At 43.0% G+C, this 144,179-nt stretch overlaps 2 protein-coding genes across 3 annotated transcripts; both read right to left on the bottom strand.

The window, feature by feature from the left end:
• Positions 1-68,666: 68,666 nt before the first annotated feature.
• On the bottom strand, positions 68,667-71,550 carry CHST2 (carbohydrate sulfotransferase 2). The gene has a single exon (XM_084842033.1). The coding sequence runs from the start codon at positions 70,530-70,532 to the stop codon at positions 69,183-69,185; it is 1,350 nt and encodes a 449-aa protein (XP_084698159.1). The 5' UTR covers positions 70,533-71,550; the 3' UTR covers positions 68,667-69,182.
• A 22,914-nt stretch (positions 71,551-94,464) lies between these two features.
• Positions 94,465-142,543, bottom strand: U2SURP (U2 snRNP associated SURP domain containing). Of its 2 annotated transcripts, none has more exons than XM_084847217.1 (27): positions 142,487-142,543; positions 130,214-130,261; positions 129,157-129,255; positions 127,572-127,686; positions 126,793-126,929; positions 125,686-125,753; positions 120,974-121,068; positions 120,859-120,894; positions 120,689-120,771; positions 119,436-119,601; positions 117,908-118,119; positions 116,357-116,400; positions 111,415-111,519; positions 110,766-110,832; positions 110,261-110,424; positions 109,694-109,856; positions 109,270-109,349; positions 108,370-108,457; positions 105,441-105,563; positions 103,415-103,571; positions 102,414-102,509; positions 102,064-102,130; positions 100,897-101,059; positions 98,931-99,041; positions 97,398-97,516; positions 95,963-96,139; positions 94,465-94,996 (listed from the first exon to the last, which is right to left on the bottom strand). In XM_084847217.1, the coding sequence occupies exons 1-27, from the start codon at positions 142,529-142,531 to the stop codon at positions 94,858-94,860; spliced, it is 2,967 nt and encodes a 988-aa protein (XP_084703343.1). In that variant the 5' UTR covers positions 142,532-142,543; the 3' UTR covers positions 94,465-94,857. The 2 variants fall into 2 exon arrangements, with proteins under 2 accessions (XP_084703343.1, XP_084703344.1); XM_084847218.1 differs by having other exon boundaries at positions 120,862-120,894.
• Positions 142,544-144,179: the final 1,636 nt, after the last annotated feature.

The following is a 144,179-nucleotide window of genomic DNA, read 5'->3' as shown; positions in this document are numbered from 1 at the left end:
TTTTATGAGAAGCATGCACTACTGGTGTTATCTGTGGATCCATTTTAATTACATACTGATCTGGCAAACATCCTAATCCCTGAAACACATCTTCATAATGCTTATATCCAGAAATATTGGAACAAGGATAACTGTTTTGGCAGTTGATCTGTACACCACCACATTGAAGTTGAAAGGAAACACACCCAGATGGGAGCAAAGTCAAATAATTCAAGGGGTTTGACAAAAGTGGGGCACTAACCATTCAGGAAGGACAGCCAGTGGCATACACACACACACACACACACATCGTTGGTGGCTCATAAGTAACGGAACAAACAAACATCATTTCAAACTTAAGGATCGCCTTTAATACCTGGATGAAAATCCTTTGCATTCAATGATTGGAACCATGGACATGAAGTCTGGAACCCATGGACATGACCAAATGCTGAGTTTCTTCCCTCGAGATGCTTTGCCAGGCCTTTACTGCAGCTGCCTTCAGCTGCTGCTTGTTTGTGGGTCTTTCTGCCTTCAGTCTTGTCTTCAGTAAGTGAAAAGCATGCTCTATTGGGTTGAGATCAGGTGACTGACTTGGCCATTGAAGAACATCTCACTTCTTTGCCTTGAGAAACTCTTGGGTAGCTTTTGTTTGGGGTCATTCTCCATCTGCAATATGAAGCGGCGTCCTATCAGTTTGGCAGCATTCGGCTGAAACTGAGCAGAAAGTATAGCCCTATACACTTCAGAATTCATCCTGCTGCTTTGATCAGCAGTCAGGTCATCAATAAACACCAGCGACCCGGTTCCATTGGCAGCAATACATGCTCATGCCATAACACTGCCTCCACCATGTTTGACAGATGATGTGGTATGCTTTGGATCATGAGCTGTTCCTTTCCTTCTCCATACTTTTCTCTTCCCATCATTCTGGTACAAGTTAATCTTGGTTTCATCAGTCCAAAGAATCTTATTCCAGAACTGGGCAGGCTTTTGTAGGTGTTTGCTGGCAAAGGCTAATCTGGCCTGTCTGTTCTTGAGCATTACCAGTGGTTTCCACCTTGTTGTGAAGCCTCTGTATTTACATTCATAAAGCCGTCTCTTAACTGTAGATGTTGACAGTGACATGCCTACCTCCTCAAGAGCGTTCTTGACCTGGCTAGATGTTGTGAAAGGGTTCCTCTTCACCATGAGCAGAATTCCACGGTCATCCACTTTAGTTGTCTTCCGTGGTCTTCCAGGCCTTTTGCTGCTGCTGAGCTTGCCAGTTAATTCCTTCTTTTTCAAGATGTTCCAAACTGTTGTGTTGGCCACTCCCACTGTTTTTGCTATCTCTCTGATGGGTTTATTTTGTTTCCTCAGCCTAATGATGGCCTCCTTCACTCGCATGGACACCTCTTTGGACCTCATGTTGGGAGTTCCAGTTAACAGCTACCAAATGCAAATGTAACACTCAGAACCACCTCCAGGCCTTTCATCTGCTTGATTGGTCATGGGGTACCCAGGAAACAGGCCACACCTGGCCATGCAGCTGCTTGTCAGCCATTTGTTCCATTGCTTATGAGCCAACGATGTGTGTGTGTGTATGCCACTGGCTGTCCTTCCTGAATGGTTAGTGCCCCACTTTTGTCAAACCCCTTGAATTACAGCTGAAAGTCCTCACTTCGTTCCCATCTGGGTGTGTTTCCTTTCAACTTCAATGTGGTGGCGTACAGAGGCCAACTGCCAAAACAGTTATCCTTGTTCCAATATTTCTGGCCCTGACTGTATGTCCTTTCCTTCCTTACTTTCTAACACATTTACTCCTTTCACTAACTCTAAATCAGTAAATGTCTTTAAACCCAAGATTGCTTGTGCTTTGAAATTTGCTACTTGAAATTCTATCTCAAATTCTTTCCCTTTATATGTACATTTCATAACATACTTCCCCAGCACTTCCAACCTTGTACCTGAATAAGTAACTAATCTTATATTTGATTTCTGTAAATGTTCACTCTGAAGACTCTTAAAAACTCTTAAGAAAATAGCATTAGCTTGTGCTCCAGTATCTATCTTAAACTTTACATCCTTATTCCTTATTTTAAGATCTACAATCCACTCTTCTTCCAACTTATTAGATGTTAAAAGTCCCAATAAACATCTCTTGCAAATCTTCTTCCTCCAGCATATGCATCTTCATGTGAACAAACTTGGCACCTTTGACTTTACACATCTTTGCAAAATTATTAGATCTTCCGCATTTTTGGCAACCTTTTCCATATGCAGGACATTGCCTTATCTTATAGTTATTACCACACCTAGAACAAAACAGAATAATGTTTGCCATATGCGTACGCGCTTTTTTTTTTTTTTCCAAAGTCAGCCGTGATAGGCTACGTAAACATTTACGTAGCCTATCACGGATGACTGCAGGGATGCAAACCCATTTGTGTCCCGGCTGGCCAGGAGGATTCGCGGCCGGAGGGACGGGGCACCTCCCCCCTGGCCAGAATTTCGGCCGGAGGGACGGGGCGCCTCCCCCCCGGCCAGAATTTCGGCAGAGAGGGATGGGGCACCTCCCCCCCGCCCAGAATTTCGGGGGGAGGGACGGAGCGCCTCCCCCCCACCACGAAGCAAGCTGCGGGACCAGGTAAGGGACTTTCGTCCATCCCTAATGTAGATAACTTCAGGGCCATTGCTCATAGAAAGGCTATTCATATATTCACCTTCCATTGCTCATAGTAACACTATTCCCATATTTGCCTTCCACATGTTCCCTCCCTGGCCCCAACATCAGTGAATTCAGCAAAAGATCAGGAAGGACAGACAACATACGTACAGCTGTACAAATTGAGCTTCTCCTTTTCAATCTTCCACTGAAGACACAGACGGGGGGGGGGGGTTCCAGAGGGTGTCCAGATGTTGGGAGCATGGACAGCAGGGGCCATCCCACTCCCCCTTCCACATGTATAGTATACACATGGAGGAAGAATGTGATCGAAATGGGATAAGCTTTCCCCAACCTGGTGCTCTCCAGATGTGCTGGACTGCAACTACCAGCATTCTCAGCTGGCTGGGAATGCACCATGGGTAAAATGAAGGCTCTGGTCAGACTATTTTCAATTCTCCTATAATCTATTGTCTACCTCCAACTTTGCTTTTTTAAGCTATGTTTGAGCTATTCAAACGTCTCTCTCTCGCTCGCTCTAACCAGACTACTGCTTTCTTTGGCTCTAACCCTTGTCTCTGTCCGATTTTATATTATAACTCTTCAGGCCAAACAAGATGAGATGGTAAACATGTCACTTGGAAGCACATCAGGGTTATTAAAAAATGAATTGCAGGCATGAGGGGGCCGATGTTCATCAGGACTACTGCACATGGGGAAAGGTCATGTAACCCTCCCCTCCCCCACTGCAACCCCAGTGAAGCTGCCATTCGCCCTCTTTCAGTGCCACTAAGGAAGCACTCAGAATTTTGAGCCTTATTCACAATTTTGGAAAATGTCAGCATGGCAAGATGGAAAACCAAAGGACAGTATTAATATGTTGTTGTTGTTGTTGTTGTTGTTGTTTTAATAAGAGAGCTTATAAACAGGCTTGCCGAGAACAAGCTAAGAGAATTAATATTTTTACGTGGCCGTCGCTGTTTATAAAATATAGTCACACAATTAGGTTGATGCCAAAGGTGTGTGTGTTCTAGCGCATAATGAATCAGACCTTTAAAAATGGTACTTACTGTGTACAGGTTAAACAGCCAAGAATCTAATTCATTTTGAGGTACAGGGAGATTGCAGAATGTGGATATAGTTAATTCCAACCTAATCAGATGATTTTTTTTTCAGTCCTTTTTTAAAAAAAGATTGTTGTTAAACTCACTTCCAGACAAAGTGTGTCATAACCCGAGTGGCCCCAGCCATTCTTCACACTGTCATTTTCTTCTGACAGCTTCAGAAGAACTGCATTAACCGCAGCACACATCATTATCATTTCTGCTGTAAAAGCTTGAAAGAGTCTGAAAGCAAAATAAGCCATTGGGGGAGGGAGTGGAGAACACAAAATGCTTCAGATATTGTCTTATGCCCAAAGGACTTTTATTCTGAATGTATTCAAATAATAATCATAAACATGATAATACCATCTTACTGTATAATCATCTTTGCATGTTTTTCCTTCTTAGATCACAGATCTATTCCCAGAAATGATTTTAATGTATCTAAATCAATGAGCACAATCTAACAGCCCACTAAGTGTGTCTGAAGTCAGGAGGACTTAACAAGTGTTTAACTATAGTATGCGTTCAACTGCATCTAGTGTTCTCACACACTGTCCCCGTTACTTTCAATGCTATACTGAACCATTGAAATCAGTGGCGATGGTGCTGAACAATATGGGAAGCAGTTGCTCATTTTTGCTTGTAGCATTTAAGCTATTCTCCTAATCTTTTGCCATGACTCTGCATTTAATTGACTCTTGCCACTGATTTAGCATGCATTTTTTAACTATGTATATGCACTTTGGCCAGTGCTAATGGATAAATGAGGGACAGGGGATAGTGTGCACAAATGGATGGAATGACTCAAAATATAAAAGCCAGACTGAATCCATAATGTGGAACCATACATCAAAGTCTGTTTCATGATTGTTTTTTTATAGTTTTTTGTTTTGTTTTGTTTTTACATTATGAGTAGTGATTTAGAAGATTCAGCTCTGAGATTCTCTTACTCGCAGGGGCAGGTTCAGCGCAAGTGGTACAAAACTACATTTTACCATGGGTAAAATGCTACTAGAGCAACTATCCTAAACATACTTTTTAGGGAGTAAGTCCCCATTGGGACTGACTTCCGAGTAGATATTCATAGGGTTGTGCTGCCATATGATCATTCTATGGAAAGGAATAAAATTGTAAATATCTGTTTCTCTTCAAAACTACTGACATTCTACCAGGCAAGGAGATACATCTGGAGGATAGACTACAAATTACATGGAAGACAATAGCCAGCCAAGGAACAAAAGGCACCTTCCCAAATTACTTTTACATACCTCCAACATTTTACAGCCCCTTCATGGATCACTGCCTTGTTGTGGCGAAGGGGCTTGCGTAACTCAGTGAAGCCATAAGGTATGCCATGCAGGGCCGCCCAAGACGGACAGGTCATGGTGGAGAGTTCTGACAAAATGTGTTCCACTGGAGAAAGAAATGGCAAAACACTCCAGAATTCTTGCCAAGAAAACCCCATGGAACGTATCACAAGGCTAAAAGAGATGACGCCGGAAGATGAGCCCCTCAGGTTGGAAGGTGTCCAATATACTACTGGGGAAGAGCAGAGGGAATTTCCAAGTAGCGCCAGAAAGAGTGAAGCGGCTGGGACAAAGCCAAAAGGACACTCAGCTGTGGATGTGTCTGGTGGTGAAAAGAAAGTCCGATGCTGTAAAGAACAATAGTGTTTAGGAACCTGGAATGTCAGATCAATGAATCAAGGTAAGCTGGAGGTGGTCAAACATGAGATGGCAAGATTGAACATCGACATCATGGGAATCAGCAAACTAAAATGGACAGGCATGGGCAGATTTAATTCAGTGACCATTATATCTACTACTGTGGGCAAGAGTTGGACATGGTTCTATGAAGACCTACAATACTTTCTAGAACTAACACCAAAAAAAGATGTCCTCTTCATCATAGGGGATTGGAATGCTAAAGTAGGAAGTCAAGAAATCACCGGGATAACAGGCAAGCATGGCCTTGGTGTACAAAATGAAGCAGGACAAAGGCTAATAGAGTTTTTGCCAAGAGAAACTTGACCAAGATCATAGCAAACACTCTTTTCCAACAGCACAAGAGGCGACTCTACACATGGACATCACCAGATGGTCAGTATCGAAATCACATTGATTATGTCCTTTGCAGCCAAAGATGGAGAAGCTCCATACAGTCAGTCAAAACAAGACCTGGAGCTGACTGGGGCTCAGATCATGAGCTGCTTCTTGCAAAATTTCGGCTGAAATTGAAGAACGTCGGGAAAACCACTAAACCGTTCAGGTATGACCTAAATCATATCCCTTATGAATATACAGTGGAGGTGACAAATAGATTTCAGGGATTAGACCTGATAGACAGAGTGCCTGAGGAACTATGGACGGAGGTCCGTAACATTGTTCAGGAGGCAGCAACTCAATCCATCCCAAAGAAAAAGAAATGCAAGAAAGCAAAGTGGCTGTCTGTAGGGATGTCAGAGAATTCCAACACAGATCTCGGGGAGGCCGAATGCCAGTGCATTCGGCCCCCCGAAATCGGTGGCGGAACAGCCTGCCACCCCCTGCCCTGCCCCTGGGACAAGACGTACCTGGGGCAGATCTTCCGGGCGGCAGCAGCTCCAGCAGCGGCTCTGCCACCGCCACCATTTCCAGTTAAAAAAAAAAAAAAAGACGTGATAGGCTACGTAAAGATTTATGTAGCCTATCACGGCTAGGTTTAAAAAAAAAACGTGATAGGCTACGTAAATGTTTACATAGCCTATCACATCTGACTTTAAAAAAAAAAAACCCGCCGCCATTTGCGTTCCTTATTTCGGCACGTCTTAGTCTACGTCAAGATTTACATAGACTAACATGGCGAAAATAAGGGGAACGCAAATAGCATAGCGTGTTGTTGTTGTTGTTTTTAAGTCAGACGTGATAGGCTACATAAACATTTACGTAGCCTATCACGGCTGACTGCAGGGACGCAAACGGCGGCGGCTACGGCCACCGCCATTTGCATCCCTGCTAGCCAGTGGCCGGATGTCTGGCTGCTGGCGGAGCCGTCTGGCGGCTCCACAGAATTCCTGCAGAGCAGAGCCAGCCAGCCAGGATTCCGGGGGGAGGGACGGAACACCTCCCCCCCACCATCAACATAATCTGTGAACAGGTAAGTAACTTTCGTACATCCCTAGCTGTCTGATGAGGCTTTAGAAGTAGCTGAGGAAAGAAGGGCAGCGAAAAGCAAGGGAGAAAGGAGAAGATATATCCAACTGAATGCAGAGTTCCAGAGAATAGCAAGGAGAGACAAGAAGGCCTTCTTAAATGAACAATGCAAAGAAATCGAGGAAAACAACAGAATGGGAAAGACTAGAGATCTCTTCAAGAAAATCGGAGATCTCAAGGGAACGTTTTGTGCAAAGACGGGCATGATAAAGGACAAAGGAGGCAGGGACCTAACAGAAGCAGATGAGATTAAGAAGAGGTGGAAAGAATACACAGAAGAACTATACAGGAAAGATCTGAATGTCCCTGATAGCCATGATAGTGCGGACACTGAACTTGAGCCAGACATCCTCGAGAGTGAAGTCAAGTGGGCCTTAGGAAGCATTACTAACAACAAAGCTAGTGGAGATGACAGTATTCCAGCTGAGCTATTTAAAATTCTAAAAGATGATGCTGTTAAAGTGCTGTACTCAATATGCCAACAAATTTGGAACACTCAACAGTGGCCACAAGACTGGAAAAGGTCAGTTTACATTCCAATTCCAAAGAAGGGCAATGCCAAAGAGTGTTCAAACTACCGTATAATTGCACTCATTTCACATGCCAGCAAGGTGATGCTCAAAATCCTACAAGCTAGGCTTCAGCAGCATGTGAACCGAGAACTACCGGAAGTACAAGCGGGGTTTCGAAGAGGCAGAGGAACTAGAGATGAAATTGCCAACTTTCGCTGCATCATGGAGAAAGCAAGAGAATTCCAGAAAAATGTCTATTTCTGCTTCATTGACTACGTTAAAGCCTTTGATTGTGTGGATCACAACAAACGCTGGCAAATTCTTAAAGAGATGGGAGTACCAGACTACCTTACCTGTCTCCTGAGAAATCTGTATGAGGGTCAAGAAGCAACAGTAAGAACTGGACATAGAACAACCGATTGGTTCAAAATTGGAAAAGGAGTACGACAAGGCTGCGTATTGTCGCTCTGCTTATTTAATTTATATGCAGAGTACATCATGAGAAATGCCAGGTTGGATAAATCACAGGTCGGAATTAAGATTGCCGGGAGAATTATCAGCAACCTCAGATACGCAGACGATACCACCCTAATGGCAGAAAGCGAAGAGGATCTAAAGAGCCTCTTGTTGAGAGTGAAAGTGGAGACTACAAAAGCTGGTTTGAAACTCAACATTAAAAAAACTAAGATCATGGCATCTGGCCCCATCACTTCCTGGCATAGGGAAGGGGAAGAAATGGAAGCTGTGACAGATTTTACTTTCTTGGGCTCCAAGATCACCGCAGACGGTGACTGTAGCCATGAAATTAAAAGACGCTTGCTCCTTGGGAGGAAAGCTATGGCAAACCTAGACAGCATAGTAAGAAGCAGAGACATCACCTTGCTGACAAAGGTCCATATAATCAAAGCTATGGTTTTCCTAGTAGTAATGTATGGCTGTGAGAGCTGGACTATAAGGAAGGCTGAGTGCCAAAAAAGAACTGATGCTTTCGAACTGTGGTGCTGGAGAAGACTCTTACGAGTCCCCTGGACTGCAAGGAGGTCAAACCAGTCAATCCTAAAGGAAATCAACCCTGACTGCTCATTGGAAGGACAGATACTGAAGCTGAAGCTCAAATATTTTGGCCACCTATTGCGAAGAGAAAACCCACTGGAAAAGACCCTGAAGCTGGGAAAGACTGAAGGCAAAAGGAGAAGGGGATGGCAGAGGATGAGATGGCTAGATGGCATCACCGATGCAATGAATATGAACTTGAGCACACTCCGGGAGACAGCAGAGGACAGGAAGACCTGGCGTGCTATGGTCCATGGCGTCACGAAGAGTCGGACACGACTTAATGACTGAACAACAACAACATTTGACAAATGAAATTGGGACAGGCATATCATAGCCCTAATTCTCATATCAAGAAACACTGCTCAAGCTCTTCCCCCTCCCCTTACATATAGAACCATAGAGTTCGAAGGGGTTATTCAGGCCACCAAGTCCAGCCCCCTGCTCAGTGCAAGAATCCAGTTTAAAGCATCTCTGACAGATGGCTGTGCAGTTTCTGCTTAAATAACTCTTGTGACGAAAAAGCCCACCACCACCCTAGGCAGTTGGTTCCAATGGCCTGGTTCACACAATCATGGAGAGGAAATAAACCACAGTGGCTTATTTTCCTGCCCCTGCGTGTACGTGTGTCCTAGTCATATGCTGGGGGAAATAGCATAATTCCCCTCGGCGGCACAGCTTGGTGTGTCATGCAAACCCAGCCAGGATTATTTGTTGCCATGGGTAATAAGCCACCCAGAACCCTACAACAGCCCATGGGTTCTGGGTGGCTTGTTACCCACAGCAACAAGCCATCCTGGCCTGGTTCACACAACACCACAAGCCATGCTGCCAAAGGTAATTAAGCTGATCCCCCTGGCACAAAACTGGCACACATGGGGCAGGGGGGAATCATGCAAACCCAGTCACTGTCTGACTGCTCTGACTGTTAGGAAATTTTTCCTGATGTTCAACCAAAATCTGCCTTCCTGCAGCTTAAGCCTATTATTTAGTGTTTTGCAGTCTTGAATGACAGAGAATAGATTATGGCCCTCTTCTGTGTGGCAACCCCTTAACTATTTGAAAAGTGCATTGCTGAAAGCTCCACTCCATCTGCTCTTTGTTATATTAATTTACTCTGTAATAGCCTGTCCGGCACTATTTATTTTAATCGTGAAGGTGTTTGTTCTTTTAATTAAAGATACTCTAGAACAAAAATGGTCCTCCAATCTGTTATCAGCCATTCAAAATAAGCCTCACCAGGATGTAGATCACATGGTGTCCATGAGTTGGCTTATTGTGCATTAGACTCGAGATGATCAAGATCTCCAACTCTGAGATTTCACTTGGGTAGACCTGGGGGAGGTGGCTGAACTCTGAAGAATGGCAAATCTAACAACTCACACTAACAACATTTTAACAAAGCAAAAATAGTGATTTACCAGGGAAGCCAGAGGCCAGAAAATAAGGAATATCCCAGATAAATAAGGAGCTTTAATACATGAGGCATTTGTTTTGTGCTCATGATTCCTTACTCACAGATGTTTATGGATTCTTTAGATGACGTGATGTTTTGCTTTTGTTTTCTCTGAGAACACATGACTTTTTTTTGAACAGGTAAAATGGGATATTATTTCTGAAAGTGCTGTTTCTACTTGTGTATTTTGCACTATTCCACTATAGCACAGTTCCACCTAGGGGTTATGTAGCAGAAAAGGAAAAGTTCTTTGTGTAGAGCTCAGATCTCAATTCTGCGTAGGGATGTACAAAACCACTTACCTCTTTCATAAGTGGCATCAGCGGTGGGGGGGAGGCGCTCCGTCCCTCCCCCCGGAATCCTCCCCGGCTGGCTCCGCTCCGCAGCGACTCCGTGGAGTCGCCGGCTGGGTGCACCCACAGCCGGACATCCAGCTGCAACAGGTCTGCAGACGCAAATGGCGGCCGGCATAGCAGCTGCCATTTGCGTCCCTTCACTGAGCCATGATAGGCTACATAAATATTTACGTAGCCTATCACGGCAAAGAGTGGGGATGCAAATGGCATCCGCTGCGCCATTTGCATCCTTGCTTTTGCTGTGATAGGCTATGTAAATATTTACGTAGCCTATCACGGCTCAGTGAAGGGACGCAAATGGCAGCCGGGGTAGCAGCCGCAATTTGGGGCCGCAGCCCGGCAATGGCCGGAGCCGCCGCCGGAGCCACAGCCAGGTAGGTTCCGTTCCGGGGGGCTTCCGGGGGGTGGTGGGGTGGGTTCCTCCATTCCACCATGGATTCCAGGGGGGCAAATTCACTGGAATTTGGCCTCCCTGGGATCCGTGGCAGAATTCTCTGACATCCCTAATTCTGCGACAAACCCAAAAGTAGACACAGCCTAGTGTAGAAAAACTCAGGAGCCGTTGGAGATATATACGTTTGCTACAACAGCATGGATCCTTCCCTTGCTGTTGCGATAGTATCATAAGCTCTGGGCCATGTAGGAGAAGCCAGTGCTGTTGCTCCTTCCCACACCAAAATTGCCCCACTTTCTAGGGAAATACTGCAGCAGCTCCCATGCCACAAAGGTAATACCTTCAAATTCTAACATTGACAATACTGCGTTGAAGTCAACTCTAACTACCTTTGAGTAATTCATTTAAGAACAGAAGAAATGGAAAGGTTTGATACACAGATTTACCTGTTAATTATATATATAGAGAGAGGGAAATAAAGGTAATAGCTTCAAAACTAGATGGGAGAGAGCAATTGCTCATTCAATTACATCACAGGTGTGCAAGAAAATATAGTCCCAGGGTATTCACCCTGCATTAATATAAGAGATCCACTATAAAAGATTCTATCAATACTATCTGACATCTAATCAGTTGAGTCACATTTATGGGGACTGTGAAGATAGGTGCTGGCAATGTGAAAATGACAAAGCTAATTTTATGCAGCTTTGGTGGGAATGCCCTCTAATTAATTACTTTTGGGAAAAGATTATATCTGTAATATCAATAACTGCACATTCTATATCCTCTAACAAAGATATGCTAGGATTTTGTTTGCCAGAAACTGGAAGAGTAAGGCTATCCCACTTTGAAAGAATGGTTGTTTAAAATTTGGAAGGTTGCAGAGTTGACTGAAGACCTACTCAGGTGTTCAACAAACATGTGAGGGCTCAAAGTGGGTCCTGAGATGGCTTGTTGAACTGGCGAGGTCTGAAAGGGAGTTCTACTCTTATTAGCTTGAACACAAGTAGAACTCTCCACACGATCAGCAACCCCTTTCAAACAAATGTGAGCAGTAGAATTCCCTTTCAGGCCTTGCCAATTCCACATCGCAAGGTCAGAACTGAAGGGGGCACAGCCAGAGATGTAGGGGGTGGTGTTCTCTTCAATACCCGAAGAGGGCTTAATTGAACAGAGTGTGTCTGTTTAAGAGATGGTAGAAAATGTTCTGCCTATTTTTCTAATATCTGGCACCCTTTTACTGACTTTATGAGGGCTAGATACAACTTGGATATTGAGAGATATAAATGTTTTTCCTTGTTATAATCCAATTAAGATGTGAAAATCGTCACCTTCTGTCTGCACTGTATACTCTTATGTTTTGTTTTTCACTTGTCTAATAATATACTAGCTAGGTGTTCTGAATTATATTTGGTGGGAATGTTAGATAATGTTGATGGTTGCATGAATATGATATTTCTTTATAATATGTATTATATTTCCATACACACACACACAAAAGTAATGCCTTCACATGTGAGTAGCCCCTCAAGAACAAACATGTTTTGAGTGTCACTTAACTTTTGCCAGAGTCCAAAAGAGATTCCATCCCATTGATTGTTCCATAAAGTTGGTAACCAAGAATGCTTTTAACCAGCCTAAGTGGTTCACCAAATGTGCCCTTTCCTAGATAGAAATGACCTAGCTGTGGTCATTCATATTTAAGTCACATCCGGACAAGATTACTGTAACATGCCCTGCAGGGATCTGTAACTAGTTTGAGTGCAGCCACCAGACTGCTGACTGGGGGCAGCTGCAGGGACGTTTCCTGAATGGACACATAATGTCAACCTTAAAATGTCTTAACTGGCCCCAGCTGGTTTCCAAGGCCAAAATGCTGCTGTAAACCTTTAAAACCCTAAATGCTTTGTGTCCAAAAGTCCATATGAAGGTATACTTATACTTTAAGATCTTTTTCAGAAGGTCTGCTCCAGATCCACCATTTGAAATACAGTGGAGAAAATCTAACCCAGGACAGGGTCTTCTCAATAGCAGCTTCAGCGCTTTGGAACTTCCTCCCAAGGGACATTCAGTCCACACTCCATTTGGTGGCATTCTGATATCAGGCAAAGGCTGTGCTTTTTCAGATGGCATTCAGCACCCCCCAAGCTTGATGGGATCTCTTATTTTATTGACTGCTACTTCATTAATTATTGATGTATTGTCTTTGAATACTATATCCAAATTACTGTTTTGATGTTGTTAGCTCTCTTGGAGAGTGTTTGGCTCAAAATGACAAGAGTTTCATAAATAAGCACCCAAATAATGGGCAGTGGCTTGAATCCTTCTTAGGCTGGGTTCACACAACATGCTAGCCCACACTCAGTAGTTAAGTGTGTGCTGTTTTGAACTGGGTTTGTTTGTTTAACTGTGGGATAGCATGTTGTCTGAACCCAGGACATTTTCTGCAGGTGGCTTGTTAACCAGGCAGTGTGGCTTATTTTTCTTGAGCAGGCCACCTTGAGAACCCATGGTTTATTGTTGGGTTTTCTGAGTGGTTAACAAGCCGCCCTGCAGAAAATGTCCTGAGTTCAGACAACATGCTACCTCACAGTTCAACAAACAACTCACAGTTCAAAACAACCCACAGTCAACCACGGAGTGTGGGTTAGCATGTTGTGTGAACCTAGCCTTAGAGGAAGGATGCCTAAACCTTGTATGGTGGCAAGCAGGGCTGGCATCAAAGGTAGGCATGGTTGGGTAGCTGCTGAGGACACATAACCCAGCAGAAGCCCACAGTCAAGAGCCCCCTGGAATTGCTTCTCTTTTCAACATTTCAAGCTGCTTGTTCACCTGCCCCTTGCTCTGGCCCAGGCAATGGTGGTAGTGAGGAGGAGAGGAGCGGCAGATGCTACTGCCTACTTGTTCACCGGCTCTCAAGCAAGCAAGTGGTAGCAATGATGAGAAAGAGGATGAGGAGAAGAAATAGCAGCTGGTGACAATGGTAATAGTGAAGGTGGACTCACAGAAGGAGGGGTTTGAGTCTGACTTGCCCAAGGATCCTGAAAAACCTGGAGTCAGCACTGGTGGAAAGCTGCATTAGGTAAAACTCAGTAGATGTCGTTTCCAAATTTTTTTATGTTACATCAATAATTTTAAAACTTCCACCTAAATCCTTCTGGAAAAGATGTTACCCAGAACCAAAGGTGGCTAAGACAAAGAGGAATTCGCTCCGGTCTTTGCATTCCTTAAGGTTGTGCAGGAAATAGGCAAGAGAATAGCTAGTGGAATATCTGCAAAGGGAAAACAGAGCTCCTGTATTTGATCACCACATTTTTATTTGTACTCTTTACTTTGAAGAAATGCAGACAACAGCTGGAAGGAAACAGGGGAAACAGGAACAGAGGGAAATAGACATCACAGCAGGAAAGAGAACAAAAAATGAACCTGAGGGCCAAATGATTAAGGGATAACAATAGATTATTCATTCATTCATTTCATTTCTATACCGCCCAATAGCCGAATCTCTCTGGGTGGTTCACAAAAATTAAAACCAAAGAGCACAGATAAGATAGTCTTGATATCAGCCTTCTTACTATATAGCAGTATGGTAGCGTTCCACCATTTCCACTATTAGGTATACCACTGACATGTAATCAGTTGCTATAAAATCATTCTGTGGTACATTGTATAAATATGAAGGCCTTAAATAAAATAAAATAAAATAAAATGAAATGAAATGAAATAACTCTTCGGCTGAGTCTTTTAGTGTCCAGTTTGAAAAAAAAAAACAATGATTTGCATCTTTAGTATGTCTGAGCACACTTTTTCCCTGTCACTTTTATTGTCTTACAGATATGGACTGTGATTCAGCATGGTAGTTGAATTCCTAATTGGAAGAAAACATTCCCTGGACACCCTGCAAAGTTCCATGATTGAGGCAGTGTGATTGCATGATAAAAGCCTCATCTGGAAGCACCCATAGTCTCCAAAACAGTGCCTCTTTAGGTTCAATCAGCATTTAACATTCAAACCAGTCCTGGCTGTATATATCAACAGATGCTTTGCATATACATTCTAATGGAAATAGGATTTTACCTCATGTTGTGGGGGAGAAAGAGAGGAGAGATCTTCCCTAGTTTTTGTCAGACCTGAGAAGGGCCTATTCCACTGCCCCTACTCTCCTGATCCACCATCTTGATTTTCTCTCCACTCCCATTTAGGGTCTTCCTGCCATCAGAAGTACTCCGTTCTCCTCAGAAATCTCCCTGCTCTCCTCCTGGCTCTCCTCCTTGCTCTCTTCCTTCTAGAGGTGGGATAAGCAGAAAATTTCCAGTAGGGTAGAGACTTTCTTTGCAGTGTACATGATTTATATAGCAAAACAGATGGGAGTAAGTATACATCCAAGTAGCACTTATCCTAAGCGACATACATACAGTAAAGCTGTTTTTGCTAACTAGAAAACTTAGTCTTCTCTAGCCATTCAAGCTCACATCAAGGCAGGTAAGGTGTGACACAAAATCCAGCGTATTGAAATAGTAGTCACCTGTCATGTGCCAGGTGATATGAAAACCTGAAGGAGGGAGCATTTTGCATAACCAGAATATAAATCCAAACCCCAAAATTATGGGGGCCATTCCAAAATCTTCCATGGCTTCAGTGAACCTGCTTATTCCTTGTGTTTAAATGAAGATGCTTTATGTGTTCTTTTAGACCTGGTTTGCACAACACAACTACCCACTGTGGGTTGTCAGCTTGTTTGTTTTAGGATGGCTTGTCATAGTTACTGCGCTTTAGTGAATTTGTGCAAATCTCCTGGAATGTTTCAAAAAATTAATAAAGTTAAATTTGTGCAAATCTCCCCAAAGTTGGGGGGAAATAACACTCAGTATATGCAAATCTCCCCAAATGTGAAAAAATGAAGTTAAATTTGCGCAAATCTCCCCAAATTGCTGAGGGAGAGGCTTTAAATTTGCCGTCCCCCCAAGAGAGCCCAATGTAGGCAATTTTAAGGCCATGGTCATTTCAGGCATATCAAAGAAGCATAGCTAAACTGGCTGTCTGACTCTGAAACACAGTTTCTATTTGACCTATTACTGGCAGAAAGTTTGACCTGAGGAAAAGGGACCATTGCAAGAAACATTCTTGCTCAATAAGATTCATGTCCTTTATTGTTTCATTAATCCTGTAACATAAAAAAAACTACCCTTTCTTTGGTAGGGTTTAAAAGTTAGCAAAGTATATTCACAAAAACAAGTGAAACAATAAAGTTAAAGAGACTACTTTGGCTATTTATTTGTGCTATTCTTAAAAAAAAAAAAAAAAAAAAAAACCAACATTTGGAAGAAGAAAAATATATGGGACTGCCAGAATAAAACAAATTTAAAGTGCAGGTTTATCCATTTATTTTTCTTCTGACTTCCTGTTCTGCGGCATGGTAGAATAGAGGAACTACCTCCCAACAGTCTTCCCTTTTTGCATTTGCAAAATTGAAACTCAACCTTATAGAGCCATTAAGTCTGAACAATACATGAAAGTCTTTAATAAAAGTTTTTTTTTTTCTAGTGGTACAGTTCTAAAATTGTTTTAAAAGATTACCATGGACTTCTTGTGTTAGACTGGATGAGGAAGGCAGCAAAAATATTATACCAATGGAGATGAGAACATCCAGAATTTTGTGGAGTTGGCACCAACTAAGAGTGCAAGACTACCAGTTGTGCCCTCAATGATCAGGAGCCCCTGAACTCAGAGGCTTCCAATCACCCAGTGCAGGGTGGGAGGAGTGGCGGAGGCCATCTTCGCCTCCTGCCCTGCATTTTTCACTAGACAGGCCTTTTTGCCTGTCTAGCAACGGTGCTTTAGAAGGGGAGGGAAGGAGGCTGGAAGAGGCTCAGGATAGCTTGTATCCTGGCCTCTCTGGTCTCTTCCCCTCCCTGCCCACTGATATGCCCCCTTTTCCCCCTTTGCAAAGTCACTTTTCCGACCTTGGAGGGCAGCCGGTGTGGTTCTTTCTGTGCCAGCTATGAGGGGGAGGGGGGGTCAGCTCTAACTTCCCTTTCCAAGGTCAGAGCACTGTTTCTGACCTCAGATGGGGGAATCTTCAGTATTCTGTGGCCCTTCCGACAATGTCTAGGGCCACAGGATTGCTCCCTAAAAGAACCTTTGCACTATCTTACTGAAATACTGTAATTCCTTTTTCTGAACTCCAAAATCTGCCAACTGCTTCTGACAGTCTGAAAATGCTTGCAGCACAAGTCCAGCTCACTTTTAAGGAAAATTTGACAATTTTTAAAAGTGGGGGGAATACATTCCTGAATTTAAAAAAAGAAGACGACACCTCTGTCAGGAAAGCAGAGACTTTAACGTTGATGCAAGTGAGAGTATTCAGAACTGAAAGACTACCTCTGCAGCAATATACCTTCCAGCTATTAAATTTGTGTGAGTGGAACCATCAAAATGTTCCAGAACCAAGGTGCCCTGAATACCAAATGCTGACAGACAACAGCAGCTCCCACATCAACAAACAACAATATGATTGTGACACCTGCAAAAGTTGAGACCACCACACAAAACACCAAAACTGTAATGAAGCAAGATGTTATTTATTAGATAAAGTAAGTACAGTACTATAAAATTTTGGACTCTGTTGTATTTGTAGCACTGGAACATCAAAGTGTATTAACTCAATTGAACTTGGACTTAAGTTCAATTCAGTACTTGAGTACTCCCAGCAGCTGTGTGGGCAGGAAGTTTCAGTCTGTTTCCCGCCTCCCAGCTAAGCAGAGCAGAGGAAGCTGCTCCAGCTGGTCTAGGGACTATAGAAGCAAGCAAACTCCCAGAAAGAGAGAGCAATCTGAGCGAGTGATCAGGGAGAGCAAACAGGAGTTGGCCAGGGGAGTTTGACAGGGAAGGTCAAGGGGGAGGCCCCTAACATTTTTTTAAACAAACTTTTTTTTTTTTACTTTATTTTTCTTGTAAATACTTCCATACCAGTGGGACTCTGTTTTTGATCTCCAGTGAGTAGAGGACCAGGCACAAGCTACTCTAGAACAATCAGAAAGCTAGACACAAAAAGGGAGAAGAGGCTATGGAAAGACAAGACTCTCCAGTGGTGGTGACCTGCAAGGTGTGTGCAATGTTTCTTTTCTTGGCTGAGAACAACATGGCCTACACATGCAACAAGTGCAAGTTGATCACATTACTGGAAGAAAAAGTAAGAGGACTGGAGCGGTGACTGTCAACCCTCCAGGGAATAAGAGAACATGAAGAGTTCTTGGACAGACGGGTGGAACTACAGCAGCAAAGTGAAGACCAGAAGCTTGAAGAGCAACAGCAAGCTGAGGCAGAAGAGGAAAATGCTGAGGTGAGGAAAAATGAAGTAGAGGATATTCCTTGGGAAAGGGTGACAGTTAGGAGCAGAAGAACTAGAAGCCACTCTGTGCCAGTGGAAGCAGTGGAACTATGAACCGTTTCCAGGTACTTGAGGATGAGACTGAGGGACAGCCTGCAGAGAAAGAATTACAGGGGACCCCACAGGAGAGCAAGCAAGATGCTGAAGGTCAGTCAAGCAGAGGCAATGAAACCAAGGCCTACAACAAGAAGAGAAGAGTAGTAGTTGTGGGAGACTCCTTGCTGCATGGGATCGAAACCCAAGCATGTTGTGAAGACCCGTGGACTTGCCAGGTGTGCTGTCTCCTGGGAGGATGGATTAGAGACGAGACTGAAGGGTTGCCTACACTCATAAAGCCCACTGACAGGTATCCCTTTCTTCTCATCCATGTGAGAACAAATGATACTGCCAAGCAGAACTACGAAGAAATCACATCAGACTTTGAAGTTTTGGGAAGGAAACTCAAGAACTTTGGGGCCCAGATAGTTTTCTCATCCATCTTTCCAGTAGTTAGAAGAGGGAAAGAAAGGAAAAGAAAATTACTCCGGGTGAATGACTGGCTACAAAGGTGGTGCCAACAAGAGAGATTTGTATTCTGGGACACCATGGGCTATACTTCCTGGAAGATGGACTGTTGGCAAGGGACAGGTTGCACCTCACAAAGGCTAGGAAGAATGTGTTTGGCCACAGCATGAAGAACTTTATCAGGAGGGCTTAAACTGAATCCTATGAGGAAGGGAGATGTAAAGTTGGGGGTAACAATGGACAAAGGCTCATGCACTGCAATGGAGAGAACAGCTCTAATAGTGCCCAATAATAGTCTTCACAAACTTATAGAAAGAAAGCCAGACTATGAAGCACATGGTCTTCGATGTCTATATACTAATGCCCAGAGTATGGGAAACAAACAGAACAAACTTGAACTCTTACAGGAGGGAAATTATGACTTGATAGGTGTAACTGAGACTTGGTGGGATGACTCTCATGACTGGAATACAGCAATTGAAGGATATAACTTAATTCAAAAGGAACAGGAGGAACAGAAAGGGAAGTGGGGTTGCACTATATGTTAAAAATACATATTTCTGCACAGAAATACAGGAGGATAAGCTCGGTGGCCCCATCGAGAGCATCTGGGTTAAAATAAATGGAGCAAAGAATAAAAGGAACGTGGTGGTCAGAGTCTACTACCAGCCACCAAATCAAGGAGAAGATGAGGATGAAACTTTTGAAAAGCAAATAGCCAATGTTTCAAGGAAACATGATGCAGTAGTAATGAGGGAACTTCAATTTCCCCGATATTTGTTGGGAGACAAATTCTGCAAAACGTGGCCCATCCAGGAAATCCCTGACTTGTGTATCGGATAACTTCCTCCTACAGAAAGTAGAGGAACGAACTAAAGGATTGGCTATCCTTGACTTGATCCTAACCAACAGAGATGACTTAGTGGATAAAGTAGCAGTTACAGGAACTCCGGGGGAAAGCAACCATGTCATACTTGAGTTCTTGGTTCTAAGGGAAGCAAAAGCAGAGTGTAGCCAAATGTGTACCCTGGATTTTAGGAAAGCCGATTTTAATAAACTCAGAACAATGATAGGTAAGGTCCCATGGCAAGCAACTCTAACAAGAAAAGGAGTGCAAGATGGGTGGGAGTTTTTAAAAAAGGAAATTCTAAAGGCACAATTACAAACAATTCCAACAAGAAAAACAGGTGGAAGACAGAAGAAGCCAATGTGGCTTCACAAAAAGCTTAGAGATGACCTGAAAACAAAGAAGCACACATATAGGAAGTGGAAAGAAGGACAAACAACAAAGGAAGGGTACAGGCAGGTAGCACAGAATTTCAGGGATGGAGTCAGGAAGGCTAAAGCTGAGAATGAGCTGAGGTTAGCGAGGGATGCTAAAAACAACATAAAGGCATTCTTCAGATACGTGCATAGTAAAATACAGAGGAAAGAAATGGTGGGTCAACTATTAAATAAGGATGGCAAAATGATAACAGATGACAAAGAAAAGGCAGAAGTGCTCAGTTCCTACTTTGGCTCAGTCTTCTCCCAAAAGAGGGTCTATAACCCCCCGGCAAAGGCGAAGTACAGGCTGAAGGGACAGGATTGCAGCTTGAGATTGATAGGCATATAGTCAAGGAACACCTAATTACTTTGAATGAGTTCAAATCTCCAGGGCCAGATGAACTGCATCCTAGAGCAATAAAGGAACTGGCAGAAAAACTCTCACAACCACTGTCTAGTCTCTTTGAGAAACCATGGAGGACAGGTGAAGTGCCAGATGACTGGAGGACGGCTAATGTTGCCCCTATCTTCAAAAAGGGTAAAAAGGCGGAACCTGGGAACTACAGACCAGTCAGTCTGACATCAATCCCTCCGAAAATTCTGGAGCAGATGATAAAGCAATCAGTCTGTAAGCACCTTGAAAACAATGCAGTGATTACTTGAAGCCGACATGAATTTGTCAAGAACAAATCCTGCCAGATGGATCTGATCTCATTTTTTGACCGGGTCACCTCCCTTGTGGACTGTGGGAATGCTGTAGACATAATATACTTTGACCTCAGCAAAGCTTTCGACAAAGTGCCCCATGATATCCTGAGTAGCAAACTAGCTCAAAGTGGGCTAGATGAAACAATGATCTGGTGGATCCACAGTTGGCTACAGAATCGGACTCAAAAAGTGCTTATCAATGGGACCTTCTCAAACTGGGGAGAGGTAACAAGCAGGGTACTGCAAGGCTCAGTTCTGGGTCCAGTGTTCTTCAACATTTTTATTAATGACTTGGAGGTGGAGGGAATGCTGATCAAATCTGTAGATGACACAAAATTGGGCGGGATAGCTAATACTTTGGAAGACAGAAACAAAATTCAAAGTGATCTTGATAGACTGGAGTGCTGGACCGAAAACAACAGAATGAAATTTAATAGGGATAAATGCCAAGTTCTGTGCCTAGGAAAAAGAAACCAAATGCACAGTTACAAGATGGGCAATAGTGCTCAACAACACTACAAGTGAGAAGGATCTTGGAATTGTTGTTGATCACAAGCTGAATATGAGCCAACAATGTGATGTGGCTGCAAAAAAGGCAAATGCTATTTTGGGCTGCATTAATAGAAGCACAGCTTCCAAATCCCAGGAAGTACTAGTTCCCCTCTGCTCAGCACTGGTTAGGCCTCATCTGGAGTACTGTGTGCAGTACTGAGCACTGCACTTTAAGAAGGATGCAGAGAAGCCAGGGTTCAGAGGAGGGCAACAAAGATGATCAGGGGACTAGAAACAAAGCCCTATGAAGAGAGACTGAAAGAACTGGGCATGTGTAGCCTTGAGAAGAGAAGACTGAGAGGAGATATGATAGCACTCTTCAAGTACTTGAAAGGTTGTCACTGGAAGGAAGGCCAGGATCTCTTCTCGATTATCCCAGAGTGCAGGACACAAAATATGGGCTCAAGTTACAGGAAGCCAGATTCCAGCTGAACATCAGGAAAAACATCCTGACTGTTAGAGCAATATGACAATGGAACCAATGACCTAGGGAGGTGGTGGGCTCTCCCACACTGGAGGCATTCAAGATGAGGCAAGATGAGGCATTCAAGATGAGCCATCTGTCAGGGATGCTCTGACTTGGATTCCTGCATGGAGGAAGGGGTTGGACCCAATGGCCTTGTAGGCCCCTTTCAACACTACTATTCTATGATTCTATGATTAAGTGCCATCAATGTATCCAGATTTTCCACAGTGTGCTTCATATTGGCTCAAGATGGCAAACAGCACATGGCAGCTATAAAATAAAATTTAAAAGTGTCTAGATACAAAAAAGTCTATTGGTCACAGTGGCAAATGAAGCAACTAAGACAAAGATTTACGGTGTTTAGGGGGAAATAGGTATGGGGGGATATAATAAATGTTATAGATATAAAGATCATAGCAAATAGCTTAGCTTATATTAAAACTCAGGTAAATAAAATGACTAAGGGAACAGGAAAAAGTTCACACATTTCAATTTCAGAAGAAATGCTAAAGGTACTGAAATGTTTGGAATGAATAGTAATTGCGTTTGCCAGCAAACACCATAAAAAAAAATTAAAATGCCAAGGCTTAATCATAAAGGTGGGTATGGAAAGGCACAGCCACATCATAAATTAGCGAGTAAAGAATCCAAGAACATGTTTATCAATGGTATAGATTGTATGGTGAAGGTGTTACACATTTTACAGCCACTACATAACATTATTGGTAATCAAACATGGATGTAAAACAAATACACAAGGTTATGTATGATGTCTGAAAATTGAACACCGTTTCTGATTTTCTGGCATGGAGGGGGGAAATGTAGGCATTTTAAGGCAAAGTTCATTTCAGGCATACCAAAGAGGCATAGCTTAAGGGCGCAATCCTATGGCTACTAGTCAGCGGCTAGACGGCCATAGGATAGGTCAGTTCCCAGGAACCAAGCTCGGAGCCCATGTTTCAAGGGAACCAACTTCCACCCCCTCCCGCGCTGCCTTGTAGACAGCATGGAACAGCCCCGCACTCCACGTTCGGAAGAGGAGCGTGGAGCGGCGAAAACAGGGCATTCCTGGGGGCGTGCTGAGGCGGGAAGAGCGGAAGTGCTGTTCTGACATTTCCTATGCATCATCCAGCATCCCCCCACCACACTGACTTCCCATGGCTCGAAAGCCAAAATCAGCTGTCTAGCTGTGAATTCAGGGTGGCTGAAGCTTGGAGGGGACAATCCCCTCCACACTGCTCCTGCCCTACATTGGATAGGCGGTCACCTCCAAGTTCAGAGGCAGCCACCTATCCCAACAGGATTGCGCCCTAAATGGCTTTCTGAACCAAAGTTTGCTTTTGACCCATTACCAGCAGGCAGCTTGACCTGGGAAATGGGATCACTATGAGAAACATTCTTGCTTAATAAGATTCACATCCCAGACAGTCAAAACCACAAAGGACAAGTTGGGACATTTCTATAGAACTGTACAAGTAAAACTATGATGTCATGTAAATATGAATAATTATGAAGAGGTGGAATTAAAAGAGTACAGTAGCCAATCAGAGTTCAGTAAGCAATTACATCACATGTCATGTTCAAGTGTAAAACTATAAAAGTAAAGGGAAGATACTGGGTGGTGTTGCTCCCAGCAGGGAGTAATCTCTGCGGGCAGAAATCTGTATTGGTAATGTATGCACCGTAATTGTCTTGTTTTCTTTTCCTATTGTAACTTTTATCAACAAATAATTTCTTTCTATAATTGTCTTAAATACACTTCTTTGGTGTTAATAAATGTTTAAATTATAGTCTGTGACCATCTATTTATAAAGTAACTGTGCTGAGTGTAAAATTACAGAGTCCTTCTTAGTATTAGAAAAACCACATCTCTATGGACCCAGATATAGACATGACATAGGAGCCTGTCAAAATAACAAGAGGTCTGTTTCATTACATTTATTACCCATACATTATTTCTCCTATACTAATGCACCCAAAAGGGGGTCTTGAAGATCACTTGATGGAGATCACCATCTACTCTCTCTACTAGTCATAGTGTGGGAACTTTTCCCTACCACCAAGCTGATAAATGATTGGCTCAGTGGCAGGGGAAAATGTGCAAGCCTCCCTGGGCCACACAGAGAGCAGCCTACAGGTTACGAGTTAACCACCTCTGTCTGACCTGTTTATGCAAGCTTTAAAAGGCCCTGATGTAATGCAACCACGAGAGAAACACAGATCTGCAGGATTTTTACTTTCAGAGAGGAATTGTTAATATTGAAGAAACTTAAATTTTTATTTAGTTATTTATTCAAAATATTTGTGGGCTGCACTTCAGGTCAGAAGCCCTAGCTGGAAACTGTCAAAATTCAAATTGGCAAATGCACATTCCACAGAAACCAACCATGAAAGTTCAGAAAACAGAACTGAAAACCACAATACAGGGATTTCACAAATGCCTATATGTTACCATTTTCCATGATTTTTTAAAAAATAAATAAATAAAAATACACACCAGAGAAAGCCCACAAAAACTGGAGAATGCTTGGAAATATAAGCCATAAAAGGGTTTTCAGTGCCTTTGAACAACAAATACAGCAGAAGGAACTAGTCATTTTCTGGACATTTGCTTGAAACCATTTACATACTGCACCCAAAAGCTATAAGTAATACAACTGAGTCTTTGTATATCACTAAAGTGTACATCCAGATTGGCTTTATTGTAGTTCCACTGCAAAACCAATGATTCACTGGAGCAAACTATATTATCAGGCCTACCATGTGCAAGTTTATTATTTTAAGTTCTTTGTTGTCGTCGTTGCTACTAATTTAGTCACTACAATTGCTGCTATCTGAACCTTTTAGGCTGTAGATTGAGAAATGTGTTGTGAAGAATGCAATGCCTTCCTTCAGGCTGTGCGTCTTCCAAAGATGGTCTAACATAAATTAACTGTGTTTGTAGAAATTGAGATTTATTTCCGCTTTATAACAGAGAATGGCTCAATCCAAATTCTAATTTACCGTGTGTTTTAGAGGAAGCACTTAATTACACACCAAGGAGGAAGAATGGAAAAGAACAAAGAAAAACCTAAAACCCATGAAAGTCAGTGCTATAAAAATAGTAAAGACTGAAAACATAACAGCACAACAATTGGGAATGATATTGTTCATGCTCGTGAGTTTGTATACCCATCTAATTTATAAACGGGCATTCAAGTACATTTGGTTCTGGTCTAGCATATATCCCCCATGTGGCATTTGGATTTATAATACATTGTTTGTTGCTGAAGAATTCATGGGCAAGTTTTGTCTTGCGTTGTTCTCGAATTCTGCATTGAGCTGGTCTTGTGGGGGTTGCAGCAGATGCACTACGTGTGGGCGTACATATTGGAAATAGCCCCAAACACCTCCAAGGATGACCATGTGTCCTCTTTGACAGAGGACAGTCCTCTATTTGAAGGGCTGTTCTGTACAAAGTTTGAAAGTACAGAACCATAAGAACTGTTGTTCAGCCACAGTTAGCAGACTGAACAGGCAGGCACACAGGTCATCTGCTCACAATCTTCCCCACTGTGGTGAGATATACTATATTTCTATTTAAATTGTTGTTGTTCAGTCGTGTCTGACTCTTCGTGACCCCATGGACCATAGCACGCCAGGCCTTCCTGTCCTGCGCTCTCTCCCAGAGCGTGCTCAAGTTCATATTCATTGCATCGGTGATGCTATCTAGCCATCTCATCCTCTGCCATCCCCTTCTCCTTTTGCCTTCAGTCTTTCCCAGCATCAGGGTCTTTTCCAGAGAGTTTTCTCTTCGCATTAGGTGGCCAAAATATTTGAGCTTCAGCTTCAGTATCTGTCCTTCCAATGAGCACTCAGGGTTGATTTCCTTTAGGATGGACTGATTTGACCTCCTTGCAGTCCAGGGGACTCGTAAGAGTCTTCTCCAGCACCACAGTTCGAAAGCATCAATTCTTCGGCGCTCAGCCTTCCTTATAGTCCAGCTCTCACAGCCGTACATTACTACTGGGAAAACCATAGCTTTGATTAGATGGACCTTTGTCGGCAAGGTGATGTCTCTGCTTCTTACTATGCTGTCTAGGTTGGCCATAGCTTTCCTCCCAAGGAGCAAGCGTCTTTTAATTTCATGGCTACAGTCACCGTCTGCAGTGATCTTGGAGCCCAAAAAGTAAAATCTGTCACTGCTTCCATTTCTTCCCCTTCTATATGCCAGGAAGTAATGGGGCCAGATGCCATGATCTTCGTTTTTTTAATGTTGAGTTTCAAACCAGCTTTTGCACTCTCCTCTTTCACCCTCAACAAGAGGCTCTTGAGATCCTCTTCGCTTTCTGCCATTAGGGTGGTATCATCTGCATATCGGAGGTTGTTGATAATTCTCCCAGCAATCTTAATTCCAACCTGTGATTCATCCAACCCGGCATTTCTCATGATGTACTCTGCATATAAGTTAAATAAGCAGGGTGACAATATGCAGCCTTGTCGTACTCCTTTCCCAATTTTGAACCAAACGGTTGTTCCATCTCTGGTTCTTACTGTTGCTTCTTGACCCTCGTACAGGTTTCTCAGGAGACAAGTAAGGTGGTCTGGTACCCCCATCACTTTGAGAATTTGCCACAGTTTGTTGTGATCCACACAATCAAAGGCTTTAGCGTAGTCAATGAAGCAGAAATAGATGTTTTTCTCGAATTCTCTTGCTTTCTCCATGATGCAGCGAATGTTGGCGATTTGATCTCTAGTTCCTCTGCCTCTTCAAAACCCAGCTTGTACTTCCGGTAGTTCTCGGTTCGCATACTGCTGAAGCCTAGCTTGTAGGATTTTGAGCATCACCTTGCTGGCATGCAAAATGAGCGCAATTGTGCGGTAGTTTGAACACTCTTTGGCATTGCCCTTCTTTGGAATTGGAATGTAAACTGACCTTTTCCAGTCTTGCGGCCATTGTTGAGTGTTCCAAATTTGTTGGCATATTGAATGCAGCACTTTAACAGCATCATCTTTTAGGATTTTAAATAGCTCAGCTGGAATACTGTCATCTCCGCTAGCTTTGTTGTTAGTAATGCTTCCTAAGGCCCACTTGACTTCACTCTCGAGGATGTCCGGCTCAAGTTCAGTGTCCGCACTATCATGGCTATCAGGGACATTCAGATCTTTCCTGTATAGTTCTTCTGTGTATTCTTACCACCTCTTCTTAATCTCATCTGCTTCTGTGAGGTCCCTGCCTTCTTTCTCCTTTATCATGCCCGTCTTTGCACAAAACGTTCCCTTGAGATCTCCAATTTTCTTGAAGAGATCTCTAGTCTTTCCCATTCTGTTGTTTTCCTCGATTTCTTTGCATTGTTCATTTAAGAAGGCCTTCTTGTATCTCCTTGCTATTCTCTGGAACTCTGCATTCCGTTGGATATATCTTCCCCTTTCTCCCTTGCTTTTCGCTTCCCTTCCTTCCTCAGCTACTTGTAAAGCCTCATCAGACAGCCACTTGGCTTTCTTGCATTTCTTTTTCTTTGGGATGGATTGAGTTGCTGCCTCCTGAACAATGTTACGGACCTCCGTCCATAGTTCCTCAGGCACTCTGTCTCTCAGGTGTAATCCCTTAAATCTATTCCTCACCTCCACTGTATATTCATCAGGGATATGATTGAGGTCATACCTGAATGGTTTAGTGGCTTTCCCTACATTCTTCAATTTAAGCCAAAATTTTGCGGTAAGAAGCTCATGATCTTAGCCACAGTCAGCTCCAGGTCTTGTTTTTACTGACTGTATAGAGCTTCTCCATCTTTGGCTGCAAAGGACATAATCAACCTGATTTCGATATTGACCATCTGGTGATGTCCATGTGTAGAGTCGCCTCTTGTGCTGTTGGAAAAGAGTGTTTGCTATGATCAGTGTGTTCTCTTGGCAAAACTCTATTAGCCTTTGTCCTGCTTCATTTTGTACACCAAGGCCATGCTTGCCTGTTATCCCGGTGATTTCTTGACTTCCTACTTTAGCATTCCAATCCCCTATGATGAAGAGGACATCTTTTTTTGGTGTTAGTTCTAGAAGGTGTTGTAGGTCTTCATAGAACCGATCAACCTCGGCTTCTTCGGCCTCAGTGGTTGGGGCATAGACTTGAATTACTGTGATGTTGAATGGTTTGCCTTGGATTCGTACTGAGATCATTCTATCATTTTTAAGATTGTACCCCAGTACTGCTTTTCCCACCCTTTTGTTGACTATGAGTGCTACTCCATTTCTTCTAAGGGATTCTTGCCCACAATAGTAGATATGATAGTCACCTGAATTAAATTCGCCCATGCCTGTCCATTTTAGTTCGCTGATTCCCAAGATGTCGATGTTAATCTTGCCATCTCATGTTTGACCACCTCCAGCTTACCTTGATTCATTGATCTGACATTCCAGGTTCCTAAACAATATTGTTCTTTACAGCATCGGATTTTCTTTTCACCACCAGACACATCCACAGCTGAGTGTCCTTTCGGCTTTGGCCCAGCCGCTTCACTCTTTCTGGCGCTACTTGGAAATACCCTCTGCTCTTCCCCAGTAGTATATTGGACACCTTCCGACCTGAGGGGCTCATCTTCCGGCGTCATCTCTTTTAGCCTTGTGATATGTTCCATGGGGTTTTCTTGGCAAGAATACTGGAGTGGGTTGCCATTTCCTTCTCCAGTGGACCACATTTTGTCAGAACTCTCCGCCATGACCTGTCCGTCTTGCGTGGCCCTGCATGGCATAGCTTATGGCTTCACTGAGTTACGCAAGCCCCTTCGCCACAACAAGGCAGTGATCCATGAAGGGGGATTTAAATTGTAAAGTTTAATAATTATTTCTAAATTTGCATCTATACATATAAAAGTAGCATATATAAATGTTATGCAAGTCTAGTTCCTCTTTTGTCCTCTCTTTCCCTTTCGGTGATGAACTTCTTCTTTTTTGGCAGTCCATAAGTGGCCACCCTACCTCAGGCACAATCCACTGAGAAAAGATGGGAGGTGAACAAGTGCATGAGTGTGCTGTGGAGTTGCTCCCATTCATTTCAGTAAAGCGCAAGAGGACGTCCAGTGGGCCATGCCTGGAGTGTTTGGGTGCACAGTCAATGCAAATCTTCCAACGACTTGGACCTCAAAAACTGCAAACAGAGTCCTGCTCACCAAACAGGGATTTCTGGCTTCCTCCTCCTCACTGAAGCCCACTGCACACCCCAAAAAGTGACTCTGGGGGTTGGAGGGAACTTCCAGAATAGTGTTTGATGCAGTGTGGAGGTTACAGCTCAGGGAGAAGGGAAATCAGCAGAATTTAAATACACGCACACTTGTTCAAGAGCAGAGGTGGGCAGCTTTTCAGCCTCGAGGGCCACATCCCGTGTTGGCTGGGGGGTGGGTGAGGCACATATGTGTACATGCACATGTACACATACATACATATGCATACATGTACATGCACGCATGCACACACGCATGCACACACGCATGCACACACACACGTGCGCACACGCACACATGCACACTGAGTTGTTAGGAAAGACTCTGCTAAATCCAAGCCAATATATATGTGTGTGTAGTTTGTTTTTTATTGTTGTTGTTGTTGTTGTTTTAAGATTTTACCATTGCTTCTATCAATGATGTTATTTGAAGAGTCAGAACGGTGGCTGTCTCTTGTCTCAGCCATAGCACATGGTTTCCAAAGCATATTTTAGTGTTTGGGGGTTTCTTCTTATGTTTCACCCCTTCCCTTCAGAGCAAGCCTTGATGGCCACCTTATTATCTCCAGCACACTCTCCAGCAGAGCGGCCACAAAGATGGCAACAGAAGTTATTCTATTTTATTCGCTTCAAATGTAAGTCTAGAATAAACAAAGCTCAAAATGTCTCTGCTGAGATGCAGCTCTTGCACAATTATGACAGCTTTCTTTTTAGCCCCATAGGCAAAAAATAAATCATACCACACAGGCATAACTATATAACTATATTACAGGTTCTTTAAAAAAAAAAAAAAAAACCATAGCAAGCCTCATTGCCAATTCTTGTGATTGTATCACTGGCCCAACTGTAGTTTTCTTAAAATCTACACTTTTGGAGACCTGTGTGAATACATTCAGAGTGTCCATTTGGATTTTTATTTTATTGTTAGACCTGGATTTAGATCTTTGCATTTCCCTAGGGCAGGAAGGCAGGAAAATATTATGTGAATGAACTAAAGACTAAAAAAAACCCGAAATGCTACGATATTATTTTTTTAAGATTCTATAAACAGAAGAGACATATGTGTCAACTGGAGTCCTATTTGGGTGTTTAACCTCCATGCAAGGGTAATCATGTCAGGGGAACAGTGAGGCCATTCTCACTGATCCCTCTTTCACATACACAGCATCCATGTGTACATGTGTCAGGAAGGATGGTCAGAAGCAGGGAGCCTGCTGCACTTGAGTAGGTTCCCCATGCTATGAAGCACCTGACTGAGCAGAGTTCTAAATCATGCAAGGGGGTTTCAGTTTCACATGCAGAGAATGCCCTTCACCTCAGACCTTCCCCACAATGCATGGAGGGTGATGGAGATGTGACAGAGGGGGCAGGAATGGCCCTGCTCTCACACTCATTGCATGAGTCCCAAATGTCTTGGAATTTATACTAAGGGCCAGAAATCATTAAAAATGGCTTAACTTGCCTATTCCCTTCAGTTTGATGCTTCGTGAGATAAACTGTTGGCTTCACCTGTTTCCCATCTATATAGCGAAGAGATTATATCTCCTGCCATCCATCCTTCAATAACATGGCCTGGATTTGGCTGAGATAGAGATGCCACCAAAAAGGAGCTACAGAGAAGAAGCAAGAGGAGAAACAAGTTAGCTGCTGGGAGGAAAAAAAACCTGATGATGGAAATATGTAGCAGGGTGGCATAAGCAGGGATGGGTAACATCAACCAGAGGCCAAGATAGCATCAGGCCAGTAAACACTGGTGCTTCCAAAAACAAAATGGAATCCCTCCCCTGGAGCAAGCAGAGCTTAATAAACTAACAGCAATGTTCCATTTCAGACCGCATGAAACTGAAGCCCAAAACAACAAACTCTCAGTAAGGTCAGTGGCTGGAGAATTCTGCAAGCTCAGCAAGCTTTTTAAATATACAATTTTAAATGATCTTGTACAGCCACATCTGTATACTGGTTTCTTCCAGACTCACTTTTCAGTTTCAAGTCTGACAGGCATGGTTGATTTGTGTCTACAGTATTAGGTACAGTTGCTTTTTTTAAGCATTATATGAGAAGGTTTGAAGACAGCACCTCAGATTGAAAGGTGACAAGGGCAAGGCTAGAGTTAGGCATTCCAGTGAGCACAGTGAAATATTACATTTTCCAAGATCTGCATCAGCCTCTCAACCATCATCACCACCACTACCAGCCCATCCTTCTGCATCCCACATTGTGATTCCCAGGACTGACAGGAAGCTAATAGGGCACCTCAGCATCTGACCACCACTGTTTTCTGAATTATCTTTGTCAGGAATGGAGCTGACAGCAGGACCAGAACCAGATGCCTGAAGAAGTCCAGGGAGGACGAGATCACTGCTAGCAACCAGATCGAGGCAGAATCTACACTTGGAATTTCTATCGTTTGTTTTAAAACATTGTCATAACTGTTGGGGCACATGACATCCCTTATATACTATTACAGTTGTGTCACAGTTTGCATTTTCTAACATTACTGATCTAGTAGTATATCTTCTATTTCACCACTGTGATAATATAATATAGTGTGTTTTACCTTTGCGTTCTCGTTCTCTGTGTTTCGGGGGGGGGGGGGTCCCTCAGCCAATATTTTATTTATTTATTTATTTATTTCATTGCTATACCGCCCAATAGCCGAAGCTCTCTGGGCGGTTCACAAAAATTAAAACCAAACAGAACACAATAAAACAATATAAAATATATAGAATATTAAAACCACTATATAACAATGCAACCACAATAAAACCTAGCAGCAGTGCAGGAGTTTAAAATACAGATTTAAAACAGCAAAGCTAAAAGTTCAGAAAGCTAAAATGCTAAAATGCCTGGGAGAATAAAAAGGTCTTCACCCGGCACCAAAAGGCACAATGTAGGTGCCAGGCGAACCTCTCTAGGAAGCTCATTCCAGAGCCGGGGTGCCACAGCAGAAAAAGCCCTCCTCCTAGTAGCCACCCGCCTCACTTCCTTTGGCAGGGGCTCATGGAGGAGGGCCGCTGACGATGATCTTAAGGTCCGGACAGGCACATATGGGAGGAGGCGATCCTTCAGATAACCTGGCCCCAAGCTGTTAAGGGCTTTAAATGTTAATACCAGCACTTTGAATCGGGCCCAGAAATGGATTGGCAGCCAGTGCAGCTGGAAAAGTACTGGCGTAATATGAGCTCGCAGGCCAGTCCCTGTTAACAATCTTGCTGCCCTATTTTGGACCAGCTGAAGTTTCCGGACCATTTTCAAAGGCAGCCCCACGTATAACGCATTGCAGTAATCCAGACGAGAAGTTATCAGAGCATGGATCACTGTAGCTAGACTATCTCTGTCCAGATAAGGGCGTAGTTGGTATACCAGCCTAAGCTGATAAAAAGTGCTCCGTGCCACTGAGTTCACCTGTGCCTCAAGTGACAGTTCTGGATCCAAGAGCACCCCCAAACTACTAACCTGATCCTTTAGGGGGAGTGCAACCCCCTCCAGAACAGGTTGAATATCACCTAGCCAGGCAGACGAACCACCCACTAACAGTACCTCCGTCTTGTCTGGATTGAGTTTCAATTTATTAGCCCTCAACCAGTCCATTACCGTGCCCAGGCCCTGATTCAGAACAGCCACTGCCTCACCTGGCTTTGATGAGAAAGAGAGGTAGAGCTGGGTGTCATCTGCATATTGATGCACCTCAGCCCACACCTCCGGATAACCTCCCCCAGCAGTTTCATGTAGATGTTAAACAGCATAGGGGATAAAATAGAGCCCTGTGGAACCCCATGGCATAATTGCCATGGCACAGAGCAATAATCCCCCAGCACCACCTTCTGGAATCGGCCATCCAAGTAGGAGCGGAACCACTGTAATGCAGTGCTTCCAACTCCCAACCCAGATAGCCTATCCAGAAGGATAGCATGGCTGATGGTATCGAAAGCCGCTGAGAGATCCAGAAGAATCAACAGGGTCGCACTCCCCCTGTCCCTCTGTCCATGTGAGACAGCCAATAGAAGCAGAGTGGGCATTAGTGACTGCTGTCATGGCTCTACCACTAGGGTTTTTGTTAAATGCCTTCCTTCTGTCCTCCAGAGGGATATTAGGGTTGTATTTAATCTGGTCTGGGTTTTCAGGTCCACCCTTCCATTGGCAAATCCCTGGGGTCAGGTTTGCCTGTGCCTGCCTCTTTTCACGGAGGGAGGGAAATTTCATTGAAAGCAAATTGCCTTTAAGGTTTCTTTCTAATTTGGAGGCAATAGAGAACGCCTTTCCCACCCAAGTATAAGTACCTTATCTAAAGCAACTCCTTTTTAAAAAGTTTCAAAAATGACCCTGCCAAGCTCTGCATGATGACAGAATTCAGGGAGGCGGGAAAGGCAGGGCCAATCTACACTTAGGGGTTTTTTCACTTCCAATGAGGTTTCACCGCCCATCTTTCACACTACGCAGTACCCGCCTCGAACTGGAACCGGAATTTCCCGCTTCCATGCTACCGCTTTCAATACCCTGAAATCCCGGTATTTCCCCTTAATGTGCTCTGATTTTCCGCCTTCACTACCATATTTGGTCATAGTCCCCTCCCCTGCCTGTCCATATACGGCGGTGTTTGTATTTCCCTCCTGTCCAATCACAGCTCTCGATGGCCCCATGTCATCTTCCAGCTACTGATCGCATAGCTTCCTCAGCACTCAATGTTTCCTGAGCAACAAGCAAAGGGCTGGATGTGCGTGCGCTTGTCTGATCTAAGCAGGGTCAGTCCCAGTCAGTAGTTGGATAGGCGACCGCCTGGGAATCAGGCTTCCTGCATTGAGCAGGGGGTTGTTCTATCCCTTCAAATGAGACTACGTTTTACCCCCTTCTATCCCCCGCTTCAGCTTTTTTTCCTGAAAATCTCCATATCTCCTTCCATATGGTTCTTTGACTTCAAACCAGACTTGATTGGACAGCCCATCAAATAGAAGATGCCTTCAAAGAGAGGTTTGTCCTCTGTCAGCTTTCCAAAATACAGGACTACCCTCTGTAAAGTAGGACACCTGGCTTCCCTAGCACTTCTTTGCTTCATTTGACATCATGCCTGGGAGAAATAATTTGGAGAAAATAATTATCCATTTTGCATGTGTGAACTAGCTCTCAAAGAGAAAGACCAGCTGAAATGGGGGGATGGCCTGAGCAGGTGCTCTAACACAGTGGTCTAAGACCTTTGAGGACAGAATTGTCTCCATCAGGTATGTTAGGTAAATGTTACTCCCATGGTGGATGAGGTTGGTGGCAGAACTATGTGTAGTATCCAATAAAAAATATCAGATTTTGCACCAAAAATATTTGGTCTGTGATGTACAATACATTATATAAATTTAGCTTAATTTTTGCTAGCTATAAGAAGGGGCAAACAAAACAGCTATGCATGGCATGGAATTCCCTTCCCCCGACTATTAAATATCCTCAAAGATGAAAAACAAAATTCTCCAGATGCTTAATTCTGCATTCAATACTACATTCTGCATTCTCATGGGACAAATACACAAAGCCTTCCCCACAGATGTTGGGGGGAGTACCCATCATACAGCAGGCATCAGCCACACCATTTGTAACCATGGGTACAGATACTGTTATTCCTCCTCAGGCTGATACATTCTTTAAAAAAAAGTCATTAGACTGCTGTGCCCCAAATCGATCCCTGTAAGAAATGTTGATTCATGACTTCTCCTGCATTCAGTGATTACCCAGAAAGACAGATTGCAACCATACTGTTCTTCTACAATCAACCCTAGGCAGACCTTCCTGGACAGAATCCTCCGCCAGAAGCAGTCTGCGTAAACCCGGTATCAAATTTTTGCAGGCCTAGGCCATGACATGATGTGATCCCTCTCCATTTCCAAGCCAACAATGGTCCTAGCTCATTTTTCTCCTTTATCCTATCCCATCCATGTCCTTGGAGGGCTGAAGTTTCAGTAAAACAAACTAACCTTTTGGACAGCTTTATACTCAAGAGAAAATGGTTGTGACCAGAGCAGGGCAAGAAAGGAACTTTTTCAATGAGGGGCAAGTGGATAGAAACAGATGTGAGCCAAGATCTTTTCACTGACGGATTTAATAGCCAAAATGACAAATCTACTGTTAATGATTTGGAAAATCACAGATGTCTATTGTTGTGTACCAGCCCATAGACACCATTTGCAGAAGCAAAAGCTTAATCTCAGAAAATAAATATGGGCAAGGGGAACTAATCCTGCTTGCCCATTAAGGGATTATTTGCATAACCACCATCTGGAATTTAAGTACAATTTTTTTTCAGGGTCTCCAATAAATAATGCACACAACGTTCCTTTTTCCCATTGTGCACTGCAGAGATTCCTCATAGTAGGCATCTGTTTTTATCTGTTTAGAGAGCTGTGGACAGCATGATCTTTATTTATTTATTGGTCTAAGCCATCCCTGAACACACCTCTTTATGCATTGTTTTTCTCCCTAATTGCTTTCATTATTAGAAGGACGATGATCCTGAACTCACTGACGTCAACTGGAGCTTTTGGCACAGATTTCAGTAGGAACAGATTCAGAACTGGCCCAGTCACTGGCAGCAAAATAACAGGCTATTAGAAAATACACACAATAAACTACCCACTGAAGTCAACAATTCCATTTCAAATGCAAGAATGACTTCTGAAATACTTGATTGTAGAAACAGCCCCACGGAAATTAGAGCAATTGGCAAAATTGTGTAGCGCATCAGGGCTAAGAGCTTTCACTGTAATAGGTTTGCAAGACTGCATATACAAGCAAGTAACATTTAATAACATCTAGTGACAGTAATAAAAGCTGCTTTACTAGTAACAGTAAACAAATGGACAGAAACATTGCTCATTACAAAGTGTCCTCTTTGGCTAACATGAAAGTTAAAATCTGTTCCAGCACTACAGTGCTGTCACTCTGTCTTTTATTTAACATAGATCTATCTATGAAATGTGTACTCTTTTTCTCTCTCTGACATGGGAAAATACCTAATTTGTTATGCCCTTGTTTTTGGATTTGCACCAAGTAGCTAAATTGTCAAAAGTACATTTTCTACAGTAATACCAAGAGAAACAAAAAGCAGGTACATATGTTTCGAGGTATCGTTCATATGTGAAAGAAGGACCCGTGGTTTGTTTAATCTATTATTCTAATAGTTTAAGCGTGCAATCCTATGCAAGTTTAGACAGAAAAAAAGCCTACAACTCCCAGCATGCCCCAGCCAGCAGTGCTTTCTTTCTGTCTAAACTTGCATAGGATTGCACCCTAAATGAGAATACGAATTTACCTGACATGCACCTTTTCCAATAACTAGTTGAGATTTTTAGTGCTCTACAAAATAAACTAGTTTCCATGTCAGGCAATTCCATGTTGTCTTTCAGAGGAATTTTCTACAAACTAGAGTTATAACTACAAACTCCTGCCTGGTGTGGATAGAGATTAGCACTAAAGATATAAATTATTGGCGGCACAGTAGTGCCTCCAATAGATAAGGTGATCAGTCAAAAAAGGATTCTGCCATGTTAAATAAAAATCAGGGGTGGGTTATTCGAACCTCAACAAAATCAAAAGGGTTTCACCGATCTTCCTGAAAATCACACATATCAGACAGAAATGTCTATTTTACATAACCTGAAAATTTCAGGAGAATTGATTAAAGATTGATGGAGAAAAGGCACTTAACAGAAAAAATAAAATAACTACTCAGTCACGCAGTTTTGGCACTGAAAACGTGTTGGCAACTTTTTGTGTCCATCATTTGCCAAAAGCTTGGAGGCCAAATATCAAAACCATGTATGTTTTCCTATTCTGTTTCTATTGTTGCTGGTGGAATGGAATTTCTTTTTAAAAATTCGATTTACTTATTTTTAAAATAATTTTTTTGGTACAATGAATCCCTATGAGATTTCATAAGGCAGCACTCAGAATGTTGAGGGTGGGGGGAGGGGAATAACTGCTGCTTGGAGAAAAAGTAGCAGCAGCAGCTGAGTTTCTGAGACCTCTGTGTGTCTGTACACAGACAAGGAATCCCCTCAGCGTGACCGTACCCCACCGCTTCTGTTTACTGGTCTGCACTCCCAACCATTCGCCTTCTTCCTCTGCTCCCCCCTGTCCCCTTAATCATTTGTATTACTAAGGGCATAATCCTATGCATGTTTAGACAGAGAAAAGGCCTACAACTCCCAGCATTCTCTGTCTAAACATGCATAGGATTGTGTCCTAAGTTCCCTTTTTGAATTCAAGTGCTGGGAACAGAGGGCTTGGAAGGAAGCTATGGAATGGAACAGGAGTGAAACTTTGCTTCATAAGCAGGCCTGTCTTTCCTTTAGGGCAGTTTGCTGCCTAGAGTTTGAGAAGCAGGTAATCGTGCTGACAAAACTGTGGTCAAGCCATGGAACAATGGCAATACAAGAAAAGGTTACAGCTCCATGAGTCTGGAGTGTTCCCATGTACCCTGATCAGGCCCTAGAGTAGGATCAGCTGCCTAAAACAATGAGAAATTGTCCCTGCAGATTTCTCCCCTCCCCCCATGTCATTCAGAACCAAATTTTCCAGTTCGCAACTACAGAAAAGAGCCAATCAAAAAGCAGAAAATTGAGGGCGGTCAGGGGTTTAAAGAACGCAACAGCACCCTGTGAAAAAGACAAGAACCACATTTGTTCCAACCTGGCTTGCTTGATTTTTACCTTGTACTTAACTCTGAACTTTATTAGCAGGTTTTGATTTGCTTTGAGAGCTTTTTTGGTTCTTGCCTCCTTCTGGGAGAAGAAGATCCCTCTTTTCTCTTTTTGAACATGTTTTCTCTTGGTTTCGAGACTATTTGGAGCTATCTTTCCCCAAGCCTGTTTCTCTGAGCAGCTTGAGTGTAGTTCTGGCGCCTGAGCAGCTCAGTGTAGTTTTTGCCTGCTATTTTATTTCGCTCACTGGTGAAGCACGGGCTTCACAACACTTTTCAATTTAAAATATTGTCTTCACTCTCTACCTGGATTAATTTTCCCTACCTGGACTTCGCTGAAGTCTGGATTCTAGGAGAGGTCACCTTCAACTAGGGATGTACAAAAGTCACTTACCTTTCGCGGATTATGTTGATGGGGGGAGGCGTTCTGTCCCTCCCCCCGGAATCCTTGATGGGGGGGAGGTGATCCATTCCTCCCCCCCAGAATCCTCCGCAGCCGGCTGTGCTCCACGGCAGCTCTGCGGAGCAGCCGGCCAGGCCCAGCCAGGCCAGAGCCATCCGCAGCCGGATTTCCGGCCGCGGAGGGCTCTGGGGGGGGGGAACCGCATACACAAATGGCAGCGGCTATGGCCGCCGCCATTTGTGTTCCTTATTTTTGCCGTCTTAATCTACATAAATATTTACATAGACTAAGACGGCGAAAATAAGGGGAACGCAAATAGCATAGCAAATGCTATTTGCATTCCCCTTATTTTCGTCGTCTTAGTCTACGTAAATATTTACATAGACTAAGACGGCCCAAAATAAGGAACGCAAATGGCGGCAGCCGTACCTGCCGCCATTTGCGTACGCCTTTTTTTTTTTTTACCCAGTCATTTTAGGCTACGTAAAAACTTACGTAGCCTATCACGTCTGGGTAAAAAAAAAAAACGTGTACGCAAATGGCGGCGGCCGTAGCTGCCGCCATTTGCGTATGCCTTTTTTTTTTTTTTACCCAGACATTTTAGGCTACGTAAAAACTTACGTCGCCTATCGCATCTCTGTAAAAAAACAAAACAAAACTGCAAATGGTGGCGGCGGCAGCTGATCAGAAGACCAGCTGCCGCAGCCGCCGCCACCCAGAAGATCCGCCCCAGGTAAGTCTCGTCCCAGGGGGGGATCCGCGGGGGGGCGGGGGGGTGGCAGGCCATTCCACCACAGATTTCAGGGGGCCGAATGCACTGGCATTCGGCCTCACCGAGATCCGTGGCGGAATTCTCTGCCATCCCTACCTTCAACCTTCTTCTGAGTCTAAGAAAGCCTTGTCTTCAGCTCTCTGCTTGGGATAGGTAGCTATACATTCCTTTTAATTCCTCACCCTCACTCTCTTTCTTTTCTCTAAAAGTTTGTACCATACTGAAAGCTTGAAACACTGCATTTAACTAGTTTGGATTGGTGGAAGTTTAAGTACAGCTAAGTACAATTGAAACTGCTACTGAGCCTACTAACGTTGTTTGGGGCTTACTAACATTGGGCTTACTAACATATTTTTTTTTTCAGTAGGCCTTAGCAAGAGTTAAACTGTACTGTATTTTGCATAGTGTACACATGTATTTTCTTTGTAATCTTTGCATGTTTCACATTTTACTTCTGTATGTGATGTTCTTCTGCATTTACATTTATTTATTTATTTATTTATTTAATTTATATCCCGCCATTTTTCCTCTTTAAGAAACCCAAGGCAGCGTACATAATCCTCCTCCTCTCCATTTTATCCTCACAACAACCCTGCGAGGTAGGTTGGGCTGAGAGTCTGTGACTGGCCCAAAGTCACAGACTCACAAAGTCACAAAAATACAACATGATGCATGTGTATAACAATTATAATTGCACTATATTTCTATGTTAGGTGCTTTCATAAAATGCTTTGTGCAAACAATACATGGAAACTAACAATACAGACTAGGAAAATTCACTTAAGTCTGTTCTGAAATATATAGTGCACTTGATTTACTTTATCTTGGCAAGGATAATGACATGGTTTAATTTATGATGTTTGCACTTGGGAAGGCCAAGAAAGTAAGTGAAACCCAAATCACTAATGTGATGTTATATCCAGCCTTTCATTTATATCAAATAGCCATCTTTCAGATGCTTATAACTGAGAATCCTAATCATAAGAACATAAGAAAAGCCATGCTGGATGAGACCAAGGGTCCATCTAGTTCAGCATTCTGTTTACACAGTGGCCAACCAACTGCCCACAGGAAACCCACAACCCGCAACAGCACTCTCCCACCCATGTTCCCCAGCAACTGGTGTGCATAGGCATACTGCCTCTGATACTGGAGGTAGCATATAGCCATCAGGACCAGTAGCCATTGTTAGCCTTCTCCTCCAGGAATTTGTCCAGTCCCCTTCTAAAGCCATCCAAAGTGGTGGACATCACTGCATCTTGTGGTAGTAAATTCATAATTTAACGATATGCTGTGTGAAGAAGTACTTTCTTTTATCTGTCCTGAATCTCCCACCAATCAGTTTCATGGGATGACCTTAGGTTCTAGCATTATGAGAGAGGGAGAAAAATGTCATGGAAGATTTCAAGAGATGGACAGAGAGTAGCATGGAGATTCCAGTTAACAAAGAAAGCTCCAGTATATTGATGAAGATAAACTGCCAGCGAACACATTTCTCATGGATAAAATTTATAGCATTTATACTAGTTTGTTAGGGACCAAGTATGGCAAATAGCACCTACCTTCAATGATCCAGTATTGTTAACCCTAAAGCAGCTGTGGTAGATGTATGAGGACAGATCTGACAAATACCTCCACATGGAACACCATGCACAATGCAAGCATGTAGGTAGTACTCATGAGGCACACTTTTTGTATGTGATCTCTCTACCTCACCAACCTCTCCTTGGGGCAGTTTGTGTGGCAGTAATAATATCCTTCTGAACCAGGAGGAGAGTAGCTCACACAAACAGTTTAACACATGGAACTCTGATTATGTGCTTACATTATCAGTGGCCGCTCACGTGGATTACTGTATGTACACGTGGAGTCAAAGGCTGACTCAAGGGGAAGCAAGCAGGGCTAGAACAAGGAGCATATTAGGTGGCAGAGAAGGAAATGATAACTGATTTAGAGAAACCATCACTATCAGAACGCTTCATTGCTAAAGCTAATGTGGAGACAGGCATGCTACAAATGTGCAGTATTTTTACTCTTGAAGTAATGTAATTGGCTAGATCCTTTGACAAGCTTAAAATGAGAATCATGGGTCTCCAAATGGGCTAAATCGAACCTCCAACGTTATGATAGGTTTGATAATGGCTTCATGAACAAAAGCCATTTTATGTATGGAAATAAAATCACCCTTCTCTTTAAGAGAGGGGAAAATAGCAACTCATCAGATGCCTTACGTAACTGGAATCTTGATTTTGACAAATAATCCACTGAACACTTCTGCTCCACATCAAAAGAACTAAACTCACTATTGAAACTGATGCACTCAGTAAAAATCAGGCGTATTGTCTAATGAGTCGGCTCATGACCCATTATAGCTAATGCCCTTCCCATTACTACTTCATATAGCGGCATCTAAGGCAACTTCAGCTGAATAACATTTAAGACTATAATACACAATCAGATCTGAATAATGATTCGTGGTTATAATAGTTATGTGCTGTTCAATCATCCTGCTGCAGTGCTAAATCAATCTGCATATTAGGGCTTCTGTTCAAGCTTTTACAGAAGAAGCTTAAGGACAATGGCTCTGGAGATGTGACTGTTCTATGCTAAGGCAGGCGAAGGACAGGTCAGTGCATTCAAAACTGAATTATTTATTTTTATGTGCAGAATGACAGGACCTGTGGCAAGTGCACATGAGCCTATTTTACCATTGAGTACATATAGTGGACTTGTTCAGCTCCCCAACAAGGCTGTGTATGGGGAAATAAACACACATATGTTCTTGTCTCAGAAGATGAACTACACAGAAGATGTGTCTAACTTATAAGTCTAACTTATTTCCAAGTAGGCCATTTTGGGCACATCTCCAATACAAATTAAATCAGCTTGAAAGTGAAGCAAGCTACAATCCTCTACACGTTTACCTGGGAGTAAGCTTCACTATATGCAATGGCACTTACTTCTGAGTAAACATGCATAGAACATAAGAAGAGCCATGCTGGATCAGACCAAGGTCCATCTAGTCCAGCATTCTGTTCACAGAATGGCCAACATGAGTGCAACAGCACCCTCCTGCTCATGTTCCCCAGCAACTGGTATACACAGGCATACTGCCTCTGATACTAGAGGTCACATATAGCCATCAGGACTAGTAGCCGCTGATAGCCTTATCCTCCATAAATTTGTCCAAACTCCTTTTAAAACCATCCAAATTGGTGGCCATCACTACATCTTGTAGAAGTGAATTCCATAGTTTAAATGATGTGCCATGTGAAGAAGTCATTCCTGTTATCTGTCCAGAATCTCCCACTGATCAGCTGCATGGCATGACTCCGGGTTCTAGTATTTTGAGAGAGGGAGAAAAATGTCTCCCTATCCACTTTCTCCAATGTATAATTTTGTACACCTCTATCATGTCTCCCCTTGCTCACCCTTTTTCTAAGCTAAACAGTCCCAGATACTGTAATCTTCCCTCATAGGGGAGTTGCTCCAGCCTCTTGATCATTTTAGTTGCCCTTTTCTGCACTTTTTCTAACTCTATATTATCCTTCTTTAGGTGCAGTGACCAGAACTGTACACAGTATTCTAAGTGTGGTCGCACCATAGATTTGTATAACAGCAGTATGATATTGTTTTATTTTCTATTCCTTTCCTAATTATGCCTAACATGGAATTTGCCTTTTTCACAGCAGTTGCATGCTGGGTTGACATTTTCCTCGAGCTGTTCACCACAACTTTAAGATCTCTTTCTTGATCAATCGCTAGCTCAGATCCCATCAATGTATACGCGAAGTTGGGATTTTTGTCCCAACATTCATCACTTTACACTTCCTTACATTGCACCATTTTTGCTATTTTGATGACAGTTTCCTAGTTTGGAGATACCCTTTTGGAGCTTTTCACAATTCCTTTTTGTTTTAACCATTCTAAATAATTTGGTGTCATCAGCAAACTTGGCCCACCTCACTGCTCACTCCTAATTCCAGGATTACTCTGTTAATGGTTGTTGCCTCCCAGGGCTTTTCTACACAAGGGTTTTATTGTGATTCTTCATTCACATAGTTTATGGGTGCTTTAAATGACATTGTCATCCTTGAGCAATTCTCCTGTGCTTTCCACCCACTTTTTTCTGCACGGGGAAAAGGTGTTGCTGTTATTGTTGTTGTTTTGCTATCGCGAAACGAGAGCACTTCCATCCACCAGTGTAGTTGCAATAGTGTGCTTTGTTCTGCTATGTGTTGGGGGAGTGTTGAGGGAGGGAGCTTGAAACTTTGAATTTGTACAAGAGCAGCAAAATAAAAATAAAAATTACAGATCAATACATGCATATACATGATGTATTACATTCACTCTACATTCATGCACACATTGGGATGCATGTGTACAAAGGGTCATGGCTAGAAAGGGGATAAAAGGGGGTAACAAAAGGGAGGAAGGAGCAGCTACTTCACCCACCAGTGTAAGGTTATGTTGCATACATTAGGATATTTAGGATGGAGGAAAATGGCTGTGTAGGGAACCCACACACAATCCAAAAGAAGAAGGAGCAAGAAGTCACAGGTTTAAAAGCATCATGTATAAAAGCTCAAGAACTGTAGTTGTGTTAAGGTGCTGCAAATTATTTGATAGAAAACATTAAGCTACATGCAAAACTATTTGATAGAAAACATGGACTCACAGGCAAAGCTATAAAATATTGCCAGGCTCCCTTAGGTCGGAGTCATTAACCTTCCGTGGGTTTGAAAATGGTTTATATTTGTAATTTAGATGTAAGCCCTTTTCAGACTTTGAAAGCATGTTTAATTTAATGCACTATATGCATGAAACACATGACTGGAGCCCCCATATATAGAACAGTATCATGGAGAGTTCTCTCCACATGACCTGGAACCTTGCTGTATACATGAGGGCACCATACAGGCATTCAATAAATGCATAGATCAGCATGGAGCCAGCCTTCCACATTCACTGAATGGGCTCTTTTGAACACCTGAAAAGGGCTATAGCTTTTATCTTATATGAAGTAGCCCTATGCTCTTCCCCTGCTCTTGTAAACCCACCAAGTCAACCAAAATAAGATACGCCACTGAATAAATGCACAGAAGACAATACATTACACTTTGTCACATTCTTTTGAAACCAAATCATGGTAAGTGGACTTAATAAATCAGCCCTTGAGCCTGGCACTACCACTTGCAGAATGGCTACAACAGCTACTGAATTCATTCTATTGACTTTCTGACACCGTTTATGTCACTGGGCTGAAATCATGTTGAAGAAGCAGCTAAGTAAACAAGAATTTTAAAACACCTAGCTACTGATCATCCATCTGCAGATCCAGCCAGGGCCATGCAAATCAGAGAGATTTGGGAAGGTAGCCAGTTTCACAACACATTAACTCAAATGGATAAATGAGCAGCTCCATAATGATTCAAGGAAATGGCTACTAGAGCAAACACAGATTTTCACAAAATGTGAAATATAAAACAATTCCAAGAACTCTTGGTGTTTCCAGTTGAGGCTTTTACCAGGGAATTCACAAAATTGCCTTCATCATGTAACCCTCCCGCATCCCTGCCCCCATTTCTTCAGGTGCTTCCTGAAGGGGGGCTCTTAACGTTACCAATGAGAAGGCAATATGCAGCTATTCTGTCTTTTCTTTCTTAAAAGATTTCCTGTGGTAAGAGAAAAGGCAGAAGAAGCAGTGGGAAAACACAGGAGAGTTATGCACTGAAGACGACAAGGTCTGGATGAGATCTGTGAATGAGGCAGGGCGATGGTGCCATACAGCCCTGTCTAGAAGCACCCTTCCTCTTTTTTCTTTCCAGCAAAAACCTATGAAGGAGGAAAAGACAAAATAGCTCCCTAATATCTTTTGATTGGTAGTGTTTGGAGCCCCTCCATCGGGAAGCTCCCTGTTACAGCCAAGTGCAAAAATGCATTATATCTGGCTTATGAATTTTTGACAAGAATCCGTCAACCACTGGAAAGGGATGTGAATTAGATTTTCATCCACTGCCCCCTATACCTGAACAGGCAAATTATTATTACATTTATACAGCACTTCAATTTTTCTAAGCATGGTACAGATATTCAAAGATAAAACAGCCCCTGCCCATGGGGTTCACAATACAAAAGGAAAAAAGGAATTGGGAGGGAAGAGCATTGCAGCAAGCACTGAAACATCCACTCCTTCTCTGGCTGGGGGATGGGGCAATGTCGGTCTTGCGTCAAACTGGCATTATTTCTGAAATGAAAGTCCCTCCTGCTCCTTTCCTGGCCAAGGTATGGGGCCAGGTTGGTGTGCTCCTTGCCATTACAGAATAGCAGAATAAAGCAAATGCATAAGAGGAAATCGCTGTTTATTTCATTTTCCCAATTAAATGCTGCATTTTCTCTGCTCTAAAAAACTCGCTGAAAGTGCTGATTAGACACAGAAGTGAAACTGGAGGGTCACAACATCATCTAACAACTGGGAGTAGGGAATGACAAGCACATGATAAATGCCTCATGTAGAAAAGCCCTTTGTGAGAAAATCATCTTTTCCCACCACTGAGGGAAGAGTCAGTCATGGTTGTTCTCACCAAAGAGGTTGAAAAGTTACGTGCCTCAGGGGTCACAATTCCAGTGACTCAAGAGTCCCCATGCACCCCTACTCAGAGGCTGTGGCAGATGGGGAGGAGATACCTGTGATAGTGATTAAAGGATCCAGTCCAATGCCTGGGTAAATCCACAAAGTTTGCCCAATTTGAAATCCAATAATAATAAATTTCCCTTAAACTATTATAACTGCCCATTTTCCCTTCTTGTTGTTGCTTGATTCCAGTTGCTGTTTGCACATGCAGTGTCTTAGCTGGAATAAGATGACAATATACTGCAAATGCTTGCTTCTCTGGTGACTTCCGCATAGCAGGCCTCCTGCTCCCACTTGCCCCTCACAGCTCTTCTGCCCCTTGATAATCGGGGGTTCCTAGGCAAGTCTCTCAGCTGTGACTATGAACTTTTCTACATGAAGCTGTTAATCGGCTGTGTCTACTTTCGGTTTCGGCACAGAATTGAGATCCAAGCACTACATGAGGAGTGTTTCCTTTCTTGCTTTTCCACTACATGTCATGCCCCAACTGGAGGAGCCCTCCTCAGAGGAGGAGCTAGAGGCCCCAGAAGTCCAGGGTACCCCAGACCAGGGACTGCCACCAGACTCACAGGAGCCTGAATCCTCAGGGGAAGTGGCTGCAGGGCCATCCCTGTCAGGAGAAAGGGACTCTGCCTCTGAGGAAGAGGCTGAGCCACCCCCAGATCCCTGGGAGTGTTGTCACCTCTAGTAGGGCCCCTGTGTGAAGGAGTGCTTGCCACCTGAAGAGGTCTCCTCAGGAGAAAGGAGACTCCTCAGGAGTAGGCTCTGGAAAGGGAGCTCTGACTGCTGCAGCTGAGCTTTGGGTGGGGGTCCAGCTGGCTTTGGGCTTAAAAGCCTTCACTACAAACCCAGCCAGTGTTGGAACAATGTGATCCATCCAGCCTCTGCTGTGTACCTTGCCTCCTGAACCATGCCCTGTGATTGATGCTCTTTTAATGACCTTCTGGACTGCATAAGGTACCTGACTGATTTCCTGTGTTTGACCCCTCGCTTGTTTCCTTGACTACTCTTTCTACCCCCTGATTCTCATTGACTGACTGTGGCCTCTGCCTGGATTTCGACCACTCCTAAACCTCCTTGGACTGAAACCTGTGTGCTTGACAATTTGCTTGCCAACTTGACTACTCTATTGAGGTCATCTAAGAGGTTCTTCTTCCTCTTCCTGTTATATTAATAACAGATTTCTGAATTGTGTGCGTAAGTCACTTTAAGACTGCTTTTTGCAGTGGGAAGCAATGCATAAATTTAATCATCATCATCCTCTCAATGTTCCCTAGCAACTGCTGTCATGACTCCTGCTCTTCCCAACATTCCATCTTCCTCACCGCAGTTACTTATCAATGACCCCTATTTATCCTATGTCACATAGGCATGTGCTAGTACATTTTTTTGTCACTGGTAGGGCCAGCTCTACCATTAGGCAGAGTGAGGTAGCTGCCTCAGGTAAAGATACTTGGGGAAGTAAGGACAGTGGAAGAACCCCCCCGCCCCCTGGTTGTCCTTCCTGAGCTCCTCTGGCCATTCCTATCTGTTGGAGGAGAAAGCTGTGCATGTGAAGCAGCCTGCTCTACACCCCCTCAGTTAGCCTGCTGCTTCCAGATGCAAAGGAAGACGCTGTCCTATTACCAGTGTTGAAGGAAGAATCAACTGCCAGTCCAGTCAGCTTCTGTATGTGGGACGGGGAGAGGGGAGCCATCTTCTGCTTTCCCTCAAGCAACAGAATTTCTTGGATCGGACCTGATCAGTGGTACATCACTTTATACAAAGAATACTGAAAGTTCCTCTCAATATCAGAACTTACTCAGCTGTTCACTGTATGGGCTCCATAGCCCATACACCAAAGGGCCACAAGTCCTTTGAGAGGTGATGTTTCTCCTGGCTCCGAGTAATTTACTAGCACAACAGCCAGTCTACATTCCAGTCACAACCCCACGCCCACAACTCAGCCTTCTTCTAATCTTACATCTTAAATAAAAATAAAGTAAAATGGTAATTCACAAAAGTAAATTAACTGTACATGAAATAAAGCATCATGCTTTGGCTATATCCTCTTCTGGGTCGGCTTTCAGAAACTTTTAAAGCAAAAGGAAAATTGGAAAAGGAGTGTACAATTCTCCAGTACACAATATACTTCTACAGTTTTTATGCGCAGGATGGTGGGTTTTGGAGGGGGGTTGCATCATACCAAGGGACACAAAGCTGGGGCAGACATAAATATTAATACTCATACTGAGGATTTCTATTTGTGCATATTAATAACTCAGGATAATGGACTGCCTTTTCAGCAGAAACTAGACTATTGTCTCAAACAGATCACAGACCTTGTATACCTCACATTTTTCTCCTTTAATCATACAGATTATTCATCAACTGATGTGTAGAACATTCATCAATTACTTAAATGTGGCTGAGAGCTATAACATGAATGAGGATATGCTGATTCAAGAACAGCTCAAGAGTGTGAAAAGTCTGGAAAATGTGTGAAAATTTATGTTCTATCCCTACCCATAGTGCCAACAGAGCTTCATTTATGCAGTGAAGATCTTGCTAGAATAAAGATCTTGAATATAAAACCTGACTTCTGGTTACTTCTGGATGTATTTATTTTTTTAAAACGCCCACATCTTAAACACATCTTAATTATATACTACTTTTCATTTCCATAACAACTTCTGTCTGTTTCATAAGCGTTCTTTCACACCAGCTGCAACATAGGAAAAATGGATGTATGTTGTATGTGATACTGTAGTAACCAGAGAGTTGTTCCTATACAGCTTCCTAAGAGCCTTCTCAGGAGACACTTTCTGCTATTGCTGGATTTCAGCTCAAAGGAAAGGAGGGACAACACTACCAAAGGGAAGATATGCCAATTAAGGTGCACTGGTCACTCAGTCAGACAACTTCACCATCTTCACCAATCCTGGTAGGCCCCAGTCTGCCATGTGGTCTAACAGGGATCATTAGTTCCCACATGGCTTTCAAGTTTCAAGCTGGAAACCAACACTAGTTTTTAAGAGAGATGGATGTAGAATGAGGACTAAACTATGTTATATTAAATAGATAGTGTGCAGCTGATCATGGTTTCACTTCAGAGTAACATGCAGGCCTTCAGTCCAGACTGGAACAACGATACGTGGGTAGGGGAAGATTAACCATCCTACACAACCACTTTTTCCCCTTAAATTCGACCCATATACAGTGGCTAAACAAAAACTGCCTGGGCACCAATGGAGGTTTGGGGGGTTAGCCCCTGCTTGGGGAAGCTAATTTAGTGGGGGAAAGTGGCTGGGTGGAAAGGCATAATCCACCCTTACCCATGCACAGTGGCCCTGATCCAGATTGGTTCCACACACACACTCACTCTGAGGTAAAAAAAAGAAAGAGGATCAGCTGCATGTTATGTGTTGAAGGTGGTGTGCAGTTTAACCCTGAGAGGTACCGTTTCCTGTGGCGTTTGTTCACTTCTTTCATTCCATTAACTTCACTGGGATGAGTGAGCACACCACAATGCCTCTATCATACCACCTTCAACTCTCAGGAGTGGGGAACTACCTATTGTCCCCCAAGGAATGCTGAATCAGTGTGCCTGATAGCCCCAAAATGTCTCTGTCTGGAAGGAACATAAAAGTTGTTGTAGTATCCATGGATACAAAAAAATCAGTGCATCTTAAAAGCATTTTTGAGGTTTATTTATTTATTGCATTTATATCCTGCCTTTTCTCCTCCATAAGGAACCCAAAGTGGCATACATAATCCTCCTCCTCTCCATTTTATCCTCACAACAACAGCCCTGTGAGGTAGGTTGGGCTGAGAGTCTGTGACTGACCCAAAGTCACCCAGTGAGCTTCCATAGCTGAGTGGGGACTAGAACCCAGATCTCCTGGCTCCCAGTCCAGCACTCTCACCACTACACCTCACTGGCTCGCCTTTCCTTTTTATATGCCATAAGAACAATAGTAATATTACTACAATTAATGCAATTATTAATACATTGTATTAAAAGAATTTGTGCCTTTGATATGCATACCTAGTACACAGGGCCATTTAATAGCTTGTATCCACAGTTATTCAGTGTGCAGAACCTGTGAGTTGACCCCAAATATTTTTTATTTTTTTATTTTATTGCATTTATATCCCACCTTTTTTCTTCTTGCAAGGAACCCAAGGCAGCTTATATTACCCTTCTCCTCTCCATTTTATCCTCACAACAACAACCCTGTGAAGTAGGTTGGGCTGAGAGTCTCTGACTGGCCCAAAGTCACCCAGTGAACTTCCATGGCCGAGTGGAGACTAGAACCCGGATCTCCTGGCTCCCAGTCCAACATTCTCGCCAGTACACCACACTAGTTCAAATACAGGGTCAAACAACATCTTAATGTGCAAGATACATGATTGGATCTTCTGATATTATTTTGAAGCAACATTAAGTGCTGTCTCAAGGTTTTTGAGGGTGCTTGAAAAAGGCACCTGTGGCATTCCTGCCTATTTATCGGTGAGAATACCTTTTCAATAAAGCCTTTCCCACAGCAGGCAACACCTTCCCCCCAACACAGTAGTGCTGCCACCAGGACCTTTACCTCAGGTTCAACACCTTTACTTTGTGAGATGTGAGGACACACTGGGTTTTATTCTGACCTGTATTATTCTCTCTATTACTTTACCCTTTTTGTAGCCATGCACAATAAGCATAGGATTTTATAAAATAAAGAAATCTTTATTAATTACAGATTAAGATGTTAAACACTAAATAAGTAACTTTTAAAGCTTATGTATATGTATATCCCCTCACATGCATGCACACCTATTTTCCACTTTAGTCCTATACACACAAATCCTAGTCACTCTGTATCTCTTCACAGTGTATCTCTTCCCAATCTACTTCTTCACAGACCCTATCCAACCACCCCCCCGCCGCTCTTTCCAAGCCTTATCCTGATCTAAACTGTTCCCTATCTCAACTACACAAGCACAGCACCCTGTTTATATAGCGCACACCATTTCATACCCATTCACTCAGCCAATCATTTCACATATGCAAATACATCACAGCTCCTGTCACTCATACCATTCTCACTCTAGATCTACTTACCCTGAAGATAGAGTTATAACACTAATACACATATATAAGCACAAATGCATAATATATATACGTTGTGATGTCACAGCACCCTCAACTGACACCCCCCATGGTGAGTCTACCTTCTCACTGCCATTGTCACCAGCTGCTATTGCTCCTCATCTTCTCTCTCATAATTGCTACCACCTGCTAGCTGGACAGACAGACAGCCATTGAGCAAGTATGCAATGGCATCTACGGCTCCCCCTTCTTACCACCACCATTGTCTGGGCCAGAGCAAGAGGTAGGTGAACAAACAGGTTGTAATGGTGAAGAGGAGGAGCCACTCCAAGAGGCTCTGGTCAGTGGGCCCCAGTTGGGGTGTGGGCCCTCAGCAGATGCCCGACCATACTTACCCTTGGTGCTGGCCCTGGCAGCCATGGAAGGCTTTGAATTTGATCAAAGCAGCAGCACTGGGGGAGGGTTTGTTTGATCCTTCCTTCCCCTGTGCCATTTTCCTGTTCTAAATTGCCTCCCTGCCACCCTATGCTGCTGTTAATCCTTGACAAAAATGCATTCTATCTGAATAAATTTTATTGCCTGAGACAGAAAATCCAAATAGTGTTGACCCTTCAATCAAAAAAAATCATAATTTTGTTAAACGCTCTTGTTCACATCCAGGATTTCTCTACTTTCTAAGTACTAGACTGTTTGAAGAGGGGGGATAAAGGAGGGGATTAATGAGGAAGGGAAAGGGGAGGGATGTTCATTGTTTGTATTGTACTGAAAAGCAGAAAAGCCCAATAAACAGTTAAAAAAGAAAATCCGAATGTGTTAAATGACTGAGAAATTGCTGCCCCAAAATTGCAGCCTGAGGCCTCAATCAACCTCATGGGAGGATGAGTCCTGTCCAAGAATGCAGATATTTCTACAAATCCATCCACTGATGAGTGAGAAAGGGGTGGAGGGGATCTCAAACTTAGTGGACTTGCAGGATAGTGTGCATTTCTCCAGAATATGGGAAAGCCTTAATTGTTCATGTGAAATAAGGTGTTTAGTCCAGAGATCATAGAAATACTATCCCATACATGTCAAATGTGTGAATTGCTCTTCTAAGTTGGACACATCTAAAATGGAAAGAAAGGAGTGTGTATCTGCCTGAGAAATTGCCCTGAATTGTGTAATCCCATTAGAGCTGCCATCTAATAGGCTAGATGCTCCCAGTGTGATAAATAAATAACAGATGTGCCAGACATCAACACTTCACATGGCAGCTGGATTCCATCTGTTTGCACCAAGGTAAATTATTCAAAGTGTGAAGGAGAAGACACACATCCCTAAAGATGCAATGGAAATACAGTGGATCATGATTCCAGTGTGAATTTTCAATTAGACAGCGTTTCCTGGTGTGTGACTATTGTGTACTTAGGGACACACATCTCTGTTGTAGTACTGTACCATGTTTACATTCAAAATGCAATATGATCATATGAATGTGGACCATTCCCTAGAACAGGGATGGGCAACTTGTGACCCTTCAGATATTTTGGCCTACAACTCCCCCACTAGGGGGAGCTAGGGCTGATGGGAGTTGTAGGCCAAAATGTCTGGGGGGGGCACAAGTTGCCCACCCTGCCCTAGAAATTAGCCTTTGCTGTTCTTTCACTGTTTGCTCTGTCCTGCCCGCTGCTGTATAGCAAGAACCCATTCACTGCCAACCTAGCACACAATTAAGAAATGGACTAGAAGTAAAACCAAGATGGCGCTGATAATGTTTCCTTCCTGTTGTCTGAGACTGAAACTGCAGTGCTATACATGTCTACTCAGAAGTAAAGTCCACTTATTTCAATGGAACTTACTCCAAGGTAAGTGGCCATTGGACTGAAGAGGTCAACTATATATCTTACAAAGAATTCTGCAGGGCAACTTCTATCCACCCACACCAGTGTCATCCCACTCAGTGAACTACATCACGGTGCATGGCAACAGCCTTGAATTTTCACAAGTGTCACAGAGAGTTCGTGATGCAACATGTTGAAGGGAAGAAATTACATATAATATGGAAACCTGTATGGAAACCTTTGTTTTACTCTTCATCCCTCCTATGGAGCAACAGTACCTGTTACTACTGTTGGTTGACCTTTGGTCCACCCAGCCATCCCATCTACAGCCTGTTTATTGATCATGGTTTCATTCTTGCTCTCTATCTTAAAACAGGTTATACCATTATGTTCATTTTGCAGGCAAGCTCCTATAAATATGCAACCAATTATCTTGATAATGTTCTTCCATTTGGAGTTAGCAAACGATGCTGCTGAATTCCATGCCACATCTTCTGCCAGGAAGGCAGAGAGAGACTCAGCTATTGCCTTCCACTATAGTTCTTCTGGTGTGACAAAACCTGCCTGCCAAGTATATCAGCTAGGACAGTATTAGAAGTGAGAACTGATTCGTATGTTCTGTGAGCTTTGTTAATAAACCTAACTTTTCAGTTAATTAAGCTTTTTCAGGCTGTTCTGATTTTAGTGGGGAGGGGATTATGGCTAACCTTATCTCACCCCATTAACCAAGTTGCTGAAAAAGCATGTTAGCCCTCTAGTGAAACTGGGTGGGCAGAGACTGGAAACCAGAAGAGCTATAGCTCAGTTTGCCCATTAGATCTTGTGCCAATAACACCTCAGATTCTTACTGCTAGTTTCCTGGGATATTTTAGGATGAACCAGCCACTTAACTTTACTTATTTAGTGGTCCTCTGGGATGCCTAAATGAGAAGAGGGGTAAGAATAATGCAAAGGATCTCAGGGATTTCACAGCAAGCAAGTGGAATCTATTTGAGCTGCAGAAGGAGGGGTGGAATCTAGGATGCAAGACTGAGCACATTGGTAAATAACAGAAAACATGACTATTTTTATAGCATCTACTTTTGAGGATGAGAAACTTTTATGCTGCTAGAACAAATATTTATTATAGCAAACTACCGTTTACTCAGTAATAAAAAGAAAATAGTTCCTTTTTTAAAAGATGCATTCATAAATTGACTAAAACAGCTACCTCGTCTAACATCAAGCATTTTATAAATACTCTTGGCTGAAACTGGGCAGCCAAGATTCTTCCCATGAGGGCTGGGAGAATTTTTAATTTGGGGAGAAAGACCACTTCCTTATATACAGATCTAGTCAGTGAAGCCTACACACACACACACACACTTTGGAACAGAGGTGATTGTTCTTTGGAACACTAAAATCGTTGTCTTTTTTTCCCCTGTCAGCGCTCCTGTGCCTTTAACAGTTGTGTGACTAATAGGGAATCTGTAGCTAAAGCTTTCCCAGGAGCATCTCCATGAGCGATTTACTCCAAGCTGGCTGCGTTTGGAGGTCGTTGGAGAGATATAATGTTGTGGCCATCCAGCAGCCACTCTGGAGCTTATCAGAGGAAAAATGGATTTCCTGAGACTGCTTAAAGTCCGATTCTTTTCCTTAACTCAGGTTCTCTGCATTATAGTTGCTATGTGCCCCAACCCCCGCATGACCTCAGGTACGCTAGCCCTGCCCAGGGGTGTGCCTTTCACCATGACCCCAGTCAAGGGATGTTTCCTGTCTGTGTTTCCCAGCACAAACCAATTAGTGTCTACTCAGAAGTAACTCCCATTGTGGTCAATGAGGCTCATCGCCTGAATGTGCACACCAGCATTTACAGAAATCCCCCTCAATTGAAATAGCAGATTTTAAAGCACTAATTCCCAAAAGGCTGTAAAGCGCTTTCCCAAAGCTACAATTCTCTGTTGTTTGGTTTATTGCCATTCGGAAGTAACTGCTTCCACCTTTGATCACCAGATCCTGCACAGCATCAGGTTAGAAAGCAGGCCAGTTTCTCATCCCTTCATTTCCCCTCTGTCTTTCCCAGCACAAACATGTGTGTGTCTATTCAGAAGTAACTCCCATTGTGGTAAATAAGGCTTATCCCCGAAATGCATACTCCTGCAGTTATTAGTTCCCCATGAATCGAAATAATGCATTTAGGAGCCTTAATGCCAAAGCTTTGAAGCTTCAAAGCTTCGATTGATCGCGTCTCTAGCTGATCAGGGCAGAAAAAACACTGTGTTCCTTTAGCGATTGTTCCTTAAAGAGTATATAATGCATGGACACACACACAGAGGAGAGTGATTTGTGTAGTGACACAGGAGGAAACCTCCTGGGATTTTATCAAAGGTGAAAGTGGGGGAGAGGCTGAAGGGGAGGAGTCTCTCTTATTGGTTGAGCAGTCCCTGCCTGTCAAGTGACGTTCACTCCAACCCCCACCCACCCACCCAGAAGTATGTTCTGTGAAGGGACTTTTACTGGTGGGATACACTTGCTCGTGGAGCCCTGCACAGTGCAAAGCCAGCTCCTTGAAAAATTTGGGTAAACCACAACTGGCTTCTCCTTCCATCTCCTTCCATTGTCATAGAACACCCCCCCCCCCGACACAACTGTTAAAGATACAAGAATCTGGCCACAAAAAATGTTCCTAGTAGTTCCACTTTAAAAATTGGCTGGAAGCCATGTACAAAGTGTTGTTTCCCACTTGGTAGACTTCTGGGTTAGCAATATGCTGGATCTTTGTGCTAAAGAAAAAAAACTTATCACACAGCAGGAAGTCCCTAACACCTTCACAGAAATATGGAAAGAGCTTCTTTGTATTTTGCTCAGTGACTCCAACACCCTATTCACTTTATCACCCCACCTATTTAATCATGGAAGGGGACTGGGGCCGTGTCTCCTGGCCCAAGCCCCATATGCACACACCACTAACCCTGGCCTGCCCTTCCCCATTCCACTCCTCTGACCTCCGCAAGTTCAGCAGAAGTCTGAGGGAATGGGCTGTACCTGCACAGGCTCCTCCCAGCATTCAGGAACCCTGTGCAATAAGGCATTCTCAGCCACACTGAAGAGCCACATGAGCACAGCCAGCTCTCCCTTCAGACTTTCACCAAACACACGGAGGGCAGAGGAGCAGAGCCAGGTGGCCCCACATGTCCTCTGCTTCAGAGAAGAGTCCTCTATTTGAAAGGGCTGTCCTCTCTTTTGAAGGCGTCCACTCTTTGAAGGGCTGTCCAGTCCAAGATAAAGATAAAGAACCATCAGAATGAAGAGCTGGGCCTTGAAAGTACCCATGAATAACACCTGGACAGCAGATTGAGCAAGGCACACAGGTCACCTGGCCACAGTGTTCTACACTGTGGTGAGATGTACTGTATTTCTATTTAAAATCTAAATTTGCATATGCACATTTTGTGCATTTAGGTGTCCTCTGTTTTCTGGGGGGGGGCAATCAGAAGTGACATTAGAGGCAGGTCCAGCGGTGCAGCCCTGCTCTCCCTTAATTAAGCATTAGCCCTTTCTGTGGCTAACATGTGAATAGGGCTCATGTATTACCTGGTTCCTCTACTGCTGCACTTTCTCCTTTTGCTCTTCTTTCTTTTCTTTGGGCTGCTTGTTTTAGCGACCTACTTTCTTTTTTGTTATGTTGTCTTCCTCTTTTCTTCTACTGGGTGGGCTACCGTAGAGAAGGGGTTGGTGGGTTATATAGGCTGTTCCTGTCCCTGTTGTTTGTTTCCATTTTCAATATGGCCAATGAAAATCTTAGTAATGAAACGTATTGTTTTTGGCATACCAAGAGTTCAATTCTTACAAAATGGGAAATTTTCAGAATGTTGTGCAGTATTATATTGAAATTCCACATGCTGACTAGAAATGCTGACTAGTATATTATCAATATTGAGTAAGATTTATGCCTATTTGTTCTAATCATTGGCCACTAAGAATCAGTTAAGGTTAAAAATAGCTGCTTTGCTAAGCCTGCCTTGTTATTTCTTGTTCAGATTCCTAGCCCACTTTAGAGCTAGAGGTGATGCTAACAGGACTCTAAAAAGACAGGAGGAGGATGCAGGAAAAACTGAAATGGAACGGGCTAGCAATGACATCATCTGGATTCTCCATACAAAGTGAATAAACAAAAATGGCAATTCCATACTAAACTGCTAGTGTCAAAACAAACTTACTTGGAAGTTCAAACAAAAAAAAGTTATGCACATTAAAAACTAACACATTCATTGTTGATTGGTTGACTGTTTGATTACCTATTATTTATTGCCACAATAAATCTGTTAATTTTTAAGGTGCCACAAGACTTGTTGTTTTAGCTGTAACAGACCAACATGACTATTGGTTGTTCCCGTGTGTTGTACTGGTTAGAGTGTTGGACTGGGACTTAGGAGACATGGATTGTGGTCCCTACTCGGCCATGAAGCCCACTGGGTGACTTTGGGCCAGCCACTGGTGTCAGCCTGATCTACCTCACAGGATTGTTGTTAGGATAAAATGGAGAGGAGGAGGATTATGTATACCACAGTGGGTTTCTTGGAGGGATATAACTGTAACAAATAAATAAAAATATTCCTTGTTGAACTTACTTCCAAGTAAACATGGTTAGGATTGGTCTGAGAATCAAACAAACAGATTTGTCTGCCACTGTACCTGGACTTTTTCTAAGAAAAACCCAAAACCTAAATAACTTCATGTAGTAGTCAAGAATATTTTGCCACAGCTGTTCTAGAGTAGTTACTTTAACATTCAGTCTCTGTTGTAACTCTTGTCTCTTTTTTTCCCTCCCCCACATTAAAAAAATACATCTAGAAGCTCTTATTTCTTAATTGTGATCAACTGGCTTGTTAGAATGCAGACTTTGCTAGAGTACTTAGAAATATCCAGTCAACAGGGCTTTTTTCCTCCCTTTCTGGACATCGTAAGCATCCACCACCCTATGCTCTTACAGGCTGCATTATAACTTTCATTGAATTCATTGAATATCCTTATCTTTTTTATTATAAAAACCGAAATAAAAGCAAATTTTGTAAACTCAAACCATAACAAAATACCACCCTCTGTAAACACATGCTCAGAGGGCTGGTTCAGATATTTGTAAACTGTTCCACATGGAACAGCCAGAATGACTCAAGGGATACAGCTGCATGGGGGAAATGACACAGTTCTTCAGCCAATACACTCGTGTGAATTGCTGCCAGAGAGTGGTGTTTGTGTCCACCAGATAAGTGCAACAGACTAGATGTTACTTCCTCCATGGCCTTGTCTCCCTGACCTGCATCTGAACCATTTTGTGTGGAGCACTTAGCAAACTCTTAATCAGACCTTAACCAAGCCATTTTAGAAAGCAGTTTTAACACCAGTGGTATATATCTACTGGTGTTAGCTCCTGTCAGGTGCACAGATATTTCCAGGCAGTAGCTGTCATTAGAAGCAAGTTATCTCCTGGAGTACTTAGAGGAGACAGTCATACCCCAGTGGTCATAAGGGGATTAAAAATATCATATACAAACATTAATTCTAGTATGATATGGTGTCCACAACTGGTGCCTTTATCAGCTAGTGGTGTGCCACTAAAATACAGTGTAATGTCATCATTGGACAGGGGCACACACACAATACACACTAACAAAGCTGTTTCATTTTATGAAAACTGCATGGTGACTTTTCCGCATCCAAAATATAACTGCTTGACTCAGGCCCAGGAGTCTGATGGCATTATTATTGTAAATACACTGGCACATTGGTTGCAGATTTAAGATTAGCTCTTTGCATGCTCTCACTAAGGGAACTTGCTGTGGTCCTGAACAAGGAAAGTTGCTTATTGCTTTGTACCAGGAATGACAAACCTGGGGCCTAGCAGCCAGCAGAGTGGTGGAGCCAGGGTTTACATGGACAAGCTGCCAAGACATTTTGAATAGCAGGGATGATGTCATCTGCCAGCCTCCTCAAGCCACCTTGATTGCTTAGCTGCAATCCTCACAGTAGCTGGGAGGAGAATGGATTTCTCCAGCAACATTATATTGTTGTGAGCTATCCCTGTTATAATGCAAGGTATTTGGGGTTGGCTTGGTCTTGAATGGGTACTGAAGATCCATCAGCTTTACAAAAGACATATATTGCACAGAGAGAGATGGATTGATACAGCTGCCTGCAATGGTTTAAATTGCTTAAATAGTTATGGTTTTTAAGGTTGTTTTTACCATTTTACTATGTCTTTATGTGTTCGTGATGTTTTGTTTTCTGAATTTTTCTAAAACACCATGGTTGATTACAGAAAGGTGATACACAAATACAATAAATATATAGTCCCATTGGCCCCATATGCAACCTTTCTTGGGTTAGGTTGTGCCAGGCTTAGCCCCAGCCAAGCCCCTATGGCTTTGAAGCCAGGCTCTGATTCAGACTTAGAGCAGGATGACTGGGAACCCAGTTTAGTTGTGGGAAGCTCGGGGTTTGGGAGCTTAGCTCTGCCTAGTTTCCTGTCTCCTTGCAGGCTGAAGGATGATTATACTCCCTATCAGCTGCTGCTGCAAGATGCAGCCTTGAAGAAGGCCACTGATTCACAGCCTGGGGATGTGGGAACCATGCAGGAGGAAGACTCTGCAGGGGATGGAGACTCAGGGGGGCACCCATGTTAAGGCCCCAACTGAAAACGGTGGTACAGAGATGTCCGCTCAGACGTAGTGCTCATTTACAGGCCAGATTCCCCACTTAGGAGAGATAATCAGAAGGAGAGCTTCAACTGCCCTTCCCCTGTATTTAAGCCAGTGTAGAGGCTGAAGAGCCTTTACTGAGAACATCTTAATTGCTCAGAAAACTTTCTTGCCTGGACTAATCATGAATCTTGAACTTTTGTCTGCCTTGAATCTTGTATTATTAAGACTCTTGACTAGCAGTATATTTCTGGGGGACTGACTCTGTATGAATTCTAGCCTTGGTATTATGTCTTGAACAAAGAAATGTGCCAATAGCCATTACATAGGCTACTGGATTTATTGCAGATTATCAATGCTGTAAATTCTGCCACAACCTCTGGAAAGCTGAACTATGTAACCTGATCTACTGCACTAAAGAGTTTCATTGTAATCAGTGATCTGTGTCAGTTGCCAGAGAGTGTCAGAAAGCCAGGCCAGACAGGTTGTGATCCAGCTATAGGTCATTTACAAACTAAACCAATGGAACAGCTGGATCAATATGAGGAGGGAAAGGCTACTGTCACCTCTAAACAGAAACAGCATCTTGAAGCCCACTGGACTGCAAGTACAACAGGAAGTACCTCTTTTTCCATTGTCTTTTTTGCTTCTGGACTCTCTTTCTGCTATTGTTTCAGTACCTGGACATAACTTTATTATTCAGTATTAGTAATTTAAGTGTGGGAATTTCTACACACTGCCCAGAAAAAGGGAGGGTAGCTTTAGGTGGGCTACAGCACTTTCTTTAGAGGGGAGAGGAAATAAGAGTCCTTCAACATGGCACTGTTGAGTTCACAGATTGCCCCAGGCAAACCAGAGCTCCACTTTTCCTTAATGATCACAGCAGAGATTAAAAGAAGCCCATGGTTTGCTTGGAGGGATCTTTCTCCATTGCTCCAGGGACAGAAAGATGTGTGGCCTGTATTTTTCCTTTGATCCAAGTAGCAGCTTCCATTGCCATCATTTTGCCTGTAACACTGACGAAAATCAATTAGGACACCACACAGTCTCCAGAGGGACTACAAAATCACATCAGCAATTTCAATCTTGCATTTTATGTTGTTTTGCATGCACACACACACACACACACACACACACACCAGCCTGGGGTTGAACACATGGGAAAGAATCCCCACATTATGTAACACTCTGGACTGCAAGTACAGTTTGTGTATTGCATAGCATGGAAGGAAATCCCTACTGGCATTGTCAACACAAAAATAAACTGAAGTCTGGAATTAAAGGACTCAGACCATCCAACTTAGTTTAGTTAGACATGTTACATGTCACAGCACAGCAGGAATTCATAAACCATATGCTAGGAAACAAAAAAGGCATGGGACGTTCAAGATATGGGAAACAGTACTGTACAAGGGAACTTGTGTGGATGAGATCACTTCCTGGGCTTGAGGCGAAAAGCAAAATTCCATTGGTGGGCCCAAAAGCTGGAAGTTACTGGCCTCTTGTAGCCAATGAAATGATATGACGGGCAGCATATCCAATCATATATGAGAACTCCAGGCCTTTGTATCAGGTATGCACATATAATTTGGGAGAGAAAGCAAAGTATATGAGACCAAGGAAGACTCAGGCTGTATACATAGATTTCCATTTGAAGATAATATGGTAAGCTCTGCTCACCCTTTAGTCAGCAGCTAATTTATTACATTGTTACCACTATTGCACTCTGTATATGCTTTCATTTTTTGCCTTTTTTTCACCCTGTGGCGGGGGTCCCCAACAGACCACCTGCAGACGCCTCCAAGGGTGCCCACAAAGCTCTCCACAACCTGCCCCCTAAAAAAAAAAAAAAACCTTGGAAATTGTTAGGGCAGTCTTGTTTCTCTTTCCTAGCCTTGCTATTTCTATCCCCATCACCACCTCTTTAGTTCACTGTTTCTCCCCCTCCTAGCCTCTAGCCTTGCTCTTTCTCTACCCTTTGCCTTTGTTTTGTCCCTTCCTCCCAGCCTCTAGCATTGCTATTTTTCTCCCCACCTCTTTAACTTGCTGTTTCCCCCCTCCTAGCCTTGCTCTTTCTCTCCCCTCTACTTGCTTGCCTTGCTATTTCCCCCTCCCTCCCAGCTTCTAGCCTCTCTCTCTCTCTCTCTCTCTCTCTCTCACACACACACACACACACCCACCCCTCTAGCTCACATTTGACAAGCTAGGCCTCCACAGCAACCATTTATGTGACTAAACACATCCTCCATAGGAACCATTTTGTGGTGGTGTCCACAGCAGTTTCTCAAATTCCCAAATGTGCCCACAGGTCCAAAAAGGTTGGGGACCACTGCCCTATGGTCTCTGGTTAAACAGATTTTCTAGATTCTTGAAGCACTACAAAAGCCTGCAAAATTTATTTGATGGTGGGATAGGATATTTGATAGTAGGATGGTGTGTAATTGGGCAACAATATGAAGGAGACAGTTCACGCTATAGCAGTTATCAAGGGTTATCCATAGGACTCCTTTTGGAAATCAGATACATTCATTCAATATGCCTCTAGCCACAAACCTGCAGACATACAAACCTGCAAGTCTGTCCTGATTTGCCACCTAAGTTCATGTCTCTGGTGGTTCCACATGGACCTATGGCCCAGCTGGAGTCCACCAGGAAAAGAGCCTTCAGTGGGTTGGCCCCCTTTCTGTGGAACTCCCTGCCTTCGACGGTCAGGCAGGCGGCAATGTGGTGTTGCGTCCCGTGCTTCCTGAAGACATTGTTTCAAGAGGCTTTCCTTGAGTGACCAGCCGTGGTTTATTAAATTCAGAATTTGTTTCTTTTAAAATATTTTGTTTTAACATGGTATTTTATTCTTTTATCTCAGCTGTTCACCGCTCTGAAATCTTTTGATGTGCAGAGTTATACAAATATTGTAAACAAACAAACAAAATGGCAGATGAACAACAGCAGGACCAGCACAGACAGTGCTCTCTATAGTGCAAGGTGCAGTATTTCCATACAAACATGAACAGGTATTGAGACCAATCTATGAGGCCCTGTTCCATTCTCTCCAGCATGAAAATAATATGGGCGGCCATGGGGAACAAGGCCTTTTCTTTTATGACACCAAGATTATGGAACACCCTCCCAAGGGAGTTTCACTGGGCCCCATCTCTGCTCACCCTTCAGTAGGCAACTGAACTTATTGCATTAGTTGTATCTTTTCCAGCAGGTTGTCTTGGATGCTGCTTCTCAACATTGTGTTAAGATGCTCTTGCTTTTAAAGTGGATTGACTAATTATGTGTTTTTTTTCATTAAAAATGCTGTTGCTTATAACAACTTTCACTTGCTGTATAATTGTTTATGACTGTATGGGTTGCCACCATTATTTTAATAGAAAGGTGGGATATAAATGCTTCAGACAGACAGAAATAAGGCAGATAGGAGCCTATGATTTGCTACAATGTATCTTCCTTTCAGGGCACTTCACACACATCTCCAGTTTGACAATGGAAACACAAGAAACTTCTGAATAAACATGCCCAAAATAACAAAGAGTTTTATGGCACCTTAAAAACTAACACATTTAATATTGATCAAGCTTTCATGGACTATGGTCCACTTCATCAGATGCCTCAAGAGTTTCATGTATATATACAGTACACATATTAGGTGAGGGAGATAGTAAACAGTGAGGTCAGAGGAAAACTAAATGCAGGAAGTACTGATGGTGACAATCACATTATTAAGAGTGGGCAGTGACAAAACAACTGTTGATGAGTGCATTCCACTTGTCTCCAATTCTAACTGCTTTGGGTGGGGGCTGCAATTCCAAATGTCTTTTTCACACCTAGCACTTGAGTTAACAGTGAAATCAGATTATCCCAGCACTCAAACCACGAATTGCTAGATGAATGTAATGTTGTATGCCACTCCATCCAATTAGTGCTTAACACTGCAATTGTGACTTTTGTATGTCCTGTCGTGGAGGACATCTTCTTAGTTAGTGGCTGTCACATCAGTGACAACTACTAAATACGCTTCCTCCCCACTGCTCACTCTGTTAGTGTCCCCTAACTGATGTTCAGCACTCCCTGCTGTACTACGCCAGGAGGGTAGTACATAACTAGACATTTTCAAATTTAAAAATATTTGGCAAACATCACCCAGGCTTTCCCTTCTCCTGCACTGCTCCACCGTGGGTTGTTTTCTCATTTATTTATTTTTTTAAAATGTTTCTAGGCTGAACACTCACCCTATCCACCACTGGAGTGCAGATACTTTTTCAATGTTAAACCAGGGACTAGGTGATTCTCTTATAAGAAGAGTGGGGAATGTGCAACTCTCCAGATGTTATTGGACTACAATGCCCATCAGGCCTAGCTTAGCCAATGGTGGGGTGATGGGAGTTGTAGTCCAACATCTAGAAGGTTGCACGTTTCCCCACCCCGTCTTATAACAAAACTATTCCACTTTTCAGCAAGACAACGTCCAGCAAGGAATCTGCACCACATGGAAGGACCAGTAAATTGGCACTGCCTTGAAGGGAACGGCTGTGGCTCAGTGGTAGAGCGCAATCCATGCTTTGCATGAAAAAGGTCCCAGGTTCAATCCCCAGCATCTCCAGATACAGCTGGGAAAGACCCATATCTGAAACCCTGGAGAGCCACTGCCACTCAGTGCAGACTGAGGTAGCTGGGCCAATGGTCTGACTCGGTCTAAGGCACTTGGCTATGCAGGTTCAGTGCTACTTGTAGGTTCCCTAACCTGCCTCCCTCTGATAACCTGAGGGAATACTTCTCCCATATATCCCTCCCCGTTAATTGAGGTCCAGTGGTGAAACCTTGGCTTTTACATGAGGCATTTATAGTGCGCTCGTGATTGGTCACCCAAACATTTGTGGGTCATTTACATGACACCATCAACTTCTAGGGCACATCCAGTTTTTAAAAAATCTTTATTCCACAAAAAACAGCGGGGGGGGGGGCAATGCTGTATTTAAATGTAAACGCAGTTTACTGCCTGTGTGTAAATGTGTGGTTCTGCCATGAACACAGCCTGGGAAGAAGAAGCCATTGGGCAGAGCAGGAAAATGGGAGGCTCAAAGCAAGCGCAGAGCTGGCCTGACAGCAGTGAAGCCCCCCACACACACACACACAAACACACCCCATGCTGCTTTGCAGAGAGAGTGAGAGAGATACTTGGATCTGGTGGGAGACCCACAGCTCTCGCTCGTTCCCTTCACCACAACAGCCTGCTTCGCTTTCTGCCTCACTATGTCTACTCAGAAGTAAGTCCCAATGACTTCAATGGAGGTTACTCCCAGGTAAGTGTGCCAAGGGTTGCAGACTTACAGCACAATCCTACATCTACTCACAGGTGACTTGTAGCACAAGTTAAGCTACAAAAACAAGACCAACCCCTCCTTTGCACACATGCCAGGAGGGAGGGAGGTGCTCCCTCAATTCAAACCACATGTCTGCATTGTAAAGAAGCCCATCCTACTCCCACAAAGAAACCGAGTTTTCTCTGCCACCAAAGGTATGATTGCCCTCCACTATCTGTAGATCTCTCTCAACAATGGCCCCATGCCTGTGGAACTTCCTGCCATCCAAGGTCCACCAGCTTGTGAACTTGGTCCATTCAAGCAGGCAGTTAAAACTTGTCTGTTTAAGCATTTGATCTTTACCATACAATCCTTTGGCTATGATCCAAAGTACACTGATTTAGGAGTAAGCCCAACACAATGCAGTGGAATTTACTTCCAAGAAAACATGCATAGGATTGTACTGTTGATTATGAGAGACTCTGGATTATATTGCATTTATTCTGCTACTGAAGAAATTGGCTTATTGGCTAAATTATGTGTCTTTAATGTTCACAGTGGAGGTGGGGGAGAAGTTAATTGTATTCTGCTTAGAGATGTTTTTGTTGGAAGGTTGATTATATATATTTTTTTTAAAAGGTAGTTTAAATTAACCCAATCCCGTTCCTACTGTCCTCAGGCATTGCTGCACCTCGACCATTTTCGGTCATTTGGACAATATTTAATAATTGCATTAACTCGCAGAAAACCAGGATGCACCAGCAGGTTTTGTTTGCTGGTAAGCATAGTTGAGTTTTACTGACTATCTCTTGTAAATGGGAGCATCCTTTTATGAGTTTGTTCACATTACAAAATGATAAAAACAGGTACTGCTATGCTTTACACTTATGAAGATGCTCGCACTGCAATAATGGAGGTGTTATTACATTTTAGCAGGCGTACAAGATTGTACATGCATGCTACAATGTCATGTAGGGTCAGAAAAGGGACATACAGGATAACTCGATCTGTGCACTAGTTCCTGCATCATCTGGCTCATGCCAATAAACTTATGTCTCCCATTCAGGACCACTTAAAGTAATTACAGCTTTATCACAGTGAGTGAAATACACACCATATAGTCCATGCTGGCTAGGAATATGGCAGTTGTAGTCCAACACATCTGCAGAGCACCAGGTTGAGGAAGGCTGACATGGACCTATAACAGTTCAACCAAGTTCATTACTGGGCAGCCTTACTTAGGGCGCAATCCTATCCAGATAGGCAGCTGCCTCTGAACTCAGAGGCGACCGCCTATCCAAAGCAGGGCAGGAGAAGCACAGAGGGGATCGTTCCCTCCGCGCTTCTCCTGCCCTACTTTTTTGGCTAGATGGCCGATTGCAGCTGTCTAGCCGCAGGAGCACAGAGCAGGGAGGGACGCTGCTGTATGACACATTGGATGTGTCGTACAGGCAGCTACACTCTCCCCGCCCCAGAATGCCCCCAGCCACGCCCCTTTCTGGCCCCTCTGTGCTCCTCTTGCAAGCGTGGAGGATGGGGCTGTTCCGCACTGCCTCCGAGGCAGCATAGAAGCACGGAGAGGTCGCTTCTCTGAGAACTGACCTCAGAGCGCGGGCTCCGAGGTCGGTTCCCGGAAAACAGCATATCCTATGGCTGTCTAGCCACTGTCTAGCGGCCATAGGATTGCTCCCTTACTGGATGAGGAAGGATATCCATTAGTTGACAATGGGTGCTCAAAGCTCAGGCACAGAACATGTGCTTTACATGCAGAAGGGTTAAGGTTCAATCCTGGCATCTCTAGTTACAGGCTTTCCAGGTAGGAGGGATGGGACAAGTCCCTTGTTTAAGACCTTAGACAGCTGCTGCCAGTCAGAGTAGACAATACTGAGCTAGAAGGACCATGATTTCATGGAGAATATAAGACCGCTTTATATGTTCATGTAAGCCTTCGGAAAGCCACTATCGCTCAGCACCAGATCCCAGTATGCCAAATAAAAATTATGCCAGGCTGCATTCAATAAAAAAATGTCACTACCTGTCCTGACCTGAGCCTGAAGGATAGGGGAACTATAAATAGACAAAATTCTATCATTAATATATATATATGATATTCTTCTCTAATACAATTGAGCAGTAAAACTCAAAAGCCTCAAACACCCCCTTGCTAAACCTGGCGGCATACTATGCTAACATAACTGGATATGGGTGGGTGGGGGGTTTCTTTTTGCAGAGATGATCTGAGCTTTCTACATCAAATGTGTCGCATCCAAAGGAACAGCTAAAATCTCCCAGGAGAAGAGCATTTGAATATTTTAAGAAAGGGATCAGAAATGTGTTTCAGTTTCAGAAAGGTAGATTAGAGTTGTTGCAAGTATCTTTTTCATACTCTTGGGGACAAGATTGTTTCATGTAACATTTCCGTACATATTTTTGAGGAAGAATGGTGAAAGGGATTTGGTCTTAAGAGCCCGAACAGCTGGCAGAAGAAAGCCCAAGAACCAATGCTCCAATAATACTAGCACTTAACTCAGCAGGATCAGAAAACCAGTGCCTTCAACAGAGCAGCCCGCGTCCCTTTCTTAGGAAGGTGAGCGCAGAATGGCATTACAATCCCAGCAGAGGTAGCTTACCTCCCTAAACAGAGTTTATGGATACTGAGTGCACTGGCTATGAAGCAGCAGAATAGGGTGCATATGTTGGAAACAGGCACTTACTGAAAGGGCGGGGGGGGGCACAAGCGAACAGTACAACTCTATGCATACCTACTCAGGAGTAGGTCCCAATGAATTCCATGAGACTTACTCCCAGGTACTTACAGCCTTAATTGTCTAAAATAAAATATTGCCTCTGGGAAACGAATTCAAATGAAATGAACCCAAGACAAAAAGGCTGGAATACTCTTAATACAAACATCGAATACTGATGTGGTAATAAACATTCAGTTCTGCAATCAGGACAATTCAATTAAACTACACACTGTTGATAATTAACTCTTGAAGTCACCGCTTGGTATCCCCAGAGATGTTTTCAAAAATTATGTGAGCTTTCCATTAGTACTATTTTAAAAATCCATTATACAGTTAGAGGTACTGCAATGTCATTTCCCCTTACACTGCTGGTGAACCAACGGCAACCCTTTATTTAATTTTATGAAAGGACCATCATAAAAAATAAAAAAAATCAGTATTAAGTTTATCTGTTGCTTTCTTCAATGAAGTATATCAGCTAATTTACAGCACATTCCTAAATCTGTTCACTAAGAAGTACATTCCACTGGATTCAATGGGACTTACTCCCAAGTAAGCCCAGGACTGCAGTCTTAGACAGCTGCAGTTATTTTATTAGAAATTCAATAGCACGGCAGTCTGTCTCTCACCTGTGTTTCTTTTGCCTAAAATTAATTATTAAGATAAGAAACATCAATATCACAGCTTTCACATGCACCACTCACTTATCAGCATGCTGCTCACAGAAATACATTTCCCACACCTTTACTTTATCATATTCCCTTAAGAAATTATCTCTGTTGTCCCAAGGCACAGTATCTAGGTAGGCCACATCCAAGGTCTTTCCCCTAGGAAGGTCTGTGAATGCATTAATCAACACGCTATAGAAAGGAAACAATTAGATCCATCTAAATCTTGGACCTTAAAGCAGCTCTTGTAAGAAATAATTTCGTTAAAAAAAAAAAAAAAACACTTGGAGAACAATGACACAAGACTTAAACATAAGCTTTGCAAGTAGCTATCATCTGTACATCAAAGCAGATCCTTCTGGATTTTGCTAATCTAGGCTCCTCCAGCAAATTAAGATGTGCTAAAAGTCTCTTACTTCTCATCAAATATGATTACAAGATTCCATCATTTGTCCAAAGTTCAACACACCTCTCCCAAAACCCACTTTAGTAAGGATGCTAGGATCTCCCATCAGTAATAACAGTACATTTCACTGTACTGTATACATTTTTATCAGGAGGGATGTACTGGGGAAGAACATTCTCACTTGATTGCCTACGTAGAAGCTGCTGCTGGCTGCGGTATTGCTCCCTTTTCATACTTGTCTAATAATATGATACCAGAAATACTGATATATAGCTGTGTTCATGTATATAATATAAATGAAATATTTGATTATATTCTTAGTATGTACAGTAACCTCCAAACTTCAAGACAGACATAAATATTACTATAATGGCAAAAGGTTGTAAGTCTGGTCAAAGGTTATTGCTGTGGCAGTCAAAAGCTATTTCAGTTAACTTTCTTTTTCAGCCCAGCAATACTTCCTGAAAGATCTCTGTGAATATGTGACTGTTTGCCACTAAGCTTCCACCTGTAATGGTACTTGTTAAATGCCATTGCTAACTTTGGCAGGGATGGAAACACTGTGAAAATAACAGTCCATGATTCCCCACTTGCTATCAAGAAAACCTAAGCAACTTATTTTGTGACCATCATCTGCACATCTACAGTATTTTCAAGATGAGCATAATCAATATGTGCAAATCCCAAACAATTAAGCCATTCTAAAATGAGCAACTTTTATTGATTTCTTTATTAATATCACATTTAAACCTTTATACAAAAGTCCAGTCCTCTGAATTTTGCTTTACTGAGTACTCCCCAATCTCAACCTCCAACCATCACCACCACGCGCACACGCACGCACGTACGCACGCACACACACCTCAGCAACTCTGCAAGTCCTTCATGGTCATTATCACAACAATAAGTATGTAAAGATTCTGATACATACTGAATTACGTGACTTGGGCTTGAAAGAAAAGAGGCCTTACAAATACTTACTGAAGTGTGTGTGTGTGTGTGTGTGTGTGTGTGTTTGAAGTAATGACAGCCCAGCAATGCAAAAACAGGAATGTGTGCAATCCTCAGTAGTCTTTGGAGGATCAAAATTGTCTTTCTAACTGTCCTTAAGAAACAGCCACATGTTTCACCACCTCTCTCTCTCTCAACGCAATTGTCTGCAAAGTTGCTGATTGCTCCCTCAGTCAATCCCTTTCTGAAGAAGGCGTACAGCCCATTCATAATCTTGGCTTCCTGAGCAAGGTTTTGCTGAGGTCCTTGACGTCTTCTGGGCTGTTGACTCTCTCGTAGCCCAGAATGGCCATGGGCTGGTGGCAATACTCCTCCACTTGCTTAATCTGCTGAAAGCTCAGCGCTGTCCTCCAGGCATTGACTGCCTGGCTAGCATTCCTGGCAGAGACCACAAAAGGTTTGGAGGAGTAGCCAGGGCCACTGGTCATGTTGAGGGCAAATTTCTCCATCTCCGGGCTCACCACCAGGTTGACAAATCCATACACTTGCCGTAAAGTCTTGATGGGGTCCACTACCAGGTCCTCATAGCGGACGGCCATATAATTCCCCTTGAGCCAGTCAGGGGGGTGCAAAGCAGTTTGCAGGGTCTTTGCCATGCTACCACAGATCACCTCCATGGCCCCTAAGGCGTGGTAGTCCGAGCCAGCTCCCCCTTCCTTCTTGCTGTTCAGCTTGTGGCCTGCATCCAGGAAGGGCATGCGGTGGATGCGGGGGTCCCTGCTCCTCACTACCTGCAAGCTCTCCCGGATGAGCCCGTGGCGGGATTTGATCCTGGAGCTGGCCACTGCTCGGGGGTCCCGGACCAGGTGGATGACCTTGAGAGCCAAGGACGGGTCCTGCATGAGCGGTGCCAGGACTCCAATGTCAAAGACCCGCACACCCTTGATGACCAAAGCACGGTACTTGAGGCACTCTTCCTGGAAGAGGCCAAGCTGCTGCGGCGGGCACTTCTTGCACACCTTGTCATCCACCATGCCCACGACGTCTTTGCGGTAGGCCGGGCAAAGCGGCGAGGAGCAGATCACCTTGTTGGTGGCTGCCCCGAAGATGCCCAAGGTGGTGAGGTTCTTCCCAGCCCCAGCCGTGCTGTAGAGCTGGAAGACAGAGAGGTCACATCGGTAGAGGGAAGTCAACATGTCCCGGGCAGCGCCCTGCAGAGAGACGGCATCCCCCGGGTACAGCTTCTGCCACACATGCCACACCGGCTCGTAAAGAAAGAAGACCTCTGGGTTCTGGTTGAAGAGCTCCCCAAAGAAGGATGACCCTGAACGCCAGGTGGTGAAAACGTAGACCAGCTGCCGCTTGCGGGCAAGGGGCACTGGGGGCCCGTAGAGGGCCCGGGTGTCCGACCGGGACTGAGAGGCGTAGTAAGGCAGCTGCTGTGGGTAGGGGGTGCGGCGGGCCGGCAAGGGTTCGCTGCACTGCTGCGGCCCTTTGTGCCACTTGTAGTCCAGCAAGTTGAGCATGGTGAGGAGCAGCAGCAGCACATAGCCCAAGCAGAGGACCAGCGCCTTCCTGCGGAAAACCTTCATGCCAGCGAGCTGGAGCCAGGGCATGCGACCAGCCCGGCCAACTGTTGCGCATCACAGGCCAACGCCTGGGCTGGCAGATCGGCTGGGCTGGGGCCGGCGGACACGCCAGGGCTTTCCCCGGGGCAAAGAGCGCATCTTCCCGTCTCTCCAGGCGCCCCGGCCTACCTTCGCCCCTCGTTGCTCCCCCGGATGCCCGCTGCGCCCTGGCTTCACCCCGGCGCCTCCTGCCGCCGCTTGCCACCCCTGCCCTCCCGGGCTCAGAAGAACTCGCCTTCCGTCCTCCCTTCCATCGCGGCTCCGGAGGCTTCCCCAGAGAGGTCGTCCGCTGCTCTTCCCTGCGCAGGGCTGAGGCAGCCGCGCTCCAGAGCCAGCAAGTGCCCAGCCGGGGAGCGCGCGGAGGGGGCTCCTTTGCACCAAGTTAATGCATCACCCCAGGAAGCGGGCGGCGGGGGGGCGACGCTGCTCCCTCAGCCCCTCGGCGGCGAGCGCGGGGAGCTTCCGCTCTGCAGCCCAGGCGCCAGGCGGGGAGCGGCGCGGGAGGCGGGCGGGGAGCGGGCAAACTTCACGCGGTCGCCGCGGAGCCCCCGCTCGCCGGGGAAGTGCATGGCGCCCTTGGGGGAGGAGGCGGCATCAACTCCTCTCCTGCGTGCCCGGCTCCGCTTGGATTCCCCTGCACCGGCGAGGGCTCCGGGAGGCGCCGATGGAGGGAGGAGGAGGAGGCCGGGCGCGAAGAGCCGCTAGGACGAGGCGAGCGGCTCGCTGGAGCTCCCCGCGACTCGCCAGCCGCCCATCGCTCCCGAGCGCCCGCCAGGCGCTGGGTCCAGCGCGGGGGGAGGGCGGGGAAGAGCAGCCGGCCTCCTCGCGCCAGCGCGCTCCGCAGTGCTCAAGCGCCGCCGCCGCTTCATCGCCCGCCCATGGAGGCTCTGGGCGCGAGCCGCTTCTTGCCCGGCGGGAGGCGGAGGCGCGGGAGGCGGAGAGCGCGGCGCCTCGGGAGCCCGGCGGCGGCGGCGGCGGCTCTCGGCCGCCCGGCTCGCTTCCCCCTCTACTGAAGAGCCGCGGAGCTGCAGCCTCCGACGCGCCCGCCCCCGCGGCCCGCCTCGCGCCTCCCCATTGGGCGCTGCGCCTGCCAGTCCGCTGGCTCTCCTCCCCCCTCCCCTAAGAAAGACACGGGCTGTGCCGATTTTCCGGCTGCCTCTGGCGCTACTGCTGCGGGGAAAAGCGGAGTGGGCGGGCGCGCACGGGCAGCTCAGCTGGCTGCCCACGGGGCCCTCCCGCGGGTGTGCGCCCGTCTGCCCCAAAGCCCGGCTAGACTCGCTTCGCGCGCCCGCCTTCCCCCCGGCCCCCGGCCCTCCTTCCGGAAGCGGACTGGGGGGAAAGTTTCCAAACTGCAGCCGACCTCGCCAGCTGGGCTTTCGGGGAGGGGGCACCCCGTCGTCGAAAAGATTCGTCTCTCGCCAGGATTTCTTTCCAGTAAATTCTGCTCCGCAACCCAAGCCAGGATGCGCTGGTTCAGTAGAATGCCGGAAAGCAGGTGCCACAAGGTGGGGGAGTTTGAGCTCTTCGCCTTCTCCATATCCGCACAGCCCTGCGAGATGTTAACAGCTACATCAAACACAGTATAATTATCATAACTACTTCAATTATTAATTAATGCAATCTAACCTTATTCAGTCTTTCCCAATTAATGAGGGTGATACATTCCAATTATAATTAATTAATTATAGTTATTAATTGGGGTACCTTGAATAAGGTTTGATTGAATTAATTAATAATTGAAATAATTATGATAATTATACTGTTTTTGATTGGATAGGGTAGAATTGGATATTCAGCCTTTCCCAATTAATGAGGATGATACATTCTAATTATAATTAATTAATTATAGTTATTAATTGGGGTACCTTGAATAAGGTTTGATTGAATTAATTAATAATTGAAATAATTATGATAATTATACTGTTTTTGATTGGATAGGGTAGAATCGGATATTCAGCCTTTCCCAATTAGAGGATGATACATTCCAATTATAATTAATTAATTAATTATAGTTATTAATTGGGGTACCTTGAATAAGGTTTGATTGAATTAATTAATAATTGAAATAATTATGATAATTATACTGTTTTTGATTGGATAGGGTAGAATCGGATATTCAGCCTTTCCCAATTAATGAGGATGATACATTCTAATTATAATTAATTAATTATTATAATTATTAATTGGTGTACCTTGAATAAGGTTTGATTGAATTAATTAATAATTGAAATAATTATGATAATTATACTGTTTTTGATTGGATAGGGTAGAATCGGATGGGAAGGCAGACAGAGGGTGCATCCAGATGGAGGGGCGCCTAGTGCCACCAGTCAAAAGACATCGTGCCCCTGTTCGACTGTTCCTCCCTGACAGTTTTTCTGTGGAAAGGAGGGAGGGTCCTTCAACCAAGACTCCTGAACAAACTTAGCAGTCATGGAATAAGACTGTTTTTGGTTAAAGAACAGAAAACAAACAGAGTAGGAATAAATGGGAAAATTCTCCCAATCAAGGGATGTAAATAGTGGGGTCCCATGGGGGGTTGCATTGGGTCCAATGCTTTTCAAGTTGGTCATAAATTATCTGGAATTAGGAGTGAGCAGTGAAGCGGCCAAGTTTGCCAATGACACCAAATTATTTAGGGTGGTTAAAATGAAAAGGGATTGCGAGGAGCTCCAAAAAGATCTCTCCAAACTGGGAGAATGGGCATCTCAATGGCAAATGCAGTTCAAGATAAGCAAGTGTAAAGTGTTGCACGTTGAGGCAAAAAATGAATTTCAGGTATAGCTGTTAGGATCTGAGTTAGCACTGACTGACCAAGAAAGAGATCTTGGGGTTGCAGTGGACAGCTCAGTGAAAATGTCAGTGTGCAGCTGCTGTAAAAAAGGCAAACTCCATGTTAGGCATAATTAGAAAAGGAATTGAGAATAACACTGCCAGTGTCATACTGCCCTTATACAAATCTATGGTGTGACCACAGTGAGAATACTGTGTACAGTTCTGGTCACCACACCTAAAAAGGGATACTGTAAAGCTGGAAAAAGGGCAACTAAAATGGTCAAGGGGCCGGAGCAACTCCCCCATGAGGGAAGGTTAAAGCAGCTGGGATTATTTAGCTTGGGGAAAAGGCGAGTAAGGGGAGACATGATAGACATGTAAAAATGATGCATGGTGTGGAGAATGTCAATAGAGAGACATTTTTCTCCCTCCCTCATTAGAACCTGGGGTCATCCCATAAAGCTGATTGGTGGGAGATTCAGATAAAAAGGAAGTACTTTTTCACACAGCATATAGTTGAACTATGGAATTCACTACCACAGGATGTGGAGATGGCCACCAATTTGGATGGCTTTAAAAGGGAGTTAGACAAATTCCTGGAGGAGAAGGCTGTCAGTGGCTACTAGTCCGGATGGCTATGTGCTACCTCCAGTATCAGAGGCAGTATGGCTATGTACACCAGTTGCAGGGGAACATGGGCAGGAGGGTGCTGTTGCACTCGTGTGGCTTGAGGGTGTCCCGTTGACAGCACGTTAGCCACTGTGTGAACAGAATGCTGGACCCTTGGTCTGATCCAGCATGGCTGTTCTTATGTTCTTATGTGGGTTGGGTAAGTTGCACGATAAAAGCCTCATGTGGACACCACCCAGAGAGGAAGGAGATATTTAATGTTTAGGGCAGGGCTGACCGCTCACAGTCCAGCCCAAAATGTTGTGTGGCTTGCCTGTGGACCTACCACATTTCAGTTCACGGGTGTTTAAGAGTTTGCCCTCAGTTTCAAGCACAATGAAAGAGAATGTTAGAAAGCAGCCACGACAGGGCCAAATTACATGTGATGTGGGTAACTGGGTCTCCCCCCATTTAAAAAAGAAAAAATCTTTAAGCCTGTGATTCTATACTCTGTTACTGGAGAGTAAGCCCCATTTAGTTCAGTGGGACTTCTGAATAGGATTACACAGTAAAGCAGCCAAATTTGATGAGAGCAGCCACACTGGCGGAGGGTTTATTGTTGTTTTAGGGTGCAATCCTAAGTAGATAGGTGGCCGCCCCCGACCTCGGAGGCCTGTCCAAAGAGAGGCATGGGGGGATCGTTCCCTCACGCCTCTCCTGCCTTGGTCTTTTTTGCTAGACAGCCATTTTCAGCTGTCTAGCAGTGGGGGGCCAACCAGGAGAGGAAGCTGCCATACGACACATAGGATGTGTCGTAAGTGCAGCTCCACTCTCCCCGCCCTGGAATGCCCCCAGCCCAGCCCCTTTTCAGTTAGTCTGCTCTCATCTTCCGAGCATGGAGGACAGGGCTTCTCTGCACTGCCTCCGAGGCAGTGTGGACAAGGGGGGAGGTTGGATTTCCAGGAACCGACCTCAGAGCCCATGCTCCGAGGTCAGTTCCCGGAATAGAGCATATTCTATGGCCCGCTAGACAGTGTCTAGCGGCCATAGGATTGCTCCCTTAATTATTTTTGTTAATGTATTGTATCAGTTAAAAATATAATAACAAATAAATCTAACAATACAGAACCATTTAACAATGTGGAAATGGTGTAGTTCATTCAGTAACTTGATAGCAGGCAATCATAGCTTAATTCTGGTCTGAACATATAACATCAATTTTGGCCCGCTTGAGCTGGCTGCCTGCAGGTTTCTGAGCCCAATGCAAGGTGCTGATTTTGAGCACTCTCCCCAGTGAGGCCCATATGATGCCAACATTTTTATTCTTTCGGTACCAAGTTAAGACTTCCCTCAACTCCCAGGCATTTGAGAGCATATGCTATGGGTTTAACCAGTCCTGGAATTTGTATTGGTGATTGTTTTGTATTGTTTTTGAATATAAATGTTTTTTATATTATATATTGAATTTGGAAGTTTTAATCTTTTGTAAACCACCCAGAGAGCTCTGGCTATTGGGTGGTATAGAAATATAATTCATCATCATCCATCATGTTTAGTCATACATGTAAAATCTGTTATTCCCTTTCAGCCAAGAGGTCTCTCCACAATGATCCATATGTAGATGGAGGTGAAATGTCATTTTTATTCCTGTTTGCATAGTCAATATGTTGTTTCCATGTCTCAAAAAAATTGTCTCTGCTTGATTCCGACCTTATCCATCTAATGTGCTTTTTGAATTTCTCAGGAAGGGCTATAGACTGAGCCCTTCTTGAGAAATTCCCAGCTGAGCAGAGCAGAGCAAGCTGGTCCAGGGACTACAGAAGCAAGCAAGCTCCCAGAGAGCGAGCGAACAGGGGGAGCAAACAGGAGTTGGGCAGGGGAGTTGCAGTGGTTGAAGAGACAAAGGAGACAGAAGCTAAGAGGTAAGTGGGCTGCAGGAAGCCCAGGGGGCTGCCCTTTATCCTTCTGAGTGGCTGTGAGCTCACCAGGTGCTTCTGAGAGCTCCAACTGAATTGGGGGTGTGTGGCCTGAGTACTCCCAGCAACTGAGTGAGTGGGGAGCTTCAGTCTGTTTCCTGCCTCCCAGCAGAGCAGAGCAAGCTGCTCCAGCTGGTCAAGGGACTACAGAAGCAAGCAAGCTCCCAGAGAGCGAGGAAACAGGGGGAGCAAACAGGAGTTGGCCAGGGGAGTTTGGCAGGGGAGGTCAAGGGGGAGGCCCCTAACCTTTTTTTTTCTTTTTTTTCTTTTTTAACTAACTTTTTTTTCATTTATTTGTCTTGTAACACACACTTCCAAACTAGTGGAACTCTGCTTTTAACCTCTACTGAGTAGAGGAGCAGGCACAGGCTAGTCTAGAACAATCACAAAGCTAGACACAAAAAGGGAAAAGAAGCAATGGAAGGACAAGACTCTCCAGTGGTGGTGACCTGCAAGGTGTGTGCAATGTTTGTTTTCTTGCCTGAGAACAACACTGCCTACACCTGCAACAAGTGCAAGTTGATCATGCTGCTGGAAGAAAAAGTAAGAGGACTGGAGCGGCAACTTCGACCCTCCGGGGAATAAGAGAACACGAAGAATTCTTGGACAGAATGGGGGAACTACAGCAGCAAAGGGAAGACCAGAAGCTTGAAGAGCAACAGCAAGATGAGGCAGTGGGAAATGCTGAGTTGAAGAAAAATGGAGTAGAGGATACTCCTTGGAAAAGGGTGACAGGAGAAGAACTAGACTCCACTCTGCACTAGTGGAAGCAGTGGAGCTGTGGAACCGATTCCAGGTACTTGCGGATGAGAGTGGAGGACAGCCTGCAGAGGAAGAATCACAGGGGAACCTGCATAAGAGTGAGCAAGAGGCTGAAGGTCAGTCAGACAGAGGCGATGAAACCCAGGCCTACAACAAGAAGAAGAGAAGAGTGGTAGTAGTGGGAGACTCCTTGCTGCGTGGGATCGAGACCCAAGTATGTCACGAAGACCCGTGGACTCACCAGGTATGTTGTCTCCCCGGAGGACGGATTAGAGACGTGACTGAAAGGTTGCCTGCACTCATAAAGCCCACTGACAGGTATCCCTTTCTTCTCATCCATGTGGGAACAAATGATACCGCCAAGCGGACCTACGAAGAGATCATGTCAGACTTTGAAGCTCTGGGAAGGAAACTCAAGAACTTTGGGGCCCAGATAGTTTTCTCATCCATCCTTCCAGTAGTTAGAAGAGGGATAGAAAGGGAACGAAAAATACTCCGGGTGAATGACTGGCTACAAAGGTGGGGTTGACGAGAAAGATTTGGATTCTGGGACCACGGGCTATACTTCCTGGAAGATGGGCTGTTGGCAAGGGATGGGTTGCACCTCACAAAGGCCGGGAAGAATGTGTTTGGCCACAGCATGAGGAACTTCATCAGGAGGGCTTTAAACTGAATCCTACGGGGAAGGGAGATGTAATGTTGGGGGTAACAATGGACATAGGCGCATGCACTGCAATGGAGAGAACAGCTCTGATAGCGCCCAATAATAGTCTTCAGACACATGTAGGAAGAAAGCCAGACTATGAAGCACATGGTCTTCGATGTCTATATACTAATGCCCAGAGTATGGGAAACAAACAGAACAAACTTGAACTCTTAAGACAAGAGGGAAATTATGACTTGATAGGTATAACTGCCCCTTCATGGATCACTGCCTTGTTGTGCCGAAGGGGCTTGCGTAACTCAGTGAAGCCATAAGCTATGCCGTGCAGGGCCACCCAAGACGGACAGGTCATGGCAGAGAGTTCTGACAAAATGTGGTCCACTGGAGAAGGAAATGGCAACCCACTCTAGTATTCTTGCCAAGAAAACCCCATGGAACGTATCACAAGGCTAAAAGTTATGACGCCGGAAGATGAGCCCCTCAGGTCGGAAGGTGTCCAATATGCTACTGGGGAAGAGCAGAGGGTATTTCCAAGTAGCGCCAGAAAGAGTGAAGCGGCTGGGCCAAACCCGAAAGGACACTCAGCTGTGGATGTGTCTGGCGGTGAAAAGAAAATCCGATGCTGTAAAGAACAATATTGTTTAGGAACCTGGAATGTCAGATCAATGAATCAAGGTAAACTGGAGGTGGTCAAACATGAGATGGCAAGATTGAACATCGACATCTTGGGAATCAGCGAACTAAAATGGACAGGCATGGGCGAATTTAATTCAGGTGACCATCATATCTACTATTGTGGGCAAGAATCCCTTAGAAGAAATGGAGTAGCACTCATAGTCAACAAAAGGGTGGGAAATGCAGTACTGGGGTACAATCTTAAAAATGATAGAATGATCTCAGTACGAATCCAAGGCAAACCATTCAACATCACAGTAATTCAAGTCTATGCCCCAACCACTGAGGCCGAAGAAGCTGAGGTTGATCGGTTCTATGAAGACCTGCAACACCTTCTAGAACTAACACCAACAAAAGATCATAGAATCATAGAATAGTAGGGTTGGAAGGGGCCTACAAGGCCATCGAGTCCAACCCCCTGCTCAATGCAGGAATCCAAGTCAGAGCATCCCTGACAAATGGCTGTCCAGCCTCGTCTTGAAGGCCTCCAGTGTGGGAGAGCCCACCACCTCCCCAGGTAATTGGTTCCATTGCCGTATTGCTCTGACACTCAGGAAGTTTTTCCTGATGTTCAGTCGGAATCTGGCTTCCTGTAACTTGAGCCCATTATTCCGTGTCCTGCACTCTGGGATGATCGAGAAGAGATCCTGGCCTTCTTCTCTGTGACAACCTTTCAAGTACTTGAAGAGCGCTATCATATCTCCCCTCAGTCTTCTCTTCTCAAGGCTAAACATGCCCAGTTCTTTCAGTCTCTCTTCATAGGGCTTTGTTTCCAGTCCCCTGATCATCTTTGTTGCCCTCCTTTGAACCCTCTCCAGCTTGTCTGCATCCTTCTTAAAGTGTGGTGCCCAGAACTGGACACAGTACTCCAGATGAGGCCTAACCAGTGCTGAGTAGAGGGGAACTAGTACTTCCCGGGATTTGGAAGCGATGCTTCTATGAATGCAGCCCAAAATAGCATTTGCCTTTTTTGCAGCCACATCACATTGTTGGCTCATATTCAGCTTGTGATCGACGACAATTCCAAGATCCTTCTCGCTCGTAGTGTGGTTGAGCCACGTATCCCCCATCTTGTAACTGTGCATTTGGTTTCTTTTTCCTAGGTGCAGAACTTGGCATTTGTCCCTATTAAATGCCATTCTGTTGTTTTCTGCCCAGCACTCCAGTCTATCCAGATCACTTTGAATTTTGTTTCTGTCTTCCAAAGTATTAGCTATCCCTCCCAATTTTGTGTCATCTGCAAATTTGATCAGCATTCCCTGCACCTCCTCCTCCAAGTCATTAATAAAAATATTGAAGAGCACTGGGCCCAGGACTGAGCCCTGCGGTACCCCACTCGTTACCTCTCCCCAGCTTGAGAAGGTCCCATTAATAAGCACTCTTTGGGTCCGATTCTGTAGCCAACTGTGGATCCACATGATCGTTGTTTCATCTAGCCCACTTCGAGCTAGTTTGCTCATCAGGATATCATGGGGCACTTTGTCGAAAGCTTTGCTGAAGTCGAGGTATATGATGTCTACAGCATTCCCACGGTCTACAAGGGAGGTGACTTGATCAAAAAATGAGATCAGATTTGTCTGGCAGGACTTGTTTTTGACAAATCCAACATCATGCCTGCTCAGAAGTAAGCCCCATTGAGATGAATAGAACTTACTCCCAGCTAAGTGTGCATAGGATTGCAGCCCAACAGTGCAATCCCTGCGCTGCTGGGGAGGAGCGAAGCAGCAGATCTACCTTATTATCCCAAGGTCTCCTGGCTCCTTTCAGTGCAGCAGATCTTTTTATTTTAGATCTCTCCACTGGAAGTGATGGGGCGATTAGCTAGAGCAGTTCCAAGCTAACATAGCAAGGCTAGTCTGGGACTGCCTTAGTGGAATGGAGCAGGTTTGGATCCAGTGCAACCAAAGCCAAGACTAGCTAGGGATGTCAGAGAATTCCACGACGGATCTCAGTGAGGTCGAATGCCAGTGGATTCGGCCCCCCGAAACCCGTTGCGGAATGAAGCCCCCCCACCCCACGAAAGGCGCGCGGGACAGAGCACTTACCTGCTCCTGTCCATGCTGCTTTGCAAATGGCAGCCATCCTGGCCACCATTCGCTTCCTCCTCTTCCTAGCCATGAAAGGCTAAGTAAATACTTACGTAGCCTATCACGGCTAACGCAGGGACGCCATTTGCGTAGCCTATCACGGCGGGGGGGGGGGGAACCCAGGGTACGCAAATGGCGGCTACTGCCATTCGTGTATGCTGGGTTTTTTTTCCCCCTGCCATGATAGGCTACATAAATATTTACGTAGCCTATCACGGCTCAATACAGGGACGCAAATGGTGGCAGCTATGACAGCCGCCATTTGCGTCCCTGCAGGGCTGTCCAGTGGCCGGATGTCCAGCTGCGGGCGGCCGGAGCTGGCCGGTGGCTCTGTGGCTTGGCCGCGGAGCAGAGCCAGCTGGGCAGGATTCCGGGGGGAGGGACGGAGCACCTCCCCCCCCCACAGATGCCCCTGCACGGAGCCAGCTAAGGGATTCGTACATCCCTAGGACTAGCCCACCCCCACCCCACCCCACCCCCAGAATGCCCTATTTGGGGGCCTTGCACTTGCTACTGCAGTGGGAGCACAACCAGCAGGAACTTTCCACAGCTGCTTTCCACAGGCAGAACTGGCTCACCGGGGCAAACAGAGCCCCTCCCCACCCTAGTGGAGCTCTTCTTTGCCGGTGGGAGTCTGGCTCTGCCCTATCCTAATCCCTCCCTAGGAGGTGGATCCGGGGTTTTGGATTGCTCTGTAAGTAAAGTTTTGGACCTCTTGGTATCACTCAAATGATCAAAGCAAAAAAACCCATATTATTTGTTTTTCACTTGTATACTGCAGAATATAATAAAATCCCTCAGCAGTTCACAATCAATATTAAAATACATTTAAACACAACATTAAAAACACAACATTGAAAACACAACATTAAAAACCCTTCCAACTACAGTAAAAACAATTCTAGAAGCAGTAAAATGGAGCAGAATGATTAATTTACTTACAGCCCAGGAAAAGCCTGGGTGAACAACTGTGTTTTCAGGAGGCACTTAAAAGATGTCACATTTTCTGCCTTCCAAGCTACATGAGGGAGGGTTTTCCAGAGGGTGGGTGCTGCTACAGAGAAGGCCTGCTGCCGGTGTACTTTGGGGTATGTAAAAAATGTACAAACATACAAGCAGATATTCCATTCTTATATATCGGCTTGAGGAAACGACTGTCAATTCCTGACCAGTCCCAGTTAGCTAGTTGGGTTGTTTTATTTATTTACTTACAATATTTATATAGCTCTCTTCAACTAAAACAGCTTTCAAAACAGTTAATGGTTTTATAACCACATAAACAGGCACTTCAAAGCCTTTTCTGCAGATAATGTAATTCCAAGCCACAGTTCAATCAGTCTGAAGAAAGGGGAGAATACCAGGTATGTCTAAAAACTAGCCAAATAGCTCCCCACCCCCCATATGTACAGGAAAGGTGTGGGGAGGCCAGGTGGGAGAACAGAAGAAAGTTGAAGAGATAAAAACAATGAATGCTGATACTAAGACATATCAATTGATTTTTAGTCAGAGGTATCCAGGAATGCTCAAAGAACTTGACACCTTTTTTCTAATGAGTTCAAAAGTGGTCTATCTAAAGTGACTGAGACATAATAAAGACACACAAAATTAACTGCAATTCTAAGCACGTCTGGCTGTACCTAGGAATCCTGACATGTTCCTTCCCTTCCAGTTAGGTTCAGAATTGGAGGATAAACAAGGTTTTAAGCAATGGTTCTTTACTACATGTGGGAGGCCAATATAGTGTCAAATCTACTCCTTGGGATTTCCGCCCAGAAAAAATTAAATAGCAGGGATACCGTTCACGTATAAACACTGGAGCCTCTATACATTATCAAATGTCATCAGTAGTACTATTCACCGTTTAAATGTGAAATTCCACTGATGAAATCTAAACTACACACAATATTAAACAATTTGCCAGTTGCGGTTTAAATTTACCATCCAAAGGAACACTACAAGCTTTATGAACATTCTTGGGGCATTAGTATAATGAGTAATTCCCCATTTGCAGAGTTATGTAGTCGCGCAATACAATATTCTTCAAGGAAAATGAATCTTTTTTCCCCAAATGTTCATTGTGACTTAACTGCATAATTTTTTTAAGTACACTGCCAGGCCAAAAACTGCCAGATAATTGTGTTTAATATTGTAATTTCAATACAGAATGAATAGGGCTTTTTAAAAAAAACCACCTACGTAATTTACAATTACAGCTTGATACATCTTCAATCAATTTATTTGGCATATTAATCAAACAAGACTTTTGTCACAAGTTACGAAGTATGCTTCAATTTACATGGACATGCATATCACATACATGTAAACCAAACACATACCTGAAGGATCTTTTGGCGTTGAACTCTGGGCACTTAGGAAAACCTGGTACCCCCAAAAGTTGAGAGTCAGAGACCACAACAAGGTCTTTGAAAGCAATTATTTGATTTATTAAAGAAGAATTTAAAATGAATTAAAATCAGACATCAGGGAAAATAGAACTATACATACATCTGGGGAATTAGAATCATACATTAACACTCAGAAGGTTGAAGACAAGCATTTAAAGTAAATAGTGAAGTACACTGGGATGCATAGGAAATTGTGTGTGTATGTAGAGGAAGAGAGAGACAGTGTGTGTAGGGGGGACTTTCAGCTTGATATTTCTGAATGGGGGAGTAACAGACTTTTTGAGGGGATTGAGAGAGTTTTAGAGCAAATGCAGGGTTCTGGGAGGAAGAGTATGGAGAAAGAGCTAAAGCCTTGGAATTTTGGAGTTGGTATTGGGTGGAATATTAGGAAAAGGAGGGAAAAGAAAGAAGGAAATAGAAGATGATGCAAAAAGTTACCTCTCCTTATTTGCTGGCATGTGAAGTGATGGGAAGCTCTGTTGGGTTCCTTCTCTGGGAAAGAAGGGGGGGAAAGGGGGAGGAAAGGGGGGGAGGTTGCTCTTCTGAGCAGAAAGGATGGAAGGAGTCTTCTTTCCTTCTCTCCCTCACTGCCTGCTCTATAAATTTGGGATGTAGTAATCAGAATAAAACAAAACACATCCTTCTTCCAAGATTACTCAAGGATGTTGGAAAACTGATTTTTAGGTGTTATACATTAAGGGAAGAAAGATGACAATGGAATTCTCTTTCTTTCCTGACGTGAGGAAAGGATGGGAGTTGATGGGTGCATATCTCTAGCTTTCACAGGTCCAGGTGAGCAAAATAGCCAGGGGGATTTTGGTGATGGTCTTAAGCAAAGGTGACAAAAGAGTTGTGTAAGCAAGCTTGCTTACACTATATTGGGTTTTCAGGATCTTGCAGCATTAAAAGGCATTGAATTCTTTATTTTTCCTTCTATTTGGCTTAAATAGGAAGGTTAGAAATCAGCATAAAATATTTTCATGGTGGGGGCTTCTGTAGTTGTCCTGAGGCAAGATCTGAAATTTACAACTGTTAGCTGAGGAATTAAGGCAATCAGAGCACAGTGGCTGACCAGAATATTTATGCAAGTAGTCTGCATCTCCTCTTGGGTTGTGCAAGGTCTTAACATCCTATGGGACCTGTTTTTCTACCCTTCTCCACGACCAAAAAACCTTAGTCCCCGTCCAGATACAGGCCACATTTTCCCAGATCAGCAGAATTTTGGGGTATTTCATAGGAAAGGTTCCTCCTGTGCAAGCACCGGGTCATTGCTGACCCCTAGAGGGATGCCGCTTGCGCTGGCGTTTTCATGGCAGACTGTAGCGGGGTGGTTTGCCATTGCCTTCCCCAGTCATGACTACCTTTCCCCCAGCAAGCTGGGTCCTCACTTTACCGACCTCGGAAGGATGGAAGGCTGAGTCAACCTGAGCCGGCTACCCGAGACCCGGCTTCCGCTGGGATCAAACTCAGGTCGTGGGGAGAATTTCGGTTGCAATACTGCCGCCTACCACTCTGGGCCACACGAGGCTCATAACACACATATTAAAATCCCTCCAACCCTAATTCTCCCTAGCTTAAAGAAGACTGAGTCCACATAACTGCATTTATCATATTTGTCATTTGTTTCTTTTGCCTCCTTTTGTTGTCCTTGCCCACAATCATAATTCCAATTGTATGCACTTTGGAGCAAGACCTTTGGGGGTTTTGCTTATGTTAGCCTGTAAATTGCCATGTATGTATTGCTGACACTGTATTAATGGTAGGTGAGACTAACCACACTGCAGACTGCACAAGGATGCCAGCTCCCCGCCTCCCAATGTCGAATTTAATGACAGAAGCACTTTTGAAAATTACCCCTCCTGTTTGTTGCATCCATGTCTACTACAAAAAAACTATTCTAAGGGTACAATCCTATGGCCACTAAACAGCGGCTCGATGGCCATAGGATTAATCAGTTTTCGGGAACCAACCTCAGAGCCAGCGCTCCGAGGTCACTTCCCAGAACACCACCTCCCTGCCCCCACCGCCTCGTAAGAGCAGCACGGAGCAGGGGAAAGGGGGACATTCCTGGGGGTGGGGGAGGGGCAGGGACAGCAGAAGCGTCATTACAACGCTTCCTATGCACTGTCCAGCCTCTTCCGCCCTGCTCTGACCCACTCCAGCTAGACAGCCGAAATCATCCATCTATCTGCTAATGTAGGGTGGCTGGAGCATGGAGGAAAAAGTCCCCTCTGTACTCTGCCCACCCTACACTGGATAGTCCGTTGCCTCTGAGTTCTGAGGCGGCCAGCTATCCCCATTGGATTGCACCCTCCATTTGTTCTAAAAAGGCACATTCACATCCTGGTATATGTCACTAGGCCAGTTCCCCACCCATATCCCCAACATTTTGATGCCACAGCTCTCTGGACTTATCTCACTTCTTGGATCAAAGGGTTGTTGTTGTTGTTCAGTTGTTAAGTCGTGTCCGACTCTTCGTGACCCCATGGACCATAGCACGCCAGGCCTTCCTGTCCTCTGCTCTCTCCTGGAGCGTGCTCAAGTCCATATTTATTGCATCGGTGATGCTATCTAGCCATCTCATCCTCTGCTGTCCCCTTCTCCTTTTGCCTTCAGTCTTTCCCAGCATCAGGGTCTTTTCCAGAGAGTTTTCTCTTCGCATTAGGTGGCCAAAATATTTGAGCTTCAGCTGCAGTATCTGTCCTTCCAATGAGCACTCAGGGTTGCTTTCCTTTAGGATGGACTGATTTGACCTCCTTGCAGTCCAAGGGACTCGTAAGAGTCTTCTCCAGCACCACAGTTTGAAAGCATCAACTCTTCGGCGCTCAGCCTTCCTTATAGTCCAGCTCTCACAGCCATACGTTACTACTGGGAAAACCATAGCTTTGATTGTACGGACCTTTGTCGGCAAGGTGATGTCTCTGCTTCTTACTATGCTGTCTAGGTTTGCCATAGCTTTCCTCCCAAGGAGCAAGCGTCTTTTAATTTCATGGCTACAGTCACCATCTGCGGTGATCTTGGAGCCCAAGAAAATAAAATCTGTCACTGCTTCCATTTCTTCCCCTTCCATATGCCAGGAAGCAAATCTGTATGGGCAGAAAGTCTGACAGGGGTATCAGTGTCAGATAAGCATGTATATACAGCATACTCATATATACTTGTTATACATTTCCAACCTCTCCTACAGATCAGCTAGCTTAGGGTTGTATCCAAGGTTAGTCTAACTTAAATCCCATTCATTTCAATGGGTCTACTCTAAGTAGAACTAACATTAGATACGACATTTAAACTGCATCATTGACCAACATACAAAAGTTTACTTTGTCATGTACAAAAACTACTATATGTTTGAGGAAAGATCCTTGTTGAACCAGAAATACCATGAACATTTGCTTCTCAGTCTTTTAGAAAGTGTTGAGTTTCAAAGCAAATAACATAAATGTAGCAGACAGCATCACTTGTATTTTCACACTGAAAATGGTTAATTGTACGTTGGGAACAGAGGAAGCTGCCTTATGACAAGTCAGAACATTGGTTCATCAAGCTCAGTCCTGTCTACTCCAGCCCTGCCCAACCTGGTGACCTCCAGATGTGTTGGAAAACATCATCCTGAACCCATATGGCAATGCTGGCTAGGGGTGGTGGGAATTGTAGTTTGATCCTGGAAGGTATCAGGTTAGGGAAGGCTAGTCTACATCGAGTGGCAGCAGCTCCCAGCCCAACCTGGAGATGCTGGGGACTGAAACTGGGACCCTCTGCATACAAAGCATGTTGTAAAATGGGATTTAGAGGTACCTGTGTATATTCTCCACTTTAAAGGTTTGAGTCAACTACCTGTTTTGGAGGGGTGACAAATCCTCCCTAAATTCACTTAGGACTATGCAGAGGACATCACAATCCTATGTAGCATCAGACATGGCTGTGATGACATCATGGAGGACAGATCTATATGGACAGCAAGTTATTTAAACAAATAAATGAAGATTTTTTACAAGGAGTAGTCAACACACACCGAAAAAATAAAAACATGAGAGTACTGCCAAAAATATTCACAAGATGGTGAGTGATTTTGTCTCAACCTGGTGGAAATTAAATTGACGTTTCCCACCATAAGCCTCTAACAGCAGTTATTCCCTTCTTTACTTTTTTAAAGTGAAAATAATTGATAAGAATTGATAAACTTGAATTGATCGATCTTTAATAGATTAGATCAATAATTTAGACCAGCTTTATCGTTTCAGGAGGGAAATCTGAAACTCATTCAATTGATTTGTTTGGCTCAAACTGTAAAGCATTGTTTGTTAGTTAGATTGTTTTTCAGTATACATTTCAAAAACGGCAGAGATATACATTTTCAACATGGCCCTTTCATATTTGAAGGCTGTAACAGTGAACCAATTTGGAGGAGGAATGTACTCTGAATAGGCTTTAGAAAATGATATTTCCAAACTATCCAAAATTCTGCAGTACAGATGTTTTGAAGAGAAAGCTACAGGGTAGAAGCACTAGCTATTAATTTTAAAAATATAATAATTGGGACAAGACAATATCACAGTAACCCTACGGGGACTGTCTGAAAGAAATAAAAAAATAAAACTAGGTCAGTACAAGACAGCCTGAGTAAATAGGAATTCTACACTGAAGCAACGTGTGGTACTACAAGGACATTAAGCCCTCTAGAAAAATGAGTGCACCTTTTTGAAAGCTCCAGTCAGGCTAGAGAGAGACATTTTGTTGCCTGAAACCAAAACCAAAAAAAAAGAAAAAGTGGCTTGTTTGTTTAGCTAACTGTGGTGACATGTCATTTGCGATACACGTGTAATTCAATGAAAAATGTTAGCATCGCCAAGCTTTCCCCAACCTTGTACCCCTGCTGCCTGAATGGAGGATGCTGGGAGGTGTGGTTCAACACATCTGGAGGTTGGGGAAGGTTGGCTTAGTCTGATATGGATGTGCATGTGTGTTTGCCCTGTCTACCTTCCCTTCAGCTGCTTACACATTTCAAGCTGCCTCACACTTTGCATTGCAGCCAGGCATTTGCCACCAGGATGTGTATGTCCGCCAAACAACTTGGAGGCATGGGCCAGAAAACTGCCATTGACTGGGGATCCCTAGGATGTATTGACTGCATATTTAAAGACATGCATCCATGGCTGTCATCCAGGGTAGGCAGGGTCAGGCGCCTGCCGAGGGGCCTACAGACAAGAGACCCTCTGACCTGCTCCTCCCCTTCATCACTGCAACCTGCTGATTCACCTGCCTCTCGCTCTGACCCAGAGAATGGTGATGGTGAGATGAAGGAGCAGTAGCAGAAACTGCCTACTTGATCGCTGGCGCTCCGTTGAGCAAGCAAGTGGTAGCAATGATGAGAAAGAAGATGAGGAGCAACGGCAGCTGGTGACAATGGCATGAGACGGTAGACTCACTGAGGGGGGTGAACATTGAGGGCATCTTGCCCAAGGGCCCTCAGAAACCTGGAGCCGGCACTGCATGCCTCTCCCCTCCGCGCTTGATGCAGTTACCACAGAAATAAGTGGAATGTTCACTTGAAGCAGCTCTCACTCTTCCAGTCAGAGAGGTAGCTGGTTATCTCTGTTTTCTGTTGTTGGAAAGAAGTCACCACGTTTGTTAGGTTTTAAAGACAACTGTGTTCAACAGCTACTGGCTGATTTACCAAAGACTTGCACCAGTTCTATTTCCACAATGTCTAGATCTTAGTGAAAGGGTATGTAAGAAACATGGCTCATCCACTTCTCTGAGGTCCAGAAAAGAGGAGTGGAGCCAGCACGGTGTAGCGGTTTGAGTGTCGGACTGGGACTTGAGAGACCTGGGTTCTAGTCTCCACTCAGCAATGAAGCCCACTGGGTCACTTTGGTCCAGTCACTGACTCTCAGCCTAACCTACCTGACAGGGTTGTTGTGAGGATTAAATGGAGGAGGACCATGTAAGCCACCATGGGTTCCTTGCAAGATCCAAAAGGCGCACCAATGGAAGACAAATGAAATCTCGGGTGGCCTATTTCCACCCAGCAGCATCTACCTACTTTAAAAGTGGAAAGTCCAAAGCTCTCCATGTGGTGTGAAGGAAGCATCCAAGAGTGGGCTCTCTCCTACTACCATCCAGGAAAGACGGGGATGATGTGACCTAGATTTCAATAGTAGGTCAGTGCTGTGAGACTCCTCCCCAATTGTTTCCCTGCTTTTGCTCAGGGCAAAGCTTGTTTTCTTTAGCTCCTGTCTTCCAGCATTTGGCTTCTAATAATATCTCTCATTACTTATGAACCTTTCTTACCTTCTTCTTGATCCATGTTTCACTATCTTTATTCCTTCCTGCCTTGTTGCTTTAAATACATTCTCTCTGTTTCTTTTATCCTTGGTGCCATCTCTTCTTCCTTCTTCTGGGCCATGGCCCAGACAGGAAAGAGCACCACTTCCAAGCCTGCAAGCGAAAAGAAATCACAGCATGTCCACATGTTCAGAGGCATTAAGCAAACCACTCCAGCTGCTACACGGACTCCAGCTGCAAGTATGCGGCATGCACATCCATTCAGCCACAGAGCAGCCAGGAGCCTTCACAACCCAGAACCCATACATCCTGGCCACTGCCACCTTCAGGGTGACCTGGCAAGAGACCATCTCCAGCAGCAGCATAAGGGGCCACAACCTTCAACAGATGAAACAGAGCAGGATTGCGGCACAGGAGTCTGGGAGGCAGTCCGCTGCCTTTAATCCAATCCCTTTGGTTTCATGCCCAAGTGCAGCACCATCTTGAATGATATTCACTGCAGTTCTAACTCTGACCATCAGATGGCAGACCATGCAAGAGAATGCGGTGCTAGTGTCTCAGCAAACCATGGAAAGGGACACATTTTTCTAGTCCATCTGCAAATCTTTCCCCAGTCTCTGTCAATTCTGCTGTTGATCCTTTGGGATTGCTTTCCTCGTGTGAGGCTGATTGCTCTGGGGTTTCCTTCATTTATTCTTCAGGACCGGTTTCTGCAAAAAAAAATTAAACAAGCCGTAAACAGCAACCTGACTGACCAGCTCCCACAACAAAATAGGGTCAGTCGTTCCCATAAACAAAGCAGACAAGTTGAGCCTTCTTCAGATTCTCCCCCCTCTTCCCCCTTTCTAGAAAAAAAAGAAAAAAGGGGTTTTTTTACAGTTAAAAATACAAACCCTGTAAGCAGGTGAAGGTGACACTCCTCCACTCTTCTGAGGAATAAGGTGATGACTCCCTCATGCATATCTGCTACCTTCTGGAAGGTTGCCAACTCATCCTAGGGCCTTGCCACTACAGATACAGTCACACCCACTCACCCTCTGGAAAGAGGAAAGAGAGTGGTCAGTTATTATTCACACAAGTCAAGACAGTTTAATAATCATGATTTCCTGCCTCTGCTCTCTAAAGCCATGTTATCTTGAGGTCTACATCAGGGGTGGGGAATAGTTCCGGCCTTCCCAGGACACACCCCGGGGCTGGATGAAGTCAGGGGCTGGATCCCTCCTCCTGAATCCGTAGGTTCCCCATCCCTGGTTTATAGCCTGCTGCACAGCCCACATCACCAACATCTTGGTTACTCAAATCTAAAACATCCACCAGATAAGTTCCCTTCCTAACTTCTTTTGACATCTTCATAAAATCAGAATCTTTTCTCCCATCCAGAGCAAAGAAAGCCCCTAATATTGGCCAGAGGTTTTATTCCTTCCCTCCCCCCATGGCAAGCCATGGAGGATTTGAAAGTATCCCTTGTTGCAGCCTTGCGGTTAGGAGTGATACTGCTTAAACATGGTGACACTCCGCTCAAAGATTCCTGAGAAAGAAACTCCAATTTCACTTTTCAGAAGGCCCATCAGGCAGTAGCCTTGGCCCTGAGGGCCTCCATCACCTCATCTGCCTTCTCCACAGGGCTTCTCTGTTGTGGACAGATGTTACTCAGGACAAAAATCTATATCAGACCACCTTGCATATGACCTTACTAAAACTGGCAAAAGTTTCTGCCTTTTATCACCTAGAACTCTGTCTGTTCAGTTTGTGGACAGGGCAATAATAGCCACCATAGTTACCTGGAAATCCATTAGGCTCAGGCATTGGAATGTGGACGTAGCATTCTGTTCTAATTTAGCGTCAGTCCTCCAAGGGCACCTGGCTGTTTGGAGAACAGGCACTCAAGGATGTCCTAGTGGAAACTAGGGACAAACGTAATAAAGTCATGGTCTCTTCCCAAAAGACAAGCCCACCAGGGTCAGAATGCAGGGCCCTATCCTGTTATCCAGGGGAAGCCAACAGCAATTCTGACACCATGAAACCCCCATTGGGAGGAAAGCTACAGCTATTTTTCCACACCTAGGAGGCCTCAAAACACCAGAGAGGCCACAGGGTGTTAAAAACAATCAAAGGGAGCTACTTTATTAGCAGTTCTCTGATGGGATTGTGGGCAGAGATGTTACTGCATGGATAAACCAGTAGCTATGAAATCTGCAGCAGCTCTTAAGACATTTAAAGAAAGCATGTAAACAAGAGAAAGGCTTGTTTGAGCTTTAAAGACAAAGCAGGCTGGCTCATCTCTTAAGGCCAGGACTGTGATCTGAAGGCACAACTTGCCACAACCTTGCTGAAGCTCAGCACGTATAGGTTTGCTCAGTGCCTGGGTAGGAGATTAACCATAGACTGTCATTATGTCAGAACTGGTAAACCATGCCCTTCAAGCCAGGATTCTATCATTTGCAGGGAAAGCACAAACCATAGTTTGCCAGTTTGGCCACTAAGCCAGGAACTAATTAAACAGAAAACATAATGGGAGGGGCTTCAAGAAGCACATAATTTGGCGCTATGTGTCAAGTTTCTCTCTCTTCACCTCTCACTCACCGCCCAACCATACAAATTGCTCTTAAAACAAAAAGTCTTCCAATAGGCCCTAGTGTTTCTGAGGTTTACCCCTAGCAGTAAACCCATTTTGTACACATAAAATATGCTATTTTCTTTTTATCATATTAACAAAGGCAAGCTGCATGGATTAAGACAAAGAGTATCAAAATAATTTTTTTTACAAAGGAACCATAATGACTATCCAAGTTTAAGTGATATTAGCTTTTGGATGGCTATTTTTAACAATGGGCTTTCCTGAAATTAGAAATTGGGAGAGAACAAAAAGAGGGAAATGCAAGCCAAATAACACTTCTGATAAGCTGCCAGGAATGAGCACAAAAATAAAGTGGATTGATTTGCCCTCCACCATGCTGTTATAAGGCCTATAATTTTCAGCTTGCAACTTGATTCGCTATTAGCATTAAAGACACTGCTCACTCATATTCAGGTGATTTCCATGTTTATATTTGAAGTTTCTCCAGCACTTTAAATTATAAAATACAATACTGAAAATGTAGAAATTATAACTAAGGATGTATGCAGAACAGTTCTTTTTGATTTTCATTTCAGTTTTGCTCCACAGTGTCAATGCATTAACCTTTTCATACCTCCCAGATATGCGGCAACTCCTCCCTGAATTGCAGGAATAGCGTTTTTCCCTTCTTAAATCTTGAGTTTGAGCAGTTATCCCACACATCCATTCACATATGAATACAGTTACTACAGTGCACCAAAAATGGAGATCTTGAGAGGAGACCCAGGTTAAAGGGTCTGCGTTCCCTCGCTAGCCCTAATGACGTTGCACTAGCATATACCAACGATCGTGCAACATAATCAGCATTTCCTAGGGCAATGAGAAAGAACGGCTGCTAAATTCAGCACAAATTGCCACTTTCCCCTATTGCCCTTGAGCACTACTGACACTGCATGATGTTTGCTTACGCTAGTGGAATGTCATTAGCATTAGGACACAGTTAGGTATTTCCCATTATCCCCATTCCAGCTATGAAGCTCACTAGGTGAACTTGGGTCAGTCGCTAACTCTCAGCCTAACCTACCTCACAGGATTGTTGCGAGAATAAAATAGGGGCAGGGGAAGAACTACACATGGTGCATGAAGATCTCTGGAGGAAACATGGGATGTAAGTGTAATCACGTAAATGGCAGCTTCTGCCAGGAGAGTTCCGCTGAGCACCTTCTCATTCGCCCAGGCCAGGATGCTTATAACAACAACTCCTGCAAAGACTACTAGTTCTCGTGCTTTGTACCTTTTATTTTTAGCTTTTATATTTAAAATTGTATATTGTCTTAGAAAAAAGGGTGCATGTTAATGCAGTAAATAAAAAATAAAATTGAGAACTTCAGGTTGCATCCAATGTTAGTCTAACTTAATTCCCATTTATTTCAATGGGTCTTCTCTAAGTAGGGCTAACATGGGATACAATCCTAGGGCTGTAACTTTTACTTGACTCATTGGTTATATTCACCAATTAAAGACATGTTAATAGACCATCAAGACTGGCAGGAATGGAAGATCAGCCGAACCTCTATGAGCAAGGGGAAAGCACTTTAGATAAAGGATGTTTGAGTCCAAGCAAAAAAAGTGTACATTTTAGAGATTTTCGCCTGTCACTGTCCTGTGATGTATACAAATTTGAAGCCGCTTAGAAATCCCATCTTCAGCAGAACAGAGCACCTAGTTCTCTGTAAACAACATAATTACAGTTAAAAATAACACTTCACCAGAGTCCACGTCCCTTTAAACTTTGCATTTTTATTACAATCCACCCACTCCTCCAGGAAACAAACAGTGAACCTTTGTGATTTTTCTTTCATGGAAAAAAAAAGTTAAGTGACCCAGAGGAGGTGCTATGTTATATCAATGCCAAAGGAGAAAAGCAGGTTCAAAACAAAAGGGCATTCAAAATTAGGGGAGGAGAACGGGGGAGGAATACAAGTATATTAGAAAAAGATACAAGTTAAAAAATCTAATTTCTTCTACTCTTTTTCAACACTTTTCACAGCCAAAGGATGAATTCAGTACAAAATGCATTTACAAGGTCATCTTCAGGAATAAAACCCACTCTATAAAGACAATTCATTATATGTTATTTAGTTATGATCATTCTGACAGTATTTGTTAGGAGGGGAATTGTAGCTTCCATTTTCTTTGCATTATTTTCACGAGAAGAAATTCACACACTTAATACTGTGATCTCAATACCATTTCACCCAAGTTGCCAACTAAAAGATCTTCACATTCAGTGAAAAACTGTATACCTTGCAACATTCCTATGAAAGAATTGTTTTTCAAATGGGAACCTCAAGTTTCACATCTGAGAGGCAGGAAGAAAGAACTGTACGCACAAAGCATTTGTACAGTAGAAACCAGCCGTTCCATTTTCAGAAAAGTGCTGTCATTCATTTGGTTGAAATATAAAATCTAGTCATTAATATGCTGCTGCTGTTATGAATGGCTCAAGAGATGTGGGCAAGAGAAAGGGAGGGACTTATGGGCAAACAGATGTGGCCATAGGAGCAAAGCCTAAGTTTGGGTTTGTGGACCCTAATATCCACAGCCTATTTCCCCTCCTTTACTGTGTATTTTGCTGCTCAAAAATCAATAGCACCATTTAGGTAGGAGGAGCTACAACAATGATATCTCTCCAGCAAAGCGGTCACCATCACCTTGTTTAGGAGGTGTGGATGAAGCAGACTTGATCTCTCTGGAAAGAACCATCATGTAATTCATTCTGGCTGCCAGACTTTAAAGTGAGACAGCAAGGCAGGCAGAGGATAAGGCTCCTTAAAGTGTCTGCAGGCTATCTATGACTGGAACGTCAAGCTATAGCCCCGAACAACCATTGAAGCACATAATCTATACTGCAAAGCTGCTACATTGTTCGTGTATTAAGCAAAACATTGCCAAATGAAAATATTTATGCGATAGGTCCTAACATACCTGGAAGTGCTCTCTAACCTGACTACCATATGGAAGAGTCCTGTCAGAGACTTGCATTGGCAGCTCTGTGTGTTAGGAAGCTATGGCCTGGAGGGATGAGGAGGGGAGAATCCATGTCAGGGGCCAAGAAAACACAATTTTTACATTTTCTTTTAAGATTTTATTTGAAATCTAATTCAAGTTGTCAAAGCTACAAAAAGGGGGATGAGGGAAACAATTGTGTTTTTTTCTTTCCTAACTCACAACATTCTAAAACAAAATATCACTACTGCCAGCAGATCAGTTACACACATTTCAGATGAAGTTTCTAAACACAAAATCTCATCTTGGGAAGTAGCCACAATGAAGGTATTTTGTACAATATAAAACAATGACAGGTTTACCGATGCAGTTACTCATAAGTATACACGTGCATTCACAAAAAAAAATAGGAATGCTTTTTTTGTTTTGTTTTTTAAAACAGACTGTTGAGGCACAAAAACAAAACCGCATTTCCAGTAAGTGACAGCATCATCAAAATTAACAGTTTGTCAGTGTTTGCTCTTCTTTGACTTCTTGTGGGATCTGTGTGGAGAACGGGACTGAGACCTGGATTTTTTCCCTGACTTTTTAGGTGACCTGGATCGTGACCTTCTTGACCTTTTGGGTGTCCTTGAGCCAGATGGTGACCTAAAAATAAATTGTCTAATGTCAAAAGGTTGCTCATTTGATTTCTTTGTGCCAATCTTGATCCCATTTTTATTGTTTTGCAGGAAGAGTTAAGGGGTAATTCTAAACCATCCTGGGTTCAATGTAATCTTTCCATATTTATTTATTTTATTTTATTTACAAGATTTATATACTGCTCTACATTCCCAAAAATTCCTGAGTGGTGAACAATAAAAAGGAAGGAAAAATCAAAATACATAATTAAAATCTTTAAAATCAAAATTATGACAATTAATCCACTATTGGTTAGTCAAGGGAAGCTTGGTTCTTCAGTAAAAAAGTCTTCAGTAGGCACCAAAAATGCAACACCAGTGCCTGCCTGATATCAGCAGGCGAGGAGTTCGACAGAGAGGGAATCAATACACTGAAGGCTCTACTCCGAGTGGACTCCAAATGGACTGCATGTCTATATGGAACCACCAGGAGTGCCCACTTTTGCCAGTAGAAGCAAAGTCTGGATCCAAGCTAATGTAAATTATATGACCCCTTTCCATTGGTTTTATTCTAATATAAAATGTCTCAATCCCTTCTTTCTTCAAAATGTCCAACTTTCAAACCTTCAGACCTCCAACTGCCCCAATGTGCAAATCCCAGCTCCCTAAATCGATTTCCCTTCTCCTAATTCACTGGAGGGGCCATAGCTCAGCGGTAGAGCACCTGCTTTGCATGCAGAAGGTCCCAGGTTCAATCCCCAGCATCTTCAGGTAGGGCTGGAAAAAACCCTGTCTGAAATCCTAGAGTGCTGCTGCCGGTCAGTGTCGACAATACTGGGCTAGATGGACCCAATGGACTGACTCAGTATAAGGCAGCTGCCTATGTTGCTATGTTACATAGTCCCATAATGAAATAAAAAATCTAAATGAGTCATTGCAAATGTGAATGTAATAAACCCTTGTATAAAAAATTGAATTCCAGGAAACAATCTACCTTTTGGCTTTTTTACTGGCATCTCTGGGAGAATCCTTGTGAGAGGACCTGGAACGTGAGCTTTCTTTGTGGGATCTTTCAGATCGCTCTGAGCGCTCCGATTTTGGCGATGGTGATTTCGCTCGCCTACTTCCACTGCTGCGGGATGGACTGGGTGATGTGCTGTGTCGCCTTTTCCTTTTGTAAGAACAACAGAAATTATGACCACCCACACAAAGCTGTCTGTCACCTCACCAAATAAAAATGGTTCTCCACCTAACAATTGTTTCAATAACACTGAATCCATAAATAGCCATAACCTCCTTGTGCAAATATAGCAGCAAGTGTTACTTTTGGAAAGCACTGGAAGAAATAGACCCAAATTGGATTTTTAAATAAAATTTGGGACAAAATTCATTATATTTAACTATCTACCCAAAAAATATAATTATCAGGAAACTTCTAATATCTGGAGATACGTGGCATAATACATTTCAGGTGATCCTAACTGAATTTTCATTATCAGTAATAATATCTGAATGTGATTAAAATTGGGCAGAGTGAAGCAGCTGCCCCAGGCAGCATATTTGGGGCATAATGAAAGGGCAGCAAATTGCTAGCTATTTAATTTGTCCTTATTGTATTTTTACTGCCAGGGATGGGGAGAGGTGTTTGTGGGATTTTCTGCCTCATGTGCCAAACTCACCTAGCTGGCTTTGGGTACTATGCACCTAGACTTGGGTTGCGGAGGGCACTATTTGCTGCCGTGCCTCTGGCAGAAAAATGTCTTGGACCAGCCCTAATTTTGGGACCTGCACGTCAAACTGCAAGTTGTTGTTAATTTCAGATGATATGTTGTTTGTGGGTAGAAAGGGGTGTCATTTGTAACTTGAAAAAATACGTATTTTAAAAATTGCTTTAAATGTTTCCTTTTAAAATGGTTGTATTTGGTTATCACAGCTAAATAACTAACTTGATGTTTATTTTGTTTTAAATGCTAAAATTATTTAGCATTTGTTACTGTAAATGATGACAAACTTGCAAGAACAATACTGTTCTAATTTTTTTCACAAAAAGCATGGCATCGAGAATGCTAAGCACCCTGGTGAAAATGACATTTTTAAGTATATGCCAGAGGCTGAAGTTCTGTCATTAAAATATCCAAATTGATGGGACCAGTAAAAGAATTAAATAATAAAATATAGATTATTTGTAGATCTACAATGATGAATGTGGTATTATTATTATTAAGCACCATCAGTGTGCATGGAGCTTTGCAGAGGACAAGACAAATCCCTGCCCCGAGGAGCTTACAATCTGGCATTTGACATAAGAAAACAGAGGAAGAGCAGGGGTAAAATAGGGATAGAATGTGTGACTGTTTCAGTTACATGTACTAGGCTTGGTTACAAATTTAGTTGTAATAAGGCAGAGCTGATCTACTTAAATTCTATACCTCTCTTTCCTTGTTGGCGTACATTCCTCTTTTTCCTTCTTCTCTTTGGATCTGGATTCAGATTTCTCTTTGTCTTTCTTGTCTCTCTCCCTTTCTCTCTCCAATTCCTTTTCCTTCTCCTAGATTTAAAAATAATTGAGTACTTTAGACAATTTAGGATTTATCATATGGAAACAAGTAAACCTATTACTATTAATTCATTTTCAAAAACAGAGTCAAAACATTAAATGAATGGAACAAGAAACAGGGACACTGGAAGCTGCCTTATACGGAATCAGACCACTGCTTTATCTAGCTCAGTATTGTCTAACACTCTGACCAGCAGCGGCTCTCCACTGTTTCACACTGGCGTCTTTCCCAGCCGTACCTGGAGATGCCAGGGATTGAAACAAAGAAGTACGCTATCTACCACTGAGCTACAGCTCTTCCCCTATAGTCAGTTTTACAAAAATAATGTAAATAGCCACTTTTCAAAAACAAAATTGTGGCTAGACTATTGGGCTGGGGAGACCGAAGTTCAAGTCCTCACTCGGCCATGAAGCTCACTGGGTAACTCTGGGTCAGTTCCTGACTCTCAGCCTAACCTACCTCACGGGGTTGTTGTGAGGCTAAAATGTAGAGGAGGATCATGCAACCTCCTTGGAGGAAAAGGTAGAATATAAATGGGATAGAGCAATTTATGAATTTTTTTCTAGCATACATAATTTCTGATTTGATATTCCTAAAGCATAAAGCCTTCAGCCATATTCTGTATGGTCAGAAATACAGCTAGGTGGGAGAGCACATGCTCTGCAAGCAGAAGGTCCCTCATTCAGTCTTCAGCATCTCCAGGTGGGACTGTGTAACAGCCTGGGGAGCTGTGGCCAAACAGTGTAGACAATACTGAGCGAGAGAGATCAACAGCCTGAATCAGTGTAAGGCAGTTTTCCATGCCATTTTCAGACATAATGTAAACTATGATTCAGCGTAAGATGCATAAGCAGGAGCAAGCCTTGTGCTCGTATGCGCTCCCTTCCTCCTCTGCAGTTAGTTATTTACGACATTTCTATACTGCCTTTCTGAAACCAAATCTAACAGTTTACAAAAATTCAGAAAACAAATAATAAACAAATAAAAGCCATAGTAAAGCATTAAAAACAACCTTTAAAATCACAGCTTGACTGTGAGGAGTCCTCTTTTAAACTAAGAGTTCCTCATTATGTCCAAACTGGGAAAACTCTGCTTAGTCTAAACTATGGTTTGCTCAAATAAGCTAGGATCAAATTTATGATCCTTTTATTAATAAACCATAGATTAAACTAACCAGAGATCTGCCCAGATTGAAAGCCTCTGCTTCCCATTTTTAAGTAACCAGAGTTTCTCAATGCATCTAATCTTCTTCAAACTGTGTGTGTGCCCGGGGGGGGGGGGGGGGGGGTTGATCTTGAGGTGCACTGCTTCTACATGCAAAACTGGTCTCATTATTAAAAGCAATGCATTATCTGAGATTTTCAAATTAACATTAAAAATCCCCCAAACAGCAGCTGTACTCACTCTCTGGAGCAGTTTGTCACGGTAATGTTCAACCTGTTCCTGAAGACTCTGGCCTTGCTTCTTGGGTCTTTTCCCAGATTCCAATTCATCTTGAAATTTCATGACCTTCAGCTGTAAAAATACATATATGAATAATATTTTTAAAGATACTTAATCTGCTATTTTTGTAAAAGATGTAACATACACAAAATTTGGATTATGTTTTTATTTGCTTTGCTTCAACCCTAGGACATAGAGTTAGGCACATTCTCGTAAGTTTATTTTATGATGAGTATTCAATTAAATTGTACAATTAATCAAGAGCTTTATTCATATTAAAATCCCACTCCACTCCTCAAATTATCAATGGTGTTGGGCAACAAGCCTCTGGAACTTGTCTCTCCATCAGGTTTGATTGACAATAATGAAAGATGGCTTTTCTGTATGGTTTTTATCCCAAGTGAGTGCTGCTTGGGTTTCTTCCTTAAAGTAGGAGCTACAGGAAATGGAAGCAGTGTGCAGCTGAACTCAATGGCAATACATTTTGAACCATGATCTTCTAACGGACCAACAGTCAATGAATTTTATTTTTAAAAGCCACTCTTATGTTAAAGAAAGTCTCTCCTTGGGGCTGCACCAGAATGTTCTTTAACATTCCATGAAAATATGTAAATTTAGTACAGCTTGACTGTACTGAGACTTATAATTTACATTGGATTCATTCAGACCTAACACTAAACCATGGTTTAGCATTACATGAACGAACTTTAAGCTCATGTACATTCACACACACTCTTCTGGTGCAGCCCCAAGGAGAAGTTTTTGCTTCTCTAACTAACCACAGTTTAGCATTATGTCCGAACCCAGGTGGTTATTCTTAACCATGGTTTAGGGTTCGGGCGTAATACTGAAATTAATTAACATTTCTGATCTTTCACAGCCACACCAGAAGAGGGAGGAGTGCATAAGCCCAAGGCTCATTCATGTACTGTTAAACCATTGTTTAGCTTTATGCCTGAATGCAGCCACCAAGTTTCAAATAAATGAAAGGAACAGCAATGTATAGCTTCCTCTTTCTCAAGTAATTTTAGTGTACACTTGCCAAAGTTTGATGGTGATTCATCACAAAATAAGTTTAGGTATTCTGTCATACCCCAAGTAAATTACATTCAGTGAGCATTAGTACTCTTAATACATATTTGAGAAAACACTTGGAGAAGGGGTCCTTAAAAGAATCCATGATGGCACTCTTATAGACCAATTTCATTTTGCAATGCAATAGGAATACTACATGTCCTCTTCTCACCAGTAGATGGCATCCTAGACTTTCCAGCTGGGTAGGACTAAAACATACTTTTACCAAACTATTCTTCCTATGTTCCATCAATGCATGCATCATTCAAAAATAAAAACTGTCATTCTTTAAGCTTTGTGAAGGGGGTGGAAGAGAACAATATTCATCTTTAAATCAGGACAGGAATATAAGCATTAAAGCCTTTACAGACCCAATCTGCAAAATAAGTACAATAAAATTATACTTGTAGAGTACATTTGGGGCTTCATGTGTCAAAACATTCAAGGCTTTTGGTGCTTATGGCCCAACCCTATTTTTTGCCTCTTCTCTTCTAGCTTTTCACACCACAACCATTCTCAACACTTGCTACTTACCTGTTCCTTGCAGTGGCGTTGAGTTTGTTATGGAACTGTTAAAATAGAGCTAATGCCCACTTCACATCTATACAGTGCAAATCTTAAATACAGTAAACTATTAATAAGGTACTCTTGAAATCAAGTGAAGAATTGGAAATCAGGGAACCTAGTACTGTTTTTAAGGTTCATTCACTATGCTGAGTTCTTTATATAATCTATCACCATGTATAAAATCGCTTTGTGTATTTTATTTTATTTATTTTAAAAATTCCTTGGCCGCCTTTCAGGGCAGAAATATTGTGCCAATGTTTCACTCTCTCTCACACACACACCCTACCTCAATTTCTCTGAGTTTGGCACGCTTTTCCTCACTCATTTCTGAGTACTTGCTTGAAGACTTTGAATCAGACATTTCTTCTCTGATAGGATTGGAATACATGTGATGCTCTTCAGATTTTGAACTCTGAGTATCTTCTTCATCTTCACTTTCTTCTTCTTGGCTTTAAAACAGAAGTAGTACAGGAATTCTCTCAATTTACTCTCCAGGGAAGAGCAAATCTTTCCTCTCTCGGGAAAGATTTGCAATGTATAGCATTTCCCAATAAAGCATTTTGTCATTATGTAAGGTCAAGTATAGCCCCACAGACAAAAACTCATGTGTGTACTTTGCTCTACCTTTGTTTTGTTACATCCTCTCTTATAATAGAATATACTTTTGATTTTAAGTATTATGGACCTGTGAAAAAATTCTAGTGAGGCGAAGGAGAGGGCAAAGCAATCAGGGTGAAACTGCCCCTTTTACTCCTCCTTTCCACCCCGCAGCCACGTTTCCATAAAGACTACCTGGATCAGAGACAGCAGACAGAATGCAGACACACTTCCAAATGAGGATGTAGTCTATCCACTCTGGAGTGACGTCAAATGCACATGTATGGGGATGCCCCCCAATGGATTTAGAAATCCATTCCTGTCATCTCCCTTAGCTATTTTGGCACCTAGATCATTGATATGTGGAACTCCCACTTTGCTAATGGAAGATAGATTTCAGAATCCCTTTCTGAAAAATTCAATGTACATTTACACTTATCCTAACCCACATATTTGGAACTGCAACTGAAATTAATGAGAGCAGTTTTCATGGGATGTAAAAGCAGCAATAGAGGCTGTATAAGATACTTATTTGGTCCATGCTTCCAAGGGATATATGTGCACTAATGAGGACACAACTTGCAAATCTTTTCATGGGAGATGTGCAAGTTCCCCTTGCATAGGACTACTGAACAGTGATGGGAAACATGTGGCCCTCCATCAGGCCTAGTCAACATAGCCAATGGTGAGGGATAATGGGAGTTAACAGTCCAAAACATCTGGAGGGCCACACATTCCCCATCCCTGCTCTAGAAGCATGGAAATTCTACACTTCCATGCCATTTGTGAAACCATCCTTATTTCTGTATAATATCAGAGTAGCTAACCCGCCGCCCCCCTCCATCTCAATTCTTACTTAAGATTCTCTTCCTCTTCAGACTCTTCATGCTGGTCAAACAGCTCCCATTTAGATGTTGTTACCGCTATAAAGACAGACATTTCACAATTATATTAAAAAAAACCTCTTGAATGTCTAATAAAATTGCATAGTCTTTATAAGGGGTATTTGTAGCTGCCCTCAGTAGCTCAGTTAGTTTCTAACTTTTTATTTAATGGCACTCTTTCAGAATAAGAGCAGTACTTGTGATGTCTTCTAGTATGTTTAAAGTACTGTTTCATTAATATTTAGCATGAAAGACTAAACTAAAACCATGGAACTGAAATGTCTGTAACAAAAGAAGTGACAGAAGTTAATACAACACTAACCTTGAGCTTCAAGAGCTGATTCATCCACTGCTTCCCACTTTGAAGGGGCAACTTTGAAAATTGGCTCATTCTTTTTAGACTCTTCAGTAGTGTCCACTGTTGAATAAAGGGTTTAATTAATGACTGCAGTTCCTAATTGGCATGACTTTGTATACTCTCTCTATTTTAGGGCACTTGAAAAAACAAACCATTTAAAAGATGCAATCTTCAGCTTCCCTACTTGGAAATAAAAGCTGATGTGCAAAGAAACCCTATACATGTTTAATCAGAACCAAATCCCACTAAGTTCAATGGGATTTACTCCCCATTGTGTTTATAATTGCCGCCTTGAACATTCAGGAAGGGCACATGATACAATCCTCCCAGGACCATATCATTTCAGAATACAGGTAAAGGATTCACTCCATATAAAAACTTCCAGCATATGGAAACTTGCATGCCAGGGACAAGGCCAGTTAGTCCTCCAATGTACACATACAAAGACCATAATTCTGGGAGACTATCATGTGCCCTTCTGAACATATGAATCTACCCTAAATCCCAGAATCAGGGCACAAATGGCATTAGAGGTCTGATCCAAAGCTCTGAGGAATCTGAGTGGGCACATTAGAGCTCTCCTGTGCAGGGGTCAATGAATTAGAGTTTTTGCCTTGTTGTAATTCTGCACCAGAACCATCAGTGATAGGATGCATTCAAGATAAGCACATATTAAAGGGTTTCTGCCTCCAGAAGATTATGACCTAATAATGTAATAAAATACAGATCTTGCTTATACAAGATTGAGCTTGGACAGAACAATAACAACCAACACACCTCACATTTTTCATTATTCTACAGAAGCCACATTTCTAACAAAAATATCTGTGGTCAAATCTAAGCAACACTGCATTTAAATACCAAACTATCATAAGAGATGGTGCTTCCATTTGCACATTATACACAAAATTTACAGCAAGGACATGCAGGTTTCTAAATGCACACTGAATGTAAATATTCCTTACAAGGTACACCATCAAGATCATCATCAAGTGTCTTAATAGGGACTCCATCAAGATCATCAATCGGAGCAACATCAATTGGGATTCCATCCACATCTTCTAGCGGAGCACCATCGAGCTCTTCCTCAATGGGCGCGCCATCAAGATCATCAGGTACTTCCTGGAAACAAACCACAAGTTAAGATTTCTACATACACCTAGTGTTTCCCTCAAATTGTTTACTGCTTCATTTCACATACTTTTTTTCAGTATGTGTTTAACTCACAAAAATGTACACACATATCTGCTAATTTGGGCCAATTCACCAGTCCGGCAATTCCTTATGGGCAGAAGGGAAAAAGGTCTCTTTGCCTGTATCCCAATATACAATGTAACATGGCGCCTATATAAAATGACTGATTTCTACAATCTTTCAGTCTCAAAGAGTAGATGTTTCAGCATATCTTACATATCATATTGTACATATGGATATATATAAGTATGCCAGCATCACAGTTCTGTTGCACACGGAGTGGCAGGTGAGTAGGTCACCACCAACAGAAAAATGCTGGATTCACAAACAAACTAATATCAAGTACACAAAGTAGTTTGACATTCACAAATTAGCTGAAGATGTCAGAAACTACTATCCTCAAGGTCTTTAAGTTGAGTAGACAGACAATTTTTTGCTCATGGGAAAAAATATAGCAATATTCGCACGTGCTCAACCATCTTTTATATTAGGCATAAATACTTTTACATTTCTATGTTTTCCTTCATAAACCAGGTAATAGCTCAACTTCCATTTTCTTATAGTTCTCTTAACATTTCACATGTTTGGCTCTGTTAACTTCAACCACCCACCCCCCTTCAACTAGTATCTCCTCCAAATACATGCCAAAGTTTTGTGCTGTTTTGTGTGACAAATCCCAAGTTTTGTGCCGTCACCAAAACCATGAAAATGACACTCTCTTAGGTTAGGCCTGGTGAATGCTCAGAATTTGTGGCACAACACTTTGGCATAGGTTTGGAGATGATGAGCAAACGGAATTTTTAGCATTCGCCAGGACCCACCTAAGGGTATTCCATTTTTACGCTTTTGGTGGCAGCACAAATTCAGGATTTGTGGCACAAAACAGCATGAAACTAGCACAAAATTTTGGCATATCTTTGGAGGAGATACTAGCTTAGGGGGTTCGCAGTTAACAGAGCCCACATGTTCATTTATTACAAAGTAAAGATTTAGCCTCTACTATTTATTGGCTTGGATACCCTCACAAAACATCTCTGGCATTAGTAAATAAAAACAAGTATCTATTTATGGTTTGTGTAGCCCACAAGCAGCTGTTTGGCCACTATGTGAACAGAATGCTGGGCTAGATGGACCTTTGGTCTGAACCAGCATGGCTCTTATGTTCTAATCATTTTAAGCTTCTAACCACCATATTAGTTAGTCATTTGTATCTTCTGTTCTAAGTACAAGATCAAGCAACTCTCAAAACACATTCCTCTTTGTGCCCATCAAAACCTCAGTTGGGCACAGAGTATGTATGGCCCACAGATCAGAAATTCTTGATTCTGACAACTTCTGAAGCAAATTCCAGAAGCTTGAGACAAATGCCCTTATACAAATTCCCTTTTATTCCATTAATTCCAACTGCAACCATACAACATGGAAGAGATGAGAGGCTGTTCTTAAACATTCAGATATTTTAAAATTCTCTCTCCCTCTCACTCAAACACACACCTGAATACTGATAAAGAGGCAATGCACGTGCTTCAGGTTCCAAGTAATTTCCAATACGTAACTTGTAAATGAGCTAGTTCAAAGGCAAAGGTATGGACAATGTTAACATTCATATCAGGAAAAAAAAACGGTGTTTATGCAACCTCAAATCAATGGGAAATTTCATTTGGGAACCAAAGCAGCCTTCATGCCCTAGATCCTGGTACAAACTTCTGCCACAAACATTTTCCTTACCTCTAAGGCTTGAGGTTCTTGTTTGCTTCCACACCAATAGTATCAATAATGGTCTTATCTCAAACTTACCTCCGGTTCCTTTTCTTCAATAATATTTACAAGCCCCAAGAAAATATTCTGCAGTTTGATCAAAAATGGTTCTGGATAAATCGCCCAGTCTTCCCATGCTCTGAAGCATGTCATTACCCGTTGCTAAAAGTAGTAAACAATGCTAGTCATTTGTATTGAGAAGTACTTTAAGAGCAAAATAAAACACGCAAGGCTATAAATTTAGCATTGTGCCCTTCACAGAATATTCATACAGGCTTTGGTGGGTTTGTTAACTCTGGGTGCAAAACCACTACAAACAACAGAACTGACAGAGACTAAAATGGGATCTGGATTGCACTATTTACATGTAGTTTGAATTTCATTTTCAAAGCAAGATTTACAGAAACTTTGTTTCGGTTTTACAAAAAATGAAATTCCTCTTAACACAACTTTAACTCTGCTCAGTTTGGAGAGTACCTTGTAAGACTACCTTTGCTATGAGGCAATAAGAAAATATCATGGACCACCTAAATACAGTAACTTGCATGTGCACAGATTTGCTTCTTGAAAGAGTTAGCAATTCAGTTAGTGCTCTAAGCCAAAGCCTCAATCCTAGTAGTAAGTTTGAAAGCACTTGGCATACATTGGGTTGTCAGCCTAGGACCCTGTTCGCACAATTAAACAACCCATAGTTAACAAACCATGGGTTGTTTGTGAGCGGTCGGCACCAAGCGAGTGTGTTGACTTCTGACCGCTCCCACTTTCCAAATAATACAAAACATGGGTTAAAACTCTGGGTTATTTCTCCCTCAGCAACCCAGAGTTCTGGATTTGGACATCACCGTGAACTGAGTGATAGGAATGCTAGAGAAATTCAAGATGGACTAAAATGAGCTCAGATTTCTAACCATCCGAACTGCGGAATCCACTGCAGAGCGACCCCCTCAGGGTGTGCAGAGTCTGTGGACTTTCAAATTTGTTTTACTTTCCTGAAATTTGCACACATTTATTCATAGAAAAGTACGCAAGTGTCTGCTGAGGAAAAGTTGAATGGAATGGGGCACAATACACTAAATGCTAGGTATTAAGGTAAATTTGGCCATAGAATCCCTGTCCAAACGTCTGGAGACGGTGAGTGGCTGGATGGGGAGGAATAGGCTGAAGCTGAACTCTGACAAGACCGAGGTTCTTTTGGTGGGAGACAAGAGGAGGCTGGGGGATGTTGACCTGGTGTTGAATGGGGTACGGCTACCCTTGAAAGACCAGGTCTGCAGCCTAGGGGTCATTTTGGATTCCCAGCTGTCCATGGAGGCTCAGGTGTCAGCTGTGAGCCGGACAGCGCTGTATCAACTCCATCCGATACGGCGGCTGCGCCCCTTCCTTCCCGACCATCTGCTCCCATCGGTAGTACATGCCCTGGTCTCCTCTCGTTTAGACTCCTGTAATGTGCTCTACATGGGGTTACCCTTGAAGACGGTTCGGAAACTGCAGCTGGTACAGAACGCGGCGGCTCGCCTGATTAAAGGCAGCCGCCGGCGAGATCACATCACTCCAGTGCGGAAGGAGTTGCACTGGTTACCAGTTGTTTTCCGGGCCAAATTCAAGGTGTTGGTTTTGGCCTTTAAAACCCTATATGGTTCCGGCCCAGCCTATCTTAAGGAGCGCCTCCAGCAGCACCAGACAGGCTGCTTAACAAGATCAGCCTCAGATGGCCTTCTCTCTGTCTCATCAGCCAGGACAGCTAGACTGGTGGGGACGAGGGAGAGGGCCTTTTCTGTGGTGGCCCCCACTCTGTGGAACTCCCTCCCTAGGGAACTCCGTCATGCCCCCTCTTTAATGAGCTTCCGTCGTGCATTAAAAACGTTGTTGTTCAGGCAGGCATTTGGGGTGGGTTAGGGTATTTTAGAAAATGTTTTTATTGTAGAATTTTATTGTTTTAAACTGTTTTATTGTATGTTGTACATCACCCAGAGTGGCTGGGTGACCAGCCAGATGGGCGATTAATAAATTTAATAATAAATAAAATAAATAAATTATGTAAATTGTTATGAAACCACTTAACCATGGGGCAGTTAATCATCTCAACTGGGTCTAAGTGTTGGATAGGCTTCTTATGGAATATCCATTTTGCTGGAGCCATGAATTGCCTTTTCAGGCCTATTAATGTTCAATATTTGGTCTACTAAGGGTGCAGTCCTATCGGGATAGGCGGCTGCCTCCAATCTCAGAGGCAACCGCCTATCCAATGCAGGGCAGGAGAAGCATGCAGGGGATCATCCCCTCTGTGCTTCAGCCACCCTGCATTTGTGGCTGGACAGCCAATTTCAGCTGTCTAGCTGCAGGAAGGCAGAGTGGGGGAAGGGGCTGCCAGACATCACATAGGATGTGTCATACCGGCATTTCCACCTCCCCCGCCCCGGAATGCCCCCAGGAACGTCCCGTTTTCGCTGCTCCGCGCTCCTCTTCCAAGCACGGGGCCATTCCAAGCTGTCTGTGAGGCAGCACCGGGGGGGGGGGGGGGGCGCGTTCCCGGAAACCAACGTATCCTATGGCCGTCTAGCCACTGACTAGCGGCAATAGGATTGCTCCCTAAGTCTCTCAATTTTATTTTTCAAATAAGTATGTTCTACTGGAGAATTTTCCATGTTTACATTCCAACTCTCCACTGGGGGTTTTCTTATTTGAAGCACCCTCCTTATGAAATTCTCTCCCAGGAGAGGCTTGCCCTGGCACCTGCACTAATGTCTTTTTGGCACCAAGCAAAGATCTTTTAATTTTCCTGGGCCTTTTAATAATATTTTTTTTCTGCTACTATTTTTTTATTATGCTGCTTTATATTCTGTACCTAATATTTTATAGCTTTTGTAGGAACTACCCAGGAAATACTTATTGAAGGGCAGTAAAGAAAATCATCAAACATATAAATAAAATGGACAAAACATCATGTCAATAACAATCACGCACATACCTTAAAGTTTTCAGACTGTAAATGGCCTTGTATTGTTCGGTAGGTAGCATTCAGATCAGAGTATATCTGACATAGCTTTGTCTCAAAACTGAAAAGACAGTTTTCGTATATTAGGCTACACAGCATAAGGAAGAGCGCAATGAAAGTCACTCAACTTCTACCAGAACTAAAACACCCCCTGCTCCCCCCCCCCCCAAAATATGTTCCAATTTTGTAGTCATACAGAAGAGGCTCTGGGCCTAACTGGAATAACACACCTAACTGGAATAGGTCTCAAATTAGCTTTATGAATAAATATTTAGGATGGTAGAAGTTACTGCAAATGTGAAAATTTATTGTTGTATTTCCATGCAGCCTTTCCAAGATACATAGCACATGTACGCACGCTCATGCACAAAAAGCAGTAATAAGCCCTAGTTCCTTTAACTATTCCTGACTGCACACTAAAGAGGAAAGTTCAACAGTTTAGGGGCACAATCCTATGCACATTTAGAAAAAAAAAGTCCTATCCTGGCTGGGGAATGCTTGGACTTGTAGGACTTTTTTCTGTCTCAACAAGCATAGGATCGTGCCCCAAGTTGACCAGAGAGAATAGATACAAAGGCTGATTCTGTCAATGAGAAGTATATACATCTTACAATGGCTCCAATAGGCTATGTCAAGGTGCTGTACAGCAGGGTGGGCAGAAGGTAGATCTCCACATGTTTGAGACTTCAAACTCTCCAATGTCCCAGCCAGCACAATGAATGGTCAGGGATGCTGGAAGTTGACATCCAAACTATCTGGAGATCTACTTTCTGCCCACTCCTGCCATACAGTAGAACTCAGTAGCAAATGAAAACTTTTAAGTTTACAAATATTATTGCATTCTTTTGAAATAATTTAACATTTGATACTTACAATTTTCTGTAATATGAAGCATTGGCAACTTTTGCTGAAGAATTGTACAACACGTCAGAAACCAAATATAACCTTGCAATCTACAAAGAATATACAACCAAGATTACCATTGTTAATTGGCTTTAAAAGGAACAGTATCATATACCATTAGCAGAGGCATAAAGTCATGCAAATTTAATAGATACTGCCATCTTAGAAGACTAATACACCAGTAGCTAATTTTTTTCTATAAACAGCATATATTCAGAATACATGGTATCAACTGCTGTTTAAAGATACCAAACTATCTGAGATTCAGCACAAAACATTAAACACATGATTTCTGCAGAAAGATTTAAGATTCTTCAGTATCAATCAACCATGCACAAAAGTATACTGAGTTCTCATACAAGACACAGAAACTGTTTAGAGAGATCAATCATACCTTTTTAGGAAGTGGAGTTTTCAAGATGGATAGTGACTCAGCAATGCAGTCTACAATTTCTTCAGCGGCTTCAGCATTATTAAGACAGAAAACCATTGCATCTCCAATATCATTCTTACGCGGTGTTAACCCACGCAGGATTTCCTCTAACTTGTCCCTCTGTCTAAAATTCCAGTTTCAAATTTTTAGAAAACTTAGCAAAACCTTTTCTGTATATTTATAAATGAGCCTTACATTACATTATACTCTAGGGTTGAAATAACCTAGAACAATCTGCAATGCATTTCTACTGAGAACAGAATTTTTGTAGAAGTTTACCACTTTCACACTTACAGAATATGAGGCCAAGAAAAAGTTTAGAAATTAGTTACTTGTAATAAATGTTGTGTTATGAGGCGCTCCCTCTCTCTCAACTCACACACGCGCGCGCACACACACACACAAGATGGTCACCTCTTCACATACTGCAATTTCCATGTGAGAACCTACCTATACACAGTGGAATTCTGCAGATGACCTATTCTATATCTAGGAAAAAAATATTATGTTCTTTTAAAAAATGCTTACTCCTCCTTAAGTGCACCCTTCTTGCTAGGCTCTTCTACAAATGCTTCAGGCTCTTGTTCTTCGGACATTCCATGGAGATATGGATTTAAAGGAGGTGGCCTCCAAAATGAACCATTCTTAAACATACGGAAGTCTTCAGTCCTCCATTTGGTTGGCGCATCACCCTAATAAACAAACAAAAACAAACCAAGGTCAAAGCAACTGTTGAGTTGGATCCTGACGCCCTTCCGTGAATGGAATGTCTCTGTCCATTCACAGAGGGAGCCATGATCCACTTAAGGGGGAGCAGCAGCAGCGATTTTCTCTCATTCCTCTTTCCCCACTGAGGCCCCAGGGCCACTTCTATGCTGTTCTGGAGTGCTAGGGATGTGGTGCTGAAGGCTGCAGGAGGAGATGGGAATCTGAGGAAATCACTGCTCTGCTCTCTTCCTCCAGCACCAGTGAAGGCAACCCAATGTTTTACAATATATATACAATTAGAAATTGCTGTTAAAGCATTTCTTACCTGTAGTATTGAATAAAGCTTCCACCTGTAGTATACATGGGCTGGAGTCTGGTTCTCAAATAAAAACCTAAACAAAAAAGCAGAGTGTGGAATCAAAACAGATTACTACTAAGAACAAAGGTCAAGTGCTAACATAAGAAAAAGCAGCTTTTTAAACTCCCAAAACAAAACACACAACACAAAAAACAAAGCAGTTTCTGCCACGGATTACATCCCTACCAGAATTTTCTCTTTCCAACAAAATTCAGTTCATTGAGTCCTAGTTCTCACGAGCAGCAGGAGATGGTAAATCTGTGGTTGGACCATACCAGTCCAGAGTACTGCTGAACACTCACATGATAGAATGCTCCTCCATTAAAAAAGAAAGAAAAAAGGATTCCTGCAAGTAGAAAACATGTCACGGAAAGGGTTGGGCTAAAAAAAAAAAAATAAACTAGAGATTTTTATGTCTTGGGTGGGTTTGTGTTTTTTTAAGAGAGGAACAGTCAATCATTTGAGCCTACACCTGCAGAAGTGGTATATTCTGCACACAGAGCTACTAACTTATCTTCTGTTTGTGAGAACTATGCCTAAAAAATAGGTAGTTTTGTACGAATAACCATTATCAACAACATGCAATAGTAAACAGAACTAGAGAAAAAATAACCACCTGAACATTGGATTGTTGATTTCTCTGTTCATGATCATGGCTTCAAACATAGGTCCTTCACGCACCACAAACTCTATCATTCGATGTATCAGCGCAAGCAAATTCCTACAACAATAACACAGTTAAAGAAAAATTGATTCAGACCTAACACTATACAAACTACACTCCACCTAAGGTATTAATAAATGGAGAAGATTATTTTTGCTGTACAGTTAAGAAGATTATACAATTTAAGAATTTGGAGCTGTGTTCTAACCTTCAGTGATGGGCAAAAATAAAACTGTAGTCATCGGGCCTTCCATGATAAACAGTGATATAAGAAAGCCCTGTGGCTCAAGAATTGCATTTCCAGTACAAAAAAAAGATTGTCATACATTTTTGCTTGTGTCAAGACTAATGAAATGCTATAAAAATTACGTATTTACAGCTTCTAAACTAAATCAGTATCATGCTCAAAATTATAATTTATGTTTGATAAAATCGTCTGTTTAAGCCCAGTAAAAATTTAAAATATTGGCTTTAAAAGCTGATGAGCAGTTGTGTATGCATACACACAAATGCAGACAATCCAAGTACAATGGAGGGGGCGGGGGGGGGGGTCTGGGAACAATTATGCTATAGCAATGCTGATGCTAATCAGTTCCTTGGATGAGAAACCACTGGGAATTTCATGTGAGTGGGATATAAATAAATTTTTAAGTGCATACAACATTAGGAAGAATACTTTATCCAAATGAGTGTTTTTTTAAAAAACTGATGAAGAGGAAGTTATCATTAGTGACAACATTCCCTTTAGTTATAATTAAGGAGCTACAAAATCTAATCCCTATACACAGTTTTACTTCCTTACTGAGTACAATAAAAAAAGTTGATGTGTCCATGATTAAGCATTTCAAAGATATGTCTATGAATAAGAAATTGCAAAAATCAAATACTACAGTATAGTTAAGAGTGGTTCTTAGTTTGGAATTTCTCAGATTTTCAACATACTGGCTTGGTTCCTAAATTAACTTCAGGAAGTTCACAGAAGTTTCTCATGCCCTCTTCCTGCTACAGCCACCTGCATCCCCAAACATCTGTCTGGATGGTTGGATCCTCCAGAACCATGTGGGATGGGGCATAGGGGATGCATGGGGAGGGAAATGCAGACAAAATTTGGCTAGTCAATGTCTCACTCCTCTAACAGCCCCCTGTGCCCCAACCCAAATTGTTCAAGAGGAGACCCCGACCTGCCACAGAGGCCTTTTTGGGGGTGTAGGTTGTTGTAGTAGGGAATAGAAACTTTCCTTCTATGAACTGCCCTCATTTAACGTATTTCAGGAATCAAGCGATTAACCCCAATCCAGAAAAGCACAAGCAAGAGATGCATGCACAATGAGTTTATGTTTTTAAAAGAAACTTTGCTGAACAGCAGCACCTTATGCTGTATTGCAAACTGCAGTTTATGCTTTCCACAGTTTAAAATGATATCCATGATGATATATAGGGAAGGTGCTGAATAAAAGTTTTTTAAACCCATGGTGCACATGTATGCTTATGCAGATGCAAAGGGCCTCACTGGGTTGGGGTACTCGGCTATATACCAGAAAAAAAAGCTTCACAATGTGCAAGAGGTGCCAGAAGAATAAAAACAGTTCTCCCCCCCACCCCCCCGCTGCCCAATTTCATTTTATTATAAATGTTATTTGCATTATATCAAAGGAGTATTGGTTCTCTGCCACATTCAAAAGGTATTTGTAACTACAAAGTGAGATGTATGTCCCATAATTTTAAAATCGCAATTATTCCCAAGTATTATACCCAGTTTAAATCTTTTCACAAATATTCAGTGTGCATAACATTTCACATCAGGAGATTTATCTAACATTTATATTAATTGCTCACAGGTAATGCACATCTGTTTCTGAGAAATTAAAGAAATACTAAAATGAAAATATCTCCCTACTTTAATGATTGCTGACTATTCTTACACAGTTAAAACATACTGTAACTACTAGAAGCAGCCTAGAAATGTCATCCTCAACTCAGTTCTTAATCATTCTATTCTATTATCATCCTTAGAAGCACTGCTCAAAACATTCCAAATAATTCAGTAATCCTTTCATTTACTGCAGTTTTCTAGAAGTCTAAGTGGGAAGAATATCTGAGCACACACAAACTGTATTTGAAGATACCAATTTAAAGGAGTCATTTCTGGTTTTGACCTTTAAGGCCCTTCACTGCTTGGAAGCTTGGTATTCAAAACATCACCGCTTCACATATACTTATCCATTCCCTGAGACCATCTGAGGCCCCTCTTCGGGTGCTCCAACCGAGAGGTAGAGTGGAGTGGCAGCAGAATGCCCTTTCCAGAGAGCCCACCTGGTAATATCCTTTCACCACTGGGCAAAGACGGTCTTATTTTCCCAGGCTTTTAAATCATGTTATAGCCTTTAACTATGTCTTAGCTCTGTGATTTTTATTATCTTTTTGATTTTATCTGGTGCTATTTTAATGCTTCACTTTTTATTGTATTGTTGTTTTAAACTCACTATTTTTATTTTATGAACTGGCCAAAGAACATTTTGTTACAGGGCAGCCTATAAATAATGCAAACAACTAAGTAAATTAATTTAAAGCTCTCTAACATGAAAAGATTAACAGATTTAATGCTATAATAAAGTACAACTTCCCCGTCTCGTTTTCTTCTAGGTCCACTGAGGTTGCAATCCTAAACATACTTACTAGACCAAAGAGAAAGACCCATAGAACTCAGTGAGATTTACTCCAGGGTAAACCAACTTACGATTGTGCTGCAAGTCTTTTCCTGACGATAAGTATCTAATCTTGCTTACAAAGCCTCCAACAGCAAAATGTTATGACAGGGACAATGACGTTATTGCTCGAGTGCTACAGTACATGAATTCTGTAATAGCTGGGGTGCTGACATCCCTTATATACCCCCAAAGGTGAATGGCCAGGCAGATATTAGGGAAGTTTCTGTTATATGGGGCAAGGCTGCATAATCAGCCAAGATAGGAACCCACTCTTCCCACAGTTGCAGCAGAAATGTGATGCCTAAATTTGACTCCTTCCTTGCATCCTTTTGGTATGTGCCAAAATTGTATTCTGTTTTTCTCCCAAATGTGTTGTCCTTTCTTGCCTACCTCTTATGCCTCAAATAAGTTTTAAGGGTTTTTTTTTTAGGACTAAGAGAAGATGGAACTCATCCAGTAGGCTACAAAGTGCTCCAAGATTGAAGTGCTCCCAGGAGCAACACAACAGTATGCCAAACTGCCTAGAAATAAATACGAATTTTACCAATTCCTGCTGTTCAAAACTGGCTTCCTATACTCTGCTAAGCAGTATTATTGATAAACAACTTATATTAGAAATGTAATTGGTCCTGCTAAAGAGTAAAAAGATGTACTGAAATTCCTTATGAATGATTTCACCAACAGAACAGAATTCTTAGTAGGAGGATCAAATTGTTTAATTCAGCAGTATTTTCAAATACACTTATTGATGTGCACAGGAATACTTTCTACTTCATGGAGTTTCAAAATGCTGCAGTAAGCAAAATTGGAACACTGCTTTCTCTAAAAGGTCATGACAATACTACTTACATTGCTAACCAACAAAAATCTAAGTAAAGGTTTGCAAACATGCTCTGCTAGACCCACCTAAACTATCCCACATCACTAGAAGTCTTCAACACTGGACATGGTAATTCCTCTAAGTTATGTTAATACTATATACATCCTGGAAAAGATGTTTGCACTGCTATCTTAAAAACGTACAAGCCTTGCTACAAGTATAGTGAATGTTCATGGCAAAAAAACAGTGTCGTACGAAAGGATGATAGTTTAAAAATCTCAAACATTAAGTTGGCCAACAAAAAAGTCTTTCAGTTATAATAAAACCACATTAATTGGAGCCGATCGTACCAATGTCTGGTCAAAAACTGTATACTTTCCCAATCCATCCCATGATGTTTTCCTGGTCCCCCGCTGCCGCAGACAGTTCAGCTGGTGTTGCTCACCAAGGCCAATGTCAAAGAGAATTTGGAATTCTTTGGTGCTTATTTATTTTAAACAAGTGTTTGTGTTGCTATGTTTGAGAAGAGTTTTATGCTTGGCTGAGCAAGGGTATGCCTATCACTTACCCCACTCTAACCCTAAATTACATTACTCTAAATTACATCCTCTACATTAGAAGCGCATTGGGCTCTGTGGCTATGTATTTAGACACTTCTAGGAAATAAAGAGTTCTAATCTGGCAAAGAACACCACAATTACTGATGACTATGTTCTAGTCTTCAACAGATCCTTACAGAACAGAACAGCTTTTATCCCAGCCTCAATAACTCATCTCCTAATAATCTAAGTTTGCAACCCTTCCATGAAACTCCACAACAAAAGCTGCATCCCTATCTTTCTGATAATCTGTGTAGTTAAAATCTATCGGATAACCCCAGGCTATTTGGATAAGTGAAGCAGTACTACTACACTATCATCTCATTAAACCATTAAACTGTAAGCAATCCTGAACTTCATCCAGAACTTTACTGAACTATATTAGCCCAGCTTTCCCCAACCCAGCACCCCTAGATGTGTTGGACTACAACCTCCATCACCCCCACACTGCCTGGGGATGATGGTAATTGTAGCCTAGCACATCTGGAGGGTGCCAGGTTGGAGAATGGTGGACTAGTCTTTGTGTTCACTTGCTAAAATAAATTCCATATATAGTCCATTTAATTCTTCATCTGAACTAAAATACTGGTGAAACATCAGCTTTAATATAGACAGCAAACCCCAACATTTTTACTTCAAACCTAGGTAATATAAATCAACCATTGCTCAGTCCAGCCTAAACTTTTCCTCAACATCACACTTTCTGTAAAATTCCGAAGGGGATATTTGCTATATTTAGATCAGTAATAATAAAGAAAAACATGTACCTTTCTGTTGGGATAACCACTTTGACTATGGCTTGCGACAGAGTCTGTATATGAAGTCACATCAGATAATAAACATAGAATATGTGAGTATTGTTAACAAGTAACAAGCAAAAAAATACATATGCATTGAAAATACTACACATCTATCACAAGTTTTGCAGGCAATCACTGCTGCGAAGTTATACACTACGCAATTACATTAAGAGCAAATGGCTGTGTGCAGTGAACCACAAAAGGTTCACTAATTTCAAAGTACAAGAACATTCCTGACAGAATGCACATCAATGCACCGAATAAGTACTATACTGATAATAATGGCCCCAATCCAAAGGAGCAGGCATGTGTACAGCAGAGCTTTTACTTTTTTGAACAGCAGATCCCCTCTACTGCATCAGTAGCTGTTTCCAAATGCCTCTTGAGTTTTGGAAACAGTTTCCCAGTACAGCATGGGAAAGTTGCTTAAAAAAATCAAAACCCTGCTGTGTCCAGACAAGCCCACTGCATGCATATGAAGGGACTTGCTGAATGGAGGCCAATTAAAAAAAAAAAAAACCTTCTGTCCTTCTATTTACTACTTTGGTCCTGTGCAAACTAATGTTCACGATTGTTTAACCACGCATAAGTGATCAGGCTGTGGGATTATGTGCTCCTGCTGTCCACACCGTCTTTTGGAGATGGAATTCTTCCAACCTATACCATGGGCTTTAACCATGTTTAAGCATTACATCTGCAGTAATACTGACTACAGCTAAGGCTAACCAGGGCTCTCACTTATCCAGGATTTGAATCCAGCCTAGACCCCTGGTTTCAGAGCCTGCTTATAGGGAGGGTCCCTGGGTAGCCTTAACTACAAGTAACATCACTACCAATGCAACACTTAACCATTGTTAAGGCCAGCAGTGGTAATTTGTACTCCAGAAAACGAAGGAGGAGGGAATACGTAATCCTGCAGCTTGCTCCCAATTCAATCAGGAGTGTAACATTTGCACTGGCCCTTAGTTCCCAAGCCTTCCAATCCTAAGAAACCTTACAAAGTATTCAATCAATGTGGCTTGTCACTCGTGTTTAAGAGATACTTACCACTTACTGGTATGCTAAAAACTAATATCCTTTTAAATATCCTGACATTCTGACAGCTATCCTCAGCTACTGACTTGATGTCTGAAATAACTTTCTACACAGAAACTATTTGTGAGCTGAGCCTAGTGTTAATTTAACTGCCTGGATTTAAAATTTAGCCCTTAAAACGAAATAATTTAGATACTGCAAATCTGGCAGCTAGCAAAAGGGGGACATAGGAGAAAAAAAACCAGGGAGCGTGGAGGGGGAAAAAACACATGGTGGCCAGATTTAAAAATGCAATTAAAAACAAGGCCCAATTCTGTGGCCTAAACATACCAAGTAAGATCTTGGGAATGAGGCTCCTTAAACTAAGGCAGGGAACAATTCAGTTTCTCTAAAAATTGGACAGTACAATTCTATAAGACAATTTAAAAGACTACCATAGATTTAGCATTTATAAGAGAGGTATGGCCCTGGGTAACTTTTTACCTTCTCAAAATCCTCCTTGTTTTTTGGTGGTGGCAACATTGGAGCATTAGGGTTCTTCAATCTCTCTCTGGGCTGAGCATTAAATGGCAGTCCCGAAGGCGGTGGTGGGAGAGTATGCTCCATCATGGAAGGAGGAATGTATATAGGATGTGGAGGAATAGGAACAGCTTTGCCCCAGCCAAGTTTCATTTCAAAAGACATGATCATCTTGCCTGACAAATGAAAGATTGCACTGGTTTAGAAATATCGAGGTCGATAGCAATATCACTATTGCAGTGAAAATAAATGTTTTTCTTTAAGCACATTGGCAGTCTAACTTTACCATTTCTATCAGTATCACAGAAACAAAGTTGCCTGTTGCCAAAAAGCAAATTCTCTGTAAGTCCCACACTCCCAGATTTCATTAAGAAAAGCAAGAACATGAAGTTTGGCATAGTCTACAATAAATTCAGCATGGCAGGCTTGAAAGACCATAATATTTTAATATTATGCACCAATTTATGGTGTCCCACACCGTAATATTTTACTACATCTAAAAGAAACATAGCACTATTTGCAGCCCTGTAAACCTTCTGCATGTCTAGAATGATTACATTTCAGACAATTCAGACATGATCATTATAAGTAAGCACGGCTGGGTGTTTTTTTAGATCTACTTAACTAGTTAAGTATTGAATAATTTTATCTGTGAAAGAACACAGATACCTGAAACACAACAGGAAATCTGAAAATCAATAAAACTATAGGCGGGTCCATATGATCACAGAGGGAAAATAAGCCACAGTGGCATATTTTCCCTCCCTGTGAGCGATGGTTGCGAGCCGCCTAGTTAGCATAATGAGCCTCAGTGGGCGTGGGTTGTCATGACTTGCTGGGAACCCCAGCAAGGGTTGGTGGCTGGGGTGGTTTATAAACCACCTTGAAACCCATGGCTTGTCCTAGGGTTGCTGGGTGGTTTGTAAACCACTCCATCCATCCACCCACCCTTGCCAGGTTCGAACATCATGAAAATCCATGTCCAGCAAGGGTAATTATGCTAATTAAGCAGTCCATGATTGGCATGCGTGGGGATGGCAAATAAGCCATGATGGCTTATTTTCCCTCCATGATTATGCAAACCTGGTCAATAAGTCATCTTGTACTTATTGACGTCACCTGATCTTCAAGGTTCTTAAAGACTGCCAGATACAGATTTGAATTAAAAGGCACATAAGGTACTGGCGGCATACCAGCTTCTACCCAAGCTTTATCTATGCAAGTCATGACTAGTTCTAGTCCATAGTTTGGACCCACATGAGGGAAAGAATGACTGCCGCCAGGAAAAACATCTCTCATTGTCATAGTTATATGCAAGTTGGCTCAAAAAGGGTTTTCTTGAATTTCGGGAGCCTCACAGTAAAAACATTTGAGAACATCTCACAAAGAAGATAATTTCCTTCTTCCCCCATCAATCTCCCCACAAAAAATACATTGCTTCTCCCAGTGCTCTTCCAAGATGACAGTGAAGTTCTTTTAAATCTTCTATTACCATTTAAATTCTTTAGTGCACGTTCAGCATCTCTCCTGTTCATGAAGGCAACAAATCCACAATTCCTCTCTCTTGCCCTTTCTTCATCAGTTCTTGGCCACATGATTTTGACACTTGCTAGAGGCCCAAAGCGTCCAAATTCTTGACATAACATCTCTTCATTCATCTATAGGAAATAGGAACAAACCCGCATGAGATATTTGTCTGTTATAAAAATATTTCCTTTAGCCTATGGCAAGAGAAAAGCAACTGAGGAACGGGTTAATACTAAAGTGTCCTGATAAGGAGGCCATACACACCCCAGATATACCTCATTCTTATAGCACAAAACCATGATCTGGAATTAGCCCTAATGCATACAAGCCCATACACATACTGTAGCTAGCAATATCTTTTAACATAGAATACCTCGTTTGTTTTCACAGTAGTGTGGCAACTCATTCTGCAACTTACTCCAAGGAAATGGGAGCGGTTGACGAACAAATCTGCCAGACATATGCCAGTCCAACAGCCAGGGTGGTGTGGGAGGTAGCACTGACCACTCCCCCTACCACAATGCAGGAAGGGGGACTTTGCAGCTGGGGGAAATGGAGTGGCGGGGGGGCAGAATGGATCTGCAGCGGGGAGGCTGGCCACAAAGCAGAGAGGCACAGAAGTAGTGGCAACAGCAGTGAATGAAGGTGGGGAAGATAGACTGTTTCCCCACACTATGGCTTTCATGCAGAACATGAGGATGCTGTTTATTTAGCTCCACCAATGTTTTACTAAATGAGAAGAGCGTAGAGAAGGAAGTTCTTGTGTAAGCATCTTCAGAATCAAGTTCTTACAATTTATACTGTACTTTTCATTGTATTGAACAGAAGGATATAAGTAAAATGAATGACTTAACACTTGGAGAAGTATCTTTACAGGGACTCTCTCAGTTAAAAATAAAATAGGTCAAGTTTAACAAATAAATAGCAGTTAATTACATCTGTACAGTCCAACAAATAGGGCTGGAGCTAGGATGCCTCAACTCAAAGCTCTACTCAACAACTGATTCATGGAACAGTTTTATGCAAACCACTATCTGCATTCCCTAGCTGAAAAATGAGAATAGTGACCTCAATTAACTGTTGAGCAAAGATATTTATATACTTAACGGTTGTGCTGAATATGCACAATAATATTTGCATATTGCAGACATGTGGAGCAATGTGAAGTTAACACAGGAAAGACTGGTCTAAAAGTTCTTCAACAACTGTAATTATTACCTGGGGATTAATGTTTCCAAGGTATAAATTTGTTGTGCTTGGATCGCCTACATCATGTGAACCTGGAGCATAGTCATCCAGTACTAAAATAAAGAAAACAAGATGTAATCCAAAGCATACATTTTAAATTAATAAAATATTTTAATTAAATAGTTATGAAACTATATTACCACCCGAAGATCTGTTTCTTCTTGAAGGTGCATCCACTAAGGGAAAGACAGGATGCCTATTTAATCCCAGGTTTTTGTAGAATGAAAATACCATAACGAAATGCTGACTACTTACTGGAACGGCGCTGGCCATCTGAATCTGATTGAGGGGGCTCAAAACGGCTTAATCTACCTTTGGTTTTATGCCTTTCATCACGCTCTTCTTGAATTCTGTGGAAGATATTTTATACAAGTGGTAAATGGCTACAGTCCCAGATGGCCATAGTTAAAGGTTTTTTTAAAAAAAATCAGTAGACACACCAGTTTACTATAAGGAAACGATTTTAGAAACTGAACATAGCATGGGTCAATTCTTCAATTATCATGCTGTCCACACTCCAGAACTTAAAGCAGGAGACAGCACCCATTGGCGTTTTTGCTCAAACATTTCCTTGGAGACTAAGGAGACCTCCATCAGACCTGGACAGTCCTTTTGTGCCATCTGGTGGCTGAAGCAAGAAATGCTTTCATTTCTCTCGCAGGCCACAGTGCCCTTCCTCAGACTTGATTCACAAGTAACTGCTAACTATGGGTTAAACAACCCATAATTAGCTGTGTGCACACCAGAGCGAGCAAGCACACTGCCTTTCACCCATAAACAATGCACGAACACCCTGTTCCTGGGTTGCTGTCATGACGCGCAAACCCAGCACACTTCGTTGTTTGAACAACCCAGAGTGCCGGGTTCACACATGACGACAACCCAGGAATGCAGCATCCTGAGCTGTTTAGCAAAGTGGAAGTGGGTGGGAGCCAGCACGCTCACTCCCGCATGCTCACAAACAACTCTTGATTTGTTGACCATGGGTTGTCTGATCATGCCAATGGGGTCTCAGAGTTCTTAAAGTCTCTATGCAGAACATTAAGCCTCCAGGGTTAGAGGGGTCAGCTAATGGACTCTCAATTTATTTGTTTGCGCTCATGTACAGATAACTCACAACAGAAACTTCCTTTACGACCACTGGAGAGGCTGCGGCGTGCTTCATTATTCTAATGTATATGTTTTTTGGTTAGCAGGCTTGCTGGAGGAACATTTTCCCATTGGGGCATTCAGATAGTGCAGAGAAGAGAGTGACAGAAGAAAATGACAGAACAATTTTTTTGAGGGGAGGAAAAAAGGAGAGGAAAATGGGTCAAGGAAAAGAGCAGAAGTATAAGGTTTGGGGGAGAAAGGGAACCAAAGATATGAGAGTTTGAGCTAAGCAGAAGAACAGAGGAGCTTCTGCTCTGAAGGAAGAGAGGAAACTGAGAAGGAAGTCAATAGGGGGAGAGGATAGTAAATGGACCTAGATCACATGATTCCTAATTTATCGGCAATGGGAGAAGTAACCCACACTGGATGCTTCCCACATCAAACAGGAGAATGCAACTTCCCCCATTTCTTCCCTTTAAAAATGTAACAAAGAGTTATACAGTATTTCAACATTAGAAATGCAATATAAATACATGAACTTGGACCCTACGATAAGTTAACTTATGCTGCAATCCTATACACACTCACCCAGGAGTAAGTCCCATTGAACACTGTGGGACTTACTCCTGAGTAAACTCATGCAAGAATGCCCTGTCAAGGAAATTCATGGCAGGAAGGCTTCCTCCCCGACACTTCCCTCTACAGCTACCTGTGAAAAGTCTCTCCAGAGGATTAGGGGCCCCTTCTAAACAATGGCAGGGTTTGCACGATCCAGGCACAAAAATAAGCCATCCTAGCTTATTTCCTTGCCCCACCCACGCGTGCCGGTCACGTGCCGCATCATTACCCTAATTACCCACGCCAAGCACAGGTTATCGTGTCATCTGAAACTGGCAAGGTGAATGGCGGGGCTGGCTTCTAAAACACCCCAGAAACCCTACAAGCCATGGGCTGTAATGCGGTTTAGAAGGCACCCCTGCTGCGCATCTTGCTCCAAACAGAGCTTATTTTCCTGCCCTGATCATGCAAATCCAACCATTGATTGGGTTCGCATGATGCAAGAAGCCGTCGTAGGTAACTACCCACAATGGCTTGTCATGTCGTTCAAACCCAGACCATTTCCCACAGGCTGGCTTATTTTTCGGCAACAAGCCACCCTGTAACCCATGGCTTGTTCTAGGGTATTTTGGGAAATTTTGCACATTTGGGGGGACTGGTTAGTAAATGGAAGGGAAGTATATTCAAATGTAATGCCCGGTAAGTAAATGGAGGAGAAATTTGTATACCTGTATTAACTGCTCCATTTCCACAGCGTACATGAAAGTGAAATTACACTGGAAAACTGTACAACCTTGAAGAATAATCAGGACTCCTAAGAAGGAGCCAGTTACTTAACTCTGCCCACTCATGGGGAGTGGAAGTGCCATCAGTGAATCCCAGGCCCCAGTTCCACACCCCCAAAGGTAGCTTCATCCAAGTTAATATTCACTTTCTTCTGAAAATTTCATCAGTGTCACGGGTTACACAGAGTCAGGTAAGCCTGGCCTCGGCTGCACTTTTTCTGAAGTACCCTTTTTTTGCACCATTTTAAGCCCAAATTCCTCCTCGACGTGGTCTGAAAGCTCCTCACTATCCATGCTGCTCCATAAGGACTTTGTTACTGACTGGATCATGCTGTAGGTCTAGAAAAGTGATCAGGATGCAGAACTTCAACTACCAGTTAATGTCTAACCCTGACTCTAGTATAGACATCTAGATTTTTTCATTTCTGAATCCTACTACCTCTTACTTGTCTTAAGGGGCTTTTTGTAGCAAGCTCAATCTCTCAAATCATCTGCCTGTAATGTGTTTGTTGATGCCCATCCAGTACAATCTCTAACTTCTGGACATTAAATCCTCAGTACCTAGCTTTGGCTTTAGCTACTTAGAGCTCAATCTTATCCAGATGCCCAGCAGCCTCTGAACTCAGGAGGCTGACAGGCTTCCTATGCAGAGCAGGAGGAGCACAAAGATGATCATCGCCTCCACGCTTCTCCCACTCTGCATTTTTGCTAGACAGGCATTTTTGCCCATCTAGCTAGAGCTCGGGCATGCGGGGACGCTGTGGATAGCTCATATACTAATTTCCCCTGCCCCCTCCTCTCCCCACCCACAGAACTGTCCCCTTTCAATCCTCTCCAAGGTCACCTTTGCGGGGTGGGGAGCTCGGACTCCTAGGTCTTAGGTCAGAGCACTGTCTCCGACCCCAGATCGAGGAATCCAAACTATCCTATGACCCCCAAGATGCTGTCTAGGAGCCAGTGTGTATGGCTCCTAGTATGTTTTAATCTATGATTTTGTTAGTAGCTGTTGTAAAATCTCAAACTACTTCTGTAAACTTATGACTCAAAGTACTTTTACGTTTTATGTGTGGTTTATTCTGTGATATAAGCTGCTAATTGGTTTTATTTTTGCTCTACTAGAAATAAGTTTTTATGCAGCATTTTACTGCCTTTTTAATAATTCTATTTTCTATTTTAATATTGTATTTCATTTCATTTGTTCTGTGAGCCACTCAAAGAATGGCAGCCTATACTAACTAACTAACTAACTACTCCTTCCTAAAGTGGGTTGGATCCAGACTAAGACTTAGGTCCCACTGAAAACAATAGGACAAGTTAGTCATGACTAACTTTCCATTAATTTCAGGGGGAACCAAGTTCAACAAATGGTATGGATCAAATCCAATAAAAGTTACATGCACAATTCAAAATTTCACAGGTGGCACTTTTGTCCCAACAGATAGCAACATTTGATTTCAAAACTTAAGTGCTTTATCTTTATGAACCATTTTAAAATTTGTTTTCATACTTCAGTACCAGTAACTGATGGCAGCCCTATTACACAGTTCATTACACTACAATTACAGTAATTGTCACAAATCTCTTAAGAACCCAGGAAAAGGTTGTATTATGGTATCCAATTTTATCCATCATGCATTGTCTACAGTGGAACAGCTTAAAAACACCTTATTATGTTATTTATATATAACTGATCTAGCCCAAGATGCAAGCAATACACTAAGTACTAACAGGATTCAGATGTTATGCTCCATTACTAATTTAATTTCAGCTAAATCATCAATGTAGGATGAATCCCCTAAACGTACTAAAAGTCTGTTTCTGATAGTTTGCATGTTCCACAATTACCTTTTTTATTCCTATACATTTATTATTTATGTCCGCATTTTAGCCTTTTAAAGTGTGTAGTTTAAGGTTTTTACGATTTTTAATGTTCTTGTTTTATGGTTTTAAATTGTCATACACTGCCTTGATGGCTTTTTACCAGGTAAAGTAATATATAAATGCTAATAATTTCCCTGCCCCCCTTCAGACAATTATTTTCCTGGTTTGGTCAACATGACAGCCTATCAGGGGTTAATTTCCCCAGGAGGGGCCATGGCATATGCTGTCCACCATTATGGATATACAAATGCTGACCAACAGAACATGGATTATGTGAGGGTTGTATAACCCTCAAATAGTCCTCCCTGGCCAGGTTCACACAACATGACAAGTCATGGCAACCCCCAGTTGGGGGTAGCATATTCATAATGGTGGATGGCACGCACCGTGGCCCCTCAAGGGTTAATTCACCCACGATGAGCTGTCGTGTTGTCCAAACTGGCCCACTCACATCAATAAAAAAAGATAAACAGGCCCTGCTATCAAGCTTACAAACTAAAATGACATGATACACAAGGGAAGGGGAGTGGAGGGGAAAGGAGGGAGGCCAGTTTTTCAAGGGCAGAACAAGTTGGTGAGCTGTAAGCCAGAATTTAAATGCACTTCAGGCCAGACTGATGTTACTCAGTCTACATGGAATACAATACTTACTGTTTCAATTCTTCTTTAAACAGTTCCAAATTGCTCTTTTTCTTTTCTTTTTCCCCCTTCTTCAAAGGCTAAAAACATAAATTAAAGAATACTTAGTATACCATGACCATTTTTTATATAATTCTGACAACATAAGTTCACTTGCCTAACTTTACACTCTTTTTAATGCTACTCTGGAAAACAGAAGTGATAAGAAAATGTACACAGACAAAATGTAATTAATAGCCCAATCTCATAAACCACTGCATCAGAGGGGAAGTTCCTACAATCAGATTTAAATAATCCAGAATCAATGCATGTGCACAATTCGAATCGTCAAACTACTGCCAAGACCAAACATTAAATCACCACTGATACAACATAAGAGATTAGGTGCTGTATGTAGATAAAAAATGAGCAGCCGACAGAGAGGCCAACTGGCGTCTCAAAAGTGGGCAGGCCCTACTCACAGGCTTACAATAAATAAAATAAAAATACAATCCTATTCACACTTGCCTGATATCAATGGAACGTACTTCCAACAAAATATGCTCAGAACTGGGCCGTACAACCAACATCATAAGACCCACCTCTCATACACAGTTGAGAAGGTAAATCTGTTTCCCAATTGTACCGCTTCAGACAGCAGCTGTGGGCTCATAGGAAGAAATGCTCCCCTTCCATACAAACATCCCAGCACATGGAAGACTACAATATCAGGGAGAAGGCTAGACTAGAACATTCTCTGGGACATACTAATTTTCTATCCACTGAATATGTGTTCATGAAGGAGCTTTCAATGACAGGGCTGATGCAAGGGGATGCCTTGTACTATACAGCAGCACCACTGGACTGCTGTTCAACACAGTAAGAAGCCCTCATGTCAGACAAACTATCATGCACAGGGCCATTTCAAGTAGAGAGAAATAGAACAGCCATCAATCACTTGTACTCCAAGTTAAAGACAAGCACAGCAGCCCTGTGGTAACCCTAAGTCTTGATGCAGTTATGAACAAGATATCTTGGGATGTTCACTTAAGAAGCAATCTATAAATACCTAAAATAAGTAAATCAATGTACTTAAAAAATAAAAAAGTAGCAAACATTTCTAAAAAAAACTAAACTTACTGGTTTTTTGGTTTCTATCACCAGAAGGGATGGAGGCCTCTCATTAGAGGATGACTGATTCTGCTGGCCTTTTTGATCTGCAAATCGTGATGAAGGTTTGTAGATTTTTCCTCGTTTTTCATCTGTTTCATGTTCTTCTGAAACACAGACCAATAGTTACTGAAAATGTCTAATGAATGCACTAGCAAGGACTCAAAGAGGTACTTTAAGCGGGTTTGGCTATGCTCAATGTCCCGTCACCTCCCTGCCACTTTAAACAGAAGCCACCCCCATGCCTTATCACAAATGGCTTCCAAACACCACCTCTGATTCAAAGGGGGGTTGCCAGGCTGCATGGGGAAAACAACAGTGCTGCTGTTAAAGAATCACAAGTCCCCCCTCATCCCAGATGCACAAAGCAAAGAACATGGCATTTTGCATCTCACCAATTGCACTGGTAGGGCCATTACTGATACTTCCTCAGCAGAAGAACACATGGAATAAATGTTACTTAATTTGAAACCCAAGTCAACACATACAGGCCACATGCCAGGAAGCAGCAACATTATATTTAATTTGTGAGACATAAAAATAAATTCTGCACATGATCTAGAAAATATACTCATTTTCTTCATAACAATTTAACTCAGAGGCACGTGTGAGTACCTTGTTAAAAGTATAATAGCATCTTAGTAAACATTTATTATTACATGTATCTAAAAGTAAAATTTTAAGGCAGAACAAATAATTCAAAGGAAGCCGAAAATATTTTTTCTAGACAGTATAGTAGTCAACCTTACCTTTAGATGCATTAACAATCCCTCCTCTGACAAATGTCTTTACTTTATTGCCATCACTTCCTTCAAATGCAGCAAGGAATTCTTCATAAATTTCTGCTGCTGCCTTCTCATCTTCCTATACTCACCAAAACATTAAGCAGGTTAATAGCATTAGCGAGACATTATTTTCATACTCATGCTATCCTGAACTAGAAACAATTATGTGTGGTGGAAATCTGTCCCACTATATATTTTCCCCACAGATTTTTTCCAATTCTAAAAATGCATTGTTTCATAAATGTAAAGTGGTAACATTGCCTTGAATCCACAAAAGGAGGGGGTGATTTCCACCAACTCCCTCCTCTATATGCAGCGCCCTGCAATATTTTCCATGCTATTCCTAAGGTTCCCCCTATTCTCAGGGGCAGATTCTTGGGGGTGCAGGAGGATGGAGAGGAAAGGAGAAGCGGGGAAAAACTCCATTAAGGGTGCAATCCTATGCACATTTAGACAGAAAAAAGTCCTACAATTCCCAGCATGCTCCAACCAGCTGGCTGGGCCGCCTTGGGAACTGCAGGACTTTTTTCTGTCTAAACATGCATAAGATTGCACCCTAAGACCCAAAGTGAATAGATACAACAGAATACTAGTTAAACTGGGTAGTTTCAAAGCTGCAATTAACTCTTCCAGGTGATTATTGCTAGGATGCATATTATATATAATTTACAGCTCTTCAGGAATGCTAACATTAGTATGTTAGTAGTTTCCAGTGCCTTCATTCTTTCCTTTAAATTTAAACAATGTGAGGGAAGTATATGCTCTTGAGTTGTTGTGTCTTGAAATATTTAAAAGTATTCCAACAAGCATAAGTAAAGCTTTGACTTTGCTTGAGCATAACATTTAAACTACATTAAGTGCACTTAAAGCAATTACAGATTTTTCCTAATCCAATATTTCACTTCAAGTACTTCTGGCTATTGGAAAAACTTTTGATATATTTATTCAGCATAAAATATTAACATGATGTACTTACCTTATTAAATGTAAATCAAAACATGCTAAATCAGATAGCAATTAATTAGGGCACTGGAAAAAAAATCCCGTTTTAAGTATTTCCAGAAAACCTGTATCACTGACTATAAATAGCATTACGATGAAGTACAGCATGTAATTTTTCCTTTCAAACAAGACAAAATTTGGATGTGGCATATCTCACCTCTATGCTAGGACATCATAAACCATGGATTTCCTGGGCACTGATGGCAGCCATAGGTGACCAGAATTCCATGTAGCGAAGTGTATGCAATTCCATGCACGTGACTGCGTGGGCTAGCAGAGGAGAGATGAAGTTCTCCACCCCTCCTCTGCAGCCAGCATAGAAACTAAACAGGCAACCAGGGGTAGCCCCTTCCCCCATGCCCAGCATAAAAATGCAGCTCCCTGCTCCCCTCTGTCAGCCCCCAGCAGGCTAGTAAAAATATTTGCAGGCTAGTAATATATTTGAAGGCATATTTACAAGACTGTTTTATTGGCAATAATCTGAGAGGAACAGGAAAAAGTAGCATACTTCCAGCTGATTAAATAAATGAGTTTCCTACAGCATTACCTTCTTTTTCAATTCCTCCTGTTCCTTCTTGCTTAAGGTTCTCTTGGCAGCACTCATTTTGCCAATACTGAACGCCTTAAGTTTGCTTTCTAAAAGTGGCTACAACAGAAAAAAATATTAGCAGATTATAAGAATGCAATTTTAAACATATCCAATATCACCTATAACATTCTTCTAACAGATAAAGGGAATATGGCTTGCTTAAATTTATTTTCACCATCAACAGGGTATGTATGTGTATACAAAGTATTTTTGTATTCCAGTATGAAAGAATCTGAACAATGGTCAAGAAAACCTTCAGTCATCCAATCTTTAAAGTAAAAAAATTAGCAGAGCTCTGTTGGCACGTACAGAGAGTTACACTGGCACCAACTATTTCTTAAACTTAATAACTGTAAGCTGCCCTGGGGATTCTATCTAAGGCAATTCAGAATGCAAGTGATTACCTATAAAGTTTTACACTATCTGAGCTGAGGATACATCAAGTGCCTTCTTCCATACGAACCTCTCAGAATGTTACAATGCTCAAGAAAGCCTAGATCCAAATATGAACTGCGGGAGAAGCTTACTCAGGAAAAAACTCAATCACACCAACAAGCTATACAGTGGCTCAGTTTGGATGTCACAACCCTTGGTTGTTGGCAACAAGCAAGTTGGTGCACACTGCACGATCGCACCAGCTGCAAAGGTGAGAAGCCGTCCCTCAGTTGTTTAGTTTGATCAGTGGAGCAGGAACCCTGGCTTGCTAGAGGAGAGATAAGCCTGAGCTGAAACCCAAAGTTTCACTATGGGTCATTCCCAACAACCCAGGGTTTTAAAAAAAAACACTGGGTGGTTGTGACATCTGGACCGGGCTAGTCAGATAAAAGACATCACAGGGCATTGTAATGTAACCAACATGCACAAAGGGGAAAAGTGAACCAAAGTAAACTTAACATAGGTCTATAATTGATTTGTTTTTAGTACACAACAACTCATATATATCCATCAGTGGGAACCGACCAGAGAAACTGAGTTTTCATTAGTTAGATTTTTGCACATCCATCTTGAGACTTACATGAGGCTCTGGAGATCCAGTGGCACGTGTTGTGTCTGGCAGCCTGGCCTAAAAACAGTAGAAATACAAGAATCACATTAAGGAGATGTTTATTGATTTTGAGCATCTTACATGCATAAGGACACATTTTTCATTTAGACTGCCTCCATTAATAACTCAAAATTCACACGATTGAGATTCTGAACGTATTTGGAGAAATCAAGTCATCTCTCCTAGGATTATAAAATTAGTATAGATCCCATAAAGGATAGCAAAGACAGCACACTTTAAATAGATGATTGTATTTTTTTTTAAGGAAGCAGCAACCTGCTGGTTGATTTAGAGTACAATCCTATGCATGTTTAAACAGAAAAAAAGTCCTACAACTCCCAGCATTCCCCAGGACTGCATCTTTAATTATTTTAGCCACTTTCAGTAAATCTGAAAAGGCAAGAAATACAGGTTTTAAATAACCTAGAGGTCTGGGAGTTTGTAGCAGTTAAGGATGCTGGGAGTTTGTAGCAGCTAAGGATGCCTACTTTTTAACTGAAAAATGATCAAGAACAATCAGGCACAGACACAAAAACATTTTGGAGCCAAATGCAGATAACATGCTGTCCACTTCTACTTTCCATCAACCAAACAGATTTTGAAAGACCCTAAACTAAACATTTAGCAAGCCATTGGGACTTCACTGGTGTAATGTTCCACATACAGAAAGCCCTGAGGTTATCCCCAAAACTGCATGTTTTCTCCGGCCATATGATGGTATTTGTGTTTAGTGATCATGAAACATGCTGGGTTTGGACAGCCAGTGAATTCAATTAACTGTATACAGCGCATAAGAGCACGTGACTCTTTTAAAGCATATGGAGCATCAATCCTATTCTAGGTCATACCCTATCTCTGGGACTTCAACACCCACTGAGTACCAATGACCAATCAAAGCAAAACAAATCTTGACACTTTCTCTCCTTGCAAACTTCTATTTTACATGGGTCAAATATGCAATCTAGCCAACTGAAGAATTGCCCTCCAGATGTTGGACTCCCACTCCCATCAACCCCAGACAGCATGACCAATTGCCAGGGATTATGGGATTGTGTAGTCCAACAACAATGAGTATCAAGTAGTTTCTTGAGTTAGTTTAAGATGCCATTTGGCATTAATCCAAGTTCCTTATTTTCTCCCAAAGGGATTTTTGTACCTTTAAAATGAATGACATATCATTGGTCAATCTCATACCAAAAAGGGATTCTTCTGACTATTTAGTATAGCGTACAAAACAAAAGGAAGGGAACCCTCAACTGCAAACGCTAACCAGATCAATGGGACAACAAAATGTGTAATATAATCAAACATTGTGCAAGCATTTTCAGCTGCAGTCCTGAAGTTGCTTTCCCTATAATAGTATGTGATTATATTTTGGTCCAGCCCTCCTCCAACCTGGTGCCCTCCAGATGTTTTGAGCTTCAACTCCTATCAACCCCAAACAGCATAGACAATGGTCAAGAATGCTGAGAGTTATAGTCCAAAATATCTGCAGGGCACCAGGTTGGTGAAGGCTGTTTTAGCCAGTTGCTGATTAGAGAGTTTCCCCATCTACCTCATATCTATGTAATTCACTTGCTATAAAGGAAATTATATGCTTTATAATAACTGAGCAAAATGGATCGAGACAGTTTTCTTCCTATTTCCAGACAAAAAACACAATCCTTAGACTCTTGAAAGAAGCGGCAGATACATTACTATTCTATGGAAGAATTTCAGCCATTTTCTACTAGGTACTATCTTCATTCATGAAGTTAGAAAAGAAATAATTAAAAAAAAGACTGAGATAAAAACAGCTGCTTAGGTTCACACAAGATGACCTAAGGGAATGTTGGCCTATTCTTCTTTGAGAACCCAACTCCTACAGACCTGGTTTGCACAACCCAACAGCCCATCATGGGTTAATTTACCTGTGAGGAGCTGCTCTGCATGCTGGATGCCATTATGAATACGCAGCCCCCAATCGGAGGTTGCTGTGGCTTGCCATGTCATCCAAACTCAGCCAACATGGGTTATTTGAGGGTTAAACAACCCTCGTATAACCCTAAAATAGACCGTGGGTTATGCGAGGGTTGTTTAACCTTCAAATAACCTATGCTGGACAGGTTCAGACAACCCAGCAAGCCACAGCAACCCCCAGTCAGGAGGTGCGTATTCATAATGGCAGCTGACATACATCGCAGCTCCTCACAGGTAAATTATCCCATGATGGGCTGTTGTGTCACGCAAACCAGCCCATACTGAAACTACCTACTGTTTAAGGGGAAAAAAATGGTAAGCCCACCCCACCCACCAGATTCATGGAACTAGTTTCATGGTTCATTGGATCCTTGCCCACAGTTTCCAAGATAACTGAAATCTATTTTTCCATGTTACGAAGAAAATGTTCTAAATATTAGAAGTTCAATTAATAGCATAACTCTCATTGATTTTAACAAGACAGGACTACAACCTTAAGTTTTGTGATTCATGGGACTTAAACAAAGATCTTCCAGTATGTCTACACGTACAATGCAAGCAGTTGCATGATTCTCTTAAAATAAAAACAAGAATGTCATAGCATTTTCTTTACAACTAATATTTGGATAGAATTTTTGTAAAAGGTTTGTCAATATTTTCTATGAAAACTGAGTATTCCAGGCAATGACCAGAATCCAAAAGGTTTTGTGCTAGGCCAGTAGAATTCACGACTTCCCACCACCTTTAAATAGCTGACCCCCATAATGTATCACAAAGTGTTTTTGAAACTCCAAGCAGTATGCCAGATGGTGTTGCAGGGTAGGTTGCTATGGGATGTGAGTAAGCTAAAGCAGGGGTGGGGAACCTGTAGTCCTCTAGATTTTGCTGTACTCCATCAGCCTCAGCCACCATAGTCAAAAGTCAGGGATGATGTGAGTTGTAGTCCAACATGCTGTTTCCCACCTCCCAGCTGAGCAGGGCAGAGCAGAGGAAGCTGCTCCAGCTGGTCCAGGGACTACAGAAGCAAGCAAGCTCCCAGAGAGTGAGCAATCAGAGCTAGCGAACAGGGGAAGCAAACAGGAGTTGGCCAGGGGAGCTGCAGTGGCAGAAGAGACAAAGCAGACAAAGGAGACAAAGGCAAAGAGTGAGTAGAGGACCAGGCACAAGCTACCCTAGAGCAACCAGGAAGCTAGACACAAAAAGGGAAAAGAGACTATGTAAGGACAAGACTCTGCAGTGGTGGTGACCGGCAAGGTGTGTGCCATGTTTGTTTTCTTGCCTGAGAACAACATGGCCTACACCTGCAACAAGTGCAAATTGATCACATTGCTGGAAGAAAAAGTAAGAGGACTGGAGCAGCAAGTGTCGATCCTCCAGGGAATAAAAGAACACGAAGAGTCCTTGGACAGAACGGTGGAACTACAGCAGCAAAGCAAAGAACAGAAGCTAGAAGAGCAACAGCAAGCTGAGGCAGAAGAGGAAACTGAAGTGAGGAAAAATGAAGTAGAGGATACTCATTGGAAAAGGGTGAGAGTTAGGAGCAGAAGAACTAGAAGACGCTCAGTACCAATGGAGGCAGTGGAACTAGGGAACCGTTTCCAGGTATTTGAGGATGAGAATGGAGGACAGCCTGCAGAGGAAGAATCACAGGGGAACCTGCATGAGAGCGAGCAAGACGCTGAAGGTCAGCCAAGCAGAGGCGATGAAACCAAGGCCTGCAACAACAAGAAGAGTAGTACTAGTGGGAGACTCCTTGCTGTGTGGGATCGAAACCCAAGTATGTTGCGAAGACACATGGAATCGCCAGGTATGCTGTCTCCCAGGAGGATGGATTAGAGATGTGACTGAAGGGTTGCCTGCACTCATAAAGCCCACTGACAGGTATCCCTTTCTTCTCATCCACGTGAGAACAAATGATACCACCAAGCACAGCTACAAAGAAATCACATCAGACTTTGAAGTTTTGGGAAGGAAACTCAAGAACTTTGGGGCCCAGATAGTTTTCGCATCCATCCTTCCAGTAGTTAGAAGAGGGATAGAAAGGGAAAGAAAAATACTCCAGGTGAATGACTGGCTACGAAGGTGGTGCCGACGAGAGAGATTTGGATTCTGGGACCACAGGCTACATTTCCTGGAAGATGGACTGTTGGCAAGGGACGGCTTGCACCTCACAGAGGATGGGAAGAATGTGTTTGGCCACAGCATGAAGAACTTCATCAGGAGGGCTTTAAACTGAATCCTATGGGGAAGGGAGATGTAAAGTTGGGGATAACAATGGACGAAGGCTCATGCACCGCAACGGAGAAAACAGCTCTAACAGCACCCAATAAGAGTCTTCAGACACATGTAGGAAGAAAGCCAGACCATTAAGCACATGGTCTTCGATATCTATATACTAATGCCCAGAGTATGGGAAACAAACACAATGAACTTGAACTCTTAATACAGGAGGGAAATTATGACTTGACAGGTATAACAGAGACTTGGTGGGATAACTCTCCTGACTGAAATGCAGCAATTGAAGGATATACCTTGTTCAAAAAGAACAGGAGGAACAGAAAGGGAGGTGGGGTTGCCCTATATATTAAAAATACTTATCTCTGCACAGAAATACAGGAGGATGAGCTTGGTGGCCCCATCGAGAGCATCTGGGTTAAAATAAATGCAGCAAAGAATAAAAGGAACATGGTGGTCGGAGTCTACTACCAGCCACCCAAGCAAGGAGAAGACAAGGATGAAACTTTTGAAAAGCAAACAGCCAGTGTTTCAAGGAAGCATGATGTAGTAGTAATGGAGGACTTCAATTTCCCCGATATTTGTTGGGAGACAAATTCTGCAAAACATGGCCCCTCCAGGAAATTCCTGACTTGTGTGGCAGATAACTTCCTCCTACAGAAAGTAGAGGTAGGAACTAGAGGATCGGCTATCCTTGACTTGAGCCTAACAAACAGAGATGACTTAGTGGATAAAGTAGCAGTTACAGGAACTCTGGGGGAAAGCGACCATGTTATACTTGAGTTCATGGTTCTAAAGGAAGCAACAGCCGAGTGTAGCCAAACCCGTACCCTGGATTTTAGGAAAGCAGATTTTAATAAACTCAGAACAATGATCAGTAAGGTCCCATGGCAAGCAATGCTAACGAGAAAAAGAGTCCAAGATGGGTGGGAGCTTTTAAAAAAGGAAATTCTCAAGACACAATTACAAACAATTCCAACAAGAAGAAAAGGTGGAAGACAACAGAAGAAGCCATTGTGGCTTCACAAAAAGCTTAGGGATGACCTGAAAACAAAAAAGTACACATATAGGAAGTGGAAAGAAGGCCAAGTAACAAAGGAAGAGTGCAGGCAGGTAGCACAGAATTGCAGGGATGGCATCAGGAAGGCTAAAGCTGAGAACGAGCTGAGGTTAGCAAGGGATGCCAAAAGCAACAAAAAGGCTTTCTTCAGATACGTGCATAGTAAAAGACAGAGGAAAGAAATGGTGGCTCAGCTAATAAATAAGGATGGCAAAATGATAACAGATGACAAAGAAAAGGCAGAAGTGCTCAATTCCTACTTTGGCTCAGTCTTCTCCCAAAAGAGGGTCTATGACCCCCCTGGCAAAGGCGAAGTACAGGCTGAAGGGGCAGGATTGCAGCTTGAGATCAATAGGCATATGGTCAAGGAACACCTACTTCCTTTGAATGAGTTCAAATCTCCAGGGCCATATAAACTGGATCCTAGACTAATAAAGGAACTGGCAGAAGAACTCTCAGAACCACTGTCTAGTCTCTTTGAGAAATCATGAAGGACGGGTGAAGTGCCAGATGACTGGAGGAGGGCTAATGCTGTCCCTATCTTCAAAAAGGGTAAAAAGGAGGAACCTGGGAACTACAGACCAGTCAGTCTGACATCAATCCCCGGGATAATTCTGGAGCAGATGTTAAAGCAATCAGTCTGTAAGCACCTTCAAAACAATGCAGTGAGTACTCGAAGCCAACATGGATTTGTCAAGAATAAATCCGGCCAGACCAATCTGATCTCATTTTTGGATAAGGTCACCTCCCTTGTGGACATAATGTACCTTGACTTCAGGAAAGCTTTCAACAAAGTGCCCCATGACATCCTGATGAGCCAACTAGCTCAAAGTGGGCTAGATGAAACAACGATCAGGTGGATCCACAGTTGGCTACAGAATCAGACTCAAAGAGTGCTTATCAATGGGATCTTCTCAAATTGGGGAGAGGTAATGAGCAGGGTACCACAGGGGTCAGTCCTGGGCCCAGTGCTCTTCAACATTTTTATTAATGACTTGGAGGAGGAGGTGCAGGGAATGCTGATCAGATTTGCAGATGACACAAAATCAGGCGGGATAGCTAATACATTGGAAGACAGAAACAAATTTCAAAGTGATCTTGATAGACTGGAGTGCTGGGCAGAAAACAACAGAATGACATTTAATAGGGATCAATGCCAAGTTCTGCACCTAGGAAAAAGAAGCCAAATGCACAGGTACAAGATGGGGAATATGAGGCTCAACAACACTACAGCGAGAAGGATCTTGGAATTGTTGTCGATCACAAGCTGAATATGAGCCAACAATGTGATGTGGCTGCAAAAAAGGCAAATGCTCTTTTGGGCTGCATTCATAGAAGCATCGCTTCCAAATCCCGGGAAGTACTAGTTCCTCTCTACTCCGCACTGGTTAGGCCTCATCTGGAGTACTGTGTCCAGTTCTGGGCACCTCACTTTAAGAAGGATGCAGAGAAGCCGGAGAGGGTTCAGAGGAGGGCAACAAAGATGATCAGGGGACTGGAAACAAAGCCCTATGAAGAGAGACTGAAAGAACTGGGCATGTTTAGCCCTGAGATGAGAAGACTGAGGGGAGATATGATAGCGCTCTTCAAGGATTTGAAAGGTTGTCACGGAGAGGAAGGCCAGGATCTCTTCTCGACCATCCCAGAGTGCAGGACACAGAACAACGGGCTCAAGTTACAGGAAGCCAGATCTCGGCTGAACATCAGGAAAAACTTCCTGACTGTTAGAGCAATACGACAATGGAACCAATTACCTAGGGAGGTAGTGGGCTCTCCCAGACTGGAGGCATTCAAGATGAGGCTGGACAGCCATCTGTTGGGGATGCTCTGACTGGGATTCCTGCATTGAGCAGGGGGTTGGACACGATGGTCTTGTAGGCCCCTTCCAACCCTACTATTCTATTATTCTATGATCATCCGGAAGGTCACAGGCTCCCCACCCCAACCTAAATACTGGGGCTTCACAGTTCTTTGGATTCTGTCTAATAAGAGTAACTCTACTCAATTCTACATTGAACAACTGTCAAGAGAACTCTGTTCAGATTATCACTACATTATTTCTGTTCAAACTGTGATAGGGCTGTAGACAATGGTGATCTTGCAGAACGCACAAGTCACGGGACCCAGGCTTTTGCCAATGTCCCCCTACCCACTTAGGCCCCGCCCCCAGAAAAGCTGCTCCTGAGGATTAGTAGACTATGTAGAACAAAATGGAGGATGGTGTGGGACACTGCAGTAGGTAGAAGAGAAACACCAAAAACTGGTTGTCCCAACTTGCACAAGCAAGCACTTTCTGTTAAGGAAAAGCCACCACTGAACACATCCCATAATGTTTTAAGAAAATGTGTATTGAGGAAGAAAACTCCTTTGAACTTTCCTTTCCACAAAAAGTACAGCAATGCAACTAAAATCGGTTGAGGTGAAGTGTGTAACATTGGGCCAGTTTGAACATAAAGAATCCCATTTCATGTTTCTGGTTTATGAAGCCATGAATGAGCATCATATCTGCTGCATGCTCCTTTCCCACCCTTCCCTTCATGCGATGGCTTTGGTCTTCAATCCTGATTAAAGTAAACCAGTTTCCTGTTATGTTTACATGGGAAATGGTGGCTTAGTCTCAGTTTACTAACCAGAATCTGAAACTAAGATCAAACTATGGTTTCAGATTTTGCTTAGTAAACAGACATTAAGCCAGTTTCCCATAGCTTTATGTTATATTTTCCATACTATGCTGTATATGCTACTGTTTCTCTATACTATGCCAATTTCAAACATTCATCTACTAGATAGAGAGGAAAGCCTTAACCCATGCAGCTAGATCTAGGCGCACAAGCCAGCACGAAAGTTTAATATAATCCTAATTCTGAAGACAAGTTCTAAGAAAGAAATTAACATGCATGCATTTAAAAAGCCCACTCACCTCAGTAAGACACAAGCATATGTATATCACATTACACTTAAAAGGTGCAACTTTGGCTTAGCTTATAGCTTATTAGAAGTAGCAGAAACATTTCTATAGACTTCAAACCTCATCCTAAACATATTTGAATTAAACTCGGTTACAATGTAGCAAATGAATTAAGTATTTCTGTTCCAGATCTATTTTTACATCAACACTTATCAAATGTCATGTTTAATTTTCCTGCTTTCTCAGAGATAATCCTCATAGATTGTTCTGTACAGAACTGCACCTATATCCATGCTAATAAATAGGATGTCATGTGTGGAGGGAAATACATGAGACAGAATAATGAAGGGATTGCAATGTAGACACCTCTTTTTCAACATGGTAAAATAAAAAAGGAAGGTTACCCAAACTGGGAGAGATCTGAGAGATGCTGCTCCTCCCCAAACAAATATCAGCAACAGCTTACATGAAGAACGTGCTGCAGACATAGCCTAAATGAACAGCAAACACAGAACTTTGCACTTCCTGATTCTCTACTACACATGTGCACTCGTCATTACTGGTCCTCAGCCCTCTGACAAATCCTAGTGCATTGAGGCCTCCTCCCTTTCCAATATTTACAATTACAAACCAGCATACAAAGTAGCATGGGAATCCACCTCATACAAATGTTTGTACATCTAAACTTTAACCTGCCAAGTTCTTTTGGACTAGCACATGCAACAACACTTCCCCCAGAATTGTCTCTTTATGGCTATTCCACCTGGTCGTTAAACATTTATGAAGAATTCATGCCTGGATGTGCTTGTTTTCCTGTTCCCACACCATCCCCTTTTTGTATCATGTCTATTAACCTGCAACCAGGTTCACACGACACGAAAAACCATTCTGGGTAACAAGCCATGGGGGGGTGTCGTGTCATCTAAACTTGGACCACTTCCCACAAGATGGCTTATTTGGGGGCAACAAGCCACCCTGACAACTCATGCCTTGTTCTAGGAGTTGTTTTACCCATGATGGGTTGTGTGTCATCTAAACCCAGCAAAGCTAACCTATTGCGGGTTTTATTGATCAGGTGCAGAGCCACTCAGCAACAGCGGCAAACCCCCCTACCTTTCTTCCCAATCGCACCTGCCTCACGCCTCACCAGTGACAGCTCCTCCGTCAGGTCCCAAAACACACCTTGGAGGGGCTGTCACTCATTCGCCACCACCCTTTTTTTGGTCCCTGACATTTGCGCAAATGGGGCCGTAATTTTGTTTCAGCCCCAGAAATTCGTGCAAATGTAACCAGGGCAGGAACTGCTCCAAATGGGAGCAGCAAAAAGGGGCTGGACCCTAGATCTCTCTTAAATGGAGACTTGGAGAAGTGTGGAATGGAGCAAGGCACCCACAAATCTCAGTTCAGCAATTAAACCCCTGAGGATTACCTTGCTAACCGGGAGATCTTGTCCCCTTTTTCTGACCTGTCACTGTCAAATGGTGCACAAATTAGCCTATATGCAGTCTCATCTTGTCAAGTTCCTTGTCTCTTTCATACAGCACTTTGTTCCTTTTGACAATTAAAACTTACAAGGATATTGCTAAGGCAAGGCTACACATATCTGACAGCCAAAAGTGTGCACTTGCACAACAGTGAAAAGCCAACAAAAATTTTTTTAGAAAAAATTATGGACACATTTGTACAAATTCCTGGGGCCAAATATATTTATATAAATATTATGGCCCCATCTGTGCAAATATCTGGGGCCAAAAAAGACACAGGGAACAAAAAGGTGTCACTTTCGGACCGGGGAAGGGGGATAGGATGGGCAGACAAGACGGGTTCTGCCACACAGGACACTGGGATACTGGGTGGAGGACCGAGGGGAAGAACAACCCACAGTGAACCCGACAGTCTATCTGGCTCATCATGGGTTGTTCCGAAAATAACCCACACAGTGTAGCTTATTCGCAGGATAGGTTGTTGTGTCGTGTGACCGCACCTTGTAAGAAGGGACTATTTTTTAATCTTTGTAATGCATCTAGTAAACTTTAGGCATGTCATAATTTTCCCAGTGCTTCCAGCCATTTTCTGACTTTTGATTTAGATGGTCCCTGATCTCCAATTCTACATATATGATTCTCACAAATAATGATCTCAACCACAAGGAAAACAGACAGGAAGATTGTGTTCTGCATGCAAACATGTATGTAGGAAACATGCATGTATGAAAAGTCAAATATTTCTAAAGACAAAGAAAAAGGAAATAACTACCTAGGGCTAAGAATCTGAAGCTAAAACTGCTCCAAAGTTCCACAGGGCCAACATCTGACAAGTCGTAACCTCCACAAGACATTTAAAAATGTATACTGCTTAGTTCCCATAACACAGGCAAGTTGGCAACACAAAATCCACAGCAGAGTATTTTCAATCTACACCTAAAATATATAAATTCTTTAAAGATATTTATTTTGCAACTTTTTTGAACAAGATCAGCCAAATGGGCCTGAAACATAACCCATGTAGGGAACAGAAAACTGCACTGAAATTATTATAACATGTCAGATACCAAGAGCCATTTCACACATCAGTCTCCCTACATATATATTTTCATTGTGAAAAAGTCTTATACATCACTAAGTGAGCAATCCTATGGGCACTAGACACATTTTTCAGTTTTCCAAGGTCGGAGCCAGAGCTCTAAATGCGGTTCCCTGAAACCACGTTCCCCTCCCTCTTTCCCCTCATAGCCAGCGCAGTTCCCTCCGGGCTCAGAAACGGAGAGTGAAGACAGTGAAAAGGGGACAGTCCTGGGGGCAGGAAGGGGAGGAGACTGCGGAAGCTGCTTTACGCATCTTCCTATGCACCGTGTGGCCTTCCCTCCCCTTCCCTGAAGCCGCAGCTAAGCAGCCAAAATTGGCCGTCTCACCAAAAATGAAGGGCAGCCAGAGCACGGAGGTGACAACTGCCTCTGTGCTATGGCCACCCTGCACTGGATACCCCAACTTCGGAGGCTGCCAACTATAGCAATAGGATAACACCCTAAAGCATGCAGAAATAGCTCTTGGAATGTAAATGCAAGGCTACAGACAATCACAAGTTCCCCCCTGCACAGACAACAAAGAATACTTTTGAAAACCTGGCTGTTCAGGCAGGCAGTTGGGGTGGGTTAGGGTTTTTTTTTTTTAGGGTAATGCTGTTTTGTTCAGTTGATTTGTTGTATTTTGTGTTGTTATTTGTATTGTACGCTGCGTAGAGTGGCCAGGTAGCCGGCCAGATGGGTGGCCAATACATCTAATAAATCATAAAATACTATTTTTCCTATGAGCACTGTTCAAAGCTTTGCTGCTTTGATTGTTTTAGTCTGCTATCACTCATTACTGTACCTCGTTTTAATACTGCTGGCTGCCTTAAAGCTCACTGCCACAAAATGAGGGGGGTCACACATTTTAATAAAATAAATTAACATGGGAGACACCAGTTAAATACCGCACGCAAGAGGTCCATACAGAGGTAGCCAGGATGCTAAGAAGCATAGGTAACAGGCCATGCTTTCCAGGTTACTAAATGTGGGTGGGAGGGAGGGGGGGAGGTTGAAAAACGAAAGAAAGGCATCTACACTGAGATGGGCTCCGAGGAAAATGCAGAAAAGGGGGCAATATTAACCCCACAGTCCTGCTGCCTCTTCGTCACAAACCCCGAAGATACTACATTACAGAGGAGAGGGAAGGCGCGAAGCACTCTCCCAGCCTCTCTGAAGGAAAGACACACACACAGCCCAATTCTTTAAGAAAACTGAGCGGCTCGACCCCTTTTAATGTGAACCCCGCTCGCTCGCTCCCTGTCTTCCCCACCAGTCCGCCTCGCACTACCGCCGGCGGGGGATTGGGGGGGAAGAGGCGAGTAGGCCGCGAAGCCAACCTGCGAGCTCGCTTTCTCGCCTGCCAGCTCGCGCACCACGTCCCCCAGCGCGGGATGAGTCTCCACGCCGGCTCTCCCGGCACCCCTTCGCAGGCAGCCGCCGGAGCTTCCTCCCTCGCCCCGCAGTTTCCTCGGGGCAGCGGCGGCGCCGCCAACTCGGCCCCCAAAACGGCCTCACCTTCCCACTGGCCTTCTGCGAACCGCCTGACGTCTTGTCCGCCATCTTGATTCTGTCCCCCGCTCAAGCCCCGGCGGCGGAGAATCGAGCACCGACTCCGCTGATTGAAGGAGGAGGAGGAGGCACAGGGAGTCGCTAGCCGAGCGCGAGATGCGGGAGATTGCGCGACGAAGGGAGCGCGCCTCGCCCAGCCTTCCCGCAGAGCAGAAGGTGCGCCGAAGCGGCCGGCTTGTGCCGGAGCGACTTGGGTCCTCGGGGCTGCAGCTTTTGACTGACGCATCACGGCTGTCTCTCTCCTCTCCGGATCTAGAGATCTCGAAAGCGTGCACAGTTTTGGCGAGCTTTCGGTTGGCCCAATAAAGACATTGCACTAATTTGGATAACTGGTCGTCGGTTAAGGTCGCCATAAAACACAGAGAACGCAGAAACTCGTTCTTTGCACAGAAATGGAAAAGGGGCCGTTTCTGCATTACCAGCTGAGTCCCGTAAAAGTCCCCTCCCGCCAAATGTGTTAAGAGTTTGGGCCATATAGAGAGTGTATGTAACCAAAAGAAGTGCATTTCCTACGCAACCACCATTTATTTCCTGTGCTGAAGCTCTTCAAACTTTCGATAAAATTCCAACCAAGTACAGTTGCCTATATTTTTTTTCTCATTAATACACACAGACACACAAAATCACATACACTCGCACATGCTCCTTTTTTAATATGTTGTATAACCTGATACAGATTTGCATAAATTTTGCATAAATAAATTATTAGCAGATCTGCTAATACAGATTTGCATAAATTTTGCATATGCTGATGCTGGGGAAGATTGAAGGCAAAAAGAGAAGGGGACGGCAGAGGATGAGATGGCTAGATAACATCACCGATGCAATGAATATGAACTTGAGCATGCTCGGGGGGACAGCGGAGGACAGGAAGGCCTGGCGTGCTATGGTCCATGCGGTCACAAAGAGTCGGACATGACTTAATGACTGAACAACAACAAAAACAGTCCAGCTCACCATAATGGGGAAGACTGTGACCAGGTGTCATCTATGCCTGTCCAGGTGCTAATTGTTGATGGTGTCAGAGAAACAAACAGAGTGAGAACCATCCCTGCCCAAAGGATGAGGCTGGTTGGTCACGTTTGTTTCCCTGACAATGGGCAACTTCAAGGCCCCTGCTCTCCCTTCTTATGGTTCTTTATCTTTAAACTGGACCTGGACTGGACAGCCCTTCAAATAGAGGATGCCTTCAAATAGAGGAGTATACTCTGGCAGGTCTTCAAATAGAAGGGTTTCTGTAAAATGGTCGAGAGCTGGACCATAAGAAAGGCTGAATGAAGGAAGATAGATGCTTTTGAACTGTGGTGTTGGAGGAAAATTCTGAGAGTGCCTTGGACTTCAAGAAGATCAAACCAGTCCATACTCCAGGAAAGAAAGCCAGACTGCTTACGTGAGGGAATGATATTAAAGGCAAAACTGAAGTACTTCGGCCACATAATGAGAAGACATGATAACCTGGAGAAGATGCTGATGCTAGGGAAAGTGGAAGGCAAAAGGAAGAGGGGCTGACCAAGGGCAAGATGGATGGATGATATTCTGGAGGTGACGGACTTGACCTTGGGGGAGCTGGGGGTGCAACGGTCAACAGGAAGCTCTGGCTTGGGCTGGTCCATGAAGTCATGAAGAGTCGGAAACAACT

Source organism: Heloderma suspectum, chromosome 3 (genome assembly GCF_057233095.1).
Source record: "Heloderma suspectum isolate Gila_16-S chromosome 3, 16-S_ref, whole genome shotgun sequence".
Lineage (NCBI taxonomy): Eukaryota > Metazoa > Chordata > Lepidosauria > Squamata > Helodermatidae > Heloderma > Heloderma suspectum.
The sequence above is the reverse complement of the archived record's forward strand: the minus strand, read 5'-3'. Positions and strand labels throughout refer to the sequence as shown.

Bases quoted from the DNA above. Each gene is read 5' to 3' on its own strand.
- CHST2 (XM_084842033.1), bottom strand. From the start codon at position 70,532: ATGCCCTGGCTCCAGCTCGCTGGCATGAAGGTTTTCCGCAGGAAGGCG.
- U2SURP (XM_084847217.1), bottom strand. From the start codon at position 142,531: ATGGCGGACAAGACGTCAGGCGGTTCGCAGAAGGCCAGTGGGAAG. The intron at 121,069-125,685 runs GTAAGTATTGTA...TATCTTCCACAG, and splicing joins TTTAAAGAAGAATTGAAACA to AATTCAAGAAGAGCGTGATG. The intron at 105,564-108,369 runs GTATGTGCGTGA...TACTACTTTTAG, and splicing joins TACAGTCTGAAAACTTTAAG to CAACGGGTAATGACATGCTT.